The following is a 144,179-nucleotide window of genomic DNA, read 5'->3' on the forward strand; positions in this document are numbered from 1 at the left end:
TGCCCCAAGAAGTTCAGCTCTTTTGCCTGTAAAAAAAACATATAATACCCCCCCCCCAACATTACAACCCACCACCCACATACCCCTAATCTAACCCAAACCCCCCTTAAATAAACCTAACACTAAGCCCCTGAAGATCATCCTACCTTGTCTTCACCATACCAGGTTCACCGATCCGTCCTGAAGAGCTCCTCCGATGTCCTGATCCAAGCCCAAGCGGGGGGCTGAAGATGTCCATGATCCGGTAGAAGTCTTCATCCAAGCGGGGCAGAAGAGGTCTTCCATCCGATTGAAGTCTTCATCCAAGCGGGGCAGAAGAGGTCTTCCATCCGATTGAAGTCTTCATCCAGGCGGCATCTTCTATCGACATCCATCTGGAGCGGAGCGGCAGCATCCTGAAGACCTCCGACGCGGAACACCCATCCTGGCCGACGACTGAACGACGAATGACGGTTCCTTTAAATGACGTCATCCAAGATGGCGTCCCTCGAATTCCGATTGGCTGATAGGATTCTATCAGCCAATCGGAATTAAGGTAGGAATATTCTGATTGGCTGATGGAATCAGCCAATCAGAATCAAGTTCAATCCGATTGGCTGATTGGATCATGGACATCTTCAGCCCCCCACTTGGGCTTGGATCAGGACATCGGAGGAGCTCTTCAGGACGGATCGGTGAACCTGGTATGGTGAAGACAAGGTAGGATGATCTTCAGGGGCTTAGTGTTAGGTTTATTTAAGGGGGGTTTGGGTTAGATTAGGGGTATGTGGGTGGTGGGTTGTAATGTTGGGGGGGGGTATTGTATGTTTTTTTTATAGGCAAAAGAGCTGAACTTCTTGGGGCATGCCCCGCAAAGGGCCCTGTTCAGGGCTGGTAAGGTAAAAGAGCTTTTAACTTTAGTAATTTAGAATAGGGTAGGGCATTTTTTATTTTGGGGGGCTTTGTTATATAATTAGGGGGCTTAGAGTAGGTATAATTAGTTTAAAATTGTTGTAATATTTTTTTTATGTTTGTAAATATTTTTTTATTTTTTGTAACTTAGTTCTTTTTTATTTTTTGTACTTTAGTTAGTTTATTTCATTGTAGTTATTTGTAGATATTGTATTTAATTAATGTATTGATAGTGTAGTGTTAGGTTTAATTGTAGGTAATTGTAGGTATTTTATTTAATTATTTTAATGATAGTATAGTGTTAGGTTTAATTGTAACTTAGGTTAGGATTTATTTTACAGGTAATTTTGTAATTATTTTAACTAGGTAACTATTAAATAGTTCTTAACGATTTAATAGCTATTGTACCTGGTTAAAATAATTACAAAGTTGCCTGTAAAATAAATATTAATCCCAAAATAGCTACAATGTAATTATAATTTATATTGTAGCTATATTAGGATTTATTTTACAGGTAAGTATTTAGCTTTAAATAGGAATAATTTATTTAATAAGAGTTAATTAATTTCGTTAGATTAAAATTATATTTAATTTAGGGGGGTGTTAGTGTTAGGGTTAGACTTAGCTTTAGGGGTTAATACATTTATTAGAATAGCGGTGAGCTCCGGTCGGCAGATTAGGGGTTAATAATTGAAGTTAGGTGTCGGTGATGTTAGGGAGGGCAGATTAGGGGTTAATACTATTTATTATAGGGTTAGTGAGGCGGATTAGGGGTTAATAACTTTATTATAGTAGCGGTGCGGTCCGCTCGGCAGATTAGGGGTAAATAAGTGTAGGCAGGTGGAGGCGACGTTGAGGGGGGCAGATTAGGGGTCAATAAATATAATATAGGGGTCGGCGGTGTTAGGGGCAGCAGATTAGGGGTACATAAGGATAACGTAGGTGGCGGCGCTTTGCGGTCGGCAGATTAGGGGTTAATAAGTGTAGGTAGCTGGCGGCGACGTTGTGGGGGGCAGATTAGGGGTTAATAAATATAATATAGGGGTCGGCAGTGTTAGGGGCAGCAGATTAGGGGTACATAAGGATAACGTAGTTGGTGGTCGGCAGATTAGGGGTTAAAACATTTTAATTGAGTTGCGGCGATGTGGGGGGACCTCAGTTTAGGGGTACATAGGTAGTTTATGGGTGTTAGTGTACTTTAGAGTACAGTAGTTAAGAGCTTTATAAACCGGCGTTAGCTCAGAAAGCTCTTAACTACTGACTTTTTTCCTGCGGCTGGAGTTTTGTCGTTAGATTTCTAACGCTCACTTCAGACACGACTCTAAATACCGGAGTTAGAAAAATCCCATTGAAAAGATAGGATACGCAATTGACGTAAGGGGATCTGCGGTATGGAAAAGTCGCGGCTGAAAAGTGAGCGTTAGACCCTTTTTTGAGTGACTCCAAATACCGGAGGTAGCCTAAAACCAGCGTTAGGAGCCTCTAACGCTGGTTTTCACGGCTAACGCCAAACTCCAAATTTAGGCCTAAGTTTACCTAAACAATTTGGAGGCATGGGTTTCCGCAATTTGGAACTTTACAATTTAATCAATTTAGCTTGGATAGCCGTTGAATGGTTTGGGGACACTTCTTATTATTCGATCTTGGAACTAGAAAGAGAATTGATAAAATCTTTCTTTTTACACACAAGTACACATATTAAATATATCAATTTACTTCCAGAAATAAATAAAAAAAAAAACTATATCTACACCTATACGAGCTTGGCAGAAAATATGTTCAAAATTAGAAGAGAAGGGGCGGAGCTAGCAACAGATGAGACAAGACGCACAACATTTGAGCACCTGCAATATTAACAAATATTAAGCCCTTTATATGGTATAATTGGTGTTTTCTATCTCAGCCTTTGATCTAAACTTCTATGGGAAGGAAAACATCCTTTTTACAGTTGATCTTGACGAAGCCTTAAACATCTACTACAATGCCGGCCTGGAGCCACACAGACTGGTAGAACCACGAGGCAGAAATATTTGCTCATTTTACAGCCGCAGTGTCATTCATACAAAACCCACGGCTACCTAACTAAACATGGCAGATTTCTATGAAAGGGTACAAGTGTTACTCCACAAATTCGAGGAGGAGATGGACTACAGCTTTCATGATCTAACACTTGTGGTCAGAGGTCAGTGTGGAGGAGAGGCTAACCTAACGCTTAAAATGGCGCCTACAATAGATATTGCTAGGAACGTCGAGACCTCCCACCTCAGCACAAGAACCTCATCACCCGGACTGAAAGCACTCCAGACCCACACAGAGTCTCCCACACAATCTTTCCCTCTGAATCTAGTGGCGGGTTTTGTAGGAGAGAAGAGTTCTATTTTGCTCACTCCGTTGGGAAAAGATTATAGTCTAAGAGGCAGAGCACCGCAGTCAGTTAGCACCTTACCTCCAATAAGCGCTTCAAATCCTCATGCAGAGAGCTTGATTTCTGGCTCCACACTAGTCCTGGCTACTGGGGAATCTATTGCCGATGCTTGCTGCACCACATGTCTGACGGAGATAGACATTACTTTGCAGATGCCGTTTACCACAGTCACGCTCCCAAGGGAAGCCTGTAAATCCGCCCTGAAGACGCTGGAGAGAGAGACCCTAACACCAAATATTCAAGGTATCAACCCGGAGCAATTGCCAGGGGATCCTAGATGCATGGCCATTGGTCTGGCCGACTACCATTTGGTTCAGAACCGTGTCACAACCTACCTTGTCAGTGGTTCCCGGATCCTATTTGAGATACCTCTCATGCTCTGAAACGAACAGGGGACCTTTGATAAATCCTTGCTCCCTATAGAGGTGGTGATTCTTGTTGTTCTCTGTGAACTTAGAGGAGGTATTGGCTAAATTGAAGTTGCCGTTTGTGTCTGCCAGAGCTGATTCTGTTATGGCCTCCGGAACTTTTATCTTGTACTCTATGCTACTCACTGTATTACACATACCCTCTAATGTAATCACTTACAGAGCTTATTTTATTTAGAAATGTATAGCTATCGCCCTAAGTGTTATTTACATAGTTTGGTTCAGGGGGGCTACTTTTATTAACCATCTCCCTTTCTCATATTTACTTAAGTGAGGATGGGTTATTTTCTAACAAACTCAGAATTGACATATACAGTTACACTTAACTATTGTGGTACATACCCCAAGTGGGTGGTTTGGCTTCTACCCCCTAGACCTTGCCTATTGACCTGTAAAGCTGTTATGCTTTTATATATATTCATCTGTGAATGTCTGTTATTCTCTGCTCTGGACCCATTCTAAAAGCCTTGTATTTTATTTTTATTTTAATACAAAGTTATATATGTAGGTATTAATATGCTGTTAGGGCTCCCATTTTTCCATCAAAGCTCCACTTCATGAGATACTCAACCACGCTTTTGTATGTCACACAATATATACCATATGTCTAGTAAATAGTCCTGTACAGATAAGTGTTAAAGAATTGTAGGGGTTGGTATACCTCTGGCAGTTTGTGTGTTCCACTAGCTCTGCATAGCCCAGAAATCTGACAATGACTTGGTAAGCAATTTAAGAAAACATAATTATTAACATATATATGTGTTACAGAGGTCTATATCTTCTAATGCTCAGCTTCATGAAGTTGGTATATGCTATATTGGTTATTCCTGCTGATTTTATTATAGCACATACTGACAGGTGCCCTTCATCTTAGTTAACATTCCTCACTGGTTTCCCTAGGACTAGGTTAATGACTATTATACGTGTGGTAATGAACTATACTATTGATGTGGCACTCTCTGGCAAGGGATATCTTAGACAACTGGGCCCTCTGGTACCTGTGCTCAATGTTCATGGGTCTCCATACATAAATATTACGCCCCTATCATTCTGAATTAGCACTATGTGCGTCCTACTATGGTAATTCTTAAGGGACATAACTTTACGGCGGGAATTTTTGTGGCAGCCTAATGGTTTGGAGTCTCCCTGTTTGAGTGTCTTCACCAAGTGGCATATAGTATATATTAATATATATATATATTTTTTCCTTGCCCTTACACGCAATCTTGTTGGGAGCTGCCTTCCCTCGTTTTATGCCCAACAGCCCTAGAGACCCAAAAGCCCTCCCAGACTGATATTCTAACTAGCTCCGCCCCCCCCTCCCTCATTTTAGAGCGGCTCTGGCCTGCTGAATTCCCCCCCCCCTAAAAAAATAAAACCTTGCTACTAACCCCCCATTTCGCCCCAATCTGTTCTGAATAGATAAACCATTCTGGGGATCATTACTATTTTTCCTAAGTTAAAGGTTAAAAAAAAATGAGGTCTCATAATTCTATGCTCCAGTTACCCTTATCTACCACACTTGAATTTCTTTCTATCTTTAATTTTATATATCATACGTTTTATGATCCACATGTCAGATATACTGCTATATCCCTTGTTAGAATCCATTTTCTGGCTGTTGAACTTGCTGTTCTGTAAACTAAAAGCCTTCATTGGCATGTATTTACCACCGCTGTAGATCAGACTCAGTAATTTTAATGGTAATAAGGGTATCCTTATGTTTTAGTTCAATTATACTTTCTGTACGAGAAATGTATAGATACTTGTCAAGTCTAATTTGTACCTGGACATATTTTTCTGTTTTGTTGTTATCACTTTGTACCTCAATAAAAAATTATCTAAAAAAAAAAAAATTAGAAGAGAAGTTTGAGGTCTCAAGATATCTGACGGCAATCTGGCAGGGACGCCACTAGAAATTTTGGAGCCCCTGACTTAACCATTGATCAGGGACCCCCCTTTGACATGTGCAATTTTTGACCAAGTGACTAAAATGTATATGCACTTTATTCTTAAGTGTAGTCAAACTTGGAAATGTTGTAAAGGTAGTAACACACAAACACACAGACACACTCATACACTGAAACACACAGACACACAATAAGGATTCACATATAGACACTCTAGCAGACACGCAAAGAAACACACAAACACACTCAGACACAGACAACCAAACAGACACTTAGCACTTGTTTACATTGACCTGACAAGTAATGAGGTAGACTCTCAAAAAAGGAGATTTACAAAACAAAATATGGAGTTCTGATTATATTTTTGTCAAGGAAGATGCCAACTAAATGATGACAATAGCATGCAGTTGCTGAAAGGAAGGGCCCTGAACTGCCTAAACAATAATGTACAGGTTAAATGGTGGATTGGTGACTTCCGGAAAGGTCTCATTAGTCTTAAAGTCTGTAGAAAGATGTGAATAATCAGTAGTAAGGTCAAAATGTCCTATAAAGGAACATACAATGGACCCACACACAGACACCCACAGAAAACACACAAAGACATACACACACAGAGAGACAACCACATAAAACACACAAAGACATACATACACACACACCCTCACTGAGACATCCACAGAAAACACACAAAGACATACACACACTCTCACAGAGACACCCACAGAAAATGCAGACATGCACACACACCCTCACAGAGACATCCACAGAAAACACAGACATACATACATATACACACCCACCCTCACAGAGACATCCACAGAAAACACACAAAGACATACACACCCACCCTCACAGAGGCATCCAGAGAAAATACACAAAGACTTACATACACACACCCTCACAGAGACACCCATAGAAAAAGCACAAAGACATACGCAAACACCCTCACAGACATCCACAGAAAATGCACAAAGACATACACACCCACCCACCCTCACAGAGAGATCAACAGAAAAAAAACACATACATACTTATAGAGACACAAACAAAAGCACAAAGTCATAAACACAGACACCCACAGAAACACTCACAGGAGATAAAATTTCTGGACATTGAATCCCCTAAATCAACAGTGTGTGACAAGCATGATAAAAAAAATTGCAGAAATTAAGAGATCACTTTTTAAAGAATCATATTTCTAAATGTGCAACCAAAAATAATTCTGTGAATTCAAAATTGTACATTAATAATCTGGGTAGATGGCTAGATGAAGAAAAGTACTTTTGAAAGGTTGACATATGTTTGTTTTTTTCCCCATTTTAAGAGAAAATGGTATTTGATTTAGCGCCGGTTAGTATGTACCTCTTGGCTTTGGTATAGTGACCCCTAGCTGTCACTGGTGTAGATGAATAAGTAATGTGTTTGTGACCAAAGCGCCTACTAAATGGAGGCTAAGGTGCTCCTAGTGCTTGTGAATGATTTTATTTTATTTCATACAGACAATACACATACATGGATCCATGCAATATTAATTATATGCAATATTCATTACAATGTTAAAAACAGACCAGTTTTAAATGATTACAATATTAAAACATTAAAATGGAATTATATATATCAAATATATAAGACTTTAGATAAAAACAAAACAAAACAAAGACTTCAAAAACTGAGATAAGGTATCTTCTATTAATAAAGTAGAAGATCCTCAGCACGTGAACCTTCACTTGTTAAGATATATAATAATAAATAATGTATGTAATCTTGAGAAAGGCCTATTACGGGCCGAAACGCGTTGACCGAAGTACTGGTAAGCCTATTTTCATTCTTTAATTTATGCTAAAACGATCTACACCATTATCCATCTCTTTTGCAGGAGGATATTTGGGATTTCTCTATATTATCATTAATAACCTCAAAGGATACATCAAATCATACCATTAGGATACTAATGCATTCACCTAAGGAGAATATTTAAGGAGTACTTTTAAGGAGCACATCTAACTGCAATTTTTCAATTCATCAAGTTATTTTTACACTTTTATTGAATTTTGTATTTTTCAATTTTGTATTTTTATTTATTTTTTATCTTTCACTATTTTTCTACACCACCACTTAGGAATTTTTAGTATCTCACAAATATCACCGAAAAGTTTTTAATTTTTAATTATTTGGACACTTTGACATTTTTTTCACCATTTGTTATTTTTTCATACACATATAAATTTGGAATATATCCAAATTTATGTAACTGGACGCACAGACAAGTAGAAGATCTATTTTCACAAATTATCTTTTTTTTATCACATTTGGAGTATCACATTCTACCGGCCATAAACATTGGGGACATTACATATGCATCACCAATTATTCTACTGGACATAAATATTGGAGTTACATTATTTATTATTATATATCTGAACAAGTGAAGGTTCACGTGCTGAGGATCTTCTACTTTATTAATAGAAGATACCTTGGGGGGTAGTTATCAACGCGTGTACTTTACCTGCCTTCGCCGGTCCAATATGCCCGCCTAAGCTCGCCTACCATCGGCGCCGCGGACCTTCAAAATTTTGCCTAAGTTATCAAAAAAGCTGTCAAAAAGCCGTGCACCAAGTATGGGGCGATGAGCAGCGGATTGTGAGAGTTATCACTCATCCGATCTCGCTGCTCATCTGCTTTTTGACAGCTTTATTGATACCCCTGTCACTAAGCACCCACACTAACTACACTGTTCTACCCCCTATCCCGACGCCCCCGGAGCCCCCCGCAACTCAATAAAGTTATTAACCCCTAAACCGCCGCTCCTAGACCCCGCCGAAACTCTTATAAATGTATTAACCCCTAAACCGCCGCTCCCGGACACCGCCGCCACCTACATTATACCTAGTAACCCCTATCCTGCCCCCCTATACCGCCGCCACCTATAATAAAGTTATTAACCCCTATCCTGCCGATCCCGGACCTCGCTGCAACTAAATAAATAGTTTAACCCCTAAACCGCCGCTCCCGGACCCCGCCGCAACCTATAATAAGTTTATTAACCCCTATCCTGCCCCCCCTACACCGCTGCCACTGTAATAAAATTATTAACCCCTAAACCTAAGTCTAACACTAACCCTAACACCCCCCTAACTTAAATATTAATTAAATAAATCTAAATAATTTTTCTATTATTAACTAAATTATTCCTATTTAAAACTAAATGCTTACCTTTAAAATAAACCCTAAGATAGCTACAATATAAATAATAATTATATTGTAGCTATTTTAGGATTTATATTTATTTTACAGGTAACTTTGTATTTATTTTAGCTAGTTAGAATAGTTATTAAATAGTTATTAACTATTTAATAACTACCTAGCTAAAAGAAATACAAAATTACCTGTAAAATAAATCCTAACCTAAGTTACAATTAAACCTAACACTACACTATCATTAAATTAATTAAATAAATTAGTTACAAATAACTACAATTACATTAAATTAAATAAACTAACTAAAGTACAAAAAATAAAAAAAGCTAAGTTACAAAAAATAAAAAAAATAAGTTACAAACATTTAAAAAATATTACAACAATTTTAAGCTACTTACATCTAATCTAAGCCCCTAATAAAATAACAAAGCCCCCCAAAATAAAAAAATGCCCTACCCTATTCTAAATTAAAAAGTTACCAGCTCTTTTACCTTACCAGCCCTTAAAAGGGCCTTTTGCGGGGCATGCCCCAAAGAATTCTGCTCTTTTGCCTGTAAAATAAAAATACAACCCTCCCCAACATTAAAACCCACCACCCACATACCCCTAATCTAACCCAAACCCCCCTTAAATAAACCTAACACTATCCCCCTGAAGATCATCCTACCTTGAGTCGTCTTCAGCCAGCTGACCACCGATGGAACTGAAGAGGAGATCCGGAGCGGCAGAAGTCATCATCCAGGCGGCGCTGAAGAAGTCTTCAATCCGATGAAGTCATCATCCAGGCAGCGCTGAAGAAGTCTTCCATCCGATAGAAGTCTTCATCCAGGCGGCGTCTTCAATCTTCATCCATCCGGAGCGGAGCCATCTTCAGACGAGCCAACGCGGAGCCATCTTCTTTTTCCTGACGACTAATGACGAATGGATATTCCTTTAAGGGACGTCATCCAAGATGACGTCCCTTCAATTCCGATTGGCTGAAAGGATTCTATCAGCCAATCGGAATTAAGGTAGGAAAAATCTGATTGGCTGATTGAATCAGCCAATCAGATTGAAGTTCAATCCGATTGGCTGATCCAATCAGCCAATCAGTTTGAGCTTGCATTCTATTGGCTGTTCCGATCAGCCAATAGAATGCGAGCTCAATCTGATTGGCTGAGGATCTCCTCTTCTGTTCCATCGGTGGTCGGCTGGCTGAAGACGACTCAAGGTAGGATGATCTTCAGGGGGGTAGTGTTAGGTTTATTTAAGGGGGGTTTGGGTTAGATTAGGGGTATGTGGGTGGTGGGTTTTAATGTTGGGGGGGTTGTATTTTTTTTTACAGGCAAAAGAGCAGAATTCTTTGGGGCATGCCCCGCAAAAGGCCCTTTTAAGGGCTGGTAAGGTAAAAGAGCTGGTAACTTTTTAATTTAGAATAGGGTAGGGCAATCGGAATTAAGGTAGGAAAAATCTGATTGGCTGATTGAATCAGCCAATCAGATTGAAGTTCAATCTGATTGGCTGATCCAATCAGCCAATCAGATTGAGCTCGCATTCTATTGGCTGTTCCGATCATCCACCGGACCTTTCCTCGCTCTGGCTCTTCCGGTGGATGAGTTTTTCACTCAGCATTTCCTTTGTGGATCCCGTTGCTGGTTGTACCAGACTGTGAGTATCTAGAGCTGGTCCGGGTTCCCCAGTTCCAGGAAACTTAGACGGTGTCCTTTGGTTGGGCTTGTTGATCTGGTTCAGTAGACCAGGTTTTTCTGGGTGCCGATGCCCCCTGGGCTTGCCTTTTGCCTATGGTCGGTTTCCCTGGGTTGGCTTGCTGAAATAGTGTGATGATTTTGCTTCCCTGCAAGCAACGGGGTTCACTGTGGAACCACTGCAGCTATGGCACCTTGTCTGTGTGCTAGCCAGTTAGATCTTCAGGGGATTGCTTCCAGGTCAAGGCATTGGAGTTTGTGTTTTCTTGGTTCAGCCTACGGCTGTGCCCTGGGGGCAGGTGCTCTGTCCTTCCGGCCCACTTGCCGGCCCCCCTTTGTCTTGGGGGGGGCTTATATCTTTCCTTCAGAAGTGTGGTACCTATCTTAGGGCTTCTCCTGGTTTCAGAAGGTTAGGACAGAGGGGTTAACCTATTTCGGAGAGAGGTATGCTCTCTGGGTTGTTCTGTCCATTTGGAGAGATGCTGGCTCCGTCCTTTAGTCTATGTTGGGCCTTTAGCTAGACCTCTAGGTCTAAGACCTTATCGACTGGTTTTTCTGGTCCCCTGGTTTCAGACCTGACAATGCTTGGGGTGGCCCGGCTGGAGAGAGGTCCTGAGATCTGTTGTTTTCTTGGATCTTGGGGGCGCATTGGCCCTCGTTGAGGTTCTGGGCTCTCCTTTTATTTTGAGACCTATGTGTATGTCTGGCAGTTTCGGTTGCCTAAAGTGTGCCTTCTGTAATGGAGGTTTTGCACTCTACATTTGGTAGCCGCTTCTAGCAAGAGTTTCTTCTGTGTCATCCTGAGGATGGCTGCGTGTTCTTGACTCAGGTGTTTACGTTGTCTGGGTCTGCTACATGTAATTTGCCAGGATTCCTCAGGGTTCTGAGTTTGGATGATGTTTGGTCTCCATTTTCAGTTGTTCCTAGGCGCTGGTTGACTTGCTGCCTGGCAAGTGAAGGGTTGCTCTTTGAAACCAGCTACACCTGTTTGCGCCTTGACCGAGTGCTAGCTAGCTATTCCAATCCTTTGCAGGATGATTGGAAAACTTTTTCTCTGTTCTGTTTCCGGTTCTAAATCTGGTAGTTCTATTTGGATTGGGCGTTGCCTACCCTTGTTGTCATGACCCTTGCGAGCTTGGTTTGATTGGGGTTTTTTCCTTTTATGGAGTTTGTGGTACCTTTTGGTTCCCAGTTTCTGCGGGGGTTCACTTCGCTAGTAAAGGGTGTGTGGTGGGGGACCGACTGTTGGGCGATGGTGTCTTACGGAGGACTGTTGGCTCAGTTGTGTCTGATGTTGCGGTCTCTACCTAGGTTCCGGGCTATCTGCTGGTCAGTGTCCTTGGGGCCTTTTCCCTTTCTGTTTTTCTCGGCTTCGGACGAAGCAGGTTTTTTTTGTTGGGTAGTGGTTTTCAGGCCTGGTGCTGCCTATTGTACCCTCCCGTTTTGGCATTCAGTGTCCTCTATAGCTACGGGTATTGTTTTCCCAAACGTAATGAATGCAGCTGTGGACTCTTTCCATTTAGGAAGAAAACATAAATTATGCTTACCTGATAATTTTCTTTTCTTCTGATGGAGTCCACAGCTCCCCACAGCTCCCGTCTTTTTTTTTTGTGGGGAGTCTTTTTTTTTTTTTTTTTTATTCTTCTGGCACCTTTTCACCCAGATATTTCTTCTACTGTTCCTTGTTGAATGACTGGGGGATGAGGGAAGTGGGAGGAGTATTTAAGTCTTTGGCTGGGGTGTCTTTGCCTCCTCCTGGTGGCCAGGTTCTTATTTCTCAAAAGTAATGAATGCAGCTGTGGACTCTTTCCATTGGAAGAAAAGAAAATGATCAGGTAAGCATAATTTATGTTTTTGCAAGAGTTAAACACATAGTAAAGGAAAACAGATTTGTTTAAAAACAACAAAATATTCCTATTTAAGCTAGAGTGTACCTTTAAACTGCCATGAAACATTTTCTTATATGATTGAGATACAACATACAATTTTAACCCCTTAACGACCACAACGTACCCTGTGCCGCGAGTGGCAAGACCGTGCAATTAGACCCTCCCTTCTAAAATAGTGGGGTTAAAAAAGTTTCCAATGTACTTCTATTATCAAATGTATTCTCTTGGTATCCTTTGTTAAAGAGTAAACCTAATAATAATAATCGTCATCATCATCATTTTCTCTAGCTGAAATTTCAAGCAATACATTTCCTTTCTTACAATAAATTGCAGAATATATTTTACATTAATTAAAAGTTAAAATAAACACACAATACATAAGCAGAGTTATACAATATCCCAGCATGCATTTATATAAGTTTTGCATAAAATATAAGTAATCAAATGCAGCATATAAGGGAGATGGTCTCTGGGGTCGGGCGCTAATTTATAGTCTGATTCTGGGGACTGGCTGAAACAAACTTTACTTTTGTGAAAAAATTCCGTTTGTCCCACACTCCCTAGCGAGCCAAAAAGCAAATTCTGTAACCTGCAAATGCTGCGAATCAAACAGCTGGGTTCGTCAATTTGCAACAGTTTGAAAACCAAAGTTTTCAAAGAACAATCCCCAGTGAAACTTAGAAAAGTGAATAGAAAAAGGTCACTCTTGTAACTGAGAGGTCATCATTCAAGGTATAGATGTCAGTTCCAGACCTTAGTCTGTAAAAAAATGTCATGTTTTTTTAGGGTCTGCCCAGACCTGTCTCTCCCATTGTGAGCCACTACCCATTCCTCTCACCTCCCTGCCCTGGAAAGCTTCTGGGAAATGATCAGGGGTATGTAGGTATCTAAACTGTGACAAACCAGATTTGGTGTAATAAATGTGGGTAGCTCTGAAAATTTGCCCTATCTCTGCTCAACGAAAAGTCCTTTAAATCTGAGATCTAAAGAAAAGAATCCCATCTTTCAAATGATGTGTAACATGACCTCTGAATATAATAGGGCTGTCACATAACCCTAGAGACATCATATACAACTAGGGTTGCCAGGTGTCCAGTGTTCAACAGGATAGTCCAGTATTTTAGCAGGCTGTCCAGTAAAATCTTCACAGAAATACTGGAAATGACAAGTTTTTGAGTCTTCGCTAAATGTAAATGGCCTCCTACTTCCTCAAGAGGTAGTAGCGACAAACACTGTGGGGGACTTTAAAAATGCCTGAGACAAGCATAAGGCTATCCTACGAACTAGATAAGTTTATTCTGTTAGGTAATACCGGGCAGACTTGCTGGGCCTATGGCTCTTATCTGCCGTCAATAAACTATGTTTCCTACGTCTCAATGCATTACAGATATGTAACAGAAAGAAGTGTAAGACAGCCGAAGGGGTCAAATGGATATCGCGAGTGCTCTAAATAGCGTTGATATTACAAGTTGAAAGTTTAAGGTTGCGCTCGAGATCAAGCCGAAATTGCACTTGAATATCAAGCGTGACTTGAGACCTGAAGTAAAGTGTAAGGGGCCGATTTATTAAATGTCGGATTTTGTAGCGGATCATGTCCGCCCGACATCGCTAAATACCGACAGCATACGCTGTCGGCATTTAACAATGTCGCCCCCAGTCGGCTGCTAGCAGGGGGTGTCAATCAGCCCGATCGTATCTGATCGGGATGATTGCTGTGCACCGCCTCAGAGGTGGCAGACGAGTTAAGGAGCGCTGCTTCTTAACGTATGTTTACAGCGATCTGGAAACTACTGGGGTAGATTGCAACATCGGCTGTTTGTTAAATCTACCCCTAAGGGTTAGAAAAAAAAAAGTTGCACAAAACAGATCAAAAACATTAAAATAAATTATTACACTCACATTTACACTTTTTATCTAAAAATATAATTTAAATAATGATAAAAAAAGGTTTTAAAAGGGTTAAAAAGGAATATAGATTTATCTTGAAACATACAATATCATTTTTAACCAACAATCTGTTTTGAATCGAAATACTTCACTTAGAAAAAAATAAATTTTATTTCTAAATAAATACTTATATATTTGTGTATACACGTTTCTGAGAGTCTTGCTGTCTATCTCTCTGATCCCAGCCTCTCTCTCCTGCTGTCTCTCTGATCCCAGCCTCTCTCTCTCATGCTGTCTCTCTGATCCCAGCCTCTTTCTCCTGCTGTCTCTCTGATACCAGCCTCTCTCTCCTGCTGTCTCTCTGATACCAGCCTCTCTCTCCTGCTGTCTCTCTGTTCCCAGCCTCTCTCTCCTGCTGTCTCTCTGATCCCAGCCTTTCTCTCCTGCTGTCTCTCTGATCCCAGCCTCTCTCTCCTGCTGTCTCTCTGATACCAGCCTCTCTCTCCTGCTGTCTCTCTGTTCCCAGCCTCTCTCTCCTGCTGTCTCTCTGTTCCCAGCCTCTCTCTCCTGCTGTCTCTCTGTTCCCAGCCTTTCTCTCCTGCTGTCTCTCTGATCCCAGCCTTTCTCTCCTGCTGTCTCTCTGATCCCAGCCTCTCTCTCCTGCTGTCTCTCTGATCCCAGCCTTTCTCTCCTGCTGTCTCTCTGATCCCAGCCTTTCTCTCCTGCTGTCTCTCTGATCCCAGCCTTTCTCTCCTGCTGTCTCTCTGATCCCAGCCTTTCTCTCCTGCTGTCTCTCTGATCCCAGTCTCTCTCTCCGGCTGTCTCTCTGATCCCAACCTCTCTCTCCTGCTGTCTCTCTGATCCCAGCCTTTCTCTCCTGCTGTCTCTCTGATCCCAGCCTCTCTCTCCTGCTGTCTCTCTGATCCCAGCCTCTCTCTCCTGCTGTCTCTCTGATACCAGCCTCACTCTCCTGCTGTCTCTCTGATCCCAGCCTCACTCTCCTGCTGTCTCTCTGATCCCAGCCTCTCTCTCCTGCTGTCTCTCTGATCCCAGCCTCTCTCTCCTGCTGTCTCTCTGATCCCAGCCTTTCTCTCCTGCTGTCACTCTGATACCAGCCTCTCTCTCCTGCTGTCTCTCTGATCCCAGCCTCTCTCTCCTGCTGTCTCTCTGATCCCAGTCTCTCTCTCCTGCTGTCTCTCTGATCCCAGCCTTTCTCTCCTGCTGTCTCTCTGATCCCAGCCTCTCTCTCCTGCTGTCTCTCTGATCCCAGCCTTTCTCTCCTGCTGTCTCTCTGATCCCAGCCTTTCTCTCCTGCTGTCTCTCTGATCCCAGCCTTTCTCTTCTGCTGTCTCTCTGATCCCAGCCTCTCTCTCCTGCTGTCTCTGATACCAGCCTCTCTCTCCTGCTGTCTCTCTGATCCCAGCCTCTCTCTCCTGCTGTCTCTCTGATCCCAGCCTCTCTCTCCTGCTGTCTCTGATACCAGCCTCTCTCTCCTGCTGTCTCTCTGATCCCAGCCTCTCTCTCCTGCTGTCTCTCTGATCCCAGCCTCTCTCTCCTGCTGTCTCTCTGATCCCAGCCTCTCTCTCCTGCTGTCTCTCTGATCCCAGCCTTTCTCTCCTGCTGTCTCTCTGATCCCAGCCTTTCTCTCCTGCTGTGTCTCTGATCCCAGCTTCTCTCTCCTGCTGTCTCTCTGATACCAGCCTCTCTCTCCTGCTGTCTCTCTGATCCCAGCCTCTCTCTCATGCTGTCTCTCTGATCCCAGCCTCTCTCTCCTGCTGTCTCTCTGATCCTAGCCTCTCACTCCTGCTGTCTCTCTGATCCCAGCCTCTCTCTCCTGCTGTCTCTCTGATCCTAGCCTCTCTCTCTGATCCCAGCCTCTCTCTCTCTCATGCTGTCTCTCTGATCCCAGCCTCTCTCTCCTGCTGTCTCTCTGATCCTAGCCTCTCTCTCCTGCTGTCTCTCTGATCACACCCTCTCTCTCCTGCTGTCTCTCTGATCACATCCTGTCTTTCCTGCTTTCTCTCTGATTACATACTCTCTCTTCTGCTGTCTCTCTGGTCACATTCTCTCTTTCCTGCTGTCTCTCTCTGATCACAGTATATCTCTCTTTCCTGCTTTCTCTCTGATTACATCATCTCTCTTTCCTGCTGTCTCTCTGATCGCATCCTCTCTCTCCTGCTGTCTCTCTGATCACATTCTCTTTCCTGCTGTCTCTCTGATCACATCCTCTCTTTCCCGCTGTCACTCTGATCACATCATCTCTCTCTGTCTCTCCTCCTGTCTCTCTGATCACATCCTCTCTTTCCTGATGTCTCTCTGATCACAGCCCCTCTCTCTCTCCTGCTTTCTCTCTGATCACATTATCTCTCTCTCTCTCTCCTGCTGTCTCTGATCACATCCTCTCTTTCCTGCTCTCTCTCTGATCACATCATCTCTATCTCTCTCTCCTACTGTCTCTCTGATCGCATCCTCTCTTTCCTGCTTTCTCTCTGATTACATCATCTCTCTTTCCTGCTGTCTCTCTAATCACATCCTCTCTCTCCTGCTGTCTCTCTGATCACATTCTCTCTGATCACATCCTCTCTCTCCTGCTGTCTCTCTGATCACATTATCTCTCTCCTGCTGTCTCCCTGATCACAGCCCCTATCTCTCTCCTGCTGTCTCTCTGATCACATTATCTCTCTCTCCTGCTGTCTCTCTGATCACATCCTCTCTTTCCTGCTGTCTCTCTGATCACATTATCTCTCTCTCCCTCTCTTTCCTGCTGTCTCTCTGATTACATCATCTCTCTTTCCTGCTGTCTCTCTGTTCCCAGCCTCTCTCCCCTGCTGTCTCTCTGATAACAGCCCCTCTCTCTGTCCTGCTGTCTCTCTGATAACAGCCCCTCTCTCTGTCCTGACATCTCCATGACCACAGCCTCTCTCTCTCCCCTGGTGTCTCCCTGATCACAGCCCCATCTCCCTCATGCTGTCTCACTGATCACAGCCCCTCTCCCTCATGCTGTCTCAATGATTACAGCCCCTCTCCCTCATGCTGTCTCACTGATCACAGCCCCTCTCTCTGTCCTGCTGTCTCACTGATCACAGCCCCTCTCCCTCATGCTGTCTCACTGATCACAGCTCCTCTCTCCTGCTGTCTCACTGATCATAGCCCCTCTCCCTCATGCTGTCTCACTGATCACAGCCCCTCTCTTTCTCTCCTGCTGTCTCACTGATCACAGACCCTCTCCCTCATGCTGTCTCCCTGATCACAGCCCATCTCCCTCATGCTGTCTCCCTGATCACAGCCCCTCTCCCTCATGCTGTCTCACTGATTAAAGCCCCTCTCTTTCTCTCCTGCTGTCTCACTGACCACAGCCCCTCTCTCTGTCCTGCTGTCTCACTGATCACAAACCCTATCTCCCTCATGCTGTCTCTCTGATCACAACCCCTCTCTCTCCCCTGGTGTCTCCCTGATCACAACCCTCTCTTTCTCTCCTGCTGTCTCACAGATCACAGCCCCTCTCCCTCATGCTGTCTCACTGATCACAGCTCCTCTCCCTCATGCTGTCTCCCTGATCACAGCCCCTCTACCTCATGCTGTCTCACTGATTACAGCCCCTCTCCCTCATGCTGTCTAACTGATCAAAACCCCTCTCCCTCATGCTGTCTCACTGGACACAGCCCCTCTCCCTGACCACAGCCCCTCTCCCCCATGCTGTCTCACTGATTACAGTCCCTCTCCCTCATGCTGTCTCCCTGATCACAGCCCCTATCCCTCATGCTGTCTCACTGATCACAGTCCCTCTCCCCCATGCTGTCTCACTGATCACAGCCCCTCTCCCTCATGCTGTCTCACTGATCACAGCCCCTCTCCCCCATGCTGTCTCCCTGATCACAGCCCCTCTCCCTCATGCTGTCTCCCTGATCACAGCCCCTCTCCCTCATGCTGTCTCACTGATCACAGCCCCTCTCCCTCATGCTGTCTCACTGATCACAGCCCCTATCCCTCATGCTGTCTCACTGATTACAGCCCCTCTCCCTCATGCTGTCTCACTGATTACAGCCCCTCTCCCTCATGCTGTCTCACTGATTACAGCCCCTCTCCCTCATGCTGTCTCACTGATTACAGCCCCTCTCCCTCATGCTGTCTCACTGATTACAGCCCCTCTCCCTCATGCTGTCTCACTGATTACAGCCCCTCTCCCTCATGCTGTCTCGCTGATCACAGACCCTCTCCCTCATGCTGTCTCACTGATTACAGCCCCTTTCCCTCATGCTGTCTCAATTATTACAGCCCCTTTCCCTCATGCTGTCTCACTGATTACAGCCCCTTTCCCTCATGCTGTCTCAATGATTACAGCCCCTTTCCCTCATGCTGTCTCAATGATTACAGCCCCTCTCCCTCATGCTGTCTCGCTGATCACAGACCCTCTCCCTCATGCTGTCTCACTGAATACAGCCCCTTTCCCTCACACTGTCTCACTGATTACAGCCCCTCTCCCTCATGCTGTCTCACTGAATACAGCCCCTTTCCCTCATGCTGTCTCACTGATTACAGCCCCTCTCCCTCATGCTGTCTCACTGATTACAGCCCCTCTCCCTCATGCTGTCTCCCTGATTACAGCCCCTCTCTTTCTCTCCTGCTGTCTCCCTGATTACAGCCCCTCTCTTTCTCTCCTGCTGTCCCACTGATTACAGCCCCTCTCCCTCATGCTGTCTCACTGATTACAGCCCCTCTCCCGCATGCTGTCTCACTGATTACAGCCCCTCTCCCTCATGCTGTCTCCCTGATTACAGCCCCTCTCTTTCTCTCCTGCTGTATCCCTGATTACAGCCCCTCTCTTTCTCTCCTGCTGTCCCACTGATTACAGCCCCTCTCCCTCATGCTGTCTCACTGATTACAGCCCCTCTCCCTCATGCTGTCTCACTGATTACAGCCCCTCTCCCTCATGCTGTCTCACTGATTACAGCCCCTCTCCCTCATGCTGTCTCCCTGATTACAGCCCCTCTCTTTCTCTCCTGCTGTCCCACTGATTACAGCCCCTCTCCCTCATGCTGTCTCACTGTTCACAGCCCCTCTCCCTCATGCTGTCTCACTGATTACAGCCCCTCTCCATCATGCTGTCTCACTGTTCACAGCCCCTCTCCCTCATGCTGTCTGATTACAGCCCCTCTCCCTCATGCTGTCTCACTGATTACAGCCCCTCTCCCTCATGCTGTCTCACTGATTACAGCCCCTCTCCCTCATGCTGTCTCACTGATTACAGCCCCTCTCCCTCATGCTGTCTCACTGATTACAGCCCCTCTCCCTCATGCTGTCTCACTGATCACAGCCCCTCTCCCTCATGCTGTCTCACTGATCACAGACCCTCTCCCTCATGCTGTCTCCCTGATCACAGCCCATCTCCCTCATGCTGTCTCCCTGATCACAGCCCCTCTCCCTCATGCTGTCTCACTGATTAAAGCCCCTCTCTTTCTCTCCTGCTGCCTCACTGACCACAGCCCCTCTCTCTGTCCTGCTGTCTCACTGATCACAAACCCTATCTCCCTCATGCTGTCTCTCTGATCACAACCCCTCTCTCTCCCCTGGTGTCTCCCTGATCACAACCCCTCTCTTTCTCTCCTGCTGTCTCACAGATCACAGCCCCTCTCCCTCATGCTGTCTCACTGATCACAGCCCCTCTCCCTCATGCTGTCTCCCTGATCACAGCCCCTCTACCTCATGCTCTCTCACTGATTACAGCCCCTCTCCCTCATGCTGTCTAACTGATCAAAACCCCTCTCCCTCATGCTGTCTCACTGGACACAGCCCCTCTCCCTGATCACAGCCCCTCTCCCCCATGCTGTCTCACTGATTAATTACAGTCCCTCTCCCTCATGCTGTCTCCCTGATCACAGCCCCTATCCCTCATGCTGTCTCACTGATCACAGCCCCTATCCCTCATGCTGTCTCACTGATCACAGCCCCTCTCCCTCATGCTGTCTCACTGATCACAGCCCCTCTCGCCCATGCTGTCTCACTGATCACAGCCCCTCTCCCTCATGCTGTCTCACTGATCACAGCCCCTCTCCCTCATGCTGTCTCACTGATCACAGCCCCTCTCCCTCATGCTGTCTCCCTGATCACAGCCCCTCTACCTCATGCTGTCTCACTGATCACAGCCCCTCTCCCTCATGCTGTCTCACTGATCACAGCCCCTATCCCTCATGCTGTCTCACTGATTACAGCCACTCTCCCTCATGCTGTCTCACTGATTACAGCCCCTCTCCCTCATGCTGTCTCACTGATTACAGCCCCTCTCCCTCATGCTGTCTCACTGATTACAGCCCCTCTCCCTCATGCTGTCTCACTGATTACAGCCCCTCTCCCTCATGCTGTCTCGCTGATCACAGACCCTCTCCCTCATGCTGTCTCACTGATTACAGCCCCTTTCCCTCATGCTGTCTCAATGATTACAGCCCCTTTCCCTCATGCTGTCTCACTGATTACAGCCCCTTTCCCTCATGCTGTCTCACTGATTACAGCCCCTCTCCCTCATGCTGTCTCACTGATTACAGCCCCTCTCTCTCCTGCTGTCTCACTGATTACAGCCCCTCTCCCTCATGCTGTCTCACTGATTACAGCCCCTCTCCCTCATGCTGTCTCACTGATTACAGCCCCTCTCCCACATGCTGTCTCACTGATTACAGCCCCTCTCCCTCATGCTGTCTCACTGATTACAGCCCCTCTCCCTCATGCTGTCTCACTGATTACAGCCCCTCTCCCTCATGCTGTCTCACTGATTACAGCCCCTCTCCATCATGCTGTCTCACTGATTACAGCCCCTCTCCCTCATGCTGTCTCCCTGATTACAGCCCCTCTCTTTCTCTCCTGCTGTCTCCCTGATTACAGCCCCTATCCCTCATGCTGTCTCACTGATTACAGCCCCTCTCTTTCTCTCCTGCTGTCCCACTGATTACAGCCCCTCTCCCTCATGCTGTCTCACTGATTACAGCCCCTCTCCCTCATGCTGTCTCACTGATTACAGCCCCTCTCCCTCATGCTGTCTCCCTGATTACAGCCCCTCTCCCTCATGCTGTCTCACTGTTCACAGCCCCTCTCCCTCATGCTGTCTCACTGATTACAGCCCCTCTCCCTCATGCTGTCTGATTACAGCCCCTCTCCCTCATGCTGTCTCACTGATTACAGCCCCTCTCCCTCATGCTGTCTCACTGATTACAGCCCCTCTCCCTCATGCTGTCTCACTGATTACAGCCCCTCTCTTTCTCTCCTGCTGTCTCACTGACTACAGCCCCTCTCCCTCATGCTGTCTCACTGATTACATCTCCTCTCCCTCATGCTGTCTCACTGATTACAGCCCCTCTCTCTCCTGCTGTCTCACTGATTACAGCCCCTCTCTTTCTCTCCTGCTGTCTCACTGATTACAGCCCCTCTCCCTCATGCTGTCTCACTGATTACAGCCCCTCTGTTTCTCTCCTGCTGTCCCACTTATTACAGCCCCTCTCCCTCATGCTGTCTCACTGATTACAGCCCCTCTCTCTCTTGCTGTCTCACTAATTACAGCCCCTCTCCCTCATGCTGTCTCACTGATTACAGCCCCTCTCCCTCATGCTGTCTCACTGATTACAGCCCCTCTCCCTCATGCTGTCTCACTGATCACAGCCCCTCTCTTTCTCTCCTGCTGTCTCACTGATTACAGCCCCTCTCCCTCATGCTGTCTCACTGATTACAGCCCCTCTCTCTCTTGCTGTCTCACTGATTACAGCCCCTCTCCCTCATGCTGTCTCACTGATCACAGACCCTCTCCCTCATGCTGTCTCACTGATCACAGCCCCTCTCCCTCATGCTGTCTCACTGATCACAGACCCTCTCCCTCATGCTGTCTCACTGATTACAGCCCCTCTCCCTCATGCTGTCTCACTGATTACAGCCCCTCTCCCTCATGCTGTCTCACTGATTACAGCCCCTCTCCCTCATGCTGTCTCACTGATTACAGCCCCTCTCTCTCCTGCTGTCTCACTGATTACAGCCCCTCTCCCTCATGCTGTCTCACTGATTAGAGCCCCTCTCCCTCATGCTGTCTCACTGATTACAGCCCCTCTCCCTCATGCTGTCTCACTGATCACAGCCCCTCTCCCTCATGCTGTCTCACTGATTACAGCCCCTCTCTCTCTCCTGCTGTCTCACTGATTACAGCCCCTCTCCCTCATGCTGTCTCACTGATTACAGCCCCTCTCCCTCATGCTGTCTCACTGATCACAGCCCCTATCCCTCATGCTGTCTCACTGATTACAGCACCTCTCTCTCATGCTGTCTCACTGATTACAGCCCCTCTCCCTCATGCTGTCTCACTGATTACAGCCCCTCTCTTTCTCTCCTGCTGTCTCACTGATTACAGCCCCTCTCCCTCATGCTGTCTCACTGATTACAGCCCCTCTCCCTCATGCTGTCTCACTGATTACAGCCCCTCTCCCTCATGCTGTCTCACTGATTACAGCCCCTCTCTTTCTCTCCTGCTGTCTCACTGATTACAGCCCCTCTCCCTCATGCTGTCTCACTGATTACAGCCCCTCTCCCTCATGCTGTCTCACTGATTACAGCCCCTCTCCCTCATGCTGTCTCACTGATTACAGCCCCTCTCCCTCATGCTGTCTCACTGATTACAGCCCCTCTCCCTCATGCTGTCTCACTGATTACAGCCCCTCTCCCTCATGCTGTCTCACTGATTACAGCCCCTCTCCCTCATGCTGTCTCACTGATTACAGCCCCTCTCCCTCATGCTGTCTCACTGATTACAGCCCCTCTCCCTCATGCTGTCTCACTGATTACAGCCCCTCTACCTCATGCTGTCTCACTGATTACAGCCCCTCTCCCTCATGCTGTCTCACTGATTACAGCCCCTCTCCCTCATGCTGTCTCACTGATTACAGCCCCTCTCTCTCCTGCTGTCTCACTGATTACAGCCCCTCTCCCTCATGCTGTCTCACTAATTACAGCCCCTCTCCCTCCTGCTGTCTCACTGATTACAGCCCCTCTCTTTATCTCCTGCTGTCTCACTGATTACAGCCCCTCTCCCTCATGCTGTCTCACTGATTACAGCCCCTCTCCCTCATGCTGTCTCACTGATTACAGCCCCTCTCCCTCATGCTGTCTCACTGATTACAGCCCCTCTCCCTCATGCTGTCTCACTGATTACAGCCCCTCTCTCTCCTGCTGTCTCACTGATTACAGCCCCTCTCTCTCCTGCTGTCTCACTGATTACAGCCCCTCTCTCTCATGCTGCCTCACTGATTACAGCCCCTCTCCCTCATGCTGTCTCACTGATTACAGCCCCTCTCCCTCATGCTGTCTCACTGATTACAGCCCCTCTCCCTCATGCTGTCTCACTGATTACAGACCCTCTCTCTCCTGCTGTCTCACTGATTACAGCCCCTCTCTCTCATGTTGTCTCACTGATTACAGCCCCTCTCTCTCCTGCTGTCTCACTGATTACAGCCCCTCTCTCTCATGCTGCCTCACTGATTACAGCCCCTCTCCCTCATGCTGCCTCACTGATTACAGCCCCTCTCCCTCATGCTGTCTCACTGATTACAGCCCCTCTCCCTCATGCTGTCTCACTGATTACAGCCCCTCTCCCTCATGCTGTCTCACTGATTACAGCCCCTATCCCTCATGCTGTCTCACTGTTCACAGCCCCTCTCTCTCATGCTGCCTCACTGATTACAGCCCCTCTCCCTCATGCTGTCTCACTGATTACAGCCCCTCTCCCTCATGCTGTCTCACTGATTACAGCCCCTATCCCTCATGCTGTCTCACTGATTACAGCCCCTCTCCCTCATGCTGTCTCACTGATTACAGCCCCTCTCCCTCATGCTGTCTCACTGATTACAGCCCCTCTCCCTCCTGCTGTCTCACTGATTACAGCCCCTCTCCCTCATGCTGTCTCACTGATTACAGCCCCTCTCCCTCATGCTGTCTCACTGATTACAGCCCCTCTCCCTCATGCTGTCTCACTGATTACAGCCCCTCTCTTTATCTCCTGCTGTCTCACTGATTACAGCCCCTCTCTTTATCTCCTGCTGTCTCCCTGATTACAGCCCCTCTCCCTCATGCTGTCTCACTGATTACAGCCCCTCTGTTTCTCTCCTGCTGTCTCACTGATTACAGCCCCTCTCCCTCATGCTGTCTCACTGATTACAGCCCCTCTCTTTATCTCCTGCTGTCTCACTGATTACAGCCCCTCTGTTTCTCTCCTGCTGTCTCACTGATTACAGCCCCTCTCCCTCATGCTGTCTCACTGATTACAGCCCCTCTCTTTCTCTCCTGCTGTCTCACTGATTACAGCCCCTCTCCCTCATGCTGTCTCACTGATTACAGCCCCTCTCCCTCATGCTGTCTCACTGATTACAGCCCCTCTCCCTCATGCTGTCTCACTGATTACAGCCCCTCTCCCTCATGCTGTCTCACTGATTACAGCCCCTCTCTTTATCTCCTGCTGTCTCACTGATTACAGCCCCTCTCTTTATCTCCTGCTGTCTCACTGATTACAGCCCCTATCCCTCATGCTGTCTCACTGATTACAGCCCCTCTCCCTCATGCTGTCTCACTGATTACAGCCCCTATCCCTCATGCTGTCTCACTGATTACAGCCCCTCTCCCTCATGCTGTCTCACTGATTACAGCCCCTCTCCCTCATGCTGTCTCACTGATTACAGCCCCTCTCTCTCCTGCTGTCTCACTGATTACAGCCCCTCTCCCTCATGCTGTCTCACTGATTACAGCCCCTCTCCCTCATGCTGTCTCACTGATTACAGCCCCTATCCCTCATGCTGTCTCACTGATTACAGCCCCTCTCTTTATCTCCTGCTGTCTCACTGATTACAGCCCCTCTCCCTCATGCTGTCTCACTGATTACAGCCCCTCTCCCTCATGCTGTCTCACTGATTACAGCCCCTCTCCCTCATGCTGTCTCACTGATTACAGCCCCTCTCCCTCCTGCTGTCTCACTGATTACAGCCCCTCTCCCTCATGCTGTCTCACTGATTACAGCCCCTCTCCCTCCTGCTGTCTCACTGATTACAGCCTCTCTCCCTCATGCTGTCTCACTGATTACAGCCCCTCTCCCTCATGCTGTCTCACTGATTACAGCCCCTCTCCCTCATGCTGTCTCACTGATTACAGCCCCTCTCCCTCATGCTGTCTCACTGATTACAGCCCCTCTCCCTCATGCTGTCTCACTGATTACAGCCCCTCTCCCTCATGCTGTCTCACTGATTACAGCCCCTCTACCTCATGCTGTCTCACTGATTACAGCCCCTATCCCTCATGCTGTCTCACTGATTACAGCCCCTCTCCCTCATGCTGTCTCACTGATTACAGCCCCTCTCTCTCCTGCTGTCTCACTGATTACAGCCCCTCTCCCTCATGCTGTCTCACTGATTACAGCCCCTCTCCCTCATGCTGTCTCACTGATTACAGCCCCTCTCTCTCCTGCTGTCTCACTGATTACAGCCCCTCTCCCTCATGCTGTCTCACTGATTACAGCCCCTCTCCCTCCTGCTGTCTCACTGATTACAGCCCCTCTCTTTATCTCCTGCTGTCTCACTGATTACAGCCCCTCTCCCTCATGCTGTCTCACTGATTACAGCCCCTCTCCCTCATGCTGTCTCACTGATTACAGCCCCTCTCCCTCATGCTGTCTCACTGATTACAGACCCTCTCCCTCATGCTGTCTCACTGATTACAGCCCCTCTCTCTCCTGCTGTCTCACTGATTACAGCCCCTCTCTCTCCTGCTGTCTCACTGATTACAGCCCCTCTCTCTCATGCTGCCTCACTGATTACAGCCCCTCTCCCTCATGCTGTCTCACTGATTACAGCCCCTCTCCCTCATGCTGTCTCACTGATTACAGCCCCTCTCCCTCATGCTGTCTCACTGATTACAGACCCTCTCTCTCCTGCTGTCTCACTGATTACAGCCCCTCTCTCTCATGTTGTCTCACTGATTACAGCCCCTCTCTCTCCTGCTGTCTCACTGATTACAGCCCCTCTCTCTCATGCTGCCTCACTGATTACAGCCCCTCTCCCTCATGCTGCCTCACTGATTACAGCCCCTCTCCCTCATGCTGTCTCACTGATTACAGCCCCTCTCCCTCATGCTGTCTCACTGATTACAGCCCCTCTCCCTCATGCTGTCTCACTGATTACAGCCCCTATCCCTCATGCTGTCTCACTGTTCACAGCCCCTCTCTCTCATGCTGCCTCACTGATTACATCCCCTCTCCCTCATGCTGTCTCACTGATTACAGCCCCTCTCCCTCATGCTGTCTCACTGATTACAGCCCCTATCCCTCATGCTGTCTCACTGATTACAGCCCCTCTCCCTCATGCTGTCTCACTGATTACAGCCCCTCTCCCTCATGCTGTCTCACTGATTACAGCCCCTCTCCCTCATGCTGTCTCACTGATTACAGCCCCTCTCCCTCATGCTGTCTCACTGATTACAGCCCCTCTCCCTCATGTTGTCTCACTGATTACAGCCCCTCTCCCTCATGCTGTCTCACTGATTACAGCCCCTCTCTTTCTCTCCTGCTGTCTCACTGATTACAGCCCCTCTCCCTCATGTTGTCTCACTGATTACAGCCCCTCTCCCTCATGCTGTCTCACTGATTACAGCCCCTCTCTTTCTCTCCTGCTGTCTCACTGATTACAGCCCCTCTCTCTCATGCTGCCTCACTGATTACAGCCCCTCTCCCTCATGCTGTCTCACTGATTACAGCCCCTCTCCCTCATGCTGTCTCACTGATTACAGCCCCTATCCCTCATGCTGTCTCACTGATTACAGCCCCTCTCCCTCATGCTGTCTCACTGATTACAGCCCCTCTCCCTCCTGCTGTCTCACTGATTACAGCCCCTCTCCCTCATGCTGTCTCACTGATTACAGCCCCTCTCCCTCATGCTGTCTCACTGATTACAGCCCCTCTCCCTCATGCTGTCTCACTGATTACAGCCCCTCTCTTTATCTCCTGCTGTCTCACTGATTACAGCCCCTCTCTTTATCTCCTGCTGTCTCCCTGATTACAGCCCCTCTCCCTCATGCTGTCTCACTGATTACAGCCCCTCTGTTTCTCTCCTGCTGTCTCACTGATTACAGCCCCTCTCCCTCATGCTGTCTCACTGATTACAGCCCCTCTCTTTATCTCTTGCTGTCTCACTGATTACAGCCCCTCTGTTTCTCTCCTGCTGTCTCACTGATTACAGCCCCTCTCCCTCATGCTGTCTCACTGATTACAGCCCCTCTCCCTCATGCTGTCTCACTGATTACAGCCCCTCTCCCTCATGCTGTCTCACTGATTACAGCCCCTCTCCCTCATGCTGTCTCACTGATTACAGCCCCTCTCCCTCATGCTGTCTCACTGATTACAGCCCCTCTCCCTCATGCTGTCTCACTGATTACAGCCCCTCTCTTTATCTCCTGCTGTCTCACTGATTACAGCCCCTCTCTTTATCTCCTGCTGTCTCACTGATTACAGCCCCTATCCCTCATGCTGTCTCACTGATTACAGCCCCTCTCCCTCATGCTGTCTCACTGATTACAGCCCCTATCCCTCATGCTGTCTCACTGATTACAGCCCCTCTCCCTCATGCTGTCTCACTGATTACAGCCCCTCTCCCTCATGCTGTCTCACTGATTACAGCCCCTCTCTCTCCTGCTGTCTCACTGATTACAGCCCCTCTCCCTCATGCTGTCTCACTGATTACAGCCCCTCTCCCTCATGCTGTCTCACTGATTACAGCCCCTCTCCCTCATGCTGTCTCACTGATTACAGCCCCTATCCCTCATGCTGTCTCACTGATTACAGCCCCTCTCTTTATCTCCTGCTGTCTCACTGATTACAGCCCCTCTCCCTCATGCTGTCTCACTGATTACAGCCCCTCTCCCTCATGCTGTCTCACTGATTACAGCCCCTCTCCCTCATGCTGTCTCACTGATTACAGCCCCTCTCCCTCCTGCTGTCTCACTGATTACAGCCCCTCTCCCTCATGCTGTCTCACTGATTACAGCCCCTCTCCCTCATGCTGTCTCACTGATTACAGCCCCTCTCCCTCATGCTGTCTCACTGATTACAGCCCCTCTCCCTCATGCTGTCTCGCTGATCACAGCCCCTCTCCCTCATGCTGTCTCACTGATTACAGCCCCTCTCTTTATCTCCTGCTGTCTCACTGATTACAGCCCCTCTCCCTCATGCTGTCTCACTGATTACAGCCCCTCTCCCTCATGCTGTCTCACTGATTACAGCCCCTCTCCCTCATGCTGTCTCACTGATTACAGCCCCTCTCCCTCCTGCTGTCTCACTGATTACAGCCCCTCTCCCTCATGCTGTCTCACTGATTACAGCCCCTCTCCCTCCTGCTGTCTCACTGATTACAGCCTCTCTCCCTCATGCTGTCTCACTGATTACAGCCCCTCTCCCTCATGCTGTCTCACTGATTACAGCCCCTCTCCCTCATGCTGTCTCGCTGATCACAGCCCCTCTCCCTCCTGCTGTCTCACTGATTACAGCCTCTCTCCCTCATGCTGTCTCACTGATTACAGCCCCTCTCCCTCATGCTGTCTCACTGATTACAGCCCCTCTCCCTCATGCTGTCTCGCTGATCACAGCCCCTCTCTCTCCTGCTGTCTCACTGATTACAGCCCCTCTCTTTATCTCCTGCTGTCTCACTGATTACAGCCCCTCTCCCTCATGCTGTCTCACTGATTACAGCCCCTCTCCCTCATGCTGTCTCACTGATTACAGCCCCTCTCCCTCATGCTGTCTCACTGATTACAGCCCCTCTCCCTCATGCTGTCTCACTGATTACAGCCCCTCTCCCTCATGCTGTCTCACTGATTACATCTCCTCTCCCTCATGCTGTCTCACTGATTACAGCCCCTCTCCCTCATGCTGTCTCACTGATTACAGCCCCTCTCCCTCCTGCTGTCTCACTGATTACAGCCCCTCTCCCTCATGCTGTCTCGCTGATCACAGCCCCTCTCCCTCCTGCTGTCTCACTGATTACAGCCTCTCTCCCTCATGCTGTCTCACTGATTACAGCCCCTCTCCCTCATGCTGTCTCACTGATTACAGCCCCTCTCCCTCATGCTGTCTCACTGATTACAGCCCCTCTCCCTCATGCTGTCTCACTGATTACAGCCCCTCTCCCTCATGCTGTCTCACTGATTACAGCCCCTCTCCCTCATGCTGTCTCACTGATTACAACCCCTCTCTCTCCTGCTGTCTCACTGATTACAGCCCCTCTCTCTCCTGCTGTCTCACTGATTACAGCCCCTCTCCCTCCTGCTGTCTCACTGATTACAGCCCCTCTCCCTCATGCTGTCTCACTGATTACAGCCCCTCTCCCTCATGCTGCCTCCCTGATTACAGCCCCTCTCCCTCATGCTGTCTCACTGATTACAGCCCCTCTCTCTCCTGCTGTCTCACTGATTACAGCCCCTCTCTCTCCTGCTGTCTCACTGATTACAGCCCCTCTCCCTCATGCTGTCTCACTGATTACAGCCCCTCTCCCTCATGCTGTCTCACTGATTACAGCCCCTCTCTCTCCTGCTGTCTCACTGATTACAGCCCCTCTCTTTATCTCCTGCTGTCTCACTGATTACAGCCCCTCTCCCTCATGCTGTCTCACTGATTACAGCCCCTCTCCCTCATGCTGTCTCACTGATTACAGCCCCTCTCCCTCATGCTGTCTCACTGATTACAGACCCTCTCCCTCATGCTGTCTCACTGATTACAGCCCCTCTCCCTCATGCTGTCTCACTGATTACAGCCCCTCTCCCTCATGCTGTCTCACTGATTACAGCCCCTCTCCCTCATGCTGTCTCACTGATCACAGCCCCTCTCCCTCATGCTGTCTCACTGATTACAGCCCCTCTCTCTCCTGCTGTCTCACTGATTACAGCCCCTCTCCCTCATGCTGTCTCACTGATTACAGCCCCTCTCTCTCCTGCTGTCTCACTGATTACAGCCCCTCTCTTTATCTCCTGCTGTCTCACTGATTACAGCCCCTCTCCCTCATGCTGTCTCACTGATTACAGCCCCTCTCCCTCATGCTGTCTCACTGATTACAGCCCCTCTCTCTCCTGCTGTCTCACTGATTACAGCCCCTCTCCCTCATGCTGTCTCACTGATTACAGCCCCTCTCCCTCATGCTGTCTCACTGATTACAGCCCCTCTCCCTCATGCTGTCTCACTGATCATAGCCCCTCTCCCTCATGCTGTCTCACTGATTACAGCCCCTCTCCCTCATGCTGTCTCACTGATTACAGCCCCTCTCCCTCATGCTGTCTCACTGATTACAGCCCCTCTCCCTCATGCTGTCTCACTGATCATAGCCCCTCTCCCTCATGCTGTCTCACTGATCACAGCCCCTCTCTTTATCTCCTGCTGTCTCACTGATTACAGCCCCTCTCTTTATCTCCTGCTGTCTCACTGATTACAGCCCCTCTCTTTATCTCATGCTGTCTCACTGATCACAGCCCCTCTCTTTCTCTCCTGCTGTCTCACTGATCACAGCCCCTCTCTTTCTCTCCTGCTGTCTCACTGATCACAGCCCCTCTCTTTCTCTCCTGCTGTCTCACTGATTACAGCCCCTCTCCCTCATGCTGTCTCACTGATTACAGCCCCTCTCCCTCATGCTGTCTCACTGATTACAGCCCCTCTCCCTCATGCTGTCTCACTGATTACAGCCCCTCTCCCTCATGCTGTCTCACTGATTACAGCCCCTCTCTCTCCTGCTGTCTCATTGATTACAGCCCCTCTCCCTCATGCCGTCTCCCTGATTACAGACCCTCTCTCTCATGCTGTCTCACTGATTACAGCCCCTCTCCCTCATGCTGTCTCACTGATTACAGCCCCTCTCCCTCATGCTGTCTCACTGATTACAGCCCCTCTCCCTCATGCTGTCTCCCTGATTACAGCCCCTCTCCCTCATGCTGTCTCACTGATTACAGCCCCTCTCCCTCATGCTGTCTCACTGATTACAGCCCCTCTCTCTCCTGCTGTCTCATTGATTACAGCCCCTCTCCCTCATGCCGTCTCCCTGATTACAGCCCCTCTCCCTCATGCTGTCTCACTGATTACAGCCCCTCTCTTTATCTCATGCTGTCTCACTGATTACAGCCACTCTCCCTCATGCTGTCTTACTGATTACAGCCCCTCTCCCTCATGCTGTCTCACTGATTACAGCCCCTCTCTCTCATGCTGTCTCACTGATTACAGCCCCTATCCCTCATGCTGTCTCACTGATTACAGCCCCTCTCTCTCATGCTGTCTCACTGATTACAGCCCCTCTCCCTCATGCTGTCTCACTGATTACAGCCCCTCTCCCTCATGCTGTCTCACTGATTACAGCCCCTCTCCCTCATGCTGTCTCACTGATTACAGCCCCTCTCCCTCATGCTGTCTTACTGATTACAGACCCTCTCTCTCCTGCTGTCTTATTGATTACAGCCCCTCTCCCTCATGCTGTCTCACTGATTACAGCCCCTCTCCCTCATGCTGTCTCACTGATTACAGCCCCTCTCTCTCCTGCTGTCTCACTGATTACAGCCCCTCTCCCTCATGCTGTCTCACTGATTACAGCCCCTCTCCCTCATGCTGTCTCACTGATTACAGCCCCTCTCTCTCCTGCTGTCTCACTGATTACAGCCCCTCTCTCTCCTGCTGTCTCACTGATTACAGCCCCTCTCTTTATCTCCTGCTGTCTCACTGATTACAGCCCCTCTCCCTCATGCTGTCTCACTGATTACAGCCCCTCTCCCTCATGCTGTCTCACTGATTACAGCCCCTCTCTCTCCTGCTGTCTCACTGATTACAGCCCCTCTCCCTCATGCCGTCTCCCTGACCCCCATCCGTGCTATGTTCGGGATCACTAACTCTGGTTGCTAAGAACAGTGCGTCCATGGCAATGAGTGCTAAGCTCCGCCCCTGTGCTCTAATTCGTTCAGGGTCTGCAAGTTTCCCAGCTACATAGATCTAACTGGCTGTTTGGGGTGTCTATCAAAAAGGAGGGCGGGTGTCAGCCCAGCCAGAGGGCAGCAGTGATGCTCAGTTCTGGAACTTCTGTGTGGAGCAGAGGAGAGACAGGCGGTGCTGGGACCTAAGTCTGTGTAAGTACATCCTGTGCATACCTACCTGCAGCACTTACCTACCTGCCTGCAGTACCCAGCAATAGCATACCTACCTGCAGCACTTACCTACCTGCCTGCAGTACCCAGCAATATCATACCTACCTGCAGCACTTACCTACCTGCCTGCAGTACCCAGCAATAGCATACCTACCTGCAGCACTTACCTACCTGCCTGCCTGCAGTACCCAGCAATAGCATACCTACCTGCAGCACTTACCTACCTGCCTGCCTGCAGTACCCAGCAATATCATACCTACCTGCAGCACTTACCTACCTGCCTGCAGTACCCAGCAATAGCATACCTACCTGCAGCACTTACCTACCTGCCTGCCTGCAGTACCCAGCAATAGCATACCTACCTGCAGCACTTACCTACCTGCCTGCCTGCAGTACCCAGCAATATCATACCTACCTGCAGCACTTACCTACCTGCCTGCCTGCAGTACCCAGCAATATCATACCTACCTGCAGCACTTACCTACCTGCCTGCAGTACCCAGCAATATCATACCTACCTGCAGCACTTAGCTACCTGCCTGCAGTACCCAGCAATAGCATACCTACCTGCAGCACTTACCTACCTGCCTGCAGTACCCAGCAATAGCATACCTACCTGCAGCACTTACCTACCTGCCTGCCTGCAGTACCCAGCAATAGCATACCTACCTGCAGCACTTACCTACCTACCTGCCTGCAGTACCCAGCAATAGCATACCTACCTGCAGCACTTACCTACCTACCTGCCTGCAGTACCCAGCAATAGCATACCTACCTGCAGCACTTACCTACCTGCCTGCAGTACCCAGCAATAGCATACCTACCTGCAGCACTTACCTACCTGCCTGCAGTACCCAGCAATAGCATACCTACCTGCAGCACTTACCTACCTACCTGCAGTACCCAGCAATAGCATACCTACCTGCAGCACTTACCTACCTGCCTGCAGTACCCAGCAATAGCATACCTACCTGCAGCACTTACCTACCTGCCTGCAGTACCCAGCAATAGCATACCTACCTGCAGCACTTACCTACCTACCTGCCTGCAGTACCCAGCAATATCATACCTACCTGCAGCACTTACCTACCTGCCTGCAGTACCCAGCAATATCATACCTACCTGCAGGTGAGTTATACCCTGTGCCCAAACATATACCCACCTACACCACTTACCTACCTGCCTGCAGTACCCAGCAATATCATACCTACCCGCAGGTGAGTTATAAACTGTGCCCAAACATATACCCACCTACACCACCTACCTACCTAAAGCACTCAGCAATATTATACCTACCTGCAGCACTTACCTACCTGCCTGCAGTACCCAGCAATAGCATACCTACCTGCAGCACTTACCTGCCTACCTGCCTGCAGTACCCAGCAATATCATATCTACCTGCAGCACTTACCTACCTGCCTGCAGTACCCAGCAATAGCATACCTACCTGCAGCACTTACCTACCTGCCTGCAGTACCCAGCAATATCATATCTACCTGCAGCACTTACCTACCTGCCTGCAGTACCCAGCAATATCATATCTACCTGCAGCACTTACCTACCTGCCTGCAGTACCCAGCAATAGCATACCTACCTGCAGCACTTACCTACCTGCCTGCAGTACCCAGCAATAGCATACCTACCTGCAGCACTTACCTACCTGCCTGCAGTACCCAGCAATATCATACCTACCTGCAGCACTTACCTACCTGCCTGCAGCACCCAGCAATATCATACCTACCTGCAGCACTTACCTACCTGCCTGCAGTACCCAGCAATATCATACCTACCTGCAGCACTTAGCTACCTGCCTGCAGTACCCAGCAATATCATACCTACCTGCAGCACTTAACTACCTGCCTGCAGTACCCAGCAATAGCATACCTACCTGCAGCACTTACCTACCTGCCTGCAGTACCCAGCAATAGCATACCTACCTGCAGCACTTACCTACCTGCCTGCAGTACCCAGCAATATCATACCTACCTGCAGCACTTACCTACCTGCCTGCAGTACCCAGCAATATCATACCTACCTGCAGCACTTACCTACCTGCCTGCAGTACCCAGCAATATCATACCTACCTGCAGGTGAGTTATACCCTGTGCCCAAACATATACCCACCTACACCACTTACCTACCTGCCTGCAGTACCCAGCAATATCATACCTACCCGCAGGTGAGTTATAAACTGTGCCCAAACATATACCCACCTACACCACCTACCTACCTAAAGCACTCAGCAATATTATACCTACCTGCAGCACTTACCTACCTGCCCTCAGTACCCAGCAATATCATACCTACCTGCAGCACTTACCTACCTGCCTGCAGTACCCAGCAGTATCATACCTACCTGCAGCACTTACCTACCTGCCTGCAGTACCCAGCAATATCATACCTACCCGCAGGTGAGTTATAAACTGTGCCCAAACATATACCCACCTACACCACCTACCTACCTAAAGCACTCAGGAATATTATACCTACCTGCAGCACTTACCTACCTGCCTGCAGTACCCAGCAATATCATACCTACCTGCAGGTGAGTTATAAACTGTGCCCAAACATATACCCACCTACCTACCTACAGCACTCAGCAATATCATACCTACCTGTCAACAGTAGCCAGCAATATCATACCTACCTGCAGCACTTACCTACCTGCCTGCAGTACCCAGCAATATCATACCTACCTGCAGCACTTACCTACCTGCCTGCAGTACCCAGCAATATCATACCTACCTGCAGCACTTAGCTACCTGCCTGCAGTACCCAGCAATATCATACCTACCTGCAGCACTTAGCTACCTGCCTGCAGTACCCAGCAATATCATACCTACCTGCAGCACTTACCTACCTGCCTGCAGTACCCAGCAATATCATACCTACCTGCAGCACTTACCTACCTGCCTGCAGTACCCAGCAATATCATACCTACCTGCAGCACTTAGCTACCTGCCTGCAGTACCCAGCAATATCATACCTACCTGCAGCACTTAGCTACCTGCCTGCAGTACCCAGCAATATCATACCTACCTGCAGCACTTACCTACCTGCCTGCAGTACCCAGCAATATCATACCTACCTGCAGCACTTAGCTACCTGCCTGCAGTACCCAGCAATATCATACCTACCTGCAGGTGAGTTATACCCTGTGCCCAAACATATACCCACCTACACCACTTACCTACCTGCCTACAGTACCCAGCTATATCATACCTACCTGCAGCACTTACCTACCTGTCTACAGCACCCAGCAATATGATACCTACCTGCAGGTGAGTTATACCCTGTGCCCAAACATATACCCACCTACAACACCTACCTGCCTGCAGCACTCAGCAATATCATACATACCTGCACCACTTACCTACCTGCCTACAGTACCCAGCTATATCATACCTTCCTGCAGCACTTACCTACCTGTCTGCAGCACCCAACTATATCATACCTACCTGCAGGTTAGTTATATTTTATGCTCAAGCATATACCCACCTACACCACTTACCTAACTGCCTACAGCACTCAGCAATATCATACCTACCTGCAGCACTTAGGTTCCACCCTACAATGTACCTGCATATGAATCCATTAATCTATATGTTAATCTAATCCTTGTGATAGAATACCAGAAAAAATAGTAAGTTAAAAGAACAATTCATCCACCAATAACTGTGGGTTTAAAAGTCATTAATAGAACTTGGCAGACAAAATAAAAGAGAAACGCATAAAACATGCCCTGATTTTCTCCAACACAACTAAAAGCTGTTGGTTGTTTTACTGGGCAACAACCCTCTTTGGTGAGTGTTTTGGAATATCATATTTGGATAATATTATTCTAGCTAAGTAAATATAACCTACTCTCAGAAGAACAATTATTTCATTTTTCTTTGTTGCATCTAAAAAAGTTATTCATTTTTTACAATTAGCTCCTTTGCCTTCATTTTGTCATTTGAAATAGCTGATTTTGCTCGTTTTATCCCCCACCAGTATAACATTTCAAACATATTTTCAGTTATCTTCTATTATCAAATTTGCTTTGCTGCCTTGCTGTCCTTTGCTGAATGAGCTGCAATTCACTAGTGGGAGCTAGCTGAGCACATTAAATGAGCCAATGAGAAAAATGATGTGCTGCTTCTGAACCTACCTAGGTATACATTTCAACAAAGGATTTCAAGAGAACAGAGCACATTAGATAATAGAGGTAAATTGGAGAGTTGTTGTAAATTCCATGCTGTATCTGAATCATTAAAGAATTTTTTTGGGATTCATGTCCTACTGGTTATAGAAAAGTTATGTAAACAAGAATTCTTAGATGATATTATGCTTCATGTGGGTTGTGTGACAAATAGGTGCTAAAATGTTCATTTTCCATTGTACTTGCTAAGTATTGGTCTTTGAGTAAACAGTAAGAAATATGATAAAGAGGACTTTGTCTAAATATTTAGACATATAAAATAGTGAGGTCTGCTCTCCCTTAAATCTCATCTCAGTTTATTGGGTTGTGGTTTCAATTAGCAGAAACAGCTATTTCATATACAAAAGTAAACATAAATGAATATTTTAAATACATTTTATTCTTAAAAAAGTCAATGATAACACATTAAAGGGACACTTTAACCTACATTTTCCTCCCATTTAATTTGTTCCCAATGATCCATTTTACCTGCTGGAGTGTTCTAAATTGTTTACAAATAGCTCATTTACCCTTATTTCAGCATTTGAAACAGCTAATTTTGCCTGTGGTATCCCCACACATACTGAAAGTTTCTATACTTAAAGGGACATTAATCACTTTGAGATGGTAAAATAAAATAATAAATTGCATATATAAAAGGAAGTCTGCAATATAGTTTCATTATTTATTTTGTCTCCTGAAATTGTGAGCTTTAAAAAATACATCTTTGTGTTATCTTCAGACTAATCTTTTCTTTGAATTCATCATTCTATCCAGCATTTGTTTAGTGTATAATGCCCCTTTAAGTATAGGCTATTGACAAGCTATGTAATCACAGCCAACAGAAGAAATTACACTCTCAGTGGGGTGTGAGAGAGGTAAAGTTGTAAAATGTTCATTTTCTATAGTTCTTTCTAAGTATTGTATAGAAACAAATATAATAAAGGGAAGCATATGGGTGATAAGATAAGGATGTCTGACCTGTCTGAGGTTGATAAGATAAGGATGTCTGACCTGTCTGAGGTTGATAAGATAAGGATGTCTGACCTTTCTGTGGGTGATAAGATAAGGATGTCTGACCTGTTTGTGGGTGATAAGATAAGGATGTCTGACCTGTCTGTGGGTGATAAGATAAGGAAGTCTGACCTGTTTGTGGGTGATAAGATAAGGATGTCTGACCTGTCTGTGGGTGATAAGATAAGGATGTCTGACCTGTCTGTGGGTGATAAGATAAGGAAGTCTGACCTGTTTGTGGGTGATAAGATAAGGATGTCTGACCTGTCTGTGGGTGATAAGATAAGGATGTCTGACCTGTCTGTGGGTGATAAGATAAGGATGCCTGACCTGTCTGTGGGTGATAAGATAAGGATGTCTGACCTGTCTGTGGGTGATAAGATAAGGATGTCTGACCTGCCTGTGGGTGATAAGATAAGGATGTCTGACCTGTCTGTGGGTGATAAGATAAGGAAGTCTGACCTGTTTGTGGGTGATAAGATAAGGATGTCTGACCTGTCTGTGGGTGATAAGATAAGGATGTCTGACCTGTCTGTGGATGATAAGATAAGGATGTCTGACCTGTCTGTAGGTGATAAGATAAGGATGTCTGACCTGCCTGTGGGTGATAAGATAAGGATGTCTGACCTGTCTGTGGGTGATAAGATAAGGAAGTCTGACCTGTTTGTGGGTGATAAGATAAGGATGTCTGACCTGTCTGTGGGTGATAAGATAAGGATGTCTGACTTGTCTGTGGGTGATAAGATAAGTATGGCTGACCTGTCTGTGGGTGATAAGATAAGGATGTCTGACCTGTCTGTGGGTGATAAGATAAGGATGTCTGACCTGTCTGCAAGCTAAGCCTATTTTGATAGGTTGTGGTTTCAAAGAGCACATTCAGCTATTCGATTTATAAAAATAAACATAAATAAGCTATTTCTCATACATATTATACTCTGCAGCTGGTATAACAAGACACTGGGAACACATTAAGGGAAATCCAGCATGTTTTTTTCATGATTTCATCTCATTTTAAAAAACTTTCCATTTTACTTCTATTATCTAATTTGCTTTATTCTCTTGGTATCCTTTGTTGAAAAATATACCTATTTCAGAAGCAGCAATGCAATACTTGGAGCTAGCTTCTGATTGGTGGCTTTACATATATGTCTTTTTGTCATTGGCTCCCTCGATGTGCTCAGCTAGCTCCCAGTACCCCATTGTTGCTCCTTCAACAAAGGATGCCATGAGAAAGAAGCATATTTGATAATAGTTGATAATAGAAGATAATTGGAAATTTTGTTTAAAATTGTATGCTCTGTCCGAATCACAAAAAATTGGGTTTCATGTCCCTTTGAATTTTTCATGCAATAACATATATAGCGTGTTTATAGCGCTCTCATTCACGTGATGGGATCTTTAACATGTAAAAGCCCTTTAAAGGGATATTCCAGCCAAAATAGGAACCCACATGGATGGATTTCAGTTTTGAATAGAAGCATTTTGTAATATTTATGTATTAGCAAAAATGCTTCTAATAAAAGCTATAGCTGTTTAAAATGTGTATGTAAGTATGCACCGTGCACCAGCATTTTATACACAGCACTTGCTCAGAGAGCCTAAAGTGTCTGTACCATCTGGTAATGACTCAGTCTGTAAATTGCTGAGATGATAAAAGCCCCACTGATGCTCTGAGCAGCTGCAGTATTTAAAATGCTGGTGCACTGAGAATATCTAGTTATGCTTCACATGCACGAGCAGAGAAAAATGCTAGCACTAAACAGTGATAACTTTTACTAGAAGCATTTTTGCCAACACATTTATATTACGCATATGCTTCTATTCAACAGTCATTCATCTATGTGCATTTGTAGTTTGACCGGAATGTCCCTTTAATATATTTACAATAAACGGAATACAAGAAGAGTCCCCTATGTTGCTATACTAGGAGATGAAAGCACATTTTCTATTCCTGTGTGTACCTGGCTGATTAGATATTTGCATTTATTTAGGGCACACTTTGATATTTGTGAGTACATAAAGCCTCGTGGGTGGTAACCCTAGTGAGACACAATTAAATCCACAGACCTGGTAACGTGAGCTCTCATTATCACTGTGTTGCAAACACCAATTAAAGACTGTTGACGTGCTTTATCTGCGAGTAATTGTAGCTATCGCTTTGTAAAGTGGGTTTAGTTCTTCCAATGTATCATCGCCAAAAAAAACATTGTTGTGTCTGTTTTTAATAAAGATATCACATATACAGCTTACTGGGTTCCTAGGTCTGATAGATACACATCAGTTATAAATGACGAAAACCCTTTTTATTAGCTATATGTGTAATAGAAACCCACCCAAGCTGCTACTCCCCACTTACAGCAATTATATATATTTACTCACATCTGGATCTGTCTCCAGCTCATATTTATGTGAATGTCTTTGAAATTCTTTGGCAAATTTACCAAAATAAATCAGCTGGGAGTCTATTCACCAGATGATTTTCTGTTTTATTTAGTCATATATTTTTTTTAATTCAAATCTATTTTACATTTGAAAACTTATTTATATAACACTTTTAAAATGCATTTGGGACACAAAAACATCTCTGTTATCCCCCCCCCCCCCCAAAAAAAATAAAAAATAAAAAAAAATTCTACACTTTTTGCTTGTTTGGAGAATTTGCTCTGCTTTTTGTCAATTAAGTTCTTGTGATTCTTCAGTTCACACTTTAATATCAAAGACCTTTGTTGTTTAATAAAAACTTTAAATCATACTTTTAAACTATGACATTTATACACAAAATAAATATGATCATCTACAGTACTGTCAATTAAATGTTTGAAAATTAAAAAATGTAAATAAATGAATAAAACTGATATAAAAATATGAATTATACATGTCATGAATTAAAAATATTTAGTGTAAAAAAACAATTCATACATAGGGCTAGATTACAAGTGAAGCGCTAAATTATCACGCTCCCGCAAACGGGCATAGATCGGATCTTTGTACACATATTAACACATAAATATATATGTACTGTATATCACAATAGACATATATGTTTATACTTGCTGTGATCGCTGCGCGACTTACCTCCTTCGCTGGCGCAGAAGTTCTGATGCTGTCTCTGACAGCATCAGAAGGAGGCTCCCATATTAGCCTCTGGAAGTGCGCTCTCGGGAGCGCAATGGTTCATCGCATTGCGAATGTGAGCTATCTTGTAATTCCAGCGCTCATTATTATGTGCTGGTGTTACAAAGTTCAGCACTAATGAAAGCGATATATAGTGCTCCACTTGTAATCTAGCCCATAGTAGGCAATGATCGTCAATATTGAGTCAATTAGCTCTCCCATATTGCTTTAATTTTGGCCGAATAAATATGTTTTCATTCCACAAAGATTCCTAAAAATCCTTGAGATAACTTATTCAAAAAAACCTGATATCCCCTTTTTTCATAGCTTTTTGTGCATTTCTGAATTTGAAGTTAATATTTAAAATTGAATTCCTTCTGCATGGACACAGTTATAGACACTAGGACCAGATTATGAGTGGAACATTATTGTTTGCGCGCAACTGATATTGTTTTTTTGCGTTTGTTTACGAGCAAGGTAAATTGCGCTCGTATTACAAGTTGAAATTAAATGCGAATGTGTGAGTGCAGTTGTGAATTACCCTAGAATGATTACTTTGACCTCCGATCTACGCTAGAATGATTATCGTGACTGTTTTGTGAAACAAAAAGAAACACAAAACAAATACAAAATACATTACACAGTACACTTACACTCATAATAACACCATCTAGTAAAAATTATTAAAAAATATATTGCACAAAAAAGTTATAAAGGGTCATAGATACGAGATCTCAGGTGTTAGAAAAAAAGGCAGCCAAACGGCTTTAACATATTATTATTATTATTATTATTATCATCATATTATTTGTATAGCGCCGCCAAATTCCGTAGCGCTGGGTACAGTAATAGGGGTATATAATGACAAAGATTTGTGATAAAATACAAAACTAAACAAATCTAGTACAGGAGGAAAAGGGCCCTGCTCCGGAGAGCTCACAGTCTATATGTTTAGGGTGCAGAGACATAAGGTTGGGGTAGCTTGTTACATCGGTTGTATTTGCAGCAGTGAATCAGGCAGTTCATGTACATAGAGATACACACATATACATGTCTAGGACATACTTGAAAGCGAGAGACATCTTAATGTATCCTTCCTGGTAAAATATTTTATAAATAAATTTATGTGTGTGTGTTCTTCTATGTGAAGAACATTGGAATGTGAAATATTAATATTTTTATGTCGGGTTAGCGCACTTGAGAATATGCGTTCTGGTTAGTGCGAGAGTGGTGTGTTAGTTTTTCTTTCCGCTTTTTTTCCCAATTGACTTCTATGGGGGAACATTGAGCAACATTCTAACTTTGTTTGTGAGTATGGGGTTAGCATGTGAGCGATAACTTTTTACTTTCAACTTGCAGTTCAAGCACAATTCGACAAACGCAAAAAGTTTTCTTCTAGCGTAGTTTGTGCGCAAGCAAAAGTGCAAAATAATGCTCCACTTGTAATCTAGCCCTAAAACAGTTGACAGGTAAGTGCTTTTCCTTTAAAGCACTTACCTGTCAACTGCTTAGGGCCAGAGTGCTTTAGGTAAGTGACTTACTTGTAAACTGTTTAGGGCCAGAGTGCTTTAGGTAAGTGACTTACTTGTAAACTGTTTAGGGCCAGAGTGCTTTAGGTAAGTGATTTACTTGTAAACTGTTTAGGGCCAGAGTGCTTTAGGTAAGTGACTTACTTGTAAACTGTTTAGGGCCAGAGTGCTTTAGGTAAGTGACTTACTTGTAAACTGTTTAGGGCCAGAGTGCTTTAGGTAAGTGACTTACTTGTAAACTGTTTAGGGCCAGAGTGCTTTAGGTAAGTGACTTACTTGTAAACTGTTTAGGGCCAGAGTGCTTTAGGTAAGTGCTTTATAGGAAAAGCACTTACCCGACAGACATCCTTTCTGCAGAGCTTGATAATGAAGACGACTGCCTCTGATCCTTCCGAATGCACTGCACAAATTACAGGAAAAGCAAACAAAAGAAATAATGGCATTGCACCATTTTTACTACACATCCATTTTCATTTCATGAGCAATTTTTAATTAAAAGGACACGGAAATGATGGCCGTTGTTGGAAAGCATACCTAGATAGGCTCAGGTGCAGCAGCAATGCACTAGTGGGAGATAGATTGTGATTTATGGCTACACAAGTATGCCTCTTGTCATTGGCTCAGCAGATGTGTTCAGCTAGCTCCCAGTAGTGCTCCTCTGGAACTGACTGTGGGTTTAGCTATTTTTCAGGGGATAAACATATAGTTAGGGCATTTGGTTCTATATCACACATAGAAGCACTTGTTTGTCCCTTTTTATTTATATAAGAACCAACAGCAGTCTCATGTATGGTCACAAATGATACTCAGCAACTGATTTACCAAGATAAATCCCCTAGACTGATTAGTGTCAAAGCAGGCAAAGCTTTTCAAAGGAACATCTATTTGTGGATAAAAAATATATATATAAATAATAATAATAATAATACATTTGAAAAGGTCCTTATTTAGATGCAACAAAGCAGAAAAGTTTATTTTAAGTAGTGTCCCTTTAACCTCTTGACTGCCAGACAGGGCTGTAGTGCTGTGACCCTCAGTGGCAGGCAAAGGGTTAAAGTATCTCTGTGTCACTTGTGCATTTGTTTGAATTGTTTTCTGAGTATCCAGTAGAATACGTTGTGAGACAAAGCCGGTCAATCCAGGCATCACCATGGTAACTACATGTCAAACTTGCCCTGCAGAGAGGCAGATCACAGAGGGGAGCCCAGGCAGAGAAGCAGATCACAGAGAGGAGCTCAGGCAGAGAGGCAGATCACAGAGGGGAGCTCAGGCAGAGAGGCAGATCACAGAGGGGAGCTCAGGCAGAGAGGCAGATCACAGAGGGGAGCTCAGGCAGAGAGGCAGATCACAGAGGGGAGCTCAGGCAGAGAGGCTGACACTGTGCTTATGTTTCAGAAGTAGCTGTGTTGAATGCACTTAACCCAACATGGAACTTCTGGGATCAACACTAACAGCGACCTATGCTCGGCCCAGGCCAGGACCCAACAGTTTTCTGCCAGCCATTTCTACCATGGCATCAAGCTACAAGAATCGCTTTCCTCACTACACACTAAGCCATAGTCTAACGCTTCCATGGAGGCCGAGCACCTACTACAAAGTGGCTTCTGTAACTCCATCTCTTGCACCATTTTCAAAAAGTGCCCAGGGGTTGATGCCAGCTCAGATCCATTCTTTCCCAGGCAACAGAACCGCACTTTTTACCAGATACACTCCAGATGATTGGTACAAGTCCAATCAGAACAACTACAGAGAGTCTGAGACATCCCGGCGAAGTGCAGAACGGCTTCGTGTGGACACAAGCCGTTTAATTCAAGAGAAGGATCAGCAGATCCGGAAAATACAAAACGACACCAGTAAAGACTTAGGAGAACGGGTCAACGACATTGCATTTTGGAAATCTGAGATCAATCATGAAATTGACCAGATGATCGGGGAAACAAACGCACTTTCTGAAGTTAAAAGGCGATTGGAACGGGCACTTGCTGAGACAGAAGGTCCCCTACAGGTAGGTAGCTAGCTCTTGGGGTTTGGTAAGGTAATATGTGTCAGGTAAATGCACCATCTCTGTACAAAGGTAACTGCTGAAGTGCCATAGAGAAAGATTACATAAAAAGCATCCCATCATGGGCCACTCTAAGGATTAGAAAATGCAAAGTTAAACTTGCATAATTCAGATAGAGCAGGTTATTTTAAGGCACTTTTCAATTCACTTGTACTTTCAAATGTGTTTTGTTCTCTTGGTATCCCTTGTTGAAAAAGAATACGCACATATCCTACACTAGCGGGAGCTAGCTGCTGATTGGTGCCGGCACAGATTTGTCTCTTGTGATTGGCTAACTAGATGTGTTCAGCTAGCTGCCAATGTTCCTTCAGCAAAGGATAACAAGAGAATGAAGCAAATGTTATAATAGAAGTAAATTGGAAAACTGATTAGAATTGTATGTTCTATCCAAATCACTATCTCCTGATCTAGTTTAAGAATGACAGAAGTGTGTCAAGTAACATTTAATAGTCAAATGAACCAGGTAAACTGCACTAACTAAAGCTCTATCTCTAATAGTAGATGTTAAAATATATCTGACTCCTACGTGTTTCCCTGATTTATGTTCATGAGTGTTCTGAAATGAATATTTACTTGTGGTTAGGGGGTATTTAGTAAGAATATTGTACCCTAGCTACTGAAAAGCCTGAGAAACACTGGTGTAAATGATACGAGGTGGGAATATCCTTCCAGGAGGTGTGGTAAGGACAAACACGGTCAGGAAGGTTTGGGATAACTTATTCCTGAGGATTAACAACACCTTAAAATAATGGTTAAATGAGATGGGCTAAGTGGACTGGTAAGAGGAGCGTTCAGTTCTCTCTCTATAGATTGACTGCAAAGTCCTCCATTACATGAAAGACTAAATAAATACTAGACAGATTGATGTATTCAAGATTAACCTGAGAATAATACATTTATTTTTTAGATTATTTTAGTAGCTTAAATATTGAAGGAATAAGTGTAAAGTTTTATTGTCTATAAAATAACGGCACTGTCATGTTATAGGTGTCCTATAGATATAAATAACTCACTAGAGTGTGCAGACATTGGAGCCTATCTATCAAGCTCTGAACGTAGCTTGTGGGCCCCTGTTTCTGGCGAGTCTTCAGACTCGCCAGAAACACAAGTTATGGGGCAGCGGTCACAAAGACCGCTGCTCCATAACCCTGTCCGCCTGCTCTGAGCAGGCGGACAGGAATCGCCAGAAATCAACCCAATCGAGTATGATCGGGTTGATTGTCACCCTCCTGCTGGTGGCCGCGAGTCTGCAGGGGGTGGCGTTGCACCAGCAGCTCTTGTGAACTGCTGGTGCAATGCTGAATACGGAGAGCGTATTGCTCTCCGCATTCAGCGATGTCTGTCGGACCTGATCCTCACTGTCGAATCAGGTCCGACAGACATATGATACATAGGCCCCATTGGCTAAGGGAATATAGCAGTGTTAAACCTGGAATCTGCACTTCTAATGCTCACAGGAACTGAAAAGCCAATATTTTCAATATAAAATTACAGGAAAAGGAGACAAAATAATTCATAAATGTATATTAGGCATCACTAAATAGTTTATATTACAATATCATAATGTTTAATGTCCCTTTATCTGCATTACTGTGTTATGTCTGCGGGGTGTTTGCTGTGCATCGGTAATCTTTAGAAAGTGACTGATGCCCAGATAAGGAATCAGATATATAGGGGCCGATTTATTATCTGTCCGCTCAGCGGATCATGTCCGACAGAAATCGCTGAATCCTGAGAGCATACAATGTTTTTGTGAACTGCTTGTGCAATGTTGCCCCCTGCAGATTTGCGGCCAATTGGCCGCTAGCAGGGGGTGTCAATCAACCCGATTGTTTTCGATCGGGTTGATTGCTGTCCGTTGCTCTGAGGCAGCGGACGAGTTAAGGAGCAGCAGTCTTAAGACCACTGCTTCTTAACTGCTGTTTCCGGCAAGCGTGAAGGCTCGCGCGGAAACAGGGGCATCAGGGGCCGTTCGGCCCTTGATAATTCGGCCCCTTAGTATCATTAAAACAACAGGTTTGAGTTTGATAACATTGTACACAACAACCGCAGGTAGTTTTACAAACACTGACAAGCGTTGTTCCTTAAGAAACCCAAATTGAAAATAGCTGTAATTGTTTAAAGGGACCATGTTTTTTTCTATCATGATTCAGATAGAGAATTCTATTTTAAACAACTTTCCAATTTACTTATATTATCAAATTTGAAAAGCATACTGTACCTAGGTAGGCTCAGGAGCTGGAAGCTATCTGCTGATTGGTGGCAGCATAAATATGCCTCTTGCCATTGACTTAGCAATGTGTTCAGCTAGCTCTAGGTAGTGCATTGCTGCTCCTTCAACAAAGTATATCAAGAGAATGAAGCAAAACTGATGAAACAAGTAAACTGAAAAGTTGTTTAAAAATCTATGCTCTGTCTGAATTAGGAAATAAAAATAGTTGCGTTTCATGTCCCTTTAAGTAAATGATAATTTTGTTGGCACAACAAGCTGGTTAAATTGTGGCCCTCTAGAAGCCAAGGTGTTAAAAGACATTCAGTACAATTTGTAAAGTAGTAATAATGGAATCTCACTTATTTAAGATTTATTATTTTGGTTTATGCTGAAAAGCAATGTAGCACTTTAGTCGTACATTTCAGTCCTAATATACATGGGCCCAATACATTTAAATTAAAAAAATTGTATGGATAGTTTGTTTTTCTAAGCCACACCAATCCAATAGAAGAGCCGCCATCTGAATTAGCCAAACAACTCTTATTGTGTAAATAATATAGAAGGAATAAAAACGAAGAACATATTGCAGGCTGTTCAAGGTTGGTTTTGCTGGGGTTTATAGGGGCCATTACCGTGGTGAACGGCAGTGAATAGATGGTTTACCGCTCTGTTTTCACATGGATTAAAATGACTTCGGATTAGAGAATCCTGTAATAGATAAACAAGGTGCTATACACAACATAAGTAAAAATATTATGGTGTCCACAAAGTGTCCAAACACAGGCATTATTATCAGCCGCACAGGGGTATATTCGCTGCCTGTGTCAGATACTAGGGGTCTGCGCTGGATTTGCATCTAGTAAGAGGTAACAATGATAATAACCTTACATAACACACACTATTAAATGGAAGCTGGAATGTGTTTTACAATTGTAGGACCTATAATAGATACTTTATATTTAAGTTTAGAAGCCAAATGTAAAATGTTAGTAACAGTCTCCCAGTTACACTACACATTATGTTACATGCTGAGCGCTAGAGTGGGAGGGAATACGGTCTCTGCAGGCTTTTTCAGACTGATATACGCAGGATTAAAGGGATATGAAACCCAATTTTTTTCTTTCATGTATCAGATAGAGCAGCAATTTAAACCAAATTATTAAATGTCCTCTTATGTCTTATTATCAATTTTCTTCATTCTTATGGTATCTTTATTTGAAAAGCAGGAATGTAAGCATAGCAGCTGGCCCATTTTTTGTCAGCACCTGGGTAGTGCTTGCTGATTGGTGGTTAAATGTAGCCACAAATCAGCAAGCGCTATCCATGGTGCTGAAAATGGGCCAGACTCCTAAGCTTACATTCCTGCCTTTTCAAATAAAGATACCAAGAGAACAAAGAAAATTTGAAAAAAGGAGTAAATTAGAAGTCACTTTAAATTGCTGTTCTATCTGAATCATTAAAGAAAACAATTGGGTTTCATATCCCTTTAATCAGTTCAGTTACAATCTATGGGGCATGTGCACATGAATTAAGGGGCAGTTTGATCTAATTCATAGAGGCAGGTGGGTTGGAAGTAAAAGGGCATAAAAACACCTCTTGTGCTTTGTGCCCCACTCCCAGACAGACCAAATCATAACTCCTGTAATCTGGAAATGCTGCAAATCAATTAGCTGGTTTAGGCAATTATGAAAACCTAGGGAAGATTTCATTTGTCCCAACAGGGAGCCTGAGACGAAGCACACATTTTTATACAAAAACAAGTTTTTAAAGTCCTTTTAATGAGCAATTCCATATAATCTATGTGACTGCGGGATTTAGGGTGGCAGTATAATGTCATAATTAGAAATATGTAAGTTCATCTACTTTTATTCTGATGGAAAAATAACTAGTTTCCCTCACAAATTATGTGTTTAACTATCACAATTTAGTTAAACACATAGCTAAAGTACTGCTGAGAGCTATAACACTTTGCAGGGATGCAATAGAAATTAGGACATTTTTCTCATTAGGTCACCCCTTAAACAACTACAACCTGTGTGTTCATGTTTAATGTTCAGTTACAGCTGATCTGAGAATAAATTATATAGTGTTAGCTCAAATCCAGATAACGACTTCACTGGGAGAAGTGAGTTGATGACCATCATCTATAAGTTGTGAAATCGTGTTGTATCCAGTGTATAAAATATCACTGCGCTCCTATAGAGATCTCCCTGCCTGCGCTTAGCTTATCGTATTTCACATCGTTTATTATTCATTGACTGGCAATATAAAACCAACAAGCATTGTACATTGCTCTTTTAATATAACATGAGGGATACACATTTAAATGTAAAAATGGCATGATCTAATTTCTTATTCACTTGTTCTTTTTTTAATAATGTCTCTCGCCAAATATAGTTTATCCCTCATAAATAGGTCAAACACATACATAAAGTCTTGCTCAGAAGCCACAACACAAATCAGTTCCTTTGCAGGAGACAGCTTGTGAGCCAATTGGAAAAGGTATATGCATATAGCTGCCAATCACCATCTGTGCCCTGAGCAAATCTAAAGTCCCTCTCTATGAGTGGGACTTTAGCTTTGCTGAGAGGTCAAATGCTGAGAGGTCAAATGCATAGCTAGGGTCATTAGTGCAACAAAAACTTACTGTAATGCATTAAAACATGTCCCTTTAATTCTTTTATATAATCCAACTGATTGTATACTCAGTACAGCTCTGGAATGCAGCACAGTATATGATACATCTGATTATGAGGTTTCCTCTAGCTCTTTGGAGAGAACATACTCCTTACACGCAATAAACAGCGTAACCAAGTTATCCTGTAACATACCCCAGGCATACTTCTGTAACATACCCCAGGCATACTTCTGTAACAATACCCCAGCCGCAGCAGAAATAGTTGCTACAAACACTGTATCTCTGAGCCTTGGGACAAAGCAGTGAACAGTAACACTCCTGGCCCTGCCCTGTCATCAAACAGAGCAGTCTTTTGTTGCCTTAAGCCTTGTTTCATTGTTACATGTTGCGATCAGAGAGTGACGTCATTGTAGGCTTTCATTAATAGTATACAGTACAATACATATAGAGTAACTGTTTACAGGGGCAGATACATAACACACAGTCCAGTTAGTAGTCAAGTGACTGAAGTTCAGGGAGTCTCCCTGATTGTAATAGCGGCTCCCTGATGCCAGCAAATGGAATGCAATCTCCCTGAAACTCCAAGTACCATGATCCAATGTGGCCCAAATCCGGAAAAGTGTTAAGGAATGCCTTTAGTTGCTGGGACGTTATAGAACCCTCAAAGCATCAGTAACCAAAAAGCTCCCACTGATTTTAATAAAATAAAACACAAATACTACCTTATTTACTGCACGTAATTAAACTTCATATTCTAAAATATTTAAGCATTCAACAAGCGTGCGATCACTGGAAAATGGGTTTGTTGTATGTGGTTGTGCAATAAAGCTACTTTTTTAAATGTGACTTTAGAGGGAAGCTACTTTAATGATAAGTCTCTATCTTATTTAGGGTTTCAAGGTGTCCAACATATAACTGGGAGGGGGGGGGTGGGTGGCGGCGCAGTAGCGGGTGAGGCCACCTCCCTGAAATGAGTTTTTGCAGGTTGGGATGCCTGAATGCCTATGTGCTTGCTATACCGTATATTAATATATCCCCCTAAACCAGGGGTTTTCAAAGTTTTAGGTGGTGCCTCTCCTCTGACAAATTTACAGGACAGCACCGCCCTCCCATAATAGATAATGATGTTACATTATTTTTATCTCTGTAAATAAAATTATAATATTTATTTGTAGTTTTAATTTGGGGAATTTACATCTGATATAGGGGTCACACGCTGCTCTCAAATGCTGATTATGCACAACTTAAAGAGCTTCACAACCGTTTCAATCTGCATTTTATTATTCCTGTGATAAACGCACGTTAATGATCAAGACAACAAACGCAGCGCAGTCTCTGAGTGATTTCTTCCATCTAGATCCTGCCCTTTACCTTATTCCACCACAACATGGCACGTGTCATTGTCGGCTCTTAAATGCTGTTCTATGTTTTGCCAGTTAGCTGCTGCTTGTGGTTTCCATAGGATAATGTGAGCGGCACTCCTCCTCCGGCGCCTCCACTTTTATGCTTTATACCAGGGCTCTGCAAACTTTTTCCCCAAGCCCCAGTGCAATGACAAAACACCTTCACAACCCTATTTTTATGCTTGCTCTGAACATTTCTAAAGTAACATACAACAAAACAGCTGCAATTTTTGGCAAAGTGATTAAAATGTGTGTGTACTTTTTTCCTGATTAGAGTCAAACTTAAAAGTGTTGTAAAAGATAATAACACACACACACTCTCATACAACACAAACATATATACTCATACAACACACACTCTCATACAACACACACATATACACTCATACAACAAACACACTCTCATTCAACTCAAACGCACATACAACACACACACACTCATACAACACACACACTCTCATACAACTCACACGCACATACAACACACACACACACTCATACAACACACACACACTTATACAACAAACACACTCTCATACAACTCACACACACATACAACACACACACACACACTTATACAACAAACACACTCTCATACAACTCACACGCACATACAACACACACACACTCATACAACACACACACACTTATACAACAAACACACTCATACAACTCACACACACATACAACACACACACACTCATACAACACACACACACACTTATACAACAAACATACTCTCATGCAACTCACACACACATACAACACACACACTCATACAACACACACACTTATACAACAAACACACTCTCATTCAACTAACACACACATACAACACACACACACTCATACAACACACACACACTTATACAACAAACACACTCTCATACAACTCACACACACATACAACATACACACACTCATACAACACACACACTTATACAACAAACACACTCTCATACAACTCACACACACATACAACACACACTCATACAACACACACAGACTTATACAACAAACACATTCTCATACAACTCACACGCACATACAACACACACACACACTCATACAACACACACACATACAACACACACCACACACACTGTCATACAACACACACACACACTCATACATCACACATACACTCATACAACACACACACATACACTCATACAACACACACACTCATACAACAAACACACTCTCATAAAACTCATACACACACATACGCTCATACAACACACACACACTCTCATACAACACACACATGTACAGTTACACTCATACAACACACACTCTAATACAACACACACACACAAACAACACACACACACTCATACAACACACACACTCTCATACAACACACACTCATACAACAAACACACTCTCATACAACACACACACTCTCATACAACACAAACATGTACACACACACATACACTCATACAACACACACACTCATACAACACACACACTCATGCAACAAACACACTCATACAACTCACACACACACATACAACACACACACATACTCATACAACACACACACACACATACAGCACACACACTCGCATACAACACACACACTCATACAACAAACACACTCATACAACACACACACATACAACACACACACTCTCATACAACACACACATGTACACTCATACACCACACACACAAACACTCATACAACACACACACTCATACAACAAACACACTCTCATACAACTCTCACACACATACTCATACAACAAACGCACTCTCATACAACACACACACACACAACACACACACACTCATACAACACACACACACACACACTCATACAACACACAAGTACACTCATACAACACACACACACACTTATACAACACACACTCTTTCATACAACACACACTCTTTCATACAACACACACACTCATACAAGACACACACTCATACAAGACACACACTCTCATACAAAACACACACACTCATACAAAACACACACACACACCACACACACTCTCATACAACACACACACACACTTTCATACAAAACAAACACACTCTCATACACCACACACACACTCATACAACACACACACACTCTCATACAACATACAAACACACACACTCTCATACACCACACACACACTATTACACCACACACACTCTCATACAACACACACACCCTCTCGTAGAAAACAAACACACTCTCATACAACACACTCTCATAAAAAAACACACACTCTCACACAACACACACACACTCATACAAAACACACACACTTCATACAAAACACACACACACTCATACAACACACACACTCTCATACAAAACACACACACACTCTCATACACCACACACTCTCATACGCTCTCATACAAAATACAAACTCTCATACAACACACACACTCATAAACCACACACACTCTCAAACAATACGCACACACTCTTATGCAACACACACACACTCTCATACAACACACCACACATACTCTCATACACCACACACACACACTTTCATACACCACACATACTCTCATACTAAACACACACCCTCATACAACATACAAACACACCACACACACTCTCATACATCACACACACACACACACTCTCATACAACACACATACTCTCATACACCACACACACACTTTCATACACCACACATACTCTCATACGAAACACACATCCTCATACAACATACAAACACACACACTCTCATACACCACACACACACACTCATACACCACACACACTCTCATACAACACACAAACACACCACACACACTCTCATACAACACACAAACACACCACACACACTCTCATACAACACACACGTCACGACCCAGTAAACATGGTGTTGTTACCCAGTAATGGGTCCCAACCCGTGGTTTGAAGAACCCTGCTCTAGAGCCCCCCTTAGGAAATAACTGCCCTAAACTAACAAATCACATTTACCTACAACAAATTTACTACAATTTATAACACAAACAATATTTGTCCATGTTCTTATTCATCAAAACATGTATTTGTTTTTTTTACATTTCCTACAATAATAATGAAAAAAATTACCAAATAAAAACAGTATTAAAAATATAAAAATCCCACTGTTATATTAAAGGAAAATTCTAAAGGAAAAATTAAATGACCCATTGATAAAATGTTTTATTTTAACCCAATTCTCTTCTTTTACAAGTGGAACTCAAAATTATTAACACTATTGTGCGTTAACATTGCTCGAACGCAATTAATAGCGCTTCTGTTTTTGTGCTCATATTATTTTGCACTATCCATGAAACGTATAGGGAACACTAAACTGCTTTTGTTTAAATGTTTAACCATCTACTTGTTAAACCAGATTGTACGTTATTGTACATGTAAGGTTGCACCCTGCATTATTTATTGTGCGCCACTTGTAATCTATACCTATGTGCGCCTCATTGGTTCATCATCTGTACGATCATCAGCAATAGAATGGCACAGCAGTACAACTTTAACTATGTATTTAACCCCTTATAGATATATGTGTAGGTCATATGACAGTTGCTAAATATGAAACTTGTTCACAAATTTAATATAATCATTATAACGCTTATCAAAGTCTGCAATAAAGTGTTAGTTTTTTTAATGTTAATTATAAAATGACTGAAAATGATAAAATTATTTATTTCACATGTCTTGAATTGATATTAATTGCTAATTTAACCATTTGCATGCAGTCACATTAGTCATCTGCCACACTTTACTTGCTTTTGTGACAAACCTTCCCCGGTGATCTGGGAATATCCGTGTGAAATTCTACTTGAAAAGTCTGCAGTGTTCTGTTACTTTGTATAACTGTTTTGTGATTAGTGAGATTTTGCTGTTTTTTATTTTACGAGGTGACTTTTCTTATGGATTGGAATGACTTAGAAAAAACATGCAAATATAATCACTAAGATGCCCTACGATATTTATGTGTGTTAATTAAAACGAATTGATATCTTGATCAGAGTTTGTCCTTTTGAGTCCAAAAATCCAGTAGTGCAATTTTTATTATTAAATGTTTGGTAATAAGAAGTATTATTTGACTTCATTAAAGGAGCAGGAAATACAGTAGAATTACATAATTAACTTATGCATAATAAAAAGACAATGCAATAGCACTTAGTAGAAATGTCATATCTCTGCCCCCCTCATCATGTGACAGCCATCAGCCAATCACACAATGCATATACATATATGCTGTGAATCTCGCACATGCTCGGTAGGGGCTGGTGCCTTAGAAAGTGTAAATATAAAAAAATATTTTTAAAAAATTGCAATGAAAAGTTATAACGGCTCAAAGATATGAGATCTTAGGTGTTAGAATAAAAAGGACTGCATAGGTGCACATATGTGTTTATGTATTTATGTATTTACAGACATATACACACATATAAACACATAAATACATATGTGTATATATAAATGCATTGGAGCCCTTTGCAGTCAAGTAGCTGAAAACATGAAAACATATTTATACAATATTCATCCTATATTATAAAAGACAAGAGTTTGTCTGAAGCCGTCATGTGCAGTTCAGACAAACTCTTGCAGCTGATCGCACGCGCACCCACCCGACAGCAGCGCGAGGACCGGGCAGCACAGCTGATCGCGCGCGCAGGGGAGAATCGGGCAGCACAGCTGATCGCGCGCAGGGGAGGAGAGAGAGAGAGAGAGAGAGAGAGAGAGGAGAGAGAGAGAGAGAGAGAGAGAGAGATAACACAACAACGTGTGAACGGGCTTTAGGACTAGTATCTAATAATCGGCCAGATTACGAGTTTTGCGTTATGGCTGGCTCGGTGCTAACTTGCAAGTTATTTCCACCGCTCACCTTTAATAGCCCTGCTATTACAGGTTTTCCAAAAAACAGCGTTTGTGGGCAATATGGCAGCGTTGAGTTCCATACCGCACACAAATACCAGCGCTGCTTTGAGCTGCTTTTACGTGCTCGTGCACGATTTCCACATAGACATCAATGGGGGAGAGCAGGCTAAAGAAAAGCATAACACCTGCAATAATTGAGCGTAACACCCTAACATAAACCCTGAGTCTAAACACCCCTAATCTGCCGCCCCTGACATCGCCCGCACCTACATTACACTTATTAACCCCTAATCTGCTGCCCCCGACATCGCCCGCACCTACATTACACTAAGTAACCCCTAATCTGCCGTCCCCGACATCGCCGACACCTACCTACACTTATTAACCCCTAATCTGCCGCCCCCAATGTCGCCGCCTACCTACCTACACTTATTAACCCCTAATATTCCGCCCCCAACATCACCGCCGCCGCCACTATACTAAAGTTATTAATCCCTAAACCTCTGGCCTCCCACATCACCAATAACACTAAATAAATATATGAACCCCTAAACCTAAGTCTAACCCTAACCCTAACACCCCTAACTTTAATATAATTAAAATAAATCTAAATAAAAATTACTATTATTACCTAAATAATTCCTATTTAAGACTAAATACTAACCTGTAAAATAAACCCTAAGCTAGCTACAATATAACTAATAGTTACATTGTAGCTATCTTACGGCTAGATTACAAGTTTTGCGGTAACAGGGGTGTGGTGCTAACTTGCACGTTATTCTCATCGCTCACTTACCTGTAGCGCTGGTATTACAGGTTTTTATCAACCTGGCGTTAACAGGCAAGAAGTGAGCGTAGAGCAAAATTGAGCTCCACACTGCACTTCAATACCACGATTTCCCCATAGACATCAATGGGGAGAGCCGGCTGAGAAAAAGTCTAACAGCTGCAAAAAAGCAGCGTAAAACTCAGTAACGCAGCCCCATTGATTCCTACGGGGAAACACATTTTATGTTTACACCTAACACCCTAACATGAACCCAGAGTCTAAAGACCCCTAATCTTACACTTATTAACCTCTAATCTGCCGCCCCCGACATCGCCGACACCTACATTATATTTATTAACCCCTAATCTGCCTCTCCAGACATCGCCGCCACCTACATTATACTTATTAACCCCTAATCTGCTGCCCCAACATCGCTGACACCTACATTATATTTATTAACCCCTAATCTCCCTCCCCCAATGTCGCCGCAACCTACCTACATTTATTAACCCCCTAATCTGCCGCCTCCAACGTCGCCGCCACTATTCTAAATGTATTAACCTCTAAACCTAAGTCTAACCCTAACCCCCCTAATTTAAATATAATTTAAATAAATCTAAATAAAATTACTATCATTAACTAAATTATTCCTATTTAAAACTAAATACTTACCTGTAAAATAAACCCTAAGCTAGCTACAATATAACTAATAGTTACATTGTATCTAGCTTAGGGTTTATTTTTATTTTACAGGCAAGTTTGTATTTATTTTAACTAGGTAGAATAGTTATTAAATAGTTATTAACTATTTACTAACTACCTAGCTAAAATAAATACAAATATACCTGTAAAATAAAACCTAACCTAAATTACACTAACACCTAACACTACATTACAATTAAATAAATTACCTAAATGAAATACAATTAAATAAATCAAATACAATTAGCTAAATTACAACCCCCCCCCCACTAAATTACAGAAAATAAAATACAAATTACAAGATCTTTAAACTAATTACACCTAATCTAATAGCCCTATCAAAATAAAAAAAGCCCATCCAAAATAAAAAAAAAAAACCCCTAGCCTAACCTAAACTACCAATAGCCCTTAAAAGGGCCTTTTGCGGGGCATTGCCCCCAAGAAATCAGCTCTTTTACCTGTAAAAAAAAAAATACACACACCCCCCAACAGTAAAACCCACCACCCACACAACCAACTCCCCAAATAAAACCCTAACTAAAAAAACCTAAGCTCCCCATTGCCCTGAAAAGGGCATTTGAATGGGCATTGCCCTTAAAAGGGCATTTAGCTCTATTGCGGCCCAAAGCCCTAACCTAAAAATAAAACCCACCCAATACACCCTTAAAAAATCCTAACACTAACCCTTGAAGATCCACTTACCGGGAGAAGTCTTCATCCAAGCGGCAAGATGTCCTCAACAAAGCCGTCAGAAGTGGTCCTCCGGACGGGCAGAAGTGGTCCTTAGTTAATTTATTTAATTGTAGTATAGTGTTAGGTGTTAGTGTAACTTAGGTTAGGTTTTATTTTACAGGTAAATTTGTATTTATTTTAGCTAGGTAGTTATTAAATAGTTAATAACTATTTAGTAACTATTCTACCTAGTTAAAATAAATACAAACTTGCCGGTAAAATAAAAATAAACCCTAAGCTAGATACAATGTATCTATTAGTTATATTGTAGCTAACTTAGGGTTTATTTTATAGGTAAGTATTTAGTTTTAAATAGGAATAATTTAGTTAATGATAGTAATTTTATTTAGATTTATTTAGTCAGCAGGAAGAACAGAACTATTTGTCTTGTTTCTCTCTTTCTATATACACTCACACATACACACGCTCTCGCACATACACACATACACACACTCTAGCACTCACACATACACACGCTCTCGCACATACACACATACACACACTCTAGCACTCACACATACATACACTCACACATACACACGCTCTCGCACATACACACATACACACACTCTAGCACTCACACATACATACACTCACACATACACACGCTCTCGCACATACACACATACACACACTCTAGCACTCACACATACACACGCTCTCGCACATACACACATACACACACTCTAGCACTCACACATACATACACTCACACATACACACGCTCTCGCACATACACACATACACACACTCTAGCACTCACACATACATACACTCACACATACACACGCTCTCGCACATACACACATACACACACTCTCGCAAACACACATGCTTACACACGCACACACATACATACACATACGTATACATACTCACACACACACATACACACACATACATACACATGCACACACTCTTGCACACACACACACACAAATACATTTACACATGTACACACGCTTGAACACACACACACATACACCCACACACATACATACACACAAACTTATAGACACACATACACACATATACACACACATACACATGCACATACATACACACAAACACATACACAAACATATACATACACATAAACACACACACTCGCACACACACATATACACACACACACACACACATGCACACATACATACACACATATACACATACTCACACACACACATACACATACATAAACACATGTACTCACGCTTTCACACACACATACACATGCACAAACACATATACACACATACATACACACACACTTATACACACACATACACAGATATACACACACATACATACATGCACATATACATATAGATAGATAGATAGACAGACATATTGTAATGACAGATAGCTAGATAGATAGATAGATAGATAGAAAAAGGGGCCTATCTATCAAGCTCCGAACAGAGCTTGACGGCCTGTGTTTCTGGCGAAAACACCAAACGCCAGAAACACAAGTTATGGAGCAGCGGTCACAAAGACCACTGCTCCATAACCCTGTCCACCTTTATCTAGAGCGATGTCTTGCGGACCTGATCTGCACTGTCGGTGCCCTTTTAAAGTTTCAAAGTCATTTAATGTAAACTATGTACAGTTTTACAATAGCAAGGTGCCACCCACTAGGGGTAGACATATTGTATATAGGCAGACAGAAAGATAGATAAATAAATACATATTGGATAGATAGATGATAGATAGATAGATAAAAAGATAGATAGACATATTGGCCTCTGTTTATCAAGGTCTAGCGGACCTGATCCGACAGTGCGGATCAGGTCCGCCAGACCTCGCTGAATGCGGAGAGCAATACACTCTCCGTATTCAGCATTGCACCAGCAGCTCGCGGCCAATGGGCCACCAGCAGGGAGGTGTCAATCAACCCGATCGTACTCGATCGGGTTGATTTCCGGCAATGTCTGTCCGCCTGGTCAGAGCAAGCGGACAGGTTATGGAGCAGCGTTCTTTGTGACCGCTGCTTCATAACTGCTGTTTCTGGCGAGTCTGAAGGCTCGTCAGAAACACGGGGCATCGAGCTCCATTCGGAGCTTGATACATATGCCCCATAGTATAGACAAATAGAATAATTTCATGTGAACCATGTGTACTTTTACTATAGCAATGTGCCACACACCTGGGGAATACGGATGGTATCTTTCTTTGAGAATAAACGCCTAGATTACGAGTCTTGCGTTAGGGTTAAAAAGCAGCGTTGTCCGCTCCCAACGTTGCTTTTTAACGGCCGCTGGTATTACGAGTCTTGAAATGACAGACTCACCGCTCACTTTTTTGGCCAGACTCGGAAATACCGCAAATCCACTTACGTCAATTGCATATCCTCTTTTTTCAATGGGACTTGCATAGCGCCGGTATTACGAGTCTGCCAAAAAGTGAGCGGTACACCCTCTCCTGTCAAGACTGGTACCGCATTTAAAAGTCAGTAGTTAAGAGTTTTACACTACAATGCCGTAGCATAAAACTCTTAACTAAAGTGCTAAAAAGTACACTAACACCCATAAACTACCTATTAACCCCTAAACCGAGCCCCTTCACATCGCAAACATTAAAATAAATATTTTAACCCCTAATCTGCCGAACCGGACATCGCCGCCACTATAATAAATATATTAACCCCTAAACCGCCGCACTCCCGCATTGCAAACACTAGTTAAATATTATTAACCCCTAATCTGCCGGCCCTAACATCGCCACCACCTACCTACATTTATTAACCCCTAATCTGCCGCCCCCAACGTCGCCGCCACTATATTAAATGTATTAACCCCTAAATCTAAGTCTAACCCTAACCCCCCTAACTTAAATATAATTTTAAAAAAAACTAAATATAATTACTACAATTAACTAAATTATTCCTATTTAAAACTAAATACTTACCAATAAAATAAACCCTAAGATAGCTACACTATAACTAATAGTTAAATTGTAGCTAACTTAGGATTTGTTTTTATTTTACAGACAACTTTGTATTTATTTTAACTAGGTACAATAGTTATTAAATAGTTAACTATTTAATAACTACCTAGTTAAAATAAAGACAAATTTACCTGTAAAATAAAACCTAACCTAAGTTACAATTACACCTAACACCACACTATAATTAAATTAATTACCTAAACTAAATACAATTAATTACAATTAAATAAAAGTATCTAAAGTAAGAAAAAAAACACTAAAATACAGAAAATAATAAAATAATTACAAGATTTTTAAACTAATTACACCTACTCTAATCCCCCTAACAAAATTAAAAAGCCCCCCAAAATAAAAAAGCCCTACCCTACACTAATTTACAAATAGCCCTTAAAAGGGCCTTTTGCTGGGCATTGCCCCAAAGTAATCAGCTCTTTTACCTGTATAAAAAAAGTACAAATACCCCACCACCCACACAACCAACCCTACTCTAAAACCCACCCAATCACCCCCTTAAAAAAAACCTAACACTAACCCCCTGAAGATCACCCTACCATGAGACATCTTCACCCAACCGGGCAGAAGTGGTCCTCCAGACGGGCAGAAGTCTTCATCCAGACGGCATCTTCTATCTTCATCCGGCACAGAGCGGGTCCATCTTCAAGACATCCGACGCGGAGCATCCTCTTCTTTCTTCGTCCGACGACTGAATGAAGGTTCCTTTAAATGACGTCATCCAAGATGGCGTTCCTTCAATTCCGTTTGTCTGATAGAATTCTATCAGATAATCGGAATTAAGGTAGAAATGTAATCAGCCAATAGGATTGAAGTTCAATCCTATTGGCTGATCCTATTGGTTCATATCAGCCAATAGAATGCGAGCTCAATCCTATTGGCTGATTGCATCAGCCAATAGGTTTTTTTTTACCTTAATTCCGATTGGCTGATAGAATTCTATCAGCCAATCGGAATTGAAGGGACGCCATCTTGGATGACGTCATTTAAAGGAACCTTCATTCAGTCGTCGGACGAAGAAAGAAGAGGATGCTCCGCGTCGGATGTCTTGAAGATGGACCACGCCGGATGGCTGAAGATAGAAGATGCGTCTGGATGAAGATTTCTGCCCGTCTGGAGGACCTCTTCTGCCCTGCTTGGATGAACACTTCTGCCCGTCTGGAGGACCACTCTTGCCCGGTTGGGTGAAGACGTCTTATGGTAGGGTGATCTTCAGTGGGTTAGTGTTAGTTTTTTTTAAGGGGGGATTGGGTGGGTTTTAGAGTAGGGTTGGATGTGTGGGTGGTGGGTTTTAATGTTGGGGGGGTATTTGTACTTTTTTTTTTTACAGGTAAAAGAGCTGATTACTTTGGGGAAATGCCCCGCAAAAGGCCCTTTTAAGGGCTATTTGTAATTTAGTGTAGGGTAGGGCTTTTTTTATTTTGGGGGGCTTTTTTATTTTGTTAGTGGTATAAGAGTAGGTGTAATTAGTTTAAAAATCTTGTAATTATTTTATTATTTTCTGTAATTTAGTGTTTGTTTTTTTCGTACTTTAAATAATTTTATTTAATTGTAATTAATTGTATTTAGTTTAGTTAATTTATTTAATTATAGTGTAGTGTTAGGTGTAATTGTAACTTAGGTTAGGTTTTATTTTACAGGTACTTTTGTCTTTATTTTAACTAGGTAGTTATTAAATAGTTAATAACTATTTAATAACTATTGTACCTAGTTAAAATAAATACAGAGTTGCCTGTAAAATAAAAATAAACCCTAAGCTAGATACAATGTAACTATTAGTTATATTGTAGCTATTTTAGGGTTTATTTTATAAGTAAGTATTTAGTTTTAAAGGGACAGTTTACTCAAAAATTTTCTCCCCTTTAATTTGTTCCCAATGATCCACTTTACCTGCTAGAGTGTATTAAATTGTTTACAAGTAGCTCCTTTACCCTTATATTGGCATTTAAAATTGTTAATTTAGCATGTGGTATCCCCACCTATTCTGAAAGTTTGTGGCCGCGCGTACCAGCTATAGATAAGCTTTGTAAACACAGCCAGCAGAAGAAATTACACTCCCAGTGTGATAAAGCAGAGATAAGGTAATGAAATGTTGATTTTCCATTGTTCTCTCAAAGTATTGGTGATTGTTTTAAGGACAGATATAAGATAAAGAAGCAGGTATATGTGCACAATGTGATAAAGTAATGAGATCTGATTATACCTACAGATATAAGATACAGACACATGTATATGTACACAGTGTGATACAGTAATGATATCTGATTATACCTACAGATATAAGATACAGACACATGTATATGTACACAATGTCATACAGTAATGAGATCTGATTATACCTACAGATATAAGATAAAGACACATGTATATGTACACAGTGTGATACTGTAATGAGATCTGATTATACCTACAGATATAAGATACAGACACATGTATATGTACACAATGTGATACAGTAATGAGATCTGATTATACCTACAGATATAAGATAAAGACACATGTATATGTACACAGTGTGATACAGTAATGAGATCTGATTATACCTACAGATATAAGATAAAGACACATGTATATGTACACAATGTGATAAAGTAATGAGATCTGATTATACCTACAGATATAAGATAAAGAAGCAGGTATATGTGCACAATGTGATACCGTAATGAGATCTGATTATACCTACAGATATAAGATACAGACACATGTATATGTACACAATGTGATAAAGTAATGAGATCTGATTATACCTACAGATATAAGATACAGACACATGTATATGTACACAATGTGATACAGTAATGAGATCTGATTATACCTACAGATATAAGATAAAGACACATGTATATGTACACAATGTGATACAGTAATGAGATCTGATTATACCTACAGATATAAGATACAGACACATGTATATGTACACAGTGTGATACAGTAATGAGATCTGATTATACCTACAGATATAAGATACAGACACATGTATATATACACAGTGTGATACAGTAATGAGATCTGATTATACCTACAGATATAAGATAAAGACACATGTATATGTACACAATGTGATACAGTAATGAGATCTGATTATACCTACAGATATAAGATACAGACACATGTATATGTACACAGTGTGATAAAGTAATAAGATCTGATTATACCTACAGATATAAGATACAGACACATGTATATGTACACAGTGTGATACAGTAATGAGATCTGATTATACCTACAGATATAAGATACAGACACATGTATATGTACACAGAGTGATAAAGTAATGAGATCTGATTATACCTACAGATATAAGATACAGACACATGTATATGTACACAGTGTGATAAAGTAATGAGATCTGATTATACCTACAGATATAAGATACAGACACATGTATATGTACACAGTGTGATACAGTAATGAGATCTGATTATACCTACAGATATAAGATAAAGACACATGTATATGTACACAGTGTGATACAGTAATGAGATCTGATTATACCTACAGATATAAGATAAAGACACATGTATATGTACACAATGTGATAAAGTAATGAGATCTGATTATACCTACAGATATAAGATAAAGAAGCAGGTATATGTGCACAATGTGATACAGTAATGAGATCTGATTATACCTACAAGCTCAACCCATTTTATTAGGCTGTGGCTTCAAAACACAAAATCAGAGCTTTAATATACAGAAATAAACCTTAAAAAGCTAATTTTCATACATTTTTTACTCTGCAGTTGGTAAAAAAAGCAATTGTAAACACATTAAAGGAAAAACTATTTTACAGTATACTGTCCCTTTAAATAGTAATTATTTAGTTAATTTTATTTAGATTTATTTAAATTATATTTAAGTTAGGGGGTTTAGGGTTAGACTTAGGTTTAGGAATTAATATGTTTATTATAGTGGTGGCGACGTTGGGGGCGGCAGATTAGGGGTTAATAAATATAATGTAGGTGTCAGCGATGTTGGGGGCAGCAGATTAGGGGTTAATAAGTATAATGTAGGTGGCAGCAGGGTCCGGAGCGGCAGTTTAGGGGTTAATAAGAATAATGTAGGTGTCGGCGATGTCGGGTGCGGCAGATTAGGGGTTAATAAGTGTAAGATTAGCGGTGTTTAGACTCGGGGTTCATGTTAGGGTGTTAGGTGTAGACATAAACAGTATTTCCCCATAGCAATCAATGGGGCTGTGTTAGAAGCTGAACGCTGCTTTTTTGCAGGTGTTAGGTTTTTTTTCAGCCGGCTCTCCCCCATTGATTCCTATTGGGAAATCGTGCATGAGCACATTTTACCAGCTCATCGCTAACGTAAGCAGCGTTGGTATTGAGGTGAGATGTGGAGCAAAATTTTGCTCTTCGCTCACTTTTTTGTGGTTAACGCCAGGTTTGTAAAAACCCATTATACCAGCGTTGTCTGTAAGTGAGCGGTGAGCTTAAACTGCTCGTTAGCACCGCACCCCTCCTAACGCAAAACTCGTAATCTAGGTGAGTGTTTTTTAGAATACAATTTTGAAATTCCTAAATAATAAGTAATACTGTCTATGTATGTATAATATATATATATATATATATATATAGTAACAATATATAAGTATTTACTGGATATGCTCTACTGTTTTTTAGTAAAAAGCTTGTCAGGAGAACAGGATGAGTCTGTAGCCCTGTGGTATTGGAATACATTGGACATGGATGCTGCTAAGCGCTGCAACTGCTGCAAAAGCCAGGTTTAGTAAAGATAGCTGATGACTACAATTCTCAGGAGATTTGGATGTCATTTAGAAGCCAACAGAAGATTTTATATCAGCATCTAGTATCAGGAAGTATTGTTCTCTCACAAACTAACCTGACAGGGAGTTTATATGTCAGAGAGCACAGATATGACACGTCATTTAAATAAAAACAGGAAGTCCAGGTACGGTTTAATGATACCACTGCTTGTTTTGTTCCTGTAGGTCGCCCAGGAATGTTTGTACCATCGCGAGAAGAGGATGTCCATAGACCTTGTGCACGATGATGTGGAGAAACAGCTTCTGCAGGTACAAACTCTAGAAGACCACACAACATGTTCTGTACTGTAAACGCGAGTGTCTGACGGGGGGGGGGGGGGGAGAGAGCTGTTGCTTAGTACGCTTGCCACAAAGGTAGGTTGGAACAACGAAGCCCTTGTTGCGGCCTTCTTTTTTTTTTTTTTTTTTTTTTTTTCCAAAAGCTTTTTATTAAGGACGTAATTTCAACAAACAATCTTTCCAAGTTAAGGCAATAACAGTATACATACAATGAATTTACATGAAAGATATGGATATGTGCATGGGGATTGGTTGGATTGATGGGCAGATGAGATCAGCAATCTTTCCCAACATGAAAGTCCTCGTTTTTACAGAGGTATCTCGTGTATATACAGTAGTTTTTCCAAAACATAATCTCATAACAACAATCTACACTGGTGTAATTTTTAAGGTAATAAATCAGTCAATAGAGGGCACACATCAATAGGGTTGAGAGATGGTGTTACACTATGCTATACTATATTAGATTAAATTAAATTAAACTGCAGACTCCCCATAATATTGGGTCGTTAATGTGGAGGGGACTCCCGGACCCCTCTCCGCCTATCTGTGGTTTATAGCGTAGGTTCCGTTTTCTATGTTGTCTTATTGCAGGCCTGTCTCAACAGGGGGGTATCTGGGGTAGGGGTGAAACTCTGAAGTGATCGCACTGTTTCAAGAGAAAAAGGGGGGCAATGTTAGGGGGCACAAGGGAGAGGCCGAAGGGGGTATACTTTGGGTTTTATAGATATCTAGGTGTCGGCTGGGCGGTTTAACAGGGACTCCCAAGGTTCCCAAGTAAGGCAATAATTTTGCAGTTGCCCTCTTTCCCTGGCTACAAAATTTTCCATATTCTTAATGTAGTTTACACCTTCCAGTACACTCTGTAATCTTGGGGGTTGGCTCTTCTTCCAGTTCCTAGCTATAAGGAGCTTGGCAGAAATGAGGATATAGATCAGAAGGTTCTGTTTAATCTTGGGTATGCTATCAAGCTCTAAATGTAATATGGCTAGGGCGGGGTTCAAGTCCGTCGTTAATCCTAAATCTCTACAGACCTTTTCTACCTTTTTCCAGTAATCCGTCAATCTAGGGCACGTCCACCAGATATGTAGGGGAGACCCAGGTTCTCCACATCCCCTCCAACACTGTTGTGAATGCCCGGGAAAGAGCTTCTGTAGCTTTGTGGGCACCAAGTGCCATCTGGTAATTACTTTAAAGTATAGTTCGTATAAGGTGATGCAGTGAGTTGCTTTTTTCGTTAAGCTAATGGCTTTGTGCCAAGTCTCAGTTGTAAATGTTAGCTGTAAGTCTCTCTCCCAGGCATCCATATGCGTTGTCTTTTGGGAGGTTGTTTCCTCTATGAGGCAGTGGTAGTGTATCGAGAGAGGTTTAAACTGTTGAAGATTGGCCATCCATCTTGCCTCCCACATAGTCAATTCTCTCATTGAGTCGTCTAGAAATCCCCAGGATTTCATTAATGTGCGCAACCTTAATAGATCGAATCTCAGGTTGGGGGTCAAGGTAGGGGAATCTAACATATCCTGGTGTGGTCGTAGCTTGGCATTATTATAAAAATCCTGTAAAGTATTTATGTCTGAGTCAGTCCAGGTGTTAAGATGGGCGTTGGGTAAACCTATCAAGAGGCCTCTTATGGAGTGCACTGGTGAGGGGTGTGGGGCTATCAGTTTATTATGTCTTAGTTTAAACCATGTCTCTTGGCAGCCCTTCACGATGTTGTTTGCAATGTGTACTTTAATTTGCCAATGTGGAGGTAGCCAAAGCAAGTCCTCCAAGTTAATGTATGCTGGCAGTGATGCCTGTTCTAGTTCTCTCCATCTTGTCGTGGGGAGTTCTTTAGCCCAGGCTGTAACATGTGTTATCATTGCCGCTTCATAATATTTCCTGACATTGGGAAGGCCCAAGCCTCCCTTCTCCAGTGGCATGTGTAGAATATGTGCTGCTACCCGAGGTCTCTTATCATGCCAAGTATAGGCGTTAAAAAGAGCCTGGAACTTTCTGAGTAAGGTGCATGGAACTGGTAGCGGAATGCACCGGAACAGATACGTAAGTTTAGGAAGAATCATCATTTTAAGAGCTGCTATCCTACCTAACCAAGAGATCTCGTCGTAACGTTTGGAATGAAGCTCTGCAGTGATATTTGTTAGGAGATTTTCAAAGTTCTCTTTTATCACCGTGGCTTTAGCATGGGACAGAAAAACTCCCAAGTGACGAATTCCTTTGGAGGACCACTTAAAAGAATAGGTGGATTGGATAGAGGCACTCTCATTCTGTGGAATATTAATGGAGTATGCTTCCGTTTTAGTCACATTCAATTTATAATATGAGATTTCCCCAAATTGTTGGAATAGGGCCATTAATGGGCGTAGAGAATTAATGGGGTCTGAGAGAAAGACTGTAAGGTCGTCTGCAAAGAGTGCCAATTTCTGGGGGGTATCATGTAGTTGTACACCTTGGATCTCTCTAGATTCTCTAATGGCGAGCGCCAGAGGCTCGATCGCAAGGACAAATAGGAGAGGGGAGAGTGGGCACCCCTGCCTGGTCCCATTTCGAATCGTTATTTTGGGCGAACAAAATCCCAGTCCCCGAACAACTGCTGTGGGAGTGGAATATAAAGCTTTGACCGCCTTGACGAAGGAGTCCGGAATTCCGAACGCCGAAAGGGTCTGGAACAGGTAGTCCCATCTCACCCTGTCAAACGCCTTTTCGGCATCTAGTGACAGGGTGAGCATTTGGAGGTCCATATCCGCAGCCTCCGAGAATATATTTAGGAGGCGTCGGGTATTATCCGTGCCCTGTCGGCCCTGGACAAAGCCCACTTGATCCAAGTGTATGAGCATCTGCAGGTGCTTTCCCAGTCTATTCGCTAGCATTTTAGCGTAGATTTTGGCATCAACATTGATAAGGGAGATGGGTCTATAACTAGAGCACAGTAGGGGATCTTTACCTTCTTTGGGGATTGTTGTGATGTTGGCCTCCAAGAGTTCGGCCAGAAAGCTACCTCTGGATGCAGCATCACTAAACAATCGGAGTAGTATCGGAGCTACAATTGGGCTGAGTGCACGGTAAAATGTTACCGTAAAACCGTCCGGGCCTGGGGCTTTATGAGGTGTCAGTTCGCTTATGGCTATTTTAATCTCTGTTAGTGTAAATTGTTGTTCTAGTTCCGTCCTGGCTTCTTCAGAAAGGGTGGGGATAGGCAGTCCTTTTAAGAACCCCTGGATATCACTATGGTTGGCTTTAGCCATCCCTTCAGTTGCCTCAATGTCGTACAGGGAGGAGTAGTAAGCTGCAAATGCAGCGCCTATGTCTTTGGGCGCGTGTACTGCTCCTCTACGTGTCTCAATGTGGGGTATTCTCTTTTGTTGCGTGCGCTTGCGGAGTTTGTTAGCGAGCAGTTTGTCTGCTCTATTCCCTTTATAGTAATAGAGTTGTTTGAGTTTGTGTAGGTTCTCTTGGACCCTTATCAAATCTCGTTTGGCTATTTCATCTCTAATAATTCCTATTTGGCGTGCCATCTGGGGGCTGGGATGTGTTTTATTAGTCTGCTCGAGTATGCGTAGGTCACCGTAGAGCTTCGCCAAAGACTGATTTCCCTCTTTACGAAGTCGAGCTGTTTTTTTAATGAAATGTCCCCGAAGAAATGCCTTAAGAGCTGCCCACACAATGTCTATGTCAGTATTCCCTATGTCATTGTGTGTTAGGAATTCCTTAACGGTCTCTTGTAGTGCTGGGAGTTCAACATTAGATAGCCATTGTTCTGGGAGTCTCCATTTGTTGCGGCCTTCTTTCATGGAAATATCATGGAAATAATATAACTTGTTGAACCACCTGCCCTCATAACAATGTTGCTATACCTTGTAATCATTTTAGCGTAAAAACTTCTCATATCCAACAGAGCAAGTGCTCATCCCCTGGAATGTATCTCCTTATATCTGAGCACAAGCACCCATGGGAGTCTTTGTGTGAAACATAATTTATAAAGTAATGCACAGCTCATGTGTACAACAAACCACTCTCTCCTGCGCACATTTTGCCACTGATATTATTATGCTTGTACAATCTGTTGTCCCTTCTTGGATAAGAACTCTCAGTTTCGTGATAAGCAGGGCTATCTCTTTCATGAGGCAGGCAGGAATCTCTCACATTTGAGAGGCAGGGCTCTCTGTTTTGGGATAGGCAAGGCTCTCTCTCATGAGACAGACAGGGTTCTCATTCTAATGAGACAGACAGGGCTCTCTCTTATAAGATAAGTAGGGCTCTGTTTTAGGATAGGCAGGGCAATCTCTTATGAGACAGGCAGGGCTCTCATTCCTGTGTTACGATTAGTATTATGGCTATGAGCTGGTGTTATGGTTAGTACTATGGCTAAGAGTTGGTATTAGGTTTTGTACTATGGCTAAGAGCTGGTGTTAGAGTTATTACTATGGCTAAGAGCTGGTGTTAGGTTTAATACTATGGCTAAGACCTGGTGTTAGGGTTAGTACTATGGCTAAGAGTTGGTGTTAGGGTTAGTACTATGGCTAAGAGCTGATGTTAGGGTTAGTATTATGGCTAAGAGCTGGTGTTAGGGTTAGTACTATGGCTAAGAGCTGGTGTTACGTTTAGAACTATGACTAAGAGCTAGTGTTAGGGTTAGTACTGTGGCTAAGAGCTGGTATTAGGGTTAGTACTATGGCTAAGAGCTGGTGTTAGGTTTAGTACTATGGCTAAGAGCTAGTGTTAGGGTTAGTACTATGACTAAGAGCTGGTGTTAGGTTTAGTACTATAGCTGAGAACTGGTGTTAGGGTTAGTACTATGGCTAAGAGCTAGTGTTATGGTTAGTACTATGGCTAAGAGCTGGTGTTAGGTTTAATACTATGGCTAAGAGCCAGTGTTAGGGTTAGTGATATGGCTAAGAGCTGGTGTTATGGTTAGTACTATGGTTAAGAGCTGGTGTTAGGGTAAGTACTATGGCTAAGAGTTGGTGTTAGGGTTATTACTAACCCTAAAACCAGCTCTTAGTCATAGTACTAACCCTAACACCAGCTCTTAGCCACGTACTAACCCTAACACTAACTCTTAACCATAGTACTAACCCTAACACCAGCTCTTAGCCATAGTACTAACCCTAACAATAGCTCTTAGCCATAGTACTAACCCTAACACCAGCTCTTAGCCATAGTACTAACCCTAACACTAGCTCTTAGCCATAGCACTAACCCTAACAATAACTCTTAGCCATAGTACTAACCCTAACACCAGCTCTTAACCATAGTAGTAAACCTAACACCAGATCTTAGCCACGTACTAACCCTAACACTAGCTCTTAGCCATAGTACTAACCCTAATACCAGCACCTTAGCCATAGTACTAAGCCTAATACCAGCTCTTAGCCATAGTACTAACCCTAACACCAGCTCTTAGCCATAGTACTAACCCTAACACTAGCTCTTAGCCATAGCACTAACCCTAACAATAACTCTTAGCCATAGTACTAACCCTAACACCAGCTCTTAACCATAGTAGTAAACCTAACACCAGATCTTAGCCACGTACTAACCCTAACACTAGCTCTTAGCCATAGTACTAACCCTAATACCAGCACCTTAGCCATAGTACTAAACCTAATACCAGTTCTTAGCCATAGTACTAACCCTAACACCAGCTCTTAGCCATAGTATTAAACCTAACACCAGCTCTTAGCCATAGTACTAACCCTAACACCAGCTCTCAGCCATAGTACTAACACTAACACCAGCTTTTAGCAATAGTACTAACCCTAATACCAGCTTTTAGCAATAGTACTAACCCTAACACCAGCTCCTAGTCATAGTACTAACGCTAACACCAGCTCTTAACCATAGTACTAACCCTAACACCAGCTCTTAGCCATAGTATTAAACCTAACACCAGCTCTTAGCCATATAACTAACCCTAACACTAGCTCTTAGCCATAGTACTAACCCTAGCACTACCTCTTAGCCATAGTACTAACCCTACCACCAGCTCTTAGCCATAGTACTAACCCTAACACTAGATCTTAGCCATAGTACTAAACCTAACACCCGCTCTTAGCCATAGTACTAACCCTAACACCAGCTCTTAGCCATAGTACTAACCCTAACTCTAGCTCTTAGCCATAGTACTAACCCTAACACTAGCTCTTAGCCATAGTACTAACCCTAACACCAGCTCTTAGCTATAGTGCTAACCCTAAAACCAGCTTTTAGCAATAGTACTAACCTTAACACCAGTTCTTAGCCATAGTACTAACCCTAACACCAGCTCTTAGCCATAGTACTAAACCTAATACCAGCTCTTAGCCATAGTACTAACCCTAACACCAACTCTTAGCCATAGTACTAACCCTAACTCTAGCTCTTAGCCATAGTACTAACCCTAACACTAGCTCTTAGCCATAGTACTAACCCTAACACCAGCTCTTAGCTATAGTGCTAACCCTAAAACCAGCTTTTAGCAATAGTACTAACCTTAACACCAGTTCTTAGCCATAGTACTAACCCTAACACCAGCTATTAGCCATAGTACTAACCCTAACACCAACTCTTAGCCATAGTACTAAACCTAACACCAGCTCTTAGCCATAGTACTAACCCTGACACCAACTCTTAGCCATAGTACTAACCCTGACACCAACTCTTAGCCAAAGTATTAAACCTAACACCAGATCTTAGCCATAGTACTAAACTTAATACCAGCTCTTAGCCATAGTACTAACCCTAATACCAGCTCTTAGCCATAGTACTAACCCTAACACCAACTCTTAACCATAGTACTACCCCTAACACCAGCTCTTAGCAATAGTACTAACCCTTACACCAGCTCTTAGCCATAGTATTAAACCTAACACCAGCTCTTAACCATAGTACTAACCCTAACACCAGCTCTCAGCCATAGTACTAACACCAGCTTTTAGCAATAGTACTAACCCTAACACCAGTTCTTAGCCATAGTACTAACCCTAACACCAGCTCTTAACCATAGTACTAACCCTAACACTAGCTCTTAGCCATAGTACTAACCCTAGCACTGGCTCTTAGCCATAGTACTAACCCTAACACCAGCTCTTAGCCATAGTACTAACCCTAACACTAGCTCTTAGCCATAGTACTAACCCTAGCACTACCTCTTAGCCATAGTACTAACCCTACCACCAGCTCTTAGCCATAGTACTAACCCTAACACTAGATCTTAGCCATAGTACTAAACCTAACACCCGCTCTTAGCCATAGTACTAACCCTAACACCAGCTCTTAGCCATAGTACTAACCCTAACTCTAGCTCTTAGCCATAGTACTAACCCTAACATCAGCTCTTAGCCATAGTACTAACCCTAACACCAGCTCTTAGCTATAGTGCTAACCCTATAACCAGCTTTTAGCAATAGTACTAACCTTAACACCAGTTCTTAGCCATAGTACTAACCCTAACACCAGCTCTTAGCCATAGTACTAAACCTAATACCAGCTCTTAAACATAGTACTAACCCTAACACCAACTCTTAGCCATAGTACTAACCCTAACACCAGCTATTAGCCATAGTACTAACCCTGACATCAGCTCTTAGCCATAGTACTAACCCTGACACCAACTATTAGCCATAGTACTAACCCTGACACCAACTCTTAGCCATAGTATTAAACCTAACACCAGATCTTAGCCATAGTACTAAACCTAATACCAGCTCTTAGCCATAGTACTAACCCTAATACCAGCTCTTAGCCATAGTACTAACCCTAACACCAACTCTTAGCCATAGTACTACCCCTAACACCAGCTCTTAGCAATAGTACTAACCCTAACACCAGCTCTTAGCCATAGTATTAAACCTAACACCAGCTCTTAACCATAGTACTAACCCTAACACCAGCTCTCAGCCATAGTACTAACACTAACACCAGCTTTTAGCAATAGTACTAACCCTAACACCAGCTTTTAGCAATAGTACTAACCCTAACACCAGTTCTTAGCCATAGTACTAACCCTAACACCAGCTCTTAGCCATAGTACTAACCCTAACACTAGCTCTTAGCCATAGTATTAACCCTAGCACTGGCTCTTAGCCATAGTACTAACCCTAACACCAGCTCTTAGCCATAGTACTAACCCTAACACTAGCTCTTAGCCATAGTACTAAACTTAACACCAGCTCTTAGCCATAGTACTAACCCTATCACCAGCTCTTAGCCATAGTACTAACCATAACACTAGCTCTTAGCCATAGTACTAACCCTAACACCAGCTCTTAGCCATAGTACTAACCCTAACACTAGCTCTTAGCCATAGTACTAACCCTAACACTAGCTCTTAGCCATAATACTAACCCTAACACTAGCTCTTAGCCATAGTACTAACCCTAACACTAGCTCTTAGCCATAGTACTAACCCTAACACCAGCTCTTAGCCATAGTACTAACCCAAACACCAGCTCTTAGCCATTGTACTAACCCTTACACCAGCTCTTAGCCATAGTACTAACACTAATACCAGCTCTTAGCCATAATAGTAAGCCTAATACCAGTTCTTAGCCATAGTACTAAACCTAATAAAACCTATTGTAAGGGTTAGTACTATGGCTTAGAGCTTGTGTAAGGGTTAGTACTATGGCTAAGGTAATGGCTAAGAACTGGTGTTAAGGTTAGTACTATGGCTAAGAGCTGTTGTTTGGGTTAGTACTATGGCTAAGAGCTGGTGTTAAGGTTAGTACTATGGCTAAGAGCTATTGTTAGGGTTAGTACAATTGCTAAGAGCTATTGTTAGGGTTAGTACTATGGCTAAGAGCTATTGTTAGGGTTAGTACTATTGCTAAGAACTATTTTAGGGTTAGTACTATGGCTAAGAGCTGGTGTTAGGGTTAGTACTATGGCTAAGAGCTGGTGGTAGGATTAGTACTTTGGCTAAGAGCTATTGTAAGGGTTAGTACTATGGCTAAGAGCTTGTGTAAGGGTTAGTACTATGGCTAAGTTAATGGCTAAGAGCTGGTGTTAAGGTTAGTACTATGGCTAAGAGCTGGTGTTAGGGTTAGTACTATGGCTAAGAGTTGGTGTTAAGGTTATTACTATGGCTACGAGCTGGTGTTAAGGTTAGTACTATGGCTAAGAGCTGGTGTTAGGGTTAGTACTATGGTTAAGAGCTGGTGTTAAGGTTAATACTATGGCTAAGAGCTATTGTTAAGGTTAGTACTATGGCTAATAGCTGGTGTTAGGGTTAGTATTATGGCTTAGAGCTGTTGTTAGGGTTAGTACTATGGCTAAGAGCTATTGTTAGGGTTAGTTCTATTGCTAATAGCTATTGTTAGGGTTAGTACTATTCCTAAGAGATTTTGTTAGGGTTAGTACTATTGCTAAGAGCTATTGTTAGGGTTAGTACTTTTGCTAAGAGCTATTGTTAGGGTTAGTACTATGGCTTAGAGATATTGTTAGGGTTAGTACTATGGCTAAGAGATATTGTTAGGGTTAGTACTATTGCTCAGAGCTATTGTTAGGGTTAGTACTATTGCTAAGAGCTGTTGTTAGGGTTAGCACTGTTGCTAAGAGCTATTGTTAGGGTTAGTACTATTGCTAAGAGCTATTGTTAGGGTTAGTACTATTGCTAAGGTTAGAACTGGTGTTCGGGTTAGCTCTTGGGGTTAGCGTAGGATTAGGATTAGTTTAGGTTTAGTGTTAGTGATTCTGTGTTGCATTTTCTAGCATCCAAGGGTTTTAACTTGAGGTAACCCACCTTGGGGACAATGTCACTAGCAACATCTGTGACAATGTGACCAGGACGATAAAGCTGACAGCGCAACAATCCTTAGGAAAACCCATTTTCTGGTCTAAACTTATCCTTTTATGCTCTGGGACATGTAAATATTCTTTAGCACCCCTTTGCCCACCACAACAGGTGTTTACTCTAGAGGACAATATATACTTACAACAGTACAACTGAGATAATGTTTCTTCTTGTTTTGTCAGGAGGTGGATAGCATCAAATCTTGCCAAGAACGAATGAGGCGGCAACTGGAGAAAACCGTTGCTCAACTCACGTAAGTTTTATGTTTTTGTGCATCTAAATAGGGGCAAAATACTTTCTACTCACAGAACGATTTGCTGCTTTTCTCTTCTCCGGGTTGCTGACATTCTTCTATACAGTTGTTTATAATCTGGTCAGCTGGCATCTGTAAATCTCCTGCAGTTTTCAAATTACACAAATAATATTTATTTCTAATGACACGGTGAGTCCACGGATCATCTAATTACTATTGGGAATATCACTCCTGCCCAGCAGGAGGCGGCAAAGAGCACCACAGCAAAGCTGTTAAATATCACCTTCCTTCCCTCCAACACCAGTCATTCTCTTTGCCTACGTTAGAGCAAGGAAGTGGTAAAGTTAGGTGTTAGGAAAAAAGATTCTTCAAGCAAGATTTTATTATTTTTTAAGCAGTGCAAGCTTGTTCTGCTTTGTCCTAGGGTGTAGTCGTAGTACATATCAGTCTCTTCAGTAGAGCAGTGGTGGCTTTCAAGCAATGGGAACTTGTGGGGTACAATCCTCACTGCGCCTCGTATGTATTTATGCTGCCCTAACCGTGCAAGACTGAGTAAGATTATTCAGTCTTTGTTTTCTATCCACAGGTCCATGTGAGGAAACTGGCCTCTCAAACCTAGTGAGCTGCGTGCTGCTTGGCAGAAGTCTTAAGGTAAGTGCTAACTTTATTTTTTTCTGGGACACGCTGCAGAGAAAATAGATAGCAATTTAATATACATATGGGACAAGTACATTCGCCTATGCTAGGGGAATGGTTATTAAGGGCAGCAGTAGCAGGCACTGGGGACGAGGAGACTCTTGGCTCAGTCATGGTGGTGTGTTTTTTACTTTACTTCCGACGGCTGTGGTAATACATTTAGCCGATCGGGAGTTTCATGTGGTTACGCCCACGATTGGCGGAGTTAGCTACCTGTCTCACTTCCTGTGTTCCGTAGTGTTGAAAACAGCTGTGTCACAGATTTATCAGCAGTGCGGTTACCGGACCGTAATTTGTAAAGAGTTGAGTCCGGATTATCTAAAGAGTAGTACACTCCATTAGCAGGCAGGCAGGTAAGCACCTCAGCAAGGCTAAGCTGAGGTGTATAGTTGTCTGGAGTGTTTTTTTGGGGCCACTTTGTTATGTTAAATAACAGAAAAATAAAGCAGTTATTTTTTTGGTTTTAAAATTTAAAGAAACAGTAACAATTATTTTTTTTGGGGACAGTAGTGGCTATTCCGAATGTTCCTTCCCAGAAACCTGAAGAGGAAGATACATCGGTAGCATCTGAGGGTGAAATCTCAGACTCAGACAATGTAATACCTTTAGCTGATACTGAAGATGTTTCTTTCAGGTTTAAGCTCGAACACCTCCGTTTGCTACTTAAAGGGATACTAAACCCAATTTTTTTCTTTCATGATTCAGATAAAGCATGCAATTTTAAGCAACTTTATAATTTACTCCTATTATCAATTTGTCTTTGTTCTCATGTTATCTTGATTTGAAAAAGCAGTAATGAAAGGTTAGGAGCCGGCCCATTTTTAGTTCAGCACCTGGGTAGTGCTTGCTAATTGGTTTGCTATATTTAGCCACATATCAGCAAGTACTACCCAGGTGCTGAACAAAAAATGGGCTGTCTCTAAAGCTTACAGTACTGCTTTTTCAAATCAAGATAGCATGAGAACAAAGAAAAATTGATAATAGGAGTAAATTAGAAAGTTGCTTAAAATCTCATGCTCTATCTGAATAAATAAATTGTGTTTAGTATCCCTTTAAGGAGGTTTTAGCTACCCTGGACGACTCCGACACTACCGTCGTAGTCAATCCTAAGAAGTCTAGTAAACTAAACAAGTATTTTGACATGGTGGAGTTATTTGCTGTACCAGATAGGGCTACAGAAATTATTGCCAAGGAATGGGAGAGACCAGTTATTCCTTTTTCTCCATCCCCTATATTTAAAAAGATGTTTCCTATAGCAGACTCTATCAAGGAGTCTTGGCAGACGGTACCCAAAGTGGAAGGGGCAATTTCCACGCTAGCCAAGAGAACAACTATTCCCATAGAGGATAGTTGTTCCTTTAAGGATCCTATGGATAAGAAGTCAGAGGGGTTACTCAAGAAAATGTATGTACACCAGGGTTTACAATGGCAACCTGCGGTTTGTATTGCTACTGTCACTAGTGTGGCAGCATACTGGTTTGATGCTTTGTCTGATTCTATTCGGACAGACACTCCCCTTGAAGAAATCCAGGATAGGATCAAGGCCCTTAAGTTGGCCAACTCCTTTATCACGGATGCTTTCCTACAGGTTATTAAACTGGGAGCAAAGATTTCCGGTTTTGCCATACTGGCCCGCAGAGCTTTATGGTTAAAATCTTGGTCTGCAGATGTGTTATCTAAGTCTAAACTTTTGGCGATTCCTTACAAGGGAAAGACCTTGTTTGGGCCGGGTTTGACGGAAATAATTTCTGATATTATGGGAGGAAAGGGCCATTTCCTCCCTCAGGATAAGAGAAATAAGCAGAAGGGACGTCAGAGTAATTTTCGTTTCTTTCGACATTTCAAGGGAAAGCTTTCCTCTCCCTCTTCCAAGCAGGATCAGTCCAAGCCTTCCTGGAGGCCCAACCAGTCTTGGAACAAGGGAAAACAATCCAAAAAGCCTGCTATTCAATCAAAAACAGCATGAAGGGCCTGTCCCCGATCCGGGGCTGGAACTTATAGGGGGCAGACTTTCCTTCTTCACTCAGGCTTGGTATGGGATGTGCAAGATCCCTGGGTGGTGAAAATCGTGTCCCAGGGATACAAACTAGAGTTCAAAGACTTTCTTCCCAGGGGCAGGTTTCTGTTTTCAAGATTATCTGTAGACCAGATAAAAAGAGAGGTGTTCTTACACTGTGTTCGGACCTTTCCGACTTGGGAGTGATAGTTCCTGTCCCTATACAAGAACAGGGTCTGGGGTTGTACTCCAATCTGTTTGTGGTTCCCAAAAAAGAGGGAACCTTCAGACCAATTTTAGATCTCAAAAGTCTAAATAAATTCCTGAAAGTACCATCCTTCAAGATGGAAACTATTCATTCCATTCTTCCCTTGGTTCAAGAGGGTCAATTTATGACAACGGTAGATTTAAAGGACGCTTACCTGCATGTTCCTATCCACAGGGACCATCACAAGTTTCTAAGGTTCTCGTTTCTAGACAAATTCTTCCAGTTTGTGACTCTTCCATTCAGGCTAGCCACAGCTCCCAGAATTTTTTCAAAGATTCTAGGATCCCTGTTGGCAGTGATCAGATTGCGGGGCATTGCAGTGGTGCCTTATCTGGACGACATTCTGGTTCAGGCGCCATCCTTTCAACAAGCAAAATCCCACACGGAAATCTTGTTATCCTTCCTGCGATCTCACGGATGTAAGGTGAATTTGGAAAAGAGTTCCTTAATTCCAACTACAAGGGTAATTTTCTTGGGAATCATAATAGATTCCTTATCAATGAAGATTTTTCTGACAGAAGTCAGGAAATCAAAGATTTTTGATTCTTGCCTAGCGCTTCAGTCCTCTCCTCGGCCATCATTTGCTCAGTGCATGGAGGTAATCGGTCTTATGGTAGCGGCAATGTGCATCATCCCATTTGCCCGTTTCCACCTCAGACCTCTGCAGTTAAGTATGCTCAGACAGTGGAACGGAGATTATGCAGATCTGTCTCCGCGATTACAGCTAGAAAGGGAAACAAGGGATTCTCTTCTTTGGTGGTTGTCTCGGGATCACCTCTCCCAGGAAACCTGCTTCCGCAGACCCTCTTGGGTGATTGTGACAACAGACGCCAGCCTACTCGGTTGGGGAGCAGTCTGGGGCTCTCTAAGGGCTCAGGGAACATGGAATCGGTCTGAGTCTGTTCTATTGATATGGAATATATAATTACCGGCGCCTAGGTGGAATACAAGCTCACTATAGAGAATTTCCTAACAAAATCAATATAAAGAGATTACAAAAAATATAAATATAGGAACGCAAAAAGCTAAAGTATTGCACAGGTCAACTAAATATAATTATCTAGCATCAATCTGACAACTGACTATAGATCTACAATGTATCATCGAGAGACCAAATGAATGTAAAGTGATTTATTTTAAAATAGAAAGTCAGAGAAAACCAATTCTTAACGGAGGTGCGCCCAGGACAATGATGGTAGGGGTCTGTCCAAATCGTCCAATGATAGGCAGCTCTTCCGTTACGTGTGTCGACGGTGAAGGAATCTAAAATGGGAGAAAGGAAGGCGCCAATAGGGTAATAACGCTAATACCCAGATGAAATATGGGGAGGGTGAGAAATAATACTCACAAACAAAGCGGCACTGTGGCGTGCCTGAAAAAGCAGACCGGGACCTCAACGTCGCCCGGAAGACAAACAGAGGCAGCAGCTGATCCTCGAGCCGGACCGTGTTCCGTATGGCCAATCAGGATCTCAGAGAAGTGACATACCTTCCTCTTTGTGTGCCGGGAATCTGTACACTTGCAGGGGAAATTAATCAGGTAGCGGTAAAAAGTGTTTAAAACCCCGGTTTACTAGCACTTGCACAGTATGTGGCCCAAGTACATTTATGTACTGGTAGAAGCAGGCTGGTAACTTAGGGTGTACCAGCTAACCCTCTCCAGGCGTAGATTGAACAGTACAGGGGGATCCTGCCACACTTGGTGTGAATAGAAGTCAGTTGCAGTGGTATAAACTGCTCAAGAAGGTGACGAACCAGAGCTTGTATAAAACAAGTTAGTTTATTAAAAGCAAAATTAAAAACAGTAACAAGCAATGGTTACATATAATGCAATGCTTTTCTCAGCCCTAGCATGGGCCGTTTCATCAGGCATCACCACACAAAGAGGAAGGTGTGTCACTTCTCTGAGATCCTGATTGGCCATACGGAACACGGTCCGGCTCGAGGATCAGCTGCTGCCTCTGTTTGTCTTCCGGGCAACGTTGAGGTCCCGGTCTGCTTTTTCAGGCACGCCACAGTGCCGCTTTGTTTGTGAGTATTATTTCTCACCCTCCCCATATTTCTTCTGGGTATTAGCGTTATTACCCTATTGGCGCCTTCCTTTCTCCCATTTTATTTTAAAATAGAATAATTAATATACTTAAATACAGGCCAATGGAAAATCAAACAATTAAAATCAAATAAATACCATCAGTTAATGGCAATAAGTAACCTAAGCTGGTATTACAAAGAGATCAAGCTATTTCAAAATGACACACTAACAACGGAAATAAATGTAGTCCAAAATAGGACATATACCAATTGGGACCGTATCCAGTGAACTTAAAAGAAATGAAAAAACGCTGTGTATTTTACAAAATAATAAATAAAAATAATCTACACCAATAGATATTAGTGTGGTGGTGTAAAATAGTGCAAATAGCTCAAGCTATTTCAATAAATAAATTGATACATAAGTGATATTGAGAATAATACCACCAATATATAATATATAATATAGGTAGGCCAGTGTTAAGTGTCAATAGTGTCCAAGAATGAATCAATTTGATAAATAAAGTACAATAAATAAAGTACAAAATAAATAAGTGAAGTACAATGAATCAAGTACAAGATAAACCAGGGTTATGAATAAGAGACAATAGACAATAAAGCAACTGTGCTAAAATAATGATATGTGCCGGCACACTATAGATTCCTTATTGCTACGTTATCTATTTAAAAGTCCCAATCAGATCCATATGAGATGATAAAGTTCCAATGAAAAAGCGTGGTTCCTTATGTGATGATATCCCGTTATATTAAATCCTAAAGTCAAAAGCGCTTGAGATCCGGATATTGATAAAACCTATAATGGAAAAGAAAAAACAATCTACCAAATGCATATACAGATTGGGTTCTATCGGTAATCGACTCACCCAAACGTATTATCCTAGATAGATATAAAGCCTCACAAATTCTCTTTGAACGCGTCTACACGTCTACGCACCTCTGCACCTTGTTGCTTCCTTTCTCTCCTTTGCTTCGGTCGAATGACTGGGGTTGGAGGGAAGGGAGGTGATATTTAACAACTTTACTGTGGTGCTCTTTGCCGACCTCCTGCTGGGCAGGAGTGATTTTCCCAATAGTAATTAGATGATCAGGTAAGCATTTTTTTTTTTGCGCATTGTGGGCTAGATTTTGAGGAGAGTGGTAGTTAGCATTCCCTCTCGCGCATGCGTATTGGGTTACGCGCATATTATAAATTGAAAGTAAAATCTTTTTGCTCACACTCTAACCCAAAGCGCTCAAAAAAACAGACTTTGAATATCGCGACCACACTAGTGCATTTTCTCAAGTGCGCTAACCTGAAATGACATATGAATGTTTCACATTCCAATGTTCTTCACATAGAAGAATATGTTCTATTTATTCATAAATACACACACATATATATGATGTTATTTTGGTAAAATATATACCTATATATATAAATGATTATATATAGTTATAAATATATACAGATATATAGGAATATCTATTTAAAAATACTTAGAACATATTCCCCTATGTGAAGAACATTGGAATGTGAAATATTTACATTAAATACATAGTTAAACACTTTATTAAATATGAATGTTGCATAAATATGATTATACATGTTTTATCTACTTGATTGCAAAACACTCCAATGCACTTATATATATATATATATATATATATATATATTTTTTTTTTTTTACCGGGGTAAAACGGACATTACTCAAGCGGCTGTGTGTAAAGCCTGATGAACTGTAAATCCCCAATCTACACTATTGGGTAATGAGATTTACAAGGGGGCAAGGCGGAGGCAAAAAAGATAGTGACGGGGGAATTACAGTGCATGCTGTATATGTTTGAGTCTGAGGAGATTTTTGATCATAGATCGGGCTTTACCCACAGTCGCTTGGGTAATATCCGTTTTTCCTGGGAAATCCTAGGATTACCCAATATGTGACTTTAGCCATATACTGTATATATATCTATATATGTATACATATGTATTTATGTGTGTATATATGTTTGAAATACATATACAGTGGGGAAAAAAAGTATTTAGTCAGCCACCAATTGTGCAAGTTCTCCCACTTAAGAAGATGAGAGAGGCCTGTAATTTTCATCATAGGTATACCTCAACTATGAGAGACAAAATGTGGAAACAAATTCATACAATCACATTGTCTAAATTGGAAAGAATTTATTTGCAAATTATGGTGGAAAATAAGTATTTGGTCAATATCAAAAGTTCATCTCAATACTTTGTTATATATCCTTTGTTGGCAATAACAGAGGTCAAACGTTTTCTGTAAGTCTTCACAAGGTTGTCACACAATGTTGCTGGTATGTTGGCCCATTCCTGCATGCAGATCTCCTCTAGAGCAGTGATGTTTTGGGGCTGTCGATGGGCAACACGGACTTTCAACTCCCTCCAAAGGTTTTCTATGGGGTTGAGATCTGGAGACTGGCTAGGCCACTCCAGGACCTTGAAATGCTTCTTACGAAGCCACTCCTCCGTTGCCGGGCGGTGTGTTTGGGATCATTGTCATGCTGAAAGACCCAGCCATGTTTCATCTTCAATGCCCTTGCTGATGGAAGGAGGTTTGCACTCAAAATCTCACAATACATGGCCCCATTCATTCTTTCATGTACACGGATCAGTCGTCCTGTTCCCTTTGCAGAGAAACAGCCCCAAAGCATGATGTTGCCACCCCCATGCTTCACAGTAGGTATGGTGTTCTCTCTCCTCCAAACACAAGTTGTGTTTCTACCAAACAGTTCTACTTTGGTTTCATCTGACCATATGACATTCTCCCAATCTGCTTCTTGATCATCCAAATGCTCTCTAGCATACTTCAGACGGGCCCGGACATGTACTGGCTTAAGCAGGGGGACACGTCTGGCACTGCAGGATCTGAGTCCCTGGCAGCGTAGTGTGTTACTGATGGTAGCCTTTGTTACGTTGGTCCCAGCTCTCTGCAGGTCATTCACTAGGCCCCCCTGTGTGGTTCTGGGATGTTTGCTCACCGTTCTTGTGATCATTTTGACCCCACAGGGTGAGATCTTGCGTGGAGCCCCAGATCGAGGGAGATTATCAGTGTTCTTGTATGTCTTCCATTTTCTAATTATTGCTCCAACAGTTGATTTCTTCACACCAAGCTGCTTGCCTATTGCAGATTCAGTCTTCCCAGCCTGGTTCAGGTCTACAATTTTGTTTCTGGTGTCCTTCGACAGCTCTTTGGTCTTCACCATAGTGGAGTTTGGAGTGTGACTGTTTGAGGTTGTGGACAGGTGTCTTTTATACTGATAACAAGTTCAAATAGGTGCCATTAATACAGGTAATGAGTGGAGGACAGAGGAGCCTCTTAAAGAAGAAGATACAGGTCTGTGAGAGCCAGAAATCTTGCTTGTTTGTAGGTGACCAAATACTTATTTTCCACCATAATTTGCAAATAAATTCTTTCCAAATCAACTTGCACAATTGGTGGCTGACTAAATACTTTTTTTCCCCACTGTATACACATAAAAATACATATCTATACACATATAAACACACACATATATATATATACAGTACATACATATTTAGACATGTATATGTATGTATCGCTATGTTAAAGCCCTTTGCCTGACTTTTTTTCTTTTAACACCTGAGACCTCATATCTTTGAGCCCATGTAACTTTTTAATGCAATTTATTTTATTAATCGTCTTTATTAGATAGAGTTAATATGAGTGTTATTGTAATTTTAAATGTAATTTTTATGTGTTTAGAGCTCTGAGGTTGCCATATCCCGACAAGGGTTAAATTAAATTGCGTTCAAATGAACGTATTTACTTTCAACTCATAATAGCTCGCTACTTCTGATGCGCATAAAGATATGCGATAAACCCGATATTGCTTGTTAGCAGTTACTATGTATGAACAGGCTGTAGCCTTTGTAGATCTCTTTAACCTCTTCTCTGCCAGAGAAGGTTGCATGGGGTTAAAAGACAGACCTGATAGATAATTTTTCTAGACTGGGTAATTTTCATGGCTTTATTTATTAATACAGCAATAATCGCGCTGCTCAGCATGAGCTGGAGAGGGACATCGGTGACAAACAGACGGCGCACCGCATCGATGACAAGTGTCACAACCTGAGGAACTCCTCTGATGGCATTGGCTACTACCGTGGAGTGGAGCGAATCGATGCCACGTAAATACAACATTAAATATATTGTTAAGCCAGAAACTCTCCACACAGGGCAGCAGGTTTTTGTGCAACTTGTCTGTGTTTGTAAACTTCAAGGGACAAAAATGACATGATCTAATTTGGTAAAGCGTGCTGTTTTTGCACGACGTACACTGGAACTCAGGAAGGGGTTAAACAGACCCACTCAGTATCTTGCAGTTCTACACAGTTGGTGATTTGCTGCTGCCGCTTACTAATGAATTAGATTCGCCTACAAATTAGAGCATGTCATTTTCACATTACAATGTCCCTTTAAATGTATAATTGTATATGCATAGTGTATAACAGCAACCAAAGACTACACTGCAAATGATCTTAATACAAAATAAACATTTAAAACTATAATTTCTTAGCAAAAATGTCTTAGTTTTTAGTCCAGAGACATACCCCTTGAGTATGCTTATCGTATTACCTCTACTGCAAACTAGAGACGAATATAAATGAAGTCCTGCACTGCTCAAGCAATTACTGATTAGCATGTTGCAGGGTCAGGTCACCATATTCATATCCACTACATAAGTACATAGCAGATTTTATTGTGCTTGAATTACCAAAGGGGGTTAAGTTTCGTCTATAGTCTCCCCTTCATTTTTAAAAATGATTTGTATTAGTAAGGAAGGAAAATAATACAACGTAAAATCAAACTTAACACATTATGATGAAACTAAATTCAATACAATTCTTACACATGATTTTGGGGGGAAAAACAGTTAAATACGTATCTCTGCAGGAGGCAAAGAAGATATTAAAACCATGAGAAAGAGGAGGGTAAGAAAACTAGGAAAGAAATCAAAAGAACTTAGGGTGAAACCTGCATATGGGATCTCTAGTGACTTGTGAAAACTAATATACTGGAAATGTGTCTGCAAAATGAGAAAAAGGGGGAAATTAACTATTAGTTTATGCGCGTAAAAGTGTTTAATGTTTGTGAAATCTAATACTGTATATATATATATATATATATATATATATATACACACACGCACATACACATATATATATATATATATATATATATATATATATATACACACACACATATATATATATATACACACACACACACGCACATACACATATATATATATACATAGAACAGGCTAACAATGGTATTGAGCCAGTTGTTCGTTCCTGTGAGTGCACTTCTCTCTGTATGTATACAGTATATATATATTTCATCTGAATCATGAAAGTAAAATTTTGGATTTTATGTCCCTTTAATGTGATAAATACACAGCGGGGAAAAAACTTACACTTTGTAAGTGTAACAAACAAAATAGAACAAAGCTGCCATATAGGTTCATGAGTGTAAAATAAGAACCCGTCTGCTAGTTACCCATAGCTAAATAACCTACTACTAATTAATGACTATCTGGGAAGTTGCTGAAAGCTTACAGGAAATATCACCCAGTGGCTGAAGCTTGTATAACAAATAAACTCATTTAGACATTTATGTGAAATAAAAGCATCAAGAAAACTAAAACAGCTATTACTTAACATTTTTCACTTATTTGCAACATGTCTAAAAGCTGCTTTTTTTATATGCGCGCTAGAACATTTTCATTTAAATTGTACATTTTCTAGCTTATTTTATCAATTATTTTGTTCAAAATATGAAAAATTTTAGATTGATTATTGAAAGGGAAATTTAAAATGAGATATTAATAGAAAATGTTTAATTTAAGGGCCATGATACCCAAATGTTTAAACACTTGAAAGTGATGCAGTATAGCTGTAAAAAGCTGACTAGAAAATATCACCTGAACATCTCTATGTAAAAAAGAAAGATATTTGACCTCAAAATGTCATAAGTATTCACACCTCATTGTAAAGGATTTCTAAGCAGCTAATCAGTATGTCTGTCCCGGGACAGGCAAGGGAGTGTGCCTCATGCGTTCATGAGATCTCAGTAAAAGAGTTCATGACCTCAGCACTGTTGATGCTGATTGGCTGCTGTTCATTTCTTCATTTTTTTACCTGCAGCTGGGAGCAGCTGAGTATAACTTTTTACACAGAACTTACTCTGCTGAGCTGAGGAGATTGTGAGGTAAAATATCTTCCTTTTTTACATAGAGATGTTCAGGTGATATTTTCTTGTCAGCTTTTTACAGTCATACTGCATCAGTTTCAGGTGATTTAGAATATGAGTATTATGTCCCTTGAAATCTAGTAAAAAAATATAATTTAATTATTTATTTTAGCCCATTTTTCTGTGATTTAATTGTGTGGGCTTTCCAAATCCTGTGAAAACTGAGAATGCAGACTCCAAACATAACATTGCTATATGCCTTAAAGTCATTGGTTGTACTCTCCAGTGGCCCCTTTATAACTGTATCTTATTGGCCTCAGCAGAGAATGAAACCTAGGTTATAACATGGTCACACCAATTGTTTTATGGATACTTATATAGCACTTATGCACATTTAAAAAAATATTTAAACAATTAATATAATTTCAGGCTAAGGGGCCTATTTATTATGTGTCTGTCCGACATGATCCGATCAGCGGATCAGGTCCGACAGACATCGCTGAATGCGGAGAGCAATACGCTCTCTTCATTCAGCATTGCACCAGCAGCTCTTGTGAACTGCTGGTACAACGCTGCCCCCTGCAGATTCGCGGCCAATCGGCCGCTAGCAGGGGGTGTCAATCAACCCGATCGTATTCGATCGGGTTGAATTTCGGCAATGTCTATCCGCCTCCTCAGAGCAGCTGGACAGGTTATGGAGCAGCAGTCTTTAGACCGCGGCTTCATAACTGGTGTTTTTCTGGCGAGCCTTCAGGCCCTCAAGCGCCATACAGAGCTTGATAGATAGGCCCCAATATGTTGTTTTGAATACATCACCCTGTCTAGCATTTATGTTTTGTTAAATGTCCCTTTAAGGGATTTTTGCATCAACTTTTTTAGGTATGTTTTTAGTGTACGTGCATCCTTTATAGCAGGACCTCAGTGTTCATTGCAAATGAAATGCCAGTATGCACCGACCAGTATATATGTAGCAGCCAATCGGTTTGCATAGACTAGTACACACATGCACACAGCCTGCACATGACTGGCTGCCATACATACCGGTGTATGCACCCTACGTTAGAGGGTGGGGACACAAATTTATAGCAAAATATAGATTACTTTCTAACAATTTATTTGCTGCAAATCTTGTTCTCAGTGTATATTTTTTATATTCTTCCAGAATCTCAGTGCCTGAGTCGTGGGCCAAGTTCAGCGATGATAACATCCTGCGGTCGCAGAGTGAGCGAGCACAGTCCGCCAAGCTCCGGGAGGATGTAGAGAATCTGCTCAGTGTCACCTCCAATGAAATGTGGAACCATTTCAACCAAGTCAACGTTATGTTCACCAACCGCATCTCAGAAACTGTGGACACCAAGAACAAACTGCAGAATCACCTGGCAAAGGTATAAGGAGCAGGCTGGTAACTTATAGAAACGTAATCTTAAATGAGAAAAAATATATGCTATAAATGTATTTAGATTTAGTAGATTCTACTGTGCACTGCTCCTCCCACTGCGCTTTTGTGACTGCTTATCTAAAATGTGTTACATCTGTCATCAGAGAAACCAAACTGAATATAAATCCACAGTAGTCTATCACCCAATCTAAATGTGCATTTATATCCACAGTAGTCTAACACCCAATCTAAATGTGCATTTATATCCACAGTAGTCTAACACCCAATCTAAATGTGCATTTATATCCACAGTAGTCTAACACCCAATCTAAATGTGCATTTATATCCACAGTAGTCTAACACCCAATCTAAATGTGCATTTATATCCACAGTAGTCTAACACCCAATCTAAATGTGCATTTATATCCACAGTAGTCTAACACCCAATCTAAATGTGCATTTATATCCACAGTAGTCTAACACCCAGTCTAAATGTGCATTTATATCCACAGTAGTCTAACACCCAGTCTAAATGTGCATTTATATCCACAGTAGTCTAACACCCAGTCTAAATGTGCATTTATATCCACAGTAGTCTAACACCCAATCTAAATGTGCATTTATATCCACAGTAGTCTAACACCCAATCTAAATGTGCATTTATATCCACAGTAGTCTAACACCCAATCTAAATGTGCATTTATATCCACAGTAGTCTAACACCCAATCTAAATGTGCATTTATATCCACAGTAGTCTAACACCCAATCTAAATGTGCATTTATATCCACAGTAGTCTAACACCCAATCTAAATGTGCATTTATATCCACAGTAGTCTAACACCCAATCTAAGGCCTAGATTTAGAGTTCGGCGGTAGCCGTCAAAACCAGCGTTAGAGGCTCCTAACGCTGGTTTTGGCCGCCCGCTGGTATTTGGAGTCAGTGATTAAAGGGTCTAACGCTCACTTTACAGCCGCGACTTTTCCATACCGCAGATCCCCCTACGCCATTTGCGTAGCCTATCTTTTCAATGGGATCTTTCTAACGCTGGTATTTAGAGTCGTTTCTGCAGTGAGCGTTAGAGCTCTAACGACAAGATTCCAGCCGCCTGAAAAAAGCAGGAGTTAAGAGCTTTCTGGCTAACGCCGGTTTATAAAGCTCTTAACTACTGTACCCTAAAGTACACTAACACCCATAAACTACCTATGTACCCCTAAACCGAGGTCCCCCCACATCGCCGCCACTCGATTAAAATTTTTAACCCCTAATCTGCCGACCGCCACCTACGTTATACTTATGTACCCCTAATCTGCTGCCCCTAACCCCGCCGACCCCTATATTATATTTATTAACCCCTAACTTGCCCCACACAACGTCGCCGCAAGCTACTTAAAATAATTAACCCCTAATCTTCCGACCGCAAATCGCCGCCACCTACGTTATCCCTATGTACCCCTAATCTTCTGCCCCTAACATCGCCGACCCCTATGTTATATTTATTAACCCCTAATCTGCCCCCCACAACGTCGCCGACACCTACCTACACTTATTAACCCCTAATCTGCCGAGCGGACCTGAGCGCTACTATAATAAAGTTATTAACCCCTAATCCGCCTCACTAACCCTATCATAAATAGTATTAACCCCTAATCTGCCCTCCCTAACATCGCCGACACCTACCTTCAATTATTAACCCCTAATCTGCCGACCGGAGCTCACCGCTATTCTAATAAATGTATTAACCCCTAAAGCTAAGTCTAACCCTAACACTAACACCCCCCTAAGTTAAATATAATTTTTATCTAACGAAATAAATTAACTCTTATTAAATAAATGATTCCTATTTAAAGCTAAATACTTACCTGTAAAATAAATCCTAATATAGCTACAATATAAATTACATTTATATTATAGCTATTTTAGGATTAATATTTATTTTACAGGTAACTTTGTATTTATTTTAACCAGGTACAATAGCTATTAAATAGTTAAGAACTATTTAATAGTTACCTAGTTAAAATAATTACAAATTTACCTGTAAAATAAATCCTAACCTAAGATATAATTAAACCTAACACTACCCTATCAATAAAATAATTAAATAAACTACCTACAATTACCTACAATTAACCTAACACTACACTATCAATAAATTAATTAAACACAATTGCTACAAATAAATACAATTAAATAAACTATCTAAAGTACAAAAAATAAAAAAGAACTAAGTTACAGAAAATAAAAAAATATTTACAAACATAAGAAAAATATTACAACAATTTTAAACTAATTACACCTACTCTAAGCCCCCTAATAAAATAACAAAGACCCCCAAAATAAAAAATTCCCTACCCTATTCTAAAATACAAAAATTACAAGCTCTTTTACCTTACCAGCCCTGAACAGGGCCCTTTGCGGGGCATGCCCCAACAATTTCAGCTCTTTTGCCTGTAAAAAAAAACATACAATACCCCCCCCCCAACATTACAACCCACCACCCACATACCCCTAATCTAACCCAAACCCCCTTAAATAAACCTAACACTAATCCCCTGAAGATCTTCCTACCTTGTCTTCACCATCCAGGTATCACCGATCCGTCCTGGCTCCAAGATCTTCATCCAACCCAAGCGGGGGTTGGCGATCCATAATCCGGTGCTCCAAAGTCTTCTTCCTATCCGGCAAGAAGAGGACATCCGGACCGGCAAACATCTTCTCCAAGCGGCATCTTCTATGTTCTTCCATCCGATGACGACCGGCTCCATCTTGAAGACCTCCAGCGCGGATCCATCCTCTTCTTCCGACGACTAGACGACGAATGACGGTTCCTTTAAGGGACGTCATCCAAGATGGCGTCCCTCGAATTCCGATTGGCTGATAGGATTCTATCAGCCAATCGGAATTAAGGTAGGAATTTTCTGATTGGCTGATGGAATCAGCCAATCAGAATCAAGTTCAATCCGATTGGCTGATCCAATCAGCCAATCAGATTGAGCTCGCATTCTATTGGCTGTTCCGATCAGCCAATACAATGCGAGCTCAATCTGATTGGCTGATTGGATCAGCCAATCGGATTGAACTTGATTCTGATTGGCTGATTCCATCAGCCAATCAGAAAATTCCTACCTTAATTCCGATTGGCTGATAGAATCCTATCAGCCAATCGGAATTCGAGGGACGCCATCTTGGATGACGTCCCTTAAAGGAACCGTCATTCGTCGTCTAGTCGTCGGAAGAAGAGGATGGATCCGCGCTGGAGGTCTTCAAGATGGAGCCGGTCGTCATCGGATGGAAGAACATAGAAGATGCCGCTTGGAGAAGATGTTTGCCGGTCCGGATGTCCTCTTCTTGCCGGATAGGAGGAAGACTTTGGAGCACCGGATTATGGATCGCCAACCCCCGCTTGGGTTGGATGAAGATCTTGGAGCCAGGACGGATCGGTGATACCTGGATGGTGAAGACAAGGTAGGAAGATCTTCAGGGGATTAGTGTTAGGTTTATTTAAGGGGGTTTGGGTTAGATTAGGGGTATGTGGGTGGTGGGTTGTAATGTTGGGGGGGGGGTATTGTATGTTTTTTTTTACAGGCAAAAGAGCTGAAATTGTTGGGGCATGCCCCGCAAAGGGCCCTGTTCAGGGCTGGTAAGGTAAAAGAGCTTTGAACTTTTGTAATTTAGAATAGGGTAGGGATTTTTTTATTTTGGGGGGCTTTGTTATTTTATTAGGGGGCTTAGAGTAGGTGTAATTAGTTTAAAATTGTTGTAATATTTTTCTTATGTTTGTAAATATTTTTTTATTTTCTGTAACTTAGTTCTTTTTTATTTTTTGTACTTTAGATAGTTTATTTAATTGTATTTATTTGTAGCAATTGTGTTTAATTAATTTATTGATAGTGTAGTGTTAGGTTAATTGTAGGTAATTGTAGGTAGTTTATTTAATTATTTTATTGATAGGGTAGTGTTAGGTTTAATTATAACTTAGGTTAGGATTTATTTTACAGGTAAATTTGTAATTATTTTAACTAGGTAACTATTAAATAGTTCTTAACTATTTAATAGCTATTGTACCTGGTTAAAATAAATACAAAGTTACCTGTAAAATAAATATTAATCCTAAAATAGCTATAATATAAATGTAATTTATATTGTAGCTATATTAGGATTTATTTTACAGGTAAGTATTTAGCTTTAAATAGGAATCATTTATTTAATAAGAGTTAATTTATTTCGTTAGATAAAAATTATATTTAACTTAGGGGGGTGTTAGTGTTAGGGTTAGACTTAGCTTTAGGGGTTAATACATTTATTAGAATAGCGGTGAGCTCCGGTCGGCAGATTAGGGGTTAATAATTGAAGGTAGGTGTCGGCGATGTTAGGGAGGGCAGATTAGGGGTTAATACTATTTATGATAGGGTTAGTGAGGCGGATTAGGGGTTAATAACTTTATTATAGTAGCGCTCAGGTCCGGTCGGCAGATTAGGGGTTAATAAGTGTAGGTAGGTGTCGGCGACGTTGTGGGGGGCAGATTAGGGGTTAATAAATATAACATAGGGGTCGGCGATGTTAGGGCAGCAGATTAGGGGTACATAGGGATAACGTAGGTGGCGGCGGTTTACGGAGCGGCAGATTAGGGGTTAACAGTGTAATGCAGGGGTCAGCGATAGCGGGGGCGGCAGATTAGGGGTTAATAAGTGTAAGGTTAGGGGTGTTTAGACTCGGGGTACATGTTAGAGTGTTAGGTGCAGACGTAGGAAGTGTTTCCCCATAGGAAACAATGGGGCTGCGTTAGGAGCTGAACGCTGCTTTTTTGCAGGTGTTAGGTTTTTTTTCAGCTCAAACAGCCCCATTGTTTCCTATGGGAGAATCGTGCACGAGCACGTTTTTGAGGCCGGCCGCGTCCGTAAGCAACTCTGGTATCGAGAGTTGCATTTGCGGTAAAAATGCTCTACGCTCCTTTTTTGGAGCCTAACGCAGCATTTGTTTGAACTCTCGATACCAGAGTTAAATTTATGGTGCGGCCAGAAAAAAACCCGCGGAGCGTTAACAGCCCTTTTACCGCCAAACTCCAAATCTAGCCGTAAATGTGCATTTATATCCACAGTAGTCTAACACCCAATCTAAATGTGCATTTATATCCACAGTAGTCTAACACCCAATCTAAATGTGCATTTATATCCACAGTAGTCTAACACCCAATCTAAATGTGCATTTATATCCACAGTAGTCTAACACCCAATCTAAATGTGCATTTATATCCACAGTAGTCTAACACCCAATCTAAATGTGCATTTATAAACTAATTTATTGATATGAAAGTCTCATTAAATGGAAGTAATTATTATTGTATACTTATATATCAGCAATTAACCTCTGCACTACAGCCATAGACTTGAATGGTTCATATGACGCAACATCTGATTGGCTGTATTGCTCAGTGTAAAATAAAAAATAAAGATAAGAAACTTTCCAAAGGATAGAAAACTAGAACATTTTAATGTATGTTGTCATGAAGGCCTCATGATTTTAGAATGTCAGGGGTTCATTTTTCTTTCTTTTCTTTTTTTTGTCCTGTATTTCTTTGTCTGCTATAACAACTTTTTATCAGAACCATCTAAAACAAAGGCAAGGTTTTTGTGAAGAATGTTTTATATTTACCTACATCTGGAGAACCAGTTATAAGGTGCAATCTGCTCTTCTCAGGAGAGTGTTTTTTTATGTGCCAACCTGTCAACACAGAGTGACAGAAAACAGTGTCCTGTGTCAAGACACCAACCTGAGGTTGATCAGAGGTGACACTCTGTGATATCTTAAAGGGACATGAAACCCATTTTTTTCTTTCATGATTTAGAAAGTGCATGCAATTTTAAAAAACTTTCTAATTTACTTATATGATCTAATTTGCTTCATTCTCTTGATATTATTTGCTGAAAAGCATATCTAGATATGCTCAGTAGCTGCTGATTGGTAGATGCACATAGATGCCTCGTGTGATTGGCTCACCCATGTGCATTGCTATTTCTTCAACAAAGGATATCTAAAGAATGAAGCAAATTAGGTAATAGAAGTAAATTTAAATGTTATTTAAAATTGTATTCTCTATCTAAATCATGAAAGAACATTTTGGGGTTTAGTGTCCCTTTAAGACATGTTTTAATCACTTTTATGTTACTGGATGACCAGATATGACAGACATGTCATGCTTGGTATCAAAATAATCCTCATGTTATCACAATGGGATTGCTTGTATGTGTACTGTATATACATAACTAAAATGATAAATTATTCTATAACTTCAGCCAGGGCTTGCAATTTGAGGTTTATGGTATACCATAAAAAGAAGTGGCTACCTTCCTTGCCCACTATGAAAGGGGTCTTGTCAGAAACCTGACCTCAGGAAAAAATATATTTAATTGTGATTTCAGCAAAATAATATCATTCTACATGGGTGGCTTCGTAAAACGGCGTAAGTGACCATGTTTCTTTGCCAAGCCCCCTTAGGACAGATATCTAAGCTAGTACGGTATTAATTTCTATTTTTTTTACTCCTTTTTATTTAAATTTTTTTTACTTTGTGTAATTGTGTTAGCTAACTGCTTTTTTATATAAATGCAATATGGCAATTTGTTCAAAATATATGTTCCTTTATTAAGTTTTGCATTTTTCTAATATTTGAACCACGTTACCGAAGAGACTAGTAATAACAACAGTATTGTGTTTTTTAATAGATTTTTGGCAAAATTGTGTTTTGGAATTTTTAATCTGGTAGTTTGGGTTTTTTTCTTAGGATTTCCCAAATAATAATATTAAAGTGATGGTAGCAGAAATAGTTTAGCGAGGAGGCATTAAAGATAAGTTTGGGCATTTCTGGGTCTGTGCTCCTACTATACATTGTATACAGTGACCACACAAGTAATATACCAGATGTACAAGTCCTTACAAGGTCTGTGCTCCTACTACACATTGTATACAGTGACCACACAAGTAATATACCAGACGTACAAGTCCTTACACGGTCTGTGTTCCTACTACACATTATATACAGTGACCATACAAGTAATATACCAGATGTACAAGTCCTTACAAGGTCTGTGTTCCTACTACACATTGTATACAGTGACCACACAAGTAATATACCAGATGTGCAAGTCCTTAAAAGGTCTGTGCTCCTACTACACATTGTATACAGTGACCACACAAGTAATATACCAGATGTACAAGTCCTTACAAGGTCTGTGTTCCTACTACACATTGTATACAGTGACCATACAAGTAATATACCAGATGTACAAGTCCTTACACGGTCTGTGTTCCTACTACACATTGTATACAGTGACCATACAAGTAATATACCAGATGTACAAGTCCTTACAAGGTCTGTGCTCCTACTACACATTGTATATAGTGACCATACAAGTACTATACCAGATGTAAAAGTCCTTACAAGGTCTGTGCTCCTACTACACATTGTATACAGTGACCACACAAGTAATATACCAGACGTACAAGTCCTTACACGGTCTGTGTTCCTACTACACATTGTATACAGTGACCATACAAGTAATATACCAGATGTACAAGTCCTTACAAGGTCTGTGTTCCTACTACACATTGTATACAGTGACCACACAAGTAATATACCAGATGTGCAAGTCCTTAAAAGGTCTGTGCTCCTACTACACATTGTATACAGTGACCACACAAGTAATATACCAGATGTACAAGTCCTTACAAGGTTTGTGCTCCTACTATACATTTTATACAGTGAACACACAAGTAATATATCGGATGTACAAGTCCTTACAAGGTCTGTGTTCCTACTACACATTGTATACAGTGAACACACAAGTAATATACCAGACGTACAAGTCCTTACAAGGTCTGTATTCCTACTACACACTGTATACAGTGACCACACAAGTAATATACCGGATGTACAAGTCCTTACAAGGTCTGTGCTCCCACTACACATTGTATACAGTGACCACACAAGTAATATACCAGATGTACAAGTCCTTACAAGGTCTGTTCTCCTACTACCCACTGTATACAGTGACCACACAAGTAATATACCGGATGTACAAGTCCTTACAAGGTCTGTGCTCCCACTACACATTGTATATAGTGACCACACAAGTAATATACCAGATGTACAAGTCCTTGCAAGGTCTGTGCTCCTACTACACATTGTATACAGTGACCATACAAGTAATATACCAGACGTACAAGTCCTTACAAGGTCTGTGCTCCTACTACACATTGTATATAGTGACCATACAAGTAATATACCAGATGTACAAGTCCTTACAAGGTCTGTGCTCCTACTACACATTGTATATAGTGACCACACAAGTAATATACCAGATGTACAAGTTCTTACAAGGTATGTGCTCCTACTACACATTGTATACAGTGACCACACAAGTAATATACCAGATGTACAAGTCCTTACAAGGTTTGTGCTCCTACTACACATCATATACAGTGACCACACAAGTAATATACCAGATGTACAAGTCCTTACAAGGTCTGTGTTCCTACTACACACTGTATACAGTGACCACACAAGTAATATACCAGATGTACAAGTCCTTACAAGGTCTGTGCTCCTACTATTATTATTATTATTATCGGTTATTTGTAGAGCGCCAACAGATTCTGCAGCGCTAGTTGTATACAGTGACCACACAAGTAATATACCAAATGTAAAAGTCCTTACAAGGTCTGTGTTCCTACTACACATTGTATACAGAGACCAAACAAGTAATATACCAGACGTACAAGTCCTTACAAGGTTTGTGTTCCTACTACACACTGTATACAGTGACCACACAAGTAATATACCAGATGTACAAGTCCTTACAAGGCCTGTGTTCCTACTACACATTGTATACAGTGACCACACAAGTAATATACCAGATGTACAAGTCCTTACAAGGTCTGTGTTCCTACTAAACATTCATTGTATACAGTGACCATACAAGTAATATACCAGATGAACAAGTCCTTACAAGGCCTGTGTTCCTACTACACATTGTATGCAGTGACCACACACGTAATATACCAGACGTACAAGTCCTTACAAGGTCTGTGATCCTACTACACATTGTATACAGTGACCACACAAGTAATATACCAGATGTACAAGTCCTTACAAGGTCTGTGTTCCTACTACACATCGTATACAGTGACCACACAAGTAATATACCAGATGTACAAGTCCCTACAAGGCCTGTGTTCCTACTACACACTGTATACAGTGACCACACAAGTAATATACCAGATGTACAAGTCCTTACAAGGTCTGTATTCCTACTACACACTGTATACAGTGATCACACAAGTAATATACCAGATTTACAAGTCCTTACAAGGTCTGTGCTACTACTACACATCGTATACAGTGACCACACAAGTAATATACCAGATACTCAAGTCCTTACAAGGTCTGTGCTCCTACTACACATTGTATACAGTGACCACACAAGTAATATACCAGATGTACAAGTCCCTTACAAGGTTTGTGCTCCTACTACACATTGTATACAGTGACCACACAAGTAATATACCATACATACAAGTCCTTACAAGGTTTGTGTTCCTACTACACACTGTATACAGTGACCACACAAGTAATATACCAGATGTACAAGTCCTTACAAGGCCTGTGTTCCTACTACACACTGTATACAGTGACCACACAATTAATATACCATACATACAAGTCCTTACAAGTCCTGTGTTCCTACTACACATCGTATACAGTGACCACACAAGTAATATACCAGATGTACAAGTCCTTACACGGTCTGTGTTCCTACTACACATTGTATACAGTGACCATACAAGTAATATACCAGATGTACAAGTCCTTACAAGGTCTGTGTTCCTACTACACATTGTATACAGTGACCACACAAGTAATATACCAGATGTGCAAGTCCTTAAAAGGTCTGTGCTCCTACTACACATTGTATACAGTGACCACACAAGTAATATACCAGATGTACAAGTCCTTACAAGGTCTGTGTTCCTACTACACATTGTATACAGTGACCATACAAGTAATATACCAGATGTACAAGTCCTTACACGGTCTGTGTTCCTACTACACATTGTATACAGTGACCATACAAGTAATATACCAGATGTACAAGTCCTTACAAGGTCTGTGCTCCTACTACACATTGTATATAGTGACCATACAAGTACTATACCAGATGTAAAAGTCCTTACAAGGTCTGTGCTCCTACTACACATTGTATACAGTGACCACACAAGTAATATACCAGACGTACAAGTCCTTACACGGTCTGTGTTCCTACTACACATTGTATACAGTGACCATACAAGTAATATACCAGATGTACAAGTCCTTACAAGGTCTGTGTTCCTACTACACATTGTATACAGTGACCACACAAGTAATATACCAGATGTGCAAGTCCTTAAAAGGTCTGTGCTCCTACTACACATTGTATACAGTGACCACACAAGTAATATACCAGATGTACAAGTCCTTACAAGGTTTGTGCTCCTACTATACATTTTATACAGTGAACACACAAGTAATATATCGGATGTACAAGTCCTTACAAGGTCTGTGTTCCTACTACACATTGTATACAGTGAACACACAAGTAATATACCAGACGTACAAGTCCTTACAAGGTCTGTATTCCTACTACACACTGTATACAGTGACCACACAAGTAATATACCGGATGTACAAGTCCTTACAAGGTCTGTGCTCCCGCTACACATTGTATACAGTGACCACACAAGTAATATACCAGATGTACAAGTCCTTACAAGGTCTGTTCTCCTACTACACACTGTATACAGTGACCACACAAGTAATATACCGGATGTACAAGTCCTTACAAGGTCTGTGCTCCCACTACACATTGTATACAGTGACCACACAAGTAATATACCAGATGTACAAGTCCTTGCAAGGTCTGTGCTCCTACTACACATTGTATACAGTGACCATACAAGTAATATACCAGACGTACAAGTCCTTACAAGGTCTGTGCTCCTACTACACATTGTATATAGTGACCATACAAGTAATATACCAGATGTACAAGTCCTTACAAGGTCTGTGCTCCTACTACACATTGTATGTAGTGACCACACAAGTAATATACCAGATGTACAAGTTCTTACAAAGTATGTGCTCCTACTACACATTGTATACAGTGACCACACAAGTAATATACCAGATGTACAAGTCCTTACAAGGTTTGTGCTCCTACTACACATCATATACAGTGACCACACAAGTAATATACCAGATGTACAAGTCCTTACAAGGTCTGTGTTCCTACTACACACTGTATACAGTGACCACACAAGTAATATACCAGATGTACAAGTCCTTACAAGGTCTGTGCTCCTACTACACATCGTATACAGTGACCACACAAGTAATATACCAGATGTACAAATCCTTACAAGGTCTGTGCTGCTACTATTATTATTATTATCGGTTATTTGTAGAGCGCCAACAGATTCTGCAGCGCTAGTTGTATACAGTGACCACACAAGTAATATACCAAATGTAAAAGTCCTTACAAGGTCTGTGTTCCTACTACACATTGTATACAGAGACCAAACAAGTAATATACCAGACGTACAAGTCCTTACAAGGTTTGTGTTCCTACTACACACTGTATACAGTGACCACACAAGTAATATACCAGATGTACAAGTCCTTACAAGGCCTGTGTTCCTACTACACATTGTATACAGTGACCACACAAGTAATATACCAGATGTACAAGTCCTTACAAGGTCTGTGTTCCTACTACACATTCATTGTATACAGTGACCATACAAGTAATATACCAGATGAACAAGTCCTTACAAGGCCTGTGTTCCTACTACACATTGTATGCAGTGACCACACACGTAATATACCAGACGTACAAGTCCTTACAAGGTCTGTGATCCTACTACACATTGTATACAGTGACCACACAAGTAATATACCAGATGTACAAGTCCTTACAAGGTCTGTGTTCCTACTACACATCGTATACAGTGACCACACAAGTAATATACCAGATGTACAAGTCCTTACAAGGCCTGTGTTCCTACTACACATCATATACAGTGACCACACAAGTAATATACCAGATGTACAAGTCCCTACAAGGCCTGTGTTCCTACTACACACTGTATACAGTGACCACACAAGTAATATACCAGATGTACAAGTCCTTACAAGGTCTGTATTCCTACTACATACTGTATACAGTGACCACACAAGTAATATACCAGATGTACAAGTCCTTACAAGGTCTGTGCTACTACTACACATCGTATACAGTGACCACACAAGTAATATACCAGATACTCAAGTCCTTACAAGGTCTGTGCTCCTACTACACATTGTATACAGTGACCACACAAGTAATATACCAGATGTACAAGTCCCTTACAAGGTTTGTGCTCCTACTACACATTGTATACAGTGACCACACAAGTAATATACCAGATGTACAAGTCCATACAAGGTCTGTGTTCCTACTACACATTGTATACAGTGACCACACAAGTAATATACCATACATACAAGTCCTTACAAGGTTTGTGTTCCTACTACACACTGTATACAGTGACCACACAAGTAATATACCAGATGTACAAGTCCTTACAAGGCCTGTGTTCCTACTACACACTGTATACAGTGACCACACAATTAATATACCATACATACAAGTCCTTACAAGTCCTGTGTTCCTACTACACATCGTATACAGTGACCACACAAGTAATATACCAGATGTACAAGTCCTTACAAGGTCTGTGTTCCTACTACACATTCATTGTATACAGTGAACATACAAGTAATATACCAGACGTACATTTCCTTACAAGGCCTGTGCTCCTACTACACATTGTATACAGTGACCATACAAATAATATACCAGACGTACAATTCCTTACAAGGCCCGTGTTCCTACTACACATCGTATACAGTGACCACACAAGTAATATACCAGATGTACAAGTCCTTACAAGGTTTGTGTTCCTACTACACACTGTATACAGTGACCACACAAGTAATATACCAGATGTACAAGTCCTTACAAGGCCTGTGTTCCTACTACACATTGTATACAGTGACCACACAAGTAATATACCAGATGTACAAGTCCTTACAAGGCCTGTGTTCCTACTACACACTGTATACAGTGACCACACAAGTAATATACCATACATACAAGTGCTTACAAGTCCTGTACTCCTACTACACATCGTATACAGTGACCACACAAGTAATATACCAGATGTACAAGTCCTTACAAGGTCTGTGTTCCTACTACACATTCATTGTATACAGTGACCATACAAGTAATATATCAGACGTACAAGTCCTTACAAGGCCTGTGTTCCTGCTACACATTGTATACAGTGACCACACATGTAATATACCAGACGTACAAATCCTTACAAGGTCTGTGTTCCTACTACATATCGTATACAGTGACCACACAAGTAATATACCAGATGTACAAGTCCTTACAAGGTCTGTGTTCCCACTACACATCGTATACAGTGACCACACAAGTAATATACCAGATGTACAAGTCCTTACAAGGCCTGTGTTCCTACTACACATTGTATACAGTGACCACACATGTAATATACCAGACGTACAAATCCTTACAAGGTCTGTGTTCCTACTACACATCGTATACAGTGACCACACAAGTAATATACCAGATTTACAAGTCCTTACAAGGTCTGTGTTCCTACTACACATCGTATACAGTGACCACACAAGTAATATACCAGATGTACAAGTCCTTACAAGGTCTGTATTCCTACTACACACTGTATACAGTGACCACACAAGTAATATACCAGATGTACAAGTCCTTACAAGGTCTGTGCTACTACTACACATCGTATACAGTGACCACACAAGTAATATACCAGATGTACAAGTCCTTACAAGGTCTGTGCTACTACTACACATCGTATACAGTGACCACACAAGTAATATACCAGATGCACAAGTCCTTTCAAGGTTTGTGTTCCTACTACACATTCATTGTATACAGTGACCATACAAGTAATATACCAGACGTTCAAGTCCATACAAGGTCTGTGCTCCTAATATACATTGTATACAGTGACCACACAAGTAATATACCAGATGTACAAGTCCTTACAAGGTCTGTATTCCTACTACACACTGTATACAGTGACCACACAAGTAATATACCAGATGTACAAGTCCTTACAAGGTCTGTGCTACTACTACACATCGTATACAGTGACCACACAAGTAATATACCAGATGTACAAGTCCTTACAAGGTCTGTGCTCCTACTACACATTGTATACAGTGACCACACAAGTAATATACCAAATGTACAAGTCCTTACAAGGTCTGTATTCCTACTACACACTGTATACAGTGACCACACAAGTAATATACCAGATGTACAAGTCCTTACAAGGTCTGTGCTACTACTACACATCGTATACAGTGACCACACAAGTAATATACCAGATGTACAAGTCCTTACAAGGTCTGTGCTCCTACTACACATTGTATACAGTGACCACACATGTAATATACCAGATGTACAAGTCCTTACAAGGTCTGTGCTCCTACTACACATTGTATACAGTGACCACACATGTAATATACCAGATGTACAAGTCCTTACAAGGTCTGTGCTCCTACTACACATTGTATACAGTGACCACACAAGTAATATATCAGACGTACAAGTCCATACAAGGTCTGTTCTCCTAATATACATTGTATACAGTGACCACACATGTAATATACCAGATGTACAAGTCCTTACAAGGTCTGTGCTCCTAATATACATTGTATACAGTGACCACACATGTAATATACCAGATGTACAAGTCCTTACAAGGTCTGTGCTCCTACTACACATTGTATACAGTGACCACACATGTAATATACCAGATGTACAAGTCCTTACAAGGTCTGTGCTCCTAATATACATTGTATACAGTGACCACACATGTAATATACCAGATGTACAAGTCCTTACAAGGTCTGTGCTCCTACTACACATTGTATACAGTGACCACACATGTAATATACCAGATGTACAAGTCCTTACAAGGTCTGTGCTCCTACTACACATTGTATACAGTGACCACACAAGTAATATATCAGACGTACAAGTCCATACAAGGTCTGTTCTCCTAATATACATTGTATACAGTGACCATACAAGTAATATACCAGATGTACAAGTCCTTACAAGGTCTGTGCTCCTACTATACATTGTATACAGTGACCACACAAGTAATATACCAGATGTACAAGTCATTACAAGGTCTGTGTTCCTACTACACATTGTATACAGTGACCACACAAGTAATATACCAGATGTACAAGTCCTTACAAGGTCTGTGCTCCTACTATACATTGTATACAGTGACCACACAAGCAAAATACCAGATGTACAAGTCCTTACAAGATCTGTGCTCCTAATACACATTGTATATAGTGACCACACAAGTAATATACCAGATGTACAAGTCCTTACAAGTCCTGTGTTCCTACTACACATTGTATACAGTGACCACACAAGTAATATACTAGTACCAAGTGATCAAGCTTTGTGCAGTGAATAAAGTAGTCACTACAGGAAAGAGGCATTAGAAATATTTGTGTTATAAATAGGGTTGAGTCATTGTGAGAGGTTTCTTGCCTCACTAAATGTATTCCCAGTGAGATACCAGACAGGCAGGGAATGCAGAGGCCATGGCCAAGCAGGGAAAAGGTTGTGCTGGCAACGTCTGTGTGCCAAGGGGTATCCAGATGTGAGGTGCTGTATTATACTCTTGTTAGTTGCTGACACTGTAGCTATATATAGAATCATTTCTTCATTGATGACATAGGGCATTGATTTAACCTGTTGGCTGCCTGATAGGGCATTAACCAGCAAGTCTAATTGGGTTTTTCATTAGGTTACTGAGATAATAGTTCAGGAAATGTATCTCACTTACCGTGTGCTGTAAAATGTATCCCCTTTAATGTTTTCCCAATACTCCATTTTACCTGCTGAAGTATATTAAATTGTTTCAAAATAGCACCTTTTTCTTTATTTTGTCATTTGAAGTAACTGTTTTTGCCTCTTGTGTCTGCACCGATACTGAAAATATGAATACTGGTGTATTTTGTGTAGAAAAGCTCCCAGTGAGAAGTGGAAGACAATTTTCAATTGTTCTCTCTAAGTATTGCCCTTTGTGTATATAGAGAGATACTAATATAATTGCAGCTGGATAAGGTTCACAAGTAGTGAACCTGTCCTCTTGTAATTGCCACTTCTGCATCACGTAGGGAAATGTAGCATTACATAAGAGCTTCGTTGTACAGTGGTGCCCCTTTCACTTGCGCAGTTGGTTGAGCAGGGCATGTCAATCACCCAGAATGAACGTGTGTCGATGAGAAAAGTTTTCGGTTTCTGCTTAATAAATTTGAAATTAAAGGGTTGTTCAAGAGAGCCTGAGCCTCTGCCTAAAAAGCTGTACATGCAGCTTAATAAATGTTGCCCTATAAGGAGGTTTGCTCTCCCTGTAACCTCAGCTCATTGGAAAGGGTTGTGCTTTCAATTAGCAGGGAACAGCTATTTCATATAACAAAATAAAAGCAAAGGAATAGTTTCCATTACCTTTAATACCCCGCTGCTTGTATAATAATTAATTGTAAATATATTTAAACCAATAATACATGACTCAGTGGAATTTGTTGGAGCTCTACAAATAACTGATTATAATAATGTGTCCCTTGTTGTGTATAGAAAAAGGGATGACATCAAATAATTTTTTTGCTATTTGACTTTTTTGCTATTTGACTTTTTTATACAAGTCCATCCCCTCCACACTACTTTACACACATGGTCCACACACGGTCACATGACCTGTTGGCAACGTAAGAGTATAAGGTGATCAGCATGGAGGCTTCAATTTTTTAATTAGGTGTAAAGATGATGATTATTATTATTATAACAATAGTCAAACATAATAAAAAATGATACCCACATCAGATCTCAGACCTCTGACTAACGTTCCACTCGGGAGTCTAATACTGGAAAACACTTTGAGATATTGACCTGCAATTTCATATAAAAACAAGAAGTATTAAGGATAAGCTATGGCATCCAGAGTAATTCTCTCTTCTCTTCCATAGACGCTGCAGGAAATCTTCCAGACGGAGGTGATCATTGACTCCATCAAAAAAGCCATCAAAGACAAAACCGCTTTCATGAAAGTGGCTCAGACCCGTCTGGATGAGCGTTCAAGGCGTCCTAACGTAGAACTGTGCCGAGACATTGCCCAGATACGGTAACAATTTAACGTGACGATGGGAGGACAATATCACTGTGATACATAAGCAGTGAGACAATAGGTTATGAGCCTTCAGGAGTGTAAGATGACATCATTGTCAGTGTAGCCTTATGCATATCCTGGTATTATCGAGGTCACTTACAGTCTATGGCCTCTAGTTATCAACATGTCTACTTACCTGCCATCCCCCCCCAATACGCCCGCCTAAGCTCGCCTACCATCGCCGCCGCAGACCTGAAAAATCTCATCAAAGTTATCAATAAAGCTGTCAAAAAGCCGCGCACCAAGTACGGGGCGATGAGCAGCGGACTGTGATAGTTAGCACTCATCCGATCTCGCTGCTCTTCGGCTTTTTTACAGCTTTATTGACAAGCTGTCACTAAGCACCCACACTAACTATACTGTTCTACCCCCTATACCGGAGCCCCCCGCAACTAAATAAAGTTATTAACCCCTAAACCGCCACTCCTAGACCCCGCCGCAACTCTTATAAATTGATTAACCCCTAAACCGCCACTCCCGGACCCCGCCACCACCTACATAATACCTATTAACCCCTATCCTGCCTCCCCTATACCGCCGCCACCTATAATAAATTTATTAACCCCTATCCTGCCGATCCCGTACCCCGCCGCAACTAAATAAATTGTTTAACTCCTAAACCGCCGCTCCCGGACCCCTGTAAAATAAACCCTAAGATAGCTACAATGTAATTAATAATTACATTGTAGCTATTTTAGGATTTATATTTATTTTACAGGTAACTTTGTATTTATTTTAGCTAGTTAGAATAGTTATTAAATAGTTATTAACTATTTAATAACTACCTAGCTAAAAGAAATACAAAATGACCTGTAAAATAAATCCTAACCTAAGTTACAATTAAACCTAACACTACACTATCATTAAATTAATTAAATAAATTACCTACAAATAACTACAATTAAATACAATTACATAAACTAACTAAAGTACAAAAAATAAAAAAAGCTAAGTTACAAACATTTCAAAAATATTACAACAATTTTAAGCTACTTACACCTAATCTAAGCCCCCTAATAAAATAACAAAGCCCCCCAAAATAAAAAAATGCGCTACCCTATTCTACATTAAATAGTTAACAGCTCTATTACCTTACCAGCCCTTAAAAGGGCCTTTTGTGGGGGCATGCCCCAAAGAATTCAGCTCTTTTGCCTGTAAAAATAAAATACAACCCCCCCAACATTAAAACCCACCACCCACATACCCCTAATCTAACCCAAACCCCCAATAATAAACCTAACACTACCCCCCTAAAGATCATCCTGCCTTTAGCCGTCTTCAGCCAGCCGACCACCGATGGAACAGAAGAGGAGATCCGCAGCGGCCCGTCTTCATCCAAGGGGTGCTGAAGAAGTCTTCCATTCGACTTAAGTCATCATCCAAGGGGCGCTGAAGAAGTCTTCCATCCAATTGAAGTCATCATCCAGACGGCGTCTTCAATCTTCATCCATCCGGAGCGGAGCCATCTTCAGACGAGCCGACGCAGAGCCATCTTCTTCCACCGACGACTGAACGACGAATGACGGTTCCTTTAAGTGACGTCATCCAAGATGGCGTCCCTTGAATTCTGATTGGCTGATAGGATTCTATCAGCCAATCGGCTGATTTAATCAGCCAATCAGATTTTTCCTACCTTAATTCCGATTGGCTGATAGAATCCTATCAGCCAATCGGAATTCGAGGGACGCCATCTTGGATGACGTCACTTAAAGGAACCGTCATTCGTCGTTCAGTCGTCGGTGGAAGAAGATGGCTCCACGTCGGCTCGTCTGAAGATGGCTCTGCTCCGCTCCGGATGGATGAAGATTGAAGACGCCGCCTGGATGATGACTTCAATTGGATGGAAGACTTCTTCAGCGCCCCTTGGATGATGACTTCAGTCGGATGGAAGACTTCTTCAGCGCCCTTTGCATGAAGACTTCGGCCGCTGCGGATCTCCTCTTCTGTTCCATCGGTGGTTGGCTGGCTGAAGACGGCTAAAGGCAGGATGATCTTCAGGGGGGTAGTGTTAGGTTTATTTAAGGGGGGTTTGGGTTAGAGTAGGGGTATGTGGGTGGTGGGTTTTAATGTTGGGGGGGTTGTATTTTATTTTTACAGGCAAAAGAGCAGAATTCTTTGGGGCATGCCCCGCAAAAGGCCCTTTTAAGGGCTGGTAAGGTAATAGAGCTGTTAACTATTTAATGTAGAATAGGGTAGGGCATTTTTTTTATTTTGGGGGGCTTTGTTATTTTATTAGGGGGCTTAGATTAGGTGTAAGTAGCTTAAAATTGGGTTAGTTTTTATTTTACAGGTAAATTTCTCTTTATTTTAACTAGGTAGCTATTAAATAGTTATTAACTATTTAATAGCTATTGTACCTAGTTAAAATACATTGTAATTTGCCTGTAAAATAAAAATAAATCCTAAAATAGCTACAATATAATTATTATTTATATTGTAGCTATATTAGGGTTTATTTTAAAGGTAAGTATTTATTTTTAAATAGGATTAATTTAGTTAATAAGAGTTATAATATTTAGATGTATTTAATTAATATTTAAGTTAGGGGGGTGTTAGGGTTAGACTTAGGTTTAGGGGTTAATAATTTTATTATAGTTGCGGCGGTGTAGGGGGGGCAGGATAGGGGTTAATAAATTTATTATAGGTGGCGACGGTGTAGGGGGGAGCAGATTAGGGGTTAATAAGTTTAATATAGGCGGTGGCGGGGTCCGGGAGCGGCAGTTTAGGGGTTAACATATTTATTATAGTGGCGGTGGGGTCTAGGAGCGGCGGTTTAGGGGTTAATCAGTTTATTAGAGTGGCGGTGGGCTCCGGGAGCAGCGGTTTAGGGGGTAATACATGTATTTAGTTGCGACGGTGTGGGGGGGGGACAAATTAGGGGTGTTTAGACTCGGGGTACATGTTAGGGTGTTAGGTGTAGACGTTTCCCATAGGAATCAATGGGATGTCGGGCAGCAGTGAACATGAGCTTTCGCTATGGTCAGACTCCCATTGATTCCTATGGAGGCAGCGGATTGAAAACCAGGTCCGCTGGGCCGGAAAAGTGCCGAGCGTACCTGCTAGTTTTTTGATAACTAGCAAAAGTAGTCAGATTGTGCCGAACTTGTGTGCGGAACATCTGGAGTGACTTAAGAATTGATCTGTGTCGGACTAAGTCCGGCAGATCGAAGCTTACGTCACAAAATTCTACTTTTGCCGGTGTGTAGGGCTTGATAACTAAGGCGAATCAGCCTCGCCACAAATACTCTGCGGAATTCCAGCGTATTTGAGGTTGACGGCTTGATAACTAGGGGCCTTTGTCTTTACCCTCTCTATTAGAAGTTTATTTCATGAATCAGTCACCCTTTCTGTAATGTGCCTCTGTAACTAATAGCCCCCAACATGAGAACATGACCCCTTGTTCTACCATTGTATCTTCACCTTTATTATACTGTCTCCCTTCTCTTCCCTTATCCTCTGTACACTATACATATTAAAGGGACACTCTGGTGACAATAAAAATGAAATGCTCTATTTAGTGTATGATTTTTGCATTTCTGACCCTACCTGACTATGGGCTAGATTACAAGTGGAGCGCAACTGCATCATCCTTGTGCGACGCTGCGCTAAGAATAGCAAATTACAAATGGATGTTAAAAAAGGTTTACCAGAGTATTTAAACACTTCCGTTTTAGCGCATCAATGTTATTATCACTCACATTAGTGTAATGTGTTAGTGCTTGAATATTTGAAAAGCAAAACACATGAGTAACATATTAAAATAAAATATTTTACTCGTATTTATACAAATTAAATGTATATAAAATAAAGGTTAATTATTAAAGTAAATGTTTTAACGGGGATTTAAAGGGATTTGGTATATGATCAAGTGCTGGACTGGGAAGGGCTTATAGTTGTATATATGTGTCTATGAAGAACTCCATTCATTATTAGCCCAAAAATAAAAGTGCTATTGATTTAACTTGAGTGATGTTAGCGCACAATAGTGCTAATATTTTTACTCTCCACTTGTAATCTAGCCCTTTACATGTAACCCCACAAAGCAGTTAAAAACATAGATAAAGCCCAGCTTTGGCGCACCAAGCATAGTAGCCCAGCCCAGTAGACCAGCAGTAAGCCAATCAGCATTAAACACATATTTAGCTGGCATCAGTAACGTACAAATTACTCACTTTAACACATGAACTAATTTTTGCATCAGAATGTCAATATGTCTATGTTTAATCCATGTACTATTTTAGTAACCTGCTTCAAGCATGGAGGGCTAATTTCAGTCCCTTTTATGACCTTTAGAGTCCAGACCTGACCTTCATGTAGCACTTTATTTGTACGGTTATCTTTTGTTGTGTCTATTTGTCTTTCCAGCACAATCAGACCTCAGACCAAACCATTTACAATTTCTATTTCCCAGGCTTGTCCAAGAGGTCAGAGAGATTGACGACACCATCCAGGCTTTGCAGCAGCGCCTGCGGGATGCTGAGGACACCTTGCAGATGTTGCTGCACACAAAATCGAATCTGGAACATGAACTGTCCATTAAAGCCAACTCTTTGTTTATTGACCAGGAGAAATGCATGGGCATGAGGAAAAGCTTCCCTAGCACGCCGCGTCTGGTGGGCTACACATAAACCGCCCTCAGATGGATGACACCAGATCCAAACACAATGAGTTCCAGCCCAATGCCCACGAATGCTTCTTTCTTGCTGTGTTGTTGTGCGGTTTATGCACACAGGAGTGGTTGATCTGCACAAATGAAATAAAAACTGTAACAACTTGTGTGAGTCTCTCTCTGATCATGTTGTGCTGCTGTTGTTCTATAAAAATAGGCCTGGCTACCACAGAGCGCCACAAAGGTAACTATTGAGCCTGGAGTGGGCACTAGTCTGTGTGTTTGAGAATTGGGGTCCCCCTAGAACCATATTTGTTAATGATCGATTATTTGCAGCCAAATCAGACTAAAGTGTACTATACTGGATCAGTACCGCTGCAGCTGGAAAGATGTTTTATATATCTATTACCATATCTGTATAGCAGAGACCTCACCACTATATTTAAATGGAAGCACTTGAACACATTTTATATAATTCAAAAGGTTTGCAATAATTAATTTAACATAAATGAGGCAAATGCAATGTCATCTACATCATATTATGGGACGGCAGTGCAATAAATGTTTAAACTATGATCTATTGTCACATATAGAAAAAAAGGAAGAAATATATTTTCTTTGATTGTTATTGCCACCAGATTAATATAAGAACATTATAGTGTATTATGTACAGTATTTCACAATAGGAAGGACATAAACCTTCACTACAGCAGATGGTATTGGAATATTCCAAGCAAAATCCTGCATATTCCTTATTGCTTAATCTTGAAAGTCTTTCCCGATAAAGACTAGAGTAGATATTCACCTATAAGCAGTCTGACAACAGTATAGAATGTTCCCTGGAAAAATATGTTTGTAAAAAGCCAGCATTAAGGAAGCACATGGGATTATTTCTTTGCTAAAATGCACACACAAACCAGGAAATTCCTAAACTGAAATGGTGCGCACCCATGTTTTTATTAATGACATTATTAGTTAAATCAATGGCTGTGTCACATATGACATCGTAAATTTCATAATGACTCCACATACCATCACCTCACCAATGACTGCCCACATAGGACTAGATTACGAGTGGCGCACTAACAGTTACGCACAAGTGAAAAGGGGTTTATCACAAGTTGAAAGTAAACGTGATTGCATGAGCGCAATTAAAGTTTACGCGCATTGGGTTAGCGTCACCTCAAGACACATCAAATATACATAATAACACTATCTGATAAAAATTATTTAAGAAAATATTGCTTGAAAAAGTTATAAGTGCTCAAAGATATGAGGTCTCAGGACTTTAACATTGAGATACTTACATATACATCTATAAAGATGCTTGTTTATATGTGTGTACATATGTATTTATATGTTTATGTATATACAGATAGATATACACATAAATACATATATAGACGTGTATGTCCTTTGGAGCCCTTTGCCGTTAAGTAGATGAAAACATGAAAATACATTTATGTAATATTCATATTTAATTAAGTATTATACTGTGTTTTTACTGTAAATATTTCACATTCCAATCTTCTTCACATAGGCGAACATGTTCTATGTATTTTTAAATAGATATTCCTATATATATATATCTGTATAATTCAAGGGTCACCAATTGTGGAATGTCCACAATTGATGACCTCTGTTATATATCTATACCTATTTATAATTATGCGTATATATATATATATATATATATATATATATATATATATATATGTATAGATATATATTTTACTAAACAACCATCAGATACATGTACACATATGTATTTATGAATAAGTAGAACATATTATTCTATGTGAAGAACATTGTAATGTGAAATATTCATGTCGAGTTATTGCACTTGAGAATATGCGATTGGGTTTGAGGGCGAGTAGGGTGTTTTTTCCCACTTATTTATCTCCTTTGTAGTCTATGTGGGAATACTTTATTACATGCACAATTTTGTAAGTTCGGCTTATTACGCCGGATTAGCGTGTGAGCAAAAACAGTTTACTTTTAACTTGTAATACGAGGGCAACCTGACGGGGGTGCAAAAAGCCTAGACTAGAACTCAGGATATTGCCTGAGATTTGTTTCCCTGTGTTCTGGGGGGGGGGGGGGAATACTTTTTCATGGAGTACTTTTTGTTCATATGTTTTTAGGTCTAGTGTTTTTGGAAATGAGCTCTATGTTCACATGATCTTCCCTGTCTTTTATGTTTAACTTCCATTTAAGATATATTGAAAGAATGATAGATAGATAGATAGATAGATAGATAGATAGATAGATAGATAGATAAATAGAGATAGAGAGATAGATGATAGAGATAGATAGATAGAGATATAGATAGATTATAGATAGAGATAGATAGATGATAGAGAGAGATTGATAGAGAAAGATAGATAGATGATAGATAAATAAATGATAGGTAGAGATAGATAGGTAGATAATAGAGAGAGAGGGATAGATAGATAGATAGTTGGTGCAAAGCAAATTATGGGGCACAGGTCCATACCGTTTTGAGGAATAAGTGTTCTTATTTGGGGGGACAGGTCAGTGTGAACGAGGGACAGATAGGTAATTGTGCACGACAAGTAGGTCTGGTTTTGATGGAACCTAATTTTAGGGGCAAATGTATGATTAGTTAGGACTTACGCGGTTGAATTTTGGCTTTTTAGCACAGAAATACCCCATGTTCTGTTAACAAAAAGACAACCTCACTCGCAGCCCTGGGACACAGATTATAAGAAGGATTTCTGAAGCCAATAATAGGATGTCTCTGCTATTAAAGGACTGGAATTTATATTTTGGTTGTGATTCTCTGATGAGTGGAAAGTTCAGCGTGTGTCACTCAAAAGGATCAGCCTTACAAATTGGCTTAATGGCAGTAACATGTGTAACAGACAGTTCTCCCTGGTATTCTTGAATTGAACATTGAAGGAACATAATATTGTGAAAATGCATTTCCCAGTGCATCAGAGCAATGCAACAATTGTTTGCCCCTATCTAATTTTTTAAGCCAGGTTCCCCAGTTATTTTTATTGGTGACCAGACACTTGTGATGGGATTGGATGAGGGCTACATTACAGTATATTCACACTTAATGATCACATCTGAGAAAAAAAATAGATAATTTTTGCATATTTCGTTAAAAATTTAATTTAATTGCATGTACTACTCAGATTACAAAATTTAGAACAAATATACATGCTTAAAGGGACAGTCTAGTAAAAATTAATCTTCCATGATATAGATAAGGCATGTAATTTTAAACAACTTTCCAAATTTCTAGTATACTTTTAAAATCAAATTTGCTTTGTTCACTTTATATTCTTCGTTGAAAGCTAAACCTAGGTAGGCTCATATGCTAATTTCTAAGCCCTTGAAGGCCGCCTCTTATCTGAATGCATTTGACAGTTTTTCACAGATAGAGGGTGTTAGTTCATGTGTACCATATAGATTACATTGTGCTCATGTCCATGGAGTTACTTATTAGAGGCCACTGATTGGCAAAAATGGTGAAATTGATTAAAAAATAAATTATGCCAAAAAACAGAGTTTTATTTACTCATACACGGCTAGATTTAGAGTTTTGTCGGTAACGACCCGCGTAGCTAACGCTGGCTTTTTTCTGGCCGCACCTTTTAAATAACTCTGGTATTGAGAGTTCACAGAATGGCTGCGTTAGGCTCCAAAAAGGGAGCGTAGAGCATATTTAACGCCACTGCAACTCTCGATACCAGAGTTGCTTACGGAAGCAGTCAGCTTAAAAAACGTGCTCGTGCACGATTCCCCCATAGAAAACAATGGGGCTGTTTGAGCTGAAAAAAACCCTGCAAAAAAGCCGCGTTCAGCTCCTAACGCAGCTCCATTGTTTGCTATGGGGAAACACTTCCTACGTCTGCACCTAACACTCTAACATGTACCCCGAGTCTAAACACCCCTAACCTTACACTTATTAACCCCTAATCTGCCACCCCTGCTATCGCTGACCCCTGCATATTATTATTAACCCCTAATCTGCCGCTCCGTAAACCGCCGCTACTTACATTATCCCTATGTACCCCTAATCTGCTGCCCTAACATCGCCGACCCCTATATTATATTTATTAACCCCTAATCTGCCCCCCACAACATCGCCTCCACCTGCCTACACTTATTAACCCCTAATCTGCCGAGCGGACCGCACTGCTATTATAATAAAGTTATTAACCCCTAATCCGCCTCACTAACCCTATAATAAATAGTATTAACCCCTAATCTGCCCTCCCTAACATCACCGACACCTAACTTACCCCTAAAGCTAAGTCTAACCCTAACACTAACACCCCCCTAAGTTAAATATAATTTAAATCTAACGAAATTAATTAACCATCAGCCAATCAGATTGAGCTCGCATTCTATTGGCTGTTCCGATCAGCCAATAGAATGCGAGCTCAATCTGATTGGCTGATTGAATCTGCCAATCGGATTGAACTTGATTCTGATTGGCTGATTCCATCAGCCAATCAGAATTTTCCTACCTTAATTCCGATTGGCTGATAGAATCCTATCAGCCAATCGGAATTCGAGAGACACCATCTTGGATGACGTCCCTTAAAGGAACCGTCATTCGTCGGGAAGTTGTCGGAAGAAGATGGGTCCGCGGTGGAGGTCTTCAAGATGGAGCCTGTCGTCATCGGATGAAGATAGAAGATGCCGCTTGGATCAAGATGGTTGCCGGTCCGGATCGCCTCTTCTTCCCGGATAGGATGAAGACTTTGGAGCCTCTTCTGGACCTCTTCAGCTGCTGGATGATGGATGTCTAGCCCCCGCTTGGGCTTGGATGAAGATTTCAGAGCCTGGAACGATCGGTGATACCTGGCATGGTGAAGACAAGGTAGGAAGATCTTCAGGGGCTTAGTGTTAGGTTTATTTAAGGGGGGTTTGGGTTAGATTAGGGGTATGTGGGTGGTGGGTTGTAATGTTGGGGGGGGGGGTATTGTATGTTTTTTTTTACAGGCAAAAGAGCTGATTTTTTGGGGCATGCCCCGCAAAGGGCCCTGTTCAGGGCTGGTAAGGTAAAAGAGCTTTGAACTTTTGTAGTTTAGAATAGGGTAGGGCATTTTTTTATTTTGGGGGGCTTTGTTATTTTATTAGGGGGCTTAGAGTAGGTGTAATTAGTTTAAAATTGTTGTAATATTTTTCTAATGTTTGTAAATATTTTTTTATTTTTTGTAACTTAGTTCTTTTTTATTTTTTGTACTTTAGTTAGTTTATTTAATTGTATTTATTTGTAGATATTGTATTTAATTAATGTATTGATAGTGTAGTGTTAGGTTTAATTGTAGGTAATTGTAGGTATTTTATTTTATTTATTTATTGATAGTGTAGTGTTAGGTTTAATTGTAACTTAGGTTAGGATTTATTTTACAGGTAAATTTGTAATTATTTTAACTATTTTAGCTATTAAATAGTTCTTAACTATTTAATAGCTATTGTACCTGGTTAAAATAAATACAAAGTTACCTGTAAAATAAATATAAATCCTAAAATAGCTATAATATAATTATAATTTATATTGTAGCTATATTAGGGTTTATTTTACAGGTAAGTATTTAGCTTTAAATAGAAATAATTTATTTAATAAGAGTTAATTTATTTCGTTAGATTTAAATTATAATTAACTTAGGGGGGTGTTAGTGTTAGGGTTAGACTTAGCTTTAGGGGTTAATCCATTTATTACAGTAGCGGCGAGATTAGGTCGGCAGATTAGGGGTTAATAATTGAAGTTAGGTGTCGGCGATGTTAGGGAGGGCAGATTAGGGGTTGATACTATTTATTATAGGGTTTTTGAGGCGGGAGTGAGGCGGATTAGGGGTTAATAACTTTATTATAGTAGCGGTGCGGTCCGCTCGGCAGATTAGGGGTTGATAAGTGTAGGCAGGTGGAGGCGACGTTGAGGGGGGCAGATTAGGGGTTAATAAATATAATATTGGGGTCGGCGGTGTTAGGGGCAGCAGATTAGGGGTACATAGCTATAATGTAGGTGGCGGCTCTTTGCGGTCGGCAGATTAGGGGTTAATTATTGTAGGTAGCTGGCGGCGACGTTGTGGGGGGCAGGTTAGGGGGTAATAAATATAATATAGGGGTCGGCGGTGTTAGGGGCAGCAGATTAGGGGTACATAAGTATAACGTAGGTGGCGGTCGGCAGATTAGGGGTTAAAAAAATTTAATCGAGTGGTGGCAATGTGGGGGGACCTCGGTTTAGGGGTACATAGGTAGTTTATGGGTGTTAGTGTACTTTAGAGCACAGTAGTTAAGAGCTTTATAATTCCGCGTTAGCCCAGAAAGCTCTTAACTACTGACTTTTTTTCTGCGGCTGGAGTTTTGTTGTTAGAATTCTAACGCTCACTTCAGACACGACTCTAAATACCGGAGTTAGAAAGATCCCATTGAAAAGATAGGATACGCAATTGACGTAAGGGGATCTGCGGTATGGAAAAGTCGCGGCTGAAAAGTGAGCGTTAGACCTTTTCCTGACTGACTCCAAATACCGGCGGTAGCCTAAAACCAGCGTTAGGAGCCTCTAACGCTGGTTTTCACGGCTACCGCCAAACTCTAAATCTAGGCCAGGATACGCAATTGACGTAAGGGGATCTGCGGTATGGAAAAGTCGCGGCTGAAAAGTGAGCGTTAGACCCTTTCCTGACTGACTCCAAATACCGGCGGTAGCCTAAAACCAGCGTTAGGAGCCTCTAACGCTGGTTTTCACGGCTACCGCCAAACTCTAAATCTAGGCCACAGTGTTTAACTAATATAAACACACAATTCAAACATTTGTTCAATATTTTAAATGATTATTGGTTTATAATTAGTTTCTAACACACTTAGAAAAAGTTTCACCTCAATATCATCTTTATTCAATCTTTATTTTCAATTTTGATCAGAACATTAAAAATACCGGTCATGTCAGTAAAATACCGGCTGGTTGGCAACCCTAGTTCAAGGGGATGACAAAGGAGGAGGAGAGAGGTTAGCGTATGTTGTATGCATCCCTGAACAGGATAGCTTTTTTTGGGTTTTTTTAAGGATGTGTGTGTGTTTTATTAACAACTACAACCAAAAACAAAACATGCCAGAAGCTACCCCCTCCCAGATACCCATGTATAGTGAGTTTGTTTATGCCAGCGCCTCAGCGCAGCCTCTGTCCTTTTTTCTCCTCCTCCTTCTTATCTTTCTTGCTGTCTTCAGAGGTCTGGGAAGCCAGGGACCCCAATGCATTTCGGATGGAACACTCTGCAGGAACTCAGGATCTTGCATCACATCATAATCATCCTCCTCCTTTGTTGGTTCTTGAGTATCCATTACAGCACTTGAGTTCAGGTCACCTGATTCTGCTTGCCCAAATTCAGGTCCTTGTAAGGACATCTGCATAGCATATGCAATCTACTCATCTGCTGCTGAAGTCTGGCAGACCGCTCTGGTCCCCCTCCTGCTGGCTGATTGTCATCTTCAACAAAGCTTCATCAGAATCATCAGGGGATGTGGAGGAGATACCAGCCTCAGCAGCTGATGCTGCAGCTGCCCTTCTGGCTTCTTCCTGTCGTTGCCTCTGTTCCTCCATGGAGACACGTAGAGCCAAAGTCCGCTCTGGATCAGCACTAGGATCCGCCCCAAATTTAAAATCACTGGCACCCAGGCCCAGCATTGCTCCACCCTCCCCAGCCAAATTCGGGGAACTAATCAGTGCATCTGCCAAACTCGGTACAGGGGTCACAGTCACTAAATGGGAGCCAGTTCCATCCTTCCCATTCAGAGTGTTGATAAAAGCTTTCAGTTTCTCTGTGTTGGATTCCTCCTCTCCGAAATTTATAATATCCACGCTGACTTTTTCTTTCTTCAGATGTTTTTACCAGATCTTTTTCAAGATCTTTCACAGGACTTCCCAGAAAGGCAATAATCTGCATCTTATGATTTTTTCCTTGACGATGCTGCAAAGCTAGACGTGCTATGTGGATTCCTGTAAGAAGCCAATCATTCCAATGGGATGCACAGAGTGGAGTTTAGATAGGATTCTTCCAGTTTCTGGGGTCAATGTTATTATTAGCTTGCAATTATTTGCAAGGGTAATGAGGCCCACGTTATTTTCAGGGTTATTGCGAGTTTTTGAATGGCACACTATGTTGACAGCATCCTGCTGGGCCTGTAGACGTGTTGGAAAGAAGTCCCCATTTCTCATGTACTCACTGTTGTCCACACAGACCATAGTACTTTCCTGCACCATTTTGCTGTATTGTCCTGAACAGGATAGTTTTTAAAGGGACATTGAACACTAGATTTTTCTTTGCAAAAATATTTGTCTAGATGATCCATTTATATAGCCCATCTGTGAGTATTTTTGTAACAGTGTATTGTTTTGATTATTTTTAAATAATGTGCTGATTTTCAGACTCTTAACCAAGCCCCAACGTTTAAAATGTTTAATGATATCTGCAGACTCCTGGTTACGTAATAGGTATTTTGATATGCAGGGAGGGGGGTGTCTGCTCTTCTTGTTTGCCCAGCCCCTTTCACTGGGTGTCCCAGCCTATCCTCCTCAACAGTGCTGAACTGGAAGCTTTTTTTAAAAGGTTTTATACTGGATTTTTAAATCAGTATATGTGCATATTTTTCTTTATAGTAGCTTTCTATTACATGCAATTATATGAAAATTGGTGTACACTGTCCCTTTAAGGAACACTTGAAACTATGAAAACTAGAATTACACCATTTTATTGTTCCATATTATGCTGCTTTTAAGCACGTGTACTCAGATATGCGTTTTACAAGATATAGTGTGCAAAAATGGAGGCTTTGGGTCCTCGTCTGTTTATTCGCTTGTACTCTGTTGTCCTTAGGTTGTTCGTCAGGAGAGGGGTACTCACAGCTTAAGATCAGGATAAACCACTCCTAAGTATGCAAAGAAAGACTTTAAACGATATATGTCATCCTTTTTAAAAACAAGCCATTTATTCCCTTTGAGTGCTAAGCAGGATTGATTTATTTTTTGTTTTTTACTATTTTTAATTTATTTTTTGTTTCTTTTTACCCCTATACCATTGGAAAGGTTAGGCGATTACCTTCCAAATGGGGTTCTGTAGCTGCTTAGATGTCTGAGATACAGGCTCCTAAGCAGCATGCCCCCTTTCCCTATATTGTCCATTGTTATTTTTAAATAAAGTTGCGCGGTGACGACATCACGTCATTGCACGTGACATCACTGCATGTAACAGGAAGCCCCGGCGGTGCCTGTCACTATACAGGCCCGATTGCTGGGGTGGGAGTTGATGGGAGCCCCCAGATTGCTCTCAAGGTAGGTGAGTGCTAGTGACGGCTCTGAGCCGTCGTTAGCACTCAAGGGGTTAATAGTATTATTTAGGTAATATCCCTTTAATGGTTATGATGCAAGTGTTCTCTTATTTTGATAAATCTATATCCATATCTTCAACTATTTTGATATTTTTAATGAGGAATAGTATTAATTGCCATGACATAAGTGTTCCCTACATTTAAATCCATATTTCTCTATGACTTATATAGAACAAACTTCAACTATTTTGATAATGCATAGCTACCTTCTATTAGACATGTGCGATTCGGTTCGGTCCGAATCGAAATTTGGACGAATTTTGTCAAATTCGGAATTCGGAATGATTTGAATTTCCGAATTGCGGCAGTGCCGAATCTACCGAATAAATCCGAATCGATTCGAATTTATTCGGATGGATTCAGATGGATTCGGATGGCCATGTATTACACTAGTATTGTACAGTATACTAGTGTAATACACAGCACATCCCACTTAACAGTGCCGAAATTCCGAAAAATCTGAATCGTTTGGAACCGAATCGAACCGAATTTCACACGAATCCAAAAGAATCCGAATGAATTCAAAACTAATTCATTCGATTTTTTCCGAATTCGAATCGTTCCGAATTGTTCCGAACCGAATTTTTCGCGGCTGCACATGTCTACCTTCTATAATGAGGAACAGTATTTATTGGAATCTAATGCAAATCTCTCTTTACTCTGTCATCTAGTTTATAACGGCATTTACAGACGATGTTAGTGAGACAATATTGTTTTAACTGGGACGCTCCCAATTGGACATTAAACATCATGTGATTATGCTTTCCTTCAACGAACCTGAGAGGAGACTGTCAGAAAGGAAACGGCTCGAAAGGGAACTGCACATCTTGATGTAAAGAAGTTTAACTCCCACAAGCAAATATTTTTATCAAATATATAGATTAATGAATGCTTTTTTTGAAAATGTTAACTAATATTTTGCTCTAGGTTTTATTTTTTAGGTTTAATTTTAAAATTTTATTTTAACGAGTGTAAACCCAGCCTCCACCAATTGGGGAACAGGTAGTGCTTTGGATTGTGTATTTAAAGACTGCCTGTGTTGGGGAAAGGTATGCTTGGTTTGTAAAGCACTTTAAAACTGTGAATGCTCTTGAGAAAGATGGCTGGGTCCGTTGAAATGCGTTGGGCACAATAAAATTGCTTTTAGATGAGAAAAGCTGGTGAATTCCTACTTTGCACACTTAGGAGCCATTTATCCTGATCTTAAGCTGTGAGTATACACACGCCGTTACACGGATATCACAGCACAACCTTCTAATCTAACTAGGAGTACCCCTCTCCTGACGAACAACCTAAGGAAAGCGGAGTACAAGCGAATAAACAGTGAACTGGCGCATCCTTTTTTGCACACTATATCTTTCAAACAGGTTTCAGGAGAGACTGTGGGAAGGCTGCGGTTCTATTACTGAAGGGGAGTTTCTATCCATATTATATGTACTTTTGTTTCTAAGTTTTACAAATGAATGCTAAAAAGGAACACAGGTAGGGGCTTTTAACTCTTTTCAGAGCTAATTTATATATTCACGTGAATAAATCCGGCTCTGAAAAGAATAATAAATGAATCGCTGAATGCTTAGCCCCTTTCAAGTGAATTAACCTTCAAAATCGTAATTGTCTTCAATATTTATACTTATAATAAAGTAATATGTTAATATAATTTTTAACCAAAGAAGCGTTAAGCAGTGATGAACCTATCACTATAATACTAATAGGGTGCGCTGCGAGGATAAATCTAAGCAAAACGAGATGGTGCTGCTGATAAGAGATATATCAATCTCAATATAAACAATGTATGTGGAATATCAATGTAAGAGTACAATCATGGATTTTAACAGCATACACAATTCGTATAACAAAGTGCAATATTAGACAGTCTGGGTAATTATGAGCTCCCCAGATAGCTCACACTCGGTATAAGCGGTAAGCCTAGTCTCCCACAGTGTTCATCAAGCACCATACAGGATAGCAGGATCATAAGAACAAACACTTCAAAACGTTTCAGTAAGAAGTGATTTATTAAAAAGTTATAAAACACATCAAAGGTAACATAAATACATTTACCTAATTGCAAAGTGATAACCCCCCTTTCAATGTGACCTGGAGACACTCAATATACCTCACATAATGGATATAACGGCTATATGAACACACCAATCTCAAAAGCACATAAATGAGAATACATCCAGTTTAGGCTGCCAATACATGAAACAAGTGCTCTGCCCATAGCTCGCGACACACAGAGTAATGTCACACTTCTCGAGTGAGTAAAACAAATCATGGCTATAACACACAGAAATACTTGCATCAATACCTATTGAGCATTACATCAAATTCTGTGAATCCAAAGTCAGAGACAATGCTGAATATATATAGTCTGCTATATAATAAGAATATATTGTCTATGTGACATAACAGTATTGTCTAGAGCTTCTATAGCAATTGTCAATACTGTTTATTATATTCATTACCATTTCAAATGCTGGTGTTAATCCATTTAAACATGTCTCAGTGAATTAGACGGTTAAGTAAACCTATTGGTTATTTATTAGAATTTTTTTTTTAAGCATATTGTGACTATCTTTATGCTAATAAAGTGTAAATAAAGATTACACACAGACATGTGGCAATGGAAAATAAGATAACATATTTAATTAAAGTATAACAATTTTATAAAAATAAATTTAGATATTGTAACTTTGAAACTGTACAGTAACTGAATACATTTTAACTTATATAAACAGATTTATCACTTAACAAAAAAACTAACAATATTTTAATAATAATAATTCTATTTACATTTAAAGACAATTAATACGATTTGGCTTATATAGAGTTATTTATCATTGACAAGGTACTTATAAAATATCTATACTTTATTACTAATCATATTAATTTTTTGATTTAAATTATTTTATATACAAATCTGTTACATAAAAGCCTTAAAGGGATACTAAACCTAATGTTTTTTCTTTCATGATTCAGATAGAGCATGAGATTTTAAAGGGACAGTCAAGTCCAAAAAAAACTTTCATGTTTCAAATAGGGCATTTAATTTTAAACAACTTTCCAATTTACTTTTATCACCAATTTTGCTTTGTTCTTTTGGTATTCTTAGTTGAAAGCTAGACCTAGGAAGGCTCATATGATAATTTCTAAGCCCTTGAAGGCCGCCTCTAATCACATGCTTTTGTATTTGCTTTTCACAGCAGGGGAGAGCTAGTTCAGGTAAACCCTATAGATAACATTGTGAGCACGCCCGTGGATTGTGGCAGACACTGCACTAATTGGCTAAAATGAAAGTCAATAGATAATAAATAAAATGTCATGTGATCAGGGGGCTGTCAGAAGATGCTTAGATACAAGTTAATCACAGAGGTAAAAAGTGTATTATTATAACTGTGCTGGTTCTGCAAAACTGGGAAATGGGTAATAAAGGGATTATCTATCTTTTAAAACAACAAAAATTCTGGTGTTGACTGTCCCTTTAAGTACCTTTCTAATTTACTCCTATTAACAATTTTTCTTTGTTCTCATGCTATCTTGATTTGAAAAACCAGTACTGTAAGCTTTAGAGCCAGACCATTTTTTGTTCAGCACCTGGGTAGCACTTGCTGATTTGTGGCTAAATGTAGCAAACCAATCAGCAAGCTCTACCAAGGTGCTGAAATAAAAATGGGCTGGCTCCTAACCTTTTATTACTGCTTTTTCAAATCAAGATAACATGAGAACAAAAACAAATTAATAATAGGAGTAAATTAGAAAGTTGCTTACAATTGCATGCTCTATCTAAATCATAAAAGAAAAAAATATGGGGTTATTATCCCTTTAACCAAAACCAGAAATTACAATCTCTCTCTCTCTCTCTCTCTCTCTCTCTCTCTCTCTCTCTCTCTCTCAACCCTCAACTTTTTTATTTTTTTGGGCTAAATATCGCGATCACAAGACTAATTAATTGACGGAAAGATTAATGACGTCATCGTCAAACATGTCACATCCAAAACCTTTGTAGTGCTGGTGAATTGGTAATTTTAGTTTATGGAATGGATAAATATTTTCTTTAACGTATTGGGGGTGTAAGGGGTGTCACACAGGAATGCCGTGACAAAATTATATATGATATGCTTAGAAGAATGTGCAGGATTTAGAAAATTAAAAGAACAGGATTTCAATGTTTCCATAAATATAGTGACTTGAAGAGAAGGGAACGGAAGTACTACAAGTCAATTAGAACAGTGACTTTCAACCACTGTGCCGTGGCACACTAGTGTGCCGTGAGAGATCATCAGGTGTGCCGCCGTCACAGAGGCAGACTGACAGGCTCATTTTTGGGGGCAGTTGCAGAAGTATGTGGAGACTGAACAGCAAAGTTCTGCTCACTTTGTGAGCGCCTCAGCAGAGAGCCGACGCCATAATGTAATAAGTTATAACTCCAGAGTGTACAGACCCTACTGCATGTGACGTAGCCCATAATACATGCCCACCTGCCACTTTTGCTTGATTGAAATAGCCAATCTCATCTCTATTGGAAGTTCCAATTAGAGAGAGCGGGCATTGGCCGCTTCTTGTTCGTCCGGAGCGGAGGGTCCACTGAGTAACAGCCTGCTGTGGCGTGCATACAACCATTCACACATGGGTGTGATCGCAGGAGGCCTCTGACCATCGGTAGCCAATACGGTACTGGGCTGGGGTCTTGTCTTGTGCAAATATTGACCAATGATTTTAGACACCGGGTGGCACAGTGTTTTTCCCCCCGCTTTGCTGCCCTGCAAACTTAAAGACTTTAAGTTTGCAGGGAAGCAAAGGAAAAAAAAAACCGTGCACACACTGCACAGGCTTTTAAATTAAGTTTAAACTTTAAAGTAAAAAGAAATAAATAGATGCTTAACTTTCAGCACAAGTCCAAATTTGTGCTGCACCACATGGAGCCGTCCCTGCCTCTAAACCTGTGCTCGCTATATCCCCTGCATCTGGAATGTACCCGCACATAACATAAAAAAACAAGTTACAACCATCCTGCTCTGCAGCCTGGTTGTTTTCTGAATTGAATTGACTAAAATGTACTAAATTGTTTATATATATATATATACATACAGTGGGGGGAAAAAAGTATTTAGTCAGCCACCAATTGTGCAAGTTCTCCCACTTAAAGGGACATGAAACCCAAATTTTTTCTTTCATGATTTAGAAAGAGCATACAATTATAAACAACTTTCTAATTTACTTCTATTATCTATTTTGCTTCATTCTCTTGATATTATTTGCTGAAAAGCATATCTAGATATGCTTAGTAGCTGCTGATTGGTAGCTGCACATAGATGCCTCCTGTGATTGGTTCACTGTGTGCATTGCTATTTCTTCATTAAAGTATATCTAAAGAATAAAGCAAATTAGGTAATAGAAGTAAATTGGAATGTTGTTTAAAATTATATTCTCTACCTTAATCATGAAAGAAAATGTTTGGGTATAGTGTCCCTTTAAGAAGATGAGAGAGGCCTGTAATTTTCATCATAGGTATACCTCAACTATGAGAGACAAAATGTGGAAACAAATCCAGACAATCACATTGTCTGATTTGGAAAGAATTTATTTGCATATTATGATGGAAAATAAATATTTGGTCACCTACAAACAAGCAAGATTTCTGGCTCTCACAGACCTGTATCTTCTTATTTAAGAGGCTCCTCTGTCCTCCACTCATTACCTGTATTAATGGCACCTGTTTGAACTTGTTATCAGTATAAAAGACACCTGTCCACAACCTCAAACAGTCACACTCCAAACTCCACTATGGTGAAGACCAAAGAGCTGTCGAAGGACACCAGAAACAAAATTGTAGACCTGCACCAGGCTGGGAAAACTGAATCTGCAATAGGCAAGCAGCTTGGTGTGAAGAAATCAACTGTGGGAGCAATAATTAGAAAATGGAAGACATACAATACCACTGATAATCTCCCTCGATCTGGGGCTCCACGCAAGATCTCACCCCGTGGGGTCAAAATGATCACAAGAACGGTGAGCAAACATCCCAGAACCACACAGGGGGACCTAGAGAATGACCTGCAGAGAGCTGGGACCAACGTAACAAAGGCTACCATTAGTAACACACTATGCCGCCAGGGACTCAGATCCTGCAGTACCAGACGAATCCCCCTGCTTAAGCCAGTACATGTCCGGACCCGTCTGAAGTATGCTAGAGAGCATTTGGATGATCCAGAAGCGGATTGGGAGAATGTCATATGGTCAGATGAAACCAAAGTAGAACTGTTTGGTAGAAACACAACTCGTTGTGTTTGGAGGAGAGAGAATGCTGAGTTGCAATCAAAGAACACCATACCCACTGTGAAGCATGGGGGTGGCAATAGTTACATTGTAGCTAGCTTAGGGTTTATTTTTATTTTACAGGCAAGTTTGTATTTATTTTAACTAGGTAGACTAGTAAGTAAATAGTTGTTAACTATTTACTAACTACCTAGCTAAAATAAATACAAAAGTACCTGTAAAATAAAACCTAACACTACACTATAATTAAATAAATTAACTAAATTAAATACAATTACCTAAATTAAATCAAATTAGCTAAAGTACAAAAAACACCACTAAATTACAGAAAATAATAACCAAATTACAAGATATTTAAACTAATTACACCTAATCTAATAGCCCTATCAAAATAAAAAAAAGCCCGCCCAAAATAAAAAAAAACCCTAGCCTAAACTAAACTACCAATAGCCCTTAAAAGGGCCTTTTGCGGGGCATTGCCCCAAAGTAATAAGCTCTTTTACCAGTAAAAAAAAATACAAACAACCCCCCAACAGTAAAACCCACCACCCACACAACCAACTCCCCAAATAAAATACTATCTAAAAAAACCTAAGCTCCCCATGGCCCTGAAAAGGGCATTTGGATGGGCATTGTCCTTAAAAGCGCAGTTAGCTCTTTTGCGGCCCAAACCCTAATCTAAAAAGTAAAACCCACCCAATAGAACCTTAAAAAAACCTAACACTAACCCCCTGAAGATCGACTTACTGTTCTGAAGATCCGACATCCATCCTCAAGGAAGTGGCAGAAGTCTTCATCCAACCGGGCCGAAGTGGTCCTCCAGACGGGCAAAAGTCTTCATCCAGACGGCATCTTCTATCTTCATCCATCCGACGCGGAGCGGCTCCATCTTCAAGACATCCGGCGCGGAGCATCCTCTTCAAACGACGGTTTCTTACTGAATGACGGTTCCTTTAAGTGACGGCATCCAAGATGGCGTCCCTTAGATTCCAATTTACTGATAGAATTCTATCAGCCAATCGGAATTAAGGTAGAAAATTTTTTATTGGCTGATTCAATAGAATGCAAGCTCAATCCTATTGGCTGATTGGATCAGCCAATAGGATTGAACTTCAATCCTATTGGCTGATTGCATCAGCCAATAGGATTTTTCTACCTTAATTCCGATTGGATAGGGCTATTAGATTAGGTGTAATTAGTTTTTTATTAGTGTTTATTTTTGTACTTTAGCTAATTTAATTTAATTTATTTAATTGTTGTTATTTAGTTAATTTATTTAATTATAGTGTAGTGTTAGGTGTTATTGTAACTTAGGTTAGGTTTTATTTTACAGGTACTTTTGTATTTATTTTAGCTAGGTAGTTATTAAATAGTTAATAAATATTTAATAACTATTCTACGTAGTTAAAATAAATACAAATTGCCTGTAAAATGAAAATAAACCCTAAGATAGACACAATGTAACTATTAGTTATATTGTAGCTATCTTAGGGTTTATTTTATAGGTAAGTATTTAGCTTTAAATAGGATTAATTTATTTAATTAATTTAATGATAGTGTAGTGTTAGGTGTAATTGTAACCTAACCCCTTAGTGACCAGAGCACTTTTCCATTTTCTGTCCGTTTGGGACCAAGGCTATTTTTACATTTTTGCGGTGTTTGTGTTTAGCTGTAATTTTCCTCTTGCTCATTTACTGTACCCACACATATTATATACCGTTTTTCTCGCCATTAAATGGACTTTCTAAAGATACCATTATTTTCATCATATCTTATAATTTACTATAAAAAAAATTATAAAATATGAGGAAAAAATGGAAAAAAACACACTTTTTCTAACTTTGACCCCCAAAATCTGTTACACATCTACGACCACCAAAAAACACCCATGCTAAATAGTTTCTAAATTTTGTCCTGAGTTTAGAAATACCCAATGTTTACATGTTCTTTGCTTTTTTTGCAAGTTATAGGGCCATAAATACAAGTAGCACTTTGCTATTTCCAAACCACTTTTTTTCAAAATTAGCGCTAGTTACATTGGAACACTAATATCTTTCAGGAATCCCTGAATATCCCTTGACATGTATATATTTTTTTTTAGAAGACAACCCAAAGTATTGATTTAGGCCCATTTTGGTATATTTCATGCCACCATTTCACCGCCAAATGCGATCAAATAAAAAAAATCGTTCACTTTTTCACAAATTTTTTCACAAACTTTAGGTTTCTCACTGAAATTATTTACAAACAGCTTGTGCAAATATGGCACAAATGGTTGTAAATTCTTCTCTGGGATCCCCTTTGTTCATAAATAGCAGACTTATATGGCTTTGGTGTTGCTTTTTGGTAATTAGAATGCCACTAAATGCCACTGCGCACCACACGTGTATTATGCCCAGCAGTGTAGGGGTTAATTAGGGAGCATGTAGGGAGCTTTTTGGGGTAATTTTAGCTTTAGTGTAGTGTAGTAGACAACCCCAAGTATTGATCTAGGCCCATTTTGGTATATTTCATGCCACCATTTCACCGCCAAATGCGATCAAATAAAAAAAAAAGTTACATTTTTCACAATTTTAGGTTTCTCACTGAAATAATTTACAAACAGCTTGTGCAGTTATGGCACAAATGGTTGTAAATGCTTCTCTGGGATCCCCTTTGTTCAGAAATAGCAGACATATATGGCTTTGGCATTGCTTTTTGGTATTTAGAAGGCCGCTAAATGCCGCTGCGCATCACACGTGTATTATGGCTAGCAGTGAAGGGGTTAATTAGGTAGCTTGTAGGGAGCTTGCAGGGTTAATATTAGATTTAGTGTAGAGCTCAGCCTCCCACCTGAAACATCAGACCCCCTGATCCCTCCCAAACAGCTCTCTTCCCTCCCCCACCCCACAATTGTCCCCGCCATCTTAAGTACTGGCAGAAACTCTGCCAGTACTAAAATAAAAGGTATTTAGCCCTTTTTTTTTAAAAAAAAAAGAAGCATATTTACATATGCTGATGTGTACGATCCCCCCTTAGACCCCAACCTCACTGATCCCCCCTAAAAAGCTCTATAACCCTCCCACTCTAACTTAATGGGCGCCATCTTGGGTACTGGCAGCTGTCTGCCAGTACCCAGTTTAGAAGAAAAAAATGGGTTTTTTTTACATTTATTAAAAGTTTCTGTAGTGTAGCTTCCCCCCACACAAAACCAACCCCCCACCCCTCCATGATCCCCTCCATGATCACTTTTTGTGCTTAGATTTGGGTCTTATTTATTAATACATTTTCCGTAGTGTAGCGGTTCCCACCCGCTCCCGCCCCGTGCACGCGCCCGCCCGCCACCCTCCGTGCACGCGCGCGCGCCCGTGCGCGCCCCCGACGATCGCGCCCCCGATCCCACCCCCCTTGACGTCATGCGGCACACCGATGGCCGCCCACCCGCCTCCCAAGTCGGCTCCCACCCACCAACGAAACCGGCCATCGATGTCCGGTGCAGAGAGGGCCACAGAGTGGCTCTCTCTGCATCGGATGGCTGTAAAAGGTTATTGCAGGATGCCTCCATATCGAGGCATCACTGCAATAACCGGAAAGCAGCTGGAAGCGAGCAGGATCGCTTCCAGCTGCTTTCCACACCGAGGACGTGCAGGGTACGTCCTCAGGCGTTAACTGCCTTTTTTTTGAGGACGTACCCTGCACGTCCTCGGTCATTAAGGGGTTAAGTTGGGATTTATTTTACAGGTAAATTTGTATTTATTTTAGCTAGGTAGTTATTAAATAGTTAATAAATATTTAATAACTATTCTACGTAGTTAAAATAAATACAAACTTGCCTGTAAAATGAAAATAAACCCTAAGCTAGATACTATTAGTTATATTGTAGCTAGCTTAGGGTTTATTTTATAGGTAAGTATTTAGTTTTAAATAGGAATAATTTAGTTAATGATAGTAATTTTATTTAGATTTATTTAAATTATATTTAAGTTAGGGGGTGTTAGGGTTAGACTTAGGTTTAGGAGTTAATACATTTAGTATAGTGACGGCGACGTTGGGTGAGGCAGATTAGGGGTTAATAAATGTAGGTAGGTGGCGGCGATGTTAGGGATGGCAGATTAGGGGTTAATAATATTTAACTAATGTTTGGGAGGCGGGAGTGCGGCGGTTTAGGGGTTAATATGTTTAGTATAGTGGTGGTGACGTTGGGGACGGGAGATTAGGGGTTAATAAATTTAGGTAGGTGGCGGCGATGTTAGGGATGGCAGATTAGGGGTTAATAATATTTCACTAATGCTTGCAAGGCGGGAGTGTGGCGGTTTAGGGGTTAATATGTTTATTATAGTGGCGGCGACGTTGGGGGCGGCAGATTAGGGGTTAATAAGTGTAGGTAGGTGGCGGGACATTGGGGGCTATTTAATAACTTCCTAGTTAAAATACGTACAAAAGTACCTGTAAAATAAACCCTAACCTAAGTTACAATTACACCTAACACTACACTATAATTAAACTAATTACCTAAACTACCTACAATTAAATCAAATAAACTAAATTAAGAAAATAAAAAGAATCACAAGAATATTAAACTAATTACACCTAATCTAATCCCCCTAATAAAATAAAAAAGCCCCCCCAAAATAATAAAATTCCCTACCCTATACTAAATTACAAATAGCCCTTAAAAGGGCCTTTTGCGGGGCATTGCCCCAAAGCAATCAGCTCTTTCACTTGTAAAAAAAAATACAATACCCCCCCAACATTAAAACCCACCACCCACACACACACCCAACCCTAATCTAAAACCCACCCAATCCCCCCTTAAAAAAACCTTACACTAGCCTGAAGATCACCCTACCTTGAGCCGTCTTCACCCAGTGGGGCACAAGTGATCCTCCAGAGGGTCCGAAGTCTTCATCCTATCCGGCCAGAAGAGGACATCCAGACCGGCAGAAGGTTTCATCCAGGCGGCATCTTCTATCTTCCTCCTTCCGGAGCAGAGCGGGTCCATCTTCAAGACATCCAACGCGGAGCATCCTCTTCATCTGACGGCCGACGACTGAATGACTGGTCCTTTAAGTGACGTCATCCAAGATGGCGTTCCTTGAATTCCGATTGGCTGATAGAATCCTATCAGCCAATCGGAATTTTGTTTTAGAACCTGGACAGCACTTGTTTATTGGTGGTTGCTTCTAGCCACCAATCAGCAAGCATAACCTAGGTTGTGAACCAAAAATGGGACAGCTTCTAAACTTACATTATTGCTTTTCAAATAAAGATATCAAGATAATGAATAGAAATTGATAATATGATTAAATTAGAAAGTATCTTAAAATTGCATGCTCTATATGAATCATAAAATTAAAAAAAATGTTTTCAGTGTCCCTTTAATGTAAAGTGGATTTACACTATTGAAATAATTTTATTTTATATAACACTAAAAATTAATTTATACAACGTTAGTATATAAGAATACAAGTATGCAGAACAATGTTAGTAGATTAAAAAGCTAGATTACGAGTTTTTCGTTTTAAACTGTGCGGTGCTAACGAGCTGTTTTTTCTCACCGCTCACTTACATACAGCGCTGTTATTACGGGTTTTTACAAACCCGGCGTAAAAAGGCAAGAAGTGAGCGTTGAGCAAAATTTAGCTCCATATCTCACTTCAATACCAGCGCTGCTTAAGTCAGCGGTGAGATGGTTGTACGTGCTTGTGCACAATTTCCCCATATGAATCAACAGGGAGAGACGGCTGAAAAAAAGTCCAACACCTGCAATAAAGCAGCGTAAAGCTCAGTAACGCAGCCCCATTGATTCCTATGGGGAAATAAAATTTATGTTTACACCTAACACCCTAACATGAACCCCGAGTCTAAACACCCCTAATCTTACATTTCTTAACCCCTAATCTGCCGCCCTGACATCGCCGAAACCTACATTATATTATTAACCCCTAATCTGCCGCTCAGGACACCGCCGCCACCTAATTATACTTATTAACCCCTAATCTGCTGCCCCCAACATCGCTGACACCTACATTATATTTATTAACCCCTAATCTGCCGCCCCCAATGTCGCCGCCACCTACCTACACTTATTAACCCCTAATCTGTGGCCCCAACGTCGCCGCCACTATAATAAACATATTAACCCCTAAACCGCCGCGCTCCCGCCTCACAAACATTAGTTAAATATTATTAACCCCTAATCTGCCATCCCTAACATCGCCCCCACCTACCTACATTTATTAACCCTTAATCTGCTGCCCCCAACTTCGCCGCCACTATACTAAATGTATAAACCCCTAAACCTAAGTCTAACCCTAACCCTAACACCCCCTAACTTAAATATAATTTAAATAAATCTAAATAAAATTACTATCATTAACTAAATTATTCCTATTTAAAACTAAATACTTACCTATAAAATAACCCCTAAGATAGCTACAATATAGCTAATAGTTACATTGTAGCTAGCTTAGGGTTTATTTTAATTTTACAGGCAAGTTTGTATTTATTTTAACTAGCTAGACTAGTAAGTAAATAGTTGTTAAATATTTACTAACTACCTAGCTAAAATAAATACAAAAGTACCTGTAAAATAAAACCTAACCTAAGTTACAATAACACCTAACACTACACTATAATTAAATAAATTAGCTAAATTAAATACAATTACCTAAATTAAATCAAATTAGCTAAAGAACAAAAAAAACAAACACTTAATTACAGAAAATAATAAACAAATTACAAGATATTTAAACTAATTACACCTAATCTAATAGCCCTATCAAAATAAAAAAAAGCCCCCTCAAAATAAAAAAAACCCTAGCCTAAACTAAACTACCAATAGCCCTTAAAAGGGCCTTTTGTGGGGCATTGCCCCAAAGTAATCAGCTCTTTTACCAGTAAAAAAAAATTACAAACAAACCCCCCAACAGTAAAACCCACCATCCACACAACCAACTCCCCAAATAAAATACTATCTAAAAAAACCTAAGCTCCCCATTGCCCTGAAAAGGGCATTTGGATGGGCATTGCCCTTAAAAGGGCAGTTAGCTCTTTTGCGGCCCAAACCCTAATCTAAAAAGTAAAACCCAGCCAATACACCCTTAAAAAAACCTAACACTAACCCCCTGAAGATCGACTTACTGTTCTGAAGATCCGACATCCATCCTCAAGGAAGCGGCAGAAGTCTTTATCCAACCGGGCTGAAGTCCTCAACGAAGCCGGGAGAAGTCTTCATCCAGCCGCGCGAAGTGGTCCTCCAGACGGGCAGAAGTCTTCATCCAGACGGCATCTTCTATCTTCATCCATCCGACGCGGAGCGGCTCCATCTTCAAGACATCCGGCGTGGAGCATCCTCTTCAAACGACGGTTTCTTACTGAATGACGGTTCCTTTAAGTGACGCCATCCAAGATGGTGTCCCTTAGATACCAATTTACTGATAGAATTATATCAGCCAAACGGAATTAAGGTAGAAAAAATCCTATTGGCTGATTCAATAGAATGCAAGCTCAATCCTATTGGCTGATTGGACCAGCAATTAGGATTGAACTTCAATCCTATTGGCTGATTGCATCAGCCAATAGGATTTTTTTCCCCTTAATTCCGATTGGATAGGGCTATTAGATTAGGTGTAATTAGTTTTTTATTAGTGGGGTTTTTTTGTACTTTAGCTAATTTAATTTAATTTATTTAATTGTTGTTAATTTAGTTAATGTATTTAATTATAGTGTAATGTTAGGTGTTATTGTAACTTAGGTTAGGTTTTATTTTACAGGTACTTTTGTATTTATTTTAGCTAGGTAGTTATTAAATAGTTAATAAATATTTAATAACTATTCTACGTAGTTAAAATAAATTCAAACTTGCCTGTAAAATGAAAATAAACTCTAAGCTAGCTACAATGTAACTATTATTACTACTACTATTTATAGGTAAGTATTTAGCTTTAAATAGGAATAATTTAGTTAATGATAGTAATTTTATTTAGATTTATTTAAATTATATTTAAGTTAGGGGGTGTTAGGGTTAGACTTAGGTTTAGGGGTTAATACATTTAGTATAGTGGCGGCGACGTTGGGTGCGGCAGGTTAGGGTTTAATAAATGTAGGTAGGTGGTGGCGATGTTAGGGACGGCAGATTAGAGGTTAATAATATTTAACTAATGCTTGCAAGGCGGGAGTGTGGCGGTTTAGGGGTTAATATGTTTATTATAGTGGCGGCGACGTTGGGGGTGGCAGATTAGGGGTTAATAAGTGTAGGTAGGTGGCGGCGACATTGGGGGCAGCAGATTAGGGGTTAATAAATATAATGTAGGTGTCAGCTATGTTGGGGGCAGCAGATTAGGGGTTCATAAGTATAATGTAGGTGGCGGCGGTGTCTGGAGCGACAGATTAGGGGTTAAAAAATGTATTTTAGTGTTTGCAATGTGGGAGGGCCTCGGTTTAGGGGTTAATAGGTAGTTTATGGGTGTTAGTGTACTTTTTAGCACTTTAGTTATGAGTTTTATGTTACGGCGTTCTACCATAAAACTCATAACTACTGACTTTTAAATGCGTTACGACTCTTGACGGGGTAGGGTGTACCACTCACTTTTTGGCCTCCCAGGACAGACTCGTAATACCGGCGCTATGGAAGTCCCATAGAAAAAAGACTTTTTCAAAGTTTACGTAAGTCGTTTTGCAGTAAGGCCAAAAAAGTGTGTGGCGACCGTAAACCTTCAGGACCTCTTAACGCTGCTTTTTTAACCTAAAGCATAACTCATAATCTAGCCGTTAGTTTTTAACAATAAAAGCATGCATAACAATCTGCTATATTACGAGTTTTGCGGTAAGAGCTGCTCGGTAATAACTTGCACATTATTGTCACCGCTCACTTACCTACAGCGCTGGTATTACAGGTTTCCAAAAACCCGGCGTCAGCAGGCAATATTGAAGCGTAAAGCAAGATTGAGCTCCATACCGCACTCCAATACCAGCGCTTCGGTGAGCTGCGGTGAGCTAGTTTTACGTGCTCGTGCACGATTTCCCCATAGACATCAATGGGGAGATTCAGCTGAAAAAAAGGCTAACACCTGCAATAAAGGAGCGTAAAGCTCTGTAACGCAGCCCCATTGATTCCTATGGGGAAACTAAATTTATGTTTACACATAACACCCTAACATAAACCCAGAGTCTAAACACCCCTAATCTTACACTTATTAAACCCTAATCTGCCGCCCCCAACATCGCCGACACCTACATTATATTTATTAACCCCTAATCTGCCGCCCCCGACACCTACATTATACTTATTAACCCCTAATCTGCCGCCCCTGACATCGCTGACACCTACATTACTATTATTATTATTATTTATTTATAAAGCGCCAACAGATTCCGCAGCGCTGCCCATGGGTACAAGGATAACAGTACAGTGGAGAAACAATACGATAAGACACAACATTTTACAGACAACTACAGGGGGAATTGAGGGCCCTGTTCCCGTGGGAACTTACAATCTAGATGGGTAGGAGGATTGGAAACAGGAGGTGGGGACTGCAGAGGTGAGAATGATATTAGTGAGGAGATAGAGGGCAACTGTTAGTTAGTTGGTTAGTTTGTTAATAAGTCGGGTGATAAGCTTCCCTGAACAGAAAGGTCTTTAGGGAACGTTTAAAGGACGAGAGGTTAGGGGCTGACATCTCGAGGAAGTGCGTTCCAGAGGTTTGGTGCCGCACGAGAGAAGTCCTGTAGTCTAGAATGAGAGGAGGTGATGGTAGAGAATGCAAGAAGCAGGTCGTTGTTGGATCTTAGGGGACGGGCAGGAGTATATTTGTTGATGAGTGAGGACAGGTAGGGTGGGGCAGCATTAGTGAGGGCTTTGTAGGTCAGGGTGAGAATTTTGAATTTAACTCTGTTGTGAATGGGGAGCCAGTGAAGGGACTCACAGAGAGGCGCAGCAGAAACAGAGCGTCGAGAGAGGTGGATTAGTCTGGTGGATGCATTTAGGACGGATTGGAGGGGAGAGAGGCGGGAGAGAGGGAGGCCAGTTAGTAAGTTGTTACAGTAGTCAAGTCGGTAGTTTCAGCACTCAGAAACGGGCGAATTTTGGAGATATTGCGTAGGTGGTTGCGGCAGGATGAAGAGAGCAGTTGGATGTGGGGAATGAAGGACAGATTTGAGTCAAGCGTGACTCCGAGGCAGCGGACTTGGGGTGATGGGGAGATAGTGGTGCCGCCAACAGTGATAGAGAAATTAGAGACGGGAGTGGAGCTAGAGGGGGGAATTAGAAGTAGTTCGGTCTTGGACATATTTATTTTTAGGTGGTGAGAGGCCATCCAGGAAGAAATGCCAGATAAGCAGTCGCTGATGTGAGAGTTGACAGAAGGAGAGAGTGCAGGGGTGGAAAGGTAGATCTGGGTATCATCAGCATAGAGGTGATAGCTGAAGCCATAGCTGTTGACAAGTTTACCCAGTGAAGAAGTGTAAATAGAGAAGAGTAGAGGACCCAGGACAGAGACTTGAGGTACTCCAACAGACAGGGGCAATAGAGAGGAGGAGTCACCAGCAAAAGAGACTGAGAAGGATCTGTTAGAGAGATAAGAGTGAATCCAGGAGAGGGCAGTGTCACAGAGACCAAGAGAACTGAGAGACTGTAGGAGAAGGGGATGGTCAACAGTGTCAAAGGCAGCAGATAGGTCAAGTAAGATGAGTATAGAGTAGTAGCCTTTGTTTTTAGCAGAAAGGAGATCGTTAGTAACCTTGGTGAGAGCAGTTTCAGTTGAGTGTTGGGGACGGAAGCCAGATTGCAGGGGGTCAAGCAATGAGTTGGACGACAGGAAGTGGGTTAGGCGATTGAAAACTAGTTTTTCGAGGAGTTTTGAAGCTAGTGGGAGCAGTGATATGGGGCGGTAGTTTGCAGGGGAGTTAGGGTTGAGGGAGGGTTTTTTGAGGATGGGGGTGACCTTCGCATGTTTGAAGGAGGCAGGGAATGAGCCGGTAGAAAGGGATAGGTTAAATATGTGAGTAAGAGCCGGAGTGAGGGTGGTAGACAGAGGAGGAATTAGATGTGAAGGAATAGGGTCAAGTGGGCAGGTAGTGAGGTGTGAGGAAGACAAAAGGGAAGCCACTTCACTCTCGGTGGTTGGGAGGAGGGTGGCAGAGGGGGTGACTTGGGAGATTGCAGGTTTGTGTTGGGATGTTTCCTCGGATTGCAAGTGTTTTATTGAGAAAATAGTCAGCGAGGTCTTGAGCACTGAATGCAGATGAGGGGGGTGGTGCAGGTTGGTAGAGGAGAGAGTTGAAAATAGAGAAGAGTCTTTTAGGGTTTGAGGAGTGAGTGGATATAAGAGAGGAGAAGTAGGTTTGCTTTGCTAAGCGAAGGGCAGAGGTGTAAGAGTAGAGAATGAACTTATAGTGCATGAAATCATGTTCAGAGCGGGATTTCCTCCAGGCACGCTCAGCAGTGCGGGAGCATTTTTGTAGGTGACTCGTTTGTTGGGAGTGCCAGGGTTGGAGCTGACGACGTGGGGCTTTGCGAGGTTGGGGTGGAGCGAGAGTGTCAAGTGCAGCAGAGAGAGTATTGTTATAGTGGGTTATAGCAAGGTCAGGGCAGGATATCGTGGAAGTGTGGGGGAGGCGTAGTTGAATAAGATTGGAGAGTTGGGGAGCGTCCACAGTGTTCAGATTTCTGCTGGTGCGGGGGCGAGAGGGGGAAGTAGGTTTAGTATCTATATTAGGATTAAAGGTGAGCAGATGGTGGTCTGAGATGGGAAATGGGCGACATGCAACATTAGAGAGAGAGCAGAGATAGGAGAATACCAGATCAATTGCGTGTCCTTTGCGGTGGGTAGGGAATAGGGTGGATTGTGACAGGCTGAAGGAGTTAGTGAGTGAGAGAAGTTTAGAGGCAGCAGGGGCAGATGGGTTGTCAATGGGGATGTTGAAGTCCCCTAGAATTAGAGCAGGTGTATTTGTGGAGAGAAAGGAAGGAAGCCAGGCAGCAAAGTTGTCAAGGAATTGGGAAGTTGGTCCAGGGGGGCGATAGATAACTGCCACTCTGAGAGAGAGAGGGGAGAACAGGCGAATGCAGTGCACTTCAAAGGAAGAAAAGGAGAGAGATGGAAATGGGGATAGGTACTGAAAGGAGCAGGAGGGGGAGAGTAAGATGCCAACACCGCCACCGTGTCTCTCACCTGGCCTACATTATATTTATTAACCCCTAATCTGCTGCCCCCGACACCGCCGACACCTACTTACACTTATTAACCCCTAATCTGCCACTCCTAACATCGCCCCAACCTACCTACATTTATTAACCCTAATCTTCCACCCCCAACATTGCCGCCACTATACTAAAGTTATTTACCCCTAACCATAAGTCTAACCCTAACCCTAACACCCACTAACTTTAATATAATTAAAATAAATCTAAATAAAACCTACTATTTATAACTAAATAATTCCTATTTAAAACTAAATACTTACCAATAAAATAAACCCTAAGCTAGCTACAATATAACTAATAGTTACATTGTAGCTATCTTAGATTTTATTTTTATTTCACAGCTAAATTTGTATTTATTTTAACTAGGTAGACTAGTTAGTAAATAGTTATTAACTATTTACTAACTACCTAGCGAAAATAAATACAAATTTACCTGTAAAATAAAACCTAACCCGAGTTACACTAACACCTAACCTTACACTACAATTAAATAAATTACATTTATTAAATACAATTAACTAAATTACAAAAAAACAAACACTAAATTACACAAAATAAAAAAAGAAATGATCAAATATTTAAACTAATTACACCTAATCTAATAGCCCTATGAAAAATAAAAAATCCCCCCAGAATAAAAAAAAACCCTAGCCTAAACTAAACTGCCAATAGACCTTAAAAGGGCCTTTTGCGGGGCATTGCCCCAAATAAATCAGATCTTTTACCTGTAAAAAAAAAAAAATACACACAACCCCCCAACAGTAAAACCCACCACCCACCCAACGAAAGAAAAAATTTGGGTTCAGTGTCCCTTTAAAAGGGCCTTTGTAGGGCATTGCCCTAAGTTTAACAGCTCTTTTACCTGTAAAACAAAATACAAAGACCCCCCCAACAGTAAATCCCACCACCCAACCAACTCCCCAAAATAAAAAAACCTAACTCTAACAAAAACCTAAGCTACCCATTGCCTTGAAAATGGCATTTGGATGGGCATTGCCCTTAAAAGGGCATTTAGCTTGTATAGAAATAGCCCAAGCTCTAATATAAAAAAAAAACATCCCAAAAAACCCTTTAAAAAAACCTAACACTAACCCAAAGTTTTTGAAGTCCCGCTTGAACGATCTTCATCTAGGCGGCGAGAAGTCTTCATCCAGACGGCCTCTTCAATCTTCATCCAGGTGGCATCTTCTATCTTGATCTCGTCGGCACGGAGCGGGTCCATCCTGAAGACATCCGGAGCGGAGCATCCTCTCCATACAGTCGCCGCCGTACACTGAATCTTCAATGCAAGGTACGCGATCCAAGATGGTGTCCCTTTCATTCCTATTGGCTGAAAAATTTGAATCAGCCAATAGGAATTAGAGCTGCTAAAATCCTATTGGCTGTTCAAATCATCCAACAGGATTTAAGCAGCTCTCATTCTATTGGATAATGTATTTAGTTTGAAATAATTCCTATTTAAAACTAAATACAAACTTACCTGTAAAATAAAACCTAAGCTAGCTACAATGTAACTATTAGTTATATTGTAGCTAGCTAAGGTTTTATTTTACAGGTAAGTATTTAGTTTTAAATAGGAATTATTTAGTTAATAATTGTAAATTTAATTTAGCTCTATTTTAATTATGTTAGGGGGTGTTAGGGTTAGGTTTAGGGGTAGGTGTAGGGGTGAATAGTTTTATTTAGTGGTAGGGATGTGGGAGGCCAGAGGTTTAGGGGTTAATAACTTTATTTAGTTGCGGCGATGTCGGGGAGTGGCGTAATAGGGGTTAATAACTTTAATTTAGTGGCGGCGATGTTGGGGTGCGGCGGAATAGGGGTTAATAACTTTAGTATAGTGGCGGCGATATCGGGAGCGGCATATTAGGGGTTAATAACTTTATTTAGGTTACAGCGATACCGGGAGCGGCAGATAAGGGGTTAATAACTGTAGGTAGGTGGCAGCGATGTCGGGGGCGGCAGATTAGGGGTTAATAAGTGTAGGTAGGTGTCGGCGATGTCGGGGGCGGCAGATTAGGGGTTAATAACTGTAGGTAGGTGGCAGCGATGTCGGGGGCGGCAGATTAGGGGTTAATAAGTGTAGGTAGGTGGCGGCGGTGTTGGGGGCAGCAGATTATGGGTTAATAAGTATAATGTAGGTGGCAGCGATGTCAGGGGCAGCAGATTAGGGGTTAATAAGTGTAGGTAGGTGGCAGCGATGTCGGGGGCGGCAGATTAGGGGTTAATAAGTGTAGGTAGGTGGCGGCGGTGTTGGGGGCAGCAGATTATGGGTTAATAAGTATAATGTAGGTGTCGGCGATGTCAGGGGCAGCAGATTAGGGGTGTTTAGACTCAGGGTTTATGTTAGGGTGTTAGGTTTAAATGTAGCTTTTCTTTTCCCCATAGACTTCAATGGGGCTGTGTTACGGAGCTTTTCTTTCCGCGATCGCAGGTGTTAGACTTTTTTCTGACCCGCTCTCCCCATTGATGTCTATGGGGAAGTGTGCACAAGCACTTCAAAACAGCGTTTGTTTTGTGTGCGGTATGGAGCTTAAAAACCCTATATCGCACGCACAAGCCGGGTTTTAAAAAACTTGTAATGGCAGCGCTATAGGGGATTAAATAACGCAACTTTTGTTACATTCGTTACTTTCCCTATAGCACTCAAAACTCGTAATCTAGCTGAAAACTCGTAATCTAGCTGAAAACTCGTAATCTAGCTGAAAACTCGTAATCTAGCTGATTGTGACTCGTTTTGTATTTCTAGTCCAAAAAATTCATTTAAAAAAAAAACATTTATATTTTTGGGAACAAAAGATGGTTATTGCAAAAAACTAAATTTTTATAAAAAACTTGAACCCCCCCATAAAAAACACAACATAAATAACATTATAAAAATAAAATAGATCTGAACATGAACCTGGATGACAAAAGAGAAATTATAACTTTTTAGTTTTGGTGAGAAGAATAACCGTTTAATTGTTTATTGTAGCCTGGGTCTTCTGGGGTCTGTTGGTCCCTCTCTGTCCCTTATAATTGATAAAAGGGAATCTAATGTCCTCTCAGTTTGGCTTATTGCTCTATTTATTATTTGTTGTTGTTTTTCTTTGCCCATTTGCCTCTGCCATTGAAACATCTCTCTTTTGCAGATGTCCTTTCTGTCATTTAATCTCGACTTTCTCCTTTTCAACTTCTGTTGGTTTCTCAGATATGGCTGCCCAACGGTCAATATTAGTTGTTATCAAATTTTGCATCTCTCTGTTGTCCACTCTTTGTTGCCTGGCAAGTGCAAGCATCTCATTTAAGCCCACTTTGCCTAATAGTCCCCATCACATTGAATTGCATTATTGTGGCATGGATTGTGGCAGACCCTGCACTAATTGGCTAAAATGCAAGTCAATAGATAACTAAAAGTCATGTGATCAGGGAGGGGGCTGTCAGAAGATGCTTAGATACAAGTTAATCACAGAGGTAAAAAGTATATTAAAGGGACAGTATACTGTAAAATAGTTTTTCCCTTAATGTGTTTACAATTGCTTTTTTTACCAACTGCAGAGTAAAAAATGTATGAAAATTAGCTTTTTAAGGTTTATTTCTGTATATTAAAGCTCTGATTTTGTGTTTTGAAGCCACAGCCTAATAAAATAGGTTGAGCTTGTAGGTATAATCAGATGTCATTATTGTATCACACTGTGTACATATACATGTCTGTATCTTATATCTGTAGGTATAATCAGATCTCATTACTGTATAACAATGTGTACATATACATGTGTCTTTATGTTATATCTGTAGGTATAATCAGATCTCATTACTGTATCACATTGTGTACATATACATGTGTCTGTATCTTATATCTGTAGGTATAATCAGATCTCATTACTGTATCACATTGTGTACATATACATGTGTCTTTATCTTATATCTGTAGGTATAATCAGATCTCATTACTGTATCGCATTGTGTACATATACATGTGTCTGTATCTTATATATGTAGGTATAATCAGATCTCATTACTGTATCACATTGTGTACATATACATGTGTCTGTATCTTATATCTGTAGGTATAATCAGATCTCATTACTGTATCACATTGTGTACATATACATGTGTCTTTATCTTATATCTGTAGGTGTAATCAGATCTCATTACTGTATCACATTGTGTACATATACATGTGTCTGTATCTTATATCTGTAGGTATAATCAGATCTCATTACTGTATCACATTGTGTACATATACATGTGTCTTTATCTTATATCTGTAGGTATAATCAGATCTCATTACTTTATCACATTGTGTACATATACATGCTTCTTTATCTTATATCTGTAGGTATAATCAGATATCATTACTGTATCACACTGTGTACATATACATGTCTTTATCTTATATCTTTAGGTATAATCAGATCTCATTACTATATCACATTATGTACATATACATGTGTCTGTATCTTATATCTGTAGGTATAATCAGATCTCATTACTGTATCACATTGTGTACATATACATGTGTCTGTATCTTATATCTGTAGGTATAATCAGATCTCATTACTTTATCACACTGTGTACATATACATGTGACTGTATCTTATATCTGTAGGTATAATCAGATCTCATTACTGTATCACATTGTGTACATATACATGTGTCTGTATCTTATATCTGTAGGTATAATCAGATCTCATTACTGTATCACATTGTGTACATATACATGTGTCTGTATCTTATATCTGTAGGTGTAATCAGATCTCATTACTGTATCACATTGTGTACATATACATGTGTCTGTATCTTATATCTGTAGGTATAATCAGATCTCATTACTGTATCACATTGTGTACATATACATGTGTGTTTATCTTATATCTGTAGGTATAACCGGATCTCATTACTGTATCACATTGTGTACATATACATGTGTCTTTATCTTATATCTGTAGGTATAATCAGATCTCATTACTGTATCACATTGTGTACATATACATGTGTCTGTATCTTATATCTGTAGGTATAATCAGATCTCATTACTGTATCACATTGTGTACATATACATGTGTGTTTATCTTATATCTGTAGGTATAACCGGATCTCATTACTGTATCACATTGTGTACATATACATGTGTCTTTATCTTATATCTGTAGGTATAATCAGATCTCATTACTGTATCTTACTGTGTACATATACATGTGTCTGTATCTTATATCTGTAGGTATAATTAGATCTCATTACTGTATCACACTGTGTACATATACATGTGTCTTTATCTTATATCTGTAGGTATAATCAGATCTCATTACTGTATCACATTGTGTACATATACATGTGTCTGTATCTTATATCTGTAGGTATAATCAGATCTCATTACTGTATCACAATGTGTACATATACATGTGTCTTTAGCTTATATCTGTAGCTATAATCAGAACTCATTACTGTATCACATTGTGTACATATACATGTGTGTTTATCTTATATCTGTAGGTATAACCGGATCTCATTACTGTATCACATTGTGTACATATACATGTGTCTGTATCTTATATCTGTAGGTATAATCAGATCTCATTACTTTATCACACTGTGTACATATACATGTGTCTGTATCTTATATCTGTAGGTATAATCAGATCTCATTACTGTATCACATTGTGCACATATACATGTGTCTGTATCATATATCTGTAGGTATAATCAGATCTCATTACTTTATCACACTGTGTACATATACATGTGTCTGTATATTATATCTGTAGGTATAATCAGATCTCATTACTGTATCACATTGTGTACATATACATGTGTCTGTATCTTATATCTGTAGGTATAATCAGATCTCATTACTTTATCACATTGTGTACATATACATGTGTCTGTATCTTATATCTGTAGGTATAATCAGATCTCATTACTGTATCACACTGTGTACATATACATGTGTCTTTATCTTATATCTGTAGGTATAATCAGATCTCATTACTGTATCACATTGTGTACATATACATGTGTCTGT

General features: G+C 41.3%; 1 protein-coding gene and 1 pseudogene across 1 annotated transcript; one reads left to right on the plus strand and one right to left on the minus strand.

Annotated features, from left to right (window-relative positions):
* Positions 1-43,652: 43,652 nt before the first annotated feature.
* On the plus strand, positions 43,653-110,510 carry TEKT3 (tektin 3). The gene is made up of 7 exons (XM_053696885.1): positions 43,653-44,319; positions 65,586-65,669; positions 75,654-75,724; positions 84,751-84,894; positions 88,122-88,344; positions 105,535-105,689; positions 110,146-110,510. Exons 1-7 carry the CDS (start codon positions 43,741-43,743, stop codon positions 110,360-110,362), a joined length of 1,473 nt encoding a protein of 490 aa, XP_053552860.1. The 5' UTR covers positions 43,653-43,740; the 3' UTR covers positions 110,363-110,510.
* Positions 110,511-117,386: 6,876 nt separating this feature from the next.
* LOC128644190 (26S proteasome non-ATPase regulatory subunit 4-like) lies at positions 117,387-118,599 on the minus strand (annotated as a pseudogene).
* Positions 118,600-144,179: the final 25,580 nt, after the last annotated feature.

This window comes from Bombina bombina, chromosome 1 (genome assembly GCF_027579735.1).
Source record: "Bombina bombina isolate aBomBom1 chromosome 1, aBomBom1.pri, whole genome shotgun sequence".
NCBI lineage: Eukaryota > Metazoa > Chordata > Amphibia > Anura > Bombinatoridae > Bombina > Bombina bombina.

Coding starts and splice junctions, on each gene's coding strand:
- TEKT3 (XM_053696885.1), top strand. CDS start 43,741: ATGGAACTTCTGGGATCAACACTAACAGCGACCTATGCTCGGCCCAGG. Junction 75,725..84,750: donor AAAACCGTTGCTCAACTCAC/GTAAGTTTTATG, acceptor TTATTAATACAG/CAATAATCGCGCTGCTCAGC. Junction 88,345..105,534: donor TGCAGAATCACCTGGCAAAG/GTATAAGGAGCA, acceptor TCTCTTCCATAG/ACGCTGCAGGAAATCTTCCA.